At 36.5% G+C, this 137,562-nt stretch overlaps 1 long non-coding RNA gene across 1 annotated transcript; it reads left to right on the top strand.

The window, feature by feature from the left end:
- The first annotated feature begins 60,657 nt into the window (after positions 1-60,657).
- Positions 60,658-85,390, top strand: LOC129680802 (uncharacterized). Its single transcript, XR_008720750.1, has 3 exons — positions 60,658-60,736; positions 82,244-82,356; positions 84,945-85,390. It is a non-coding gene; the product is annotated as an uncharacterized LOC129680802 (long non-coding RNA).
- Positions 85,391-137,562: the final 52,172 nt, after the last annotated feature.

Here is a 137,562-nt window from a genome sequence, read left to right on the forward strand (position 1 = left end):
AAAGATCATCCTGAGTGAAATATCCCAGAAGGAGAAAGACAAACACGGTATATACTCACTTATATAGACCTATAAGATATGATAAACATAATGAAATCTACACACCTAAAAAAGATAATCAAGAGAGCGGACATGGGGTAAGATTATCAATCCTCGTTTAGAAAGACAGATGGGATACGCATTGAACATTGACAGGAGTTTACTGAGCGCATTGGAAAGACTCTAACTAGCAGTGTTTTCAAAGCAAAGACTCATGACCAAACCTTTGGCAGAGTACAGGGAATCATAAGAAAGAAGGGGAGTTAGTCTGATGAGGAAAGGATAGGAGCTCCTCAAGGACCAAATATATCTGGGCACAGGGTCTTTTCTGAGACTGACATGCAACCAAGGACCATGTATGAATGTAACCTAGAACCTCTGCTCAGATGTAGCCTGTGGTAACTCAGTAACCAATTGGTTTCCCATAGTGAGGGGAACAAGGACTATTTCTAACAGGAACTCAATGACTGGCTCTTTGGCCTTCCCACCCCCCAAGGGAGGAACAGTCCTGTTAGGCCACAGAGGAGAGCTTTGCAGCCAGTCCTGAAGATACCTGATAAAACAGGATCAGATGATTGGGGAGGAGGTCCCCCCTATCAGTGGACTTGGCAAGGGGCACGGTGGAGATGAGGGAGGGAGGGAGGGACTGGGAGGGAATAAGGGATTGGGACAAGGCCGGGATACAGAGTTAATAAAATGTAACTGATAAGAAAAAAATAAAATTCAAAAAAATGAATTAATTAGAATAAAAGTAATTTACAATGTAATCATCATAGTGTGTCTGTCTTAATTTAGGAAGAAGTAAGTGACATTAACTAAAAAATACATCAAGAAATAACTTAAAAAACTATTGCTAGATTATATTAAATAAAAAGAGATGATACATATGGAGATGCTACCTATAAATGACATGTATGAGGATTTTAATATTGCCTGGTTTCATAGTAAAATATTAATCATGTAAACATTTTTCTGGTCTTATGTGTACATTGACATATTATCTTTTTTTATTTTTTCTATTTATTCTTTTATCATAAAATACATCCTAGTTGCAGCCTTCCCTCTGTCCACTCTTCCCAGTCCCTCCCCCTTTGCTTTTCTTGGTTACAGAAGATGACTGGTTCATGTTCTGCACCCTCCGTTTATTACCCACACTGAAGTCATCCTCATTTCAGAAAGGTTCCATTACATTAGGTTTCCATGTCACCCCTCCCCAAAGTCTCCGAATACCTATCTTTTCCTGGCATACTATTTTCTTCCATCCCTCCTTCCCTCCCTTATCCCTCCTGTTATCATCAGCACCTGTCCTAAGTCCACACATTCTATAAAATCTATTCTACTTCTCCTTCCCAAAGAGGTACATGCATCCTCATGCCCCCTAGAGATCTCCTTGTTACTTAGCCTCTCTGAGTCTGTGGATTGTAGCATGATTAGTCTTTACTTAAGAGCTGGAATCTATCCGCTGTGGGGTTTCCTCCCAGCAGAAGGAAAGATCTCTCATGTTCGTAGCTTGGCAGGATTAATATAGTAAAAATGGCTATCTTAATAAAAGCAATCTACAGATACTATGCAGTTCCCACGAAATTACCAACACAATTCTTTACAGACCTTGAAAGAAAAATTCTCAACTTCATATGGAATAACAAGAAACCCAGAATTGCCAAAACAATCCTCCATGATAAAAGATCTTCTGGAGGTATCTCCATCCCTGATCTCAAGCTGTACTACAGAGCAGCAGTAATAAAAACTGCGGTACTGGCATAGAAACAGAATGGTGGATCAATGGAATCAAATAGAAGATCCTGAAAGAAATCCACACACTTATGAAAACCTGATTTTTGACAAAGATTTCAAATCCATTCAATGGAAAATAGATACTCCTAAAGAAGCTAAACAACAAGGAAAACCCTAGGGAAGATGCTCAATCCTCATTCAGAAGGACAAATGTAATAGATACCTTAAGCAGGAGAAGACAGGGAACAGGACAAGAGCCTACCACAGAGGGCCTCTGAAAGATTGTCCTGATCCAGGTATCAAAGCAGAGGCTGAGACTCAGCCAAACTTTGGGCAGAGTACAGGTAATCTTTATTTTTTTTTAGTATTAATTATAGTTTATTAACATTGTATCCCAGTTGTAGCCCTCTCCCTCATTCCCTCCTAAACCCACTCTCCTTCCCTCAAGTCCTCCCTGCCCCTTTCCAAGTCCACTGGTAGGGGAGGTCCTTCTCCCTTTCCATCTGACCTTAGCTTACCACATTTCTTCTGGACTGGCTGCAATGTCCTCTTCTGTGGCCTACCAAGGTTTCTCCTCCCTCAGGGGGGTGGGGGTCAATGAGCCAGCCATTGAGTTCATGTCAGAAATAGTCCCTGTTCCCCTTACTAGGTACTCATGTGGATACTGAGCTACCATGAGTTACATCCATGTAAAAATATACCTGTTTTCTTTATCAATTCCTTTGGAGATATAAGTTGTTTCTAGTTTCTAGATATTTTGAATAAAGTCACTATGAACATCGCTGAGCAAGTGTCCTTGTGTTTGGATGGAGCGTCTTCGGGTATATGCCCAAGGGTTTTATAGGTAGATAGATTCCAAATTTTCTGAGGAAACACCATATTGATTTTCCTAGTGGTTGTACAAGTTTGCACTCCCAACAGCAATGCACTCTCAGCAGCAATGGCAAAGCATTCCCTTTGCTTTACATCCTCACCAAAATGAGCTGTCACTTGTGTTATTGATTGTAGAAATTCTGACAGGTATCAGAATGAAAGGTCATTTTGATTTGTATTCACCTGATGGATAAGAATGCTGAACACTTCATTAAGTGCTTCTCACCTATTTTAGTTTTAGAAGAATATAACCAAGAAATCAACAGATATATGAACCCATGAATTTTGTCACTAACAAATAAATGATGTAGAAAACATATGCAGTCAGTAACTCCCTTACAAATTTTATGATAATACTTTAATGTTTAATGAAAATATGTTTGAAAATGTATTACAAAGTACATTTCTATTTTTAAAATATTTTAGTTATTTTAAAAAAACAATGATATTTCTATCTTCCTCTCTTTGACAAATTGAGATTTAGAGTTATAATTTAAAAAGGAAAATACAGAATATTGTACTTTATATAACTCATATCCAATATATATAAAGAACTAAACAAGCTGAAAAGCAATAAACCAAGTAATCCACTTAAAAAATGGGGAACAGAGCTAAAGAGAGAATTCTCTGTAGAGGAATATCGAATGGCAGAGAAGCGCTTAAAGAAATGCTCAACCTCATTAGCCATTAGGGAAATGAAAATCAAAACAACCCTGAGATTTCACCTTACACCCATCAGAATGGCCAAGATGAAAAACTCAAGGGACAACACATGCTGGAGAGGTTGTGGAGAAACGGGAACCCTTCTCCACTGCTGGTGGGAATGTAAACTGGTACAACCACTCTGGAAATCAATCTGGTGCTTTCTCAGACAACTAGGAATAGCGCTTCCTCAAGATCAAGCCATACCACTCCTAGGCATATACCCAAAAGAGGTGCAAGTACACAAAAAGGACATCTGCTCAACCATGTTTGTAGCAGCTTTATTTGTAATAGCCAGAAGCTGGAAACAACCCAGATGCCCCTCAACTGAAGAATGGATGCAGAAACTGTGGTACATCTATACAATGGAGTATTACTCAGCAATGAAAAATAAGAAAATCATGAAATTTGCAGGTAAATGGTGGGACCTGGAAAGGATCATCCTGAGTGAGTTGTCCCAGAAGCAAAAAGACATGCATGGTATATACTCACTCATATAAACATACAACATAGAATAAACCCACTAAAATCTGTATATCTAAACAAACTAAGCAAAAGAGAGGACCCTAACTAAAATGTTCAATCCCCATCCTGAAAAGCAAAGAGGATGGACATCAGAAGAAAAAGAAAATAGGAAACAACCTCGGAACCTGCTACAGAGGGCCTCTGAAAGCCAGAAGAAAACAGGAAACAACCTTGAAACCTGCCACAGAGGGCCTCTGAAAGCTTCTGCAGTATAGACTGTCAAAGCAGATGCTGAGCCTGATGGCCAACTGATGGGCAGAATGAATGGAATTTTATGTAAGAAGTGGGAAATAGTAAGAGCTGGAGGGGACGGGAACTCCACAAGGAGAGCAACAGAACAAGATAATTTGAACACAGGGAACTTCCCAGAGACTCATACTCCAACCAAGGACTATTCGTGGAGATGACCTGGAACCCCTGCACAGGTGTAGCCCATGGCAGTTCAGTGTCCAAGTGGGTTACATAGTAATGGGAAGAGAGACTGCCTCTGACATAATCTGATTGGCCTGCTCCTTGATCACTTCCCCCTGAGGGGGGAGCAGCCTTACCAGGCCACAGTAGAGGACAATGCAGCCACTTTTGATGAGAACTGATAGACTAAGATCAGAAAGAAGAGGAGAACTTCCCCAATCAGTGGACTTGGGGAGTGGCATGCATGCAGAAAGGGGAGGGAGGGTGGGATTGGGAGGGGAGGAGAGAGGGGCTTATGGGGAGATACAAAATGAATAAAGTGTAATTAATAAAAAATTAAAAAAAATATGACATATTTTGGAACTGACATCTACATTTGAGGAAATTTAAATATACTAGCTGTAAAGTATTACTGAGAAATTAGTCAGGACCAGATATGTATATGCCTGTTTAAACTCCTAGCTGTCAAATATCATTTCTTTTAGAACAAACAGACAAACAGGAAAAAAAATGCAACGCCCCCAAACAACCCAAATAACAAGAACTAATGATTGTCTTTAGGGATGCATGAGTCTGTGTCTTCTTAGTCTGGAGAAGCAAAGATGAAGAAAACAGTGTGTTAAACAAAATAAGGGCGATGGAGAGATACAAAAGTAACTAAATTAAATTTATTATTGGTAGCTTGATATAAAAACATATGCTAACTGTCTTATCATCTGAACGGTAGAGTACTAGACCTCAAATTGTCGCATTATGCGTAGTAACATGGGTTTATCTCCATGTTAGAGTTATCCTGCAGCCTGCCTGTGGTAGAACCTGTGTGTGTCCACAAGCTCTCCAAATGAGACCCATGTGCATGTTTAAGCATGATGAGGACAGCAGAAGCAAATGAAACAGATCTTTTCCTTCTCATTATTAGTTTTTATACTCTGACTTTCTAAATTTCTTTTTAAATTTTGAATATCTCATCCATGACTACTGTAAAACTTGTTTTTGTGATCATATTGTTGATATTTCATTGATGCAGGCTGTCATGTATAGAATACTCTATTTTCAACAGGCATCCAGGTTCTCTGGCCTTTTCAACCTTTTTGGCCCTGTTCCTTAATATTCCCTGAGCTCTGGGACTAGGGATCCGGCATAGATGCTACATATGCAGTAAAAATTGAAAACATCACAACCTCATTTCTGGAGCAAAGTATTCATGATTGTCTTTCAAAAATAAATAATTATCAAAGTTTTTTTTAACTTTTCGTTTTTTATTTGTGAGATTCTTTAATGAAATCTATGTATTCTTTAGTGAAATTTCAATCATTCTGGAAATTTAATTGAAGAATAGAAGAGCTTTTGAATAATTTATTAAGGTATTACTGAGTGAAAATTTTTCTTGTTTCATAGCAAAGAGAATCCAAATACCAGTTAATCAACTAGAAATATTTTTTCTAAGAAGCTAAAGAAATTATCTGTATTGCATTTCCAAAACATGAGAAAATTATGTCTTTTCTATGTTTGCACTTTTTCTTTAGAAAGTTTAGGAAATATGTGGTTGTCCCAGATATTAATAATTTCTGCTTGACAGTCTCTGCATTCACTTCTATCAGTGTTTTTCATTCCAAGCGTATTTTTTCTGTTGCCCTTTTCAGGTAAGGATAAGTAATTTACCCTTAAGTACCTAAGTCTTTCACAATCTAACTAGATTCTATCAAACATTTGACCTATAACTAGATTTTATTCTCTATTTTCTGCTTTTTGAGAAACAGTTCTTGTCACATCTAAAACTCTATTTTCTGTAGCAGAAAGACATTGCAGTTATATTCTTGGTCACATTTTTCAATGTTTCTAACTCAATTCATAAATTTGACCTGGATGCAAGATCCTCCTAAACAGAGAGTTTCTTTGGAAGAAAAATGACAAAACATATCAATGCAATTATTATAGAATAGTTCTTTTATCCCTAAAGTTGCTCCTGAACCACAAATCATTACTGTATCAATTTAAATATTTTATTGAGTGATTCAGCAAATTTTCTTCTTTTCAGAACAATGAGATATTCAGGTTGCATCTCAGTATCATTATCATCTCATCATTCCAGTCTATAGGATTTGCTCTAACTGAGAGAAGAAAGAAAAACTTAACTTTAGAAAAATACCCACCAACCTCACATTTTCTAGCGTATTGTTATCATCTACACAGACTTAAAAAGGCAAAAGTTTTCAATTCAGAGAACTAACTTCCATTTGTGGTAAGGCCCAGTTTATATTGTTTGTCTACTTGTGAATCTATAATTTGTACTTTTATGACATTAGAATCCTGAGAAATGGAATTTTTATGTAATAGATTCCTATGAACATTATCAACTTGTTTATTTCTCATTTTGTTTCTAACATGATTCTCTCTTGTTAATATACAAATATGGGTAATATACTATATTATGTAACACATATACAATATATATTTTATTATACTTATATGATTATATAATATATGAACATGTATTGTATAATTGCATTATGTATTAATGTTATGTATTATATAATATATATTTATTTCACACACACACAGACACACATATATATGTCAAACAATTCTATGGCTAATGGAACATCTTTGTTTTCCTTGAAACAGGGTCAAGTTTATAGGCCTTGCTGGCTCCAGACTCACAGTTCTCCTCTGCCAAACTCCCAGATATCAATGTCTTCATTATTTGGTGGCAACTTAGGGTCATATTACTGGGTTTGTCAGACTACTACTGCATGGGTCATCTAGGCATCATGTATTGGATGTGGATGGTCCATAGGCTCATACATTTCAATTCTTTTCTATCTCTTTTTTTTTTTGCTTATTACAATTTACTCATTTGTATCACAGCTGTAGCCCTGTCCCTCTTCCCCTCCCAATCCCACCATCCCTCTTGTCCTCCCATGCCTTACCCGCAGTCCACTGATAAAGGAAGAAGTCATCTTCCCCTTCCATATGACCCTAGTCTATCTGGTCTCATCAGGACTGGCTGCATTGTCTTCCTCTGTGGCCTGGTAAGGCTGCTCCTCCCTTAGGAGGAGGTGATCAAAGAACCAGCCACTCAGTTCATGTCAGAGACAGCCCCTGTTACCCTTACTAGGGCACCCACTTGGACACCAAGCTGCATGGTCCTTCGTTGGACTATCAGTCTCAGAAAAGACCCTGTGTCCAGATTTTTTGGTTCTGTTGCTCTCTTTGTAGAGCTCCTGTCCTCTCTAGGCCTCTTTCTATAGGCCCCTTCTTTCATAAGACTTCAATTCTTGGTCCTCAGTTAGTTTAACTGTTTGGGAAATAATAGAAGTATGGCTTTGTACTCCCAATAAATTATTTCTGTAAAAATTGTCTTTCTTATGGTGGCGAAACATGATAATACAGAAATAACTAAGACACATGAGTAGATGCACTCCCTTTTTTCCTCCTTCTAACACAAGTATGCAGGAGAATCAGAGTTCCTTTTATTACTTCTGCATCAAGAGACAAGTTCATTTTCAGCTTCTTGCTCATCCCTCCTAACACTAGAGGTGTAAGGAACCACAGAAGTACAAACACATGGCTAATGGAAGTGAGTTTCTGTTCCCGTTGGCTAGAAATGGTCATGATGCCACATTTTCTTCTGCTACGTTATTTTCCTTAGAAGAACTAAGCTTCCTTTGGCGCTTTAGAATTTCCTTTTCTTTGCTCTCTGCAGCTGTGACTTTGAGGCTTAGTGGCATTATGTCTCAGACATATGGGAAGCAATTTATTATTTTGTGTTTCTATAAATCCTGAGGTCACCATGTAGCTGGGATACTTTATTTTCACCATTTACCATCTTTCTGGTCTTGCTTGTGCATTGTTGAATATTTTTATATCACAAAAGGGAAAACTTAGAAGGAATTAAGCTACTTATTTCCTTTTAGCTGAAACTGCAAGTCCTCGGTAATTTATTATGGTGTTCACACATGGTGTTTTCAGGGAAACAATAAGTGGGAAATATTTGCATGTTATGCACATGTACTATTTCAAGACTTTTTGGTGGTTCCAAATAATGCGATATAAATCTCCATTCCACACTGATCGTTTTATTACATACTGAAGCTTTGATACTGATTTGGGGTGTTTTTTCCTTAGTGATATTTTCTTTCATGAACATTAACACCTCTTATATTTTACTAAATATGTATGACATGAATATTAAAATGAGTAAAAATATTTTAAATAATTTTGACTCAACACATTCAAAACAATGTCCTTTGCATAGCATTGGTAAAGGTATGAAATCCAAGTGGTGAAGAAGAGTCTATTTTCTTTTCCTACTGCAGATCTTCAACTTGTATCTAATGAAGTATGATGCTGGGTAGAGGTAGGCAAGTATAACCATGATGTAGAGAAATATTGATCTAGGATAAGTATAACGTCATAGTCAAAACCTTTGTCTCCAGTACAGAATTTATTCTCTTTTACTGCTTCTCTGGTGATGTGCTTTTTCTGTACTAGATGCCATACTTCTGTTTAGTAAAACGAACAAAAGAGACTTTTCTCAAAAAGCAATTTTATATTGATTGAAATATAATCATTCTTTTTTAACTGTCTTTCTTTTTATAACTCTCTAGATTAGAGAAAAAGACTACACACAATATTGGAAAAGAAATCCGTTTTATTATTTTGAAACTAACATCTCTCAAAATGTTTTGTAAAAGTTATGAAGAAATGCTTAAATAATCAATTTAAATAACTTAGAATATAGCACAATATATGCTGAAAGTAAAAGTCTCTTTAAGTATTTGCTTTTAAATAATTTGTAGGCACATTGTTCTATGCAGTAGAAGAGAAAGTTCTAGGCTTTGATGGATTCTGAAAGACAGTGAACACTCAGAATTTTATTTTTCTTGCATAGTTTCTTTAGCTGTACAGATTTTAGTATGTTTATCTTATATTATATATCTAATATCCACTTATAAGTGAGTATATAGCATGTATGTCTTTCTGCTTCCAGGATACCTTTTTCAGGATGATATTTTCTAGTTCCGACCATTTCCCTTCAAATTTCATGATTTCCTTGTTTTCAAATGCTGAGTAGTATTCCATTGTGTAAATGTACCACAATTTCTATTTCCCTTCCTCAGTTGAGGGGCATCTGGGTTGTTTCCAGGTTCTGGCTATTAATAATAAAGCTGCTACAAATATGGTTGAGCAAATGTCCTTGTTGTGTACTTGAACATATTTTGAAGGATCCTGGGCAATATAATCAATCCTCACTCAAAAGACAAACCAGATGGACACTGGAAGAGGGAGAAAACAGGGAAGAGGACAGGAGCCTACCACAGAGTACCTCTGAAATATTCTACCCAGCAGGGTATCAACGCAGATGCTAAGGCTCATTGCCAAACTTTGGGCAAAGTGGAGGGAATCTTATGAAAGAAGGGGGAGATAGAAAGACCTGGAGAGGACAGGAGCTCTACAAGGAGAGCAACAGTACCAAGAAATCTGGGCAAAGAGATCTTTTCTGAGACTGATTTTCCAACCAAGAACCATGCATGGAGATAACCTAGAACCCCTGTGCAGATGTAGCCCATGGCAGCTCAGCATCCAAGTGGGTACCCGAGTAAGGGAACAGGGACTGTTTCTGACATGAACTCAGTGGCTGCCTCTTTGATCACCTCCCCATGAGGGGGAAGCAGCGTTAAGAGTCCCCAGAGGAAGACAGTGCAGCCAATTGTGATGAGACCTGATAGACTAGGGTCAGATGGAAGGGGAGGAGGACCTACCCTATCAGTGGCCTTGGAGTGGGGGCATGGGGCATGGGGCATGGAAGGAGATGAAGGTGGAAGGACAGGATTGGGAAGGAATGAGGGAGGGAGCTACAGCTGGGATACAAAGTAAATAAACTGTAATTAATATAAAAAATAATAATAAATATCTATTAAAAAACAAACAAATAAACCAGAAAACCCCCAAAATTTTGTTTTTCATTTCAGATAATTAAAGTAATGCATTTTATATTTCTGAGAATCATGAACCTAAAATAAAATGATTTGTAAGTCAATATTAAAAAATATAAACCTGTAAAATATTAAAGTACACAAAGAAATATTGTATAAAACCCTAATAAGGTGTCTGTGCTGCAGACCTAAATTAGGCTTGAGGAAAATGGAAAAGCCTTAAAGAATTAAGATTCACAAGCAGAAAAAAAAAAAAAAAAAAAAAAAAAAAAAAAAAAAAAAAAAAAAAAAACGACAGAAAGCATTTCACAGGAATGGGGAAAAATAGGCAAGTACATGTGGCTGAGAAGAAGTGTTCCAGGGCAGTTGACAAAATTGGGCTGGAAACATATTTTGGACTAGGTCATTTTGGCCTTACTCACAGTTCTGAGAAAAGTAACTGCTAATTGCTTCAGAGTGAGGGAAAATGAAGTTCTATAAAGTACAACTAAATAGTACAGGCTTTTAACACAATAATGTCAGTACCCACAATGATGTGGGCACTGTGAACCCCCGAACTTATTGAACAGCATGACATGTTTTCATGGTAACATTTATTCCAAGACGTTTGAATCATAGAAATCTGTAAGGTGTTCAGGGAAAGGAGTTTGACATACATTGAATAAAATAAGTTTTAATGTCCAAAATATATAGCATTTTTAAATTCAGTAAACTCCTTTATTTTACCAAAGCAGACATTAAGCTCAAAATTACACTATTAAATAGAGAAACCCATCTTGATGCCTATTCTCTCTTGAGTAGCCATGAACAAAAACCTATTCCAAGGAAGCTATAAGTTCAACTGTAAAATAACACAGAAACCATATGAAAATAGGAATAGGGAGGGAAATCTCAAGGCATGAGCAGATAACAAAGTGTTTTTTCCTTTGAACAAACAATGATATATCGTATTACTCTGGATATATCTTATAAACATATTCTTTGTTTTTTAAAATATAATTGTGCAAAATAGTATAAATTAAGATAATAGATTTAAGATGACCCCCCCAATAAAATCTTGATTTCATCAAAAAACCAAAACTATTAGACTTTTTACTCTGGTTTAGGTCTTGAAATAATTTTAGCTTAATGAAAAAGTGTTAAACTTGATACAGAAAGCTCCCCATGTCTTTACATAGATTTCATTAAGATTAGAGAAGTTAACCAGATCCATACTGAATCTAAATGGTTCTATACTTAGTAAGGATTGTATTTAGTAAGATTATGGTACTTTACAAAAAATATATACGTGTGTGCTAAATCATGTATTATACATACCATCACAATCATTTAGTTCATATATTAAGAATATCTATATGCATTTGCTGAGAGAAAAGATCATTCTGATATTTGGAGAATTGTCCAGTCTGTGTAATCTCAATCCCAAAGGTTATTATTGTACTTCATTTTTCAGAACCTTTATGGGATTAGCAATTTCACTAAACCGTATGATTTTAAGAAATACACATTTCACACCACTACATAATATCCATACAAATGCTTTCAGTTTATGTCTTTTGTCTAGTTTTTCTCTATGTAGTCTGAAAAATAAAATCCTGATTATAAATTTTAAGAAACTTGAGGTGCATAAAATTTAGTTTAAAAGAATAATGATTTTTTTTTAAAGTACCAAGAGATACAAGGAAGGAGGCTCTGGCAATATTGGGTGCTGATGGTTTTTCAAGGCAATTTGGTTCTCAGTGTGAAAGATGCTGGGACCTTTAGAGACGCTTCAGCAGATGGGCTGCATGATCTCAGCTATTTCTTTTAAATGAACAGTACCAGCTGCCATGTCCAGAAGAATCTGTAGGGGCACATTTAGGAAGCTATTACAGCAATACAGGTAAGTAATGGCAGTGTCTTGCTTGACCAGGAAGGTTAACAAGATGAGCCAATGGCTCGGGCACAACTATGTGACTGAAAGAGGACTGAAAGTCTTGTAGTTGCCTGTCCAGGCTAAGCTGCTAATATAGGAGAGAATGAAGGAGAAAGATGAAAAGAAAAATGGGGTGTATATAAAGACAGGAAGCATCATGGAATTGCCACCCACCTATAGAAAAGTTGTGTAAATTAAAGAAGTGGAAGGGAAAAATAGAACCAATTTTGCCACAAGAAAATTCCAATTAGGAAGCGACATCTTCAGCATGAGTACCATTTAGGAAGCCAGCACAGTTTAATTGAAATTGATGGGTGCTCTTGTGCATTAACATGGCTCTCTTCAGGCCCATCTGTCTGGGTGGTATGGCTGCCATCTAAAAAAAATTATGCCAGATTCACAGGCCACAGGTGCCAACCCAAAATAATTTTAAAGATTACTTTGAGTAGGTATAAAGATACCAGAAATAGCACAGTCAGCTGAGACACATTTCACTGTGAGTTTGATACCATTTTATAATTCTAAAAAAAAAAATTAAAGCATGTACAGTTCAGACACTGAGCTGATTCAATCTCTTGTGAACTGTGGAAACTATTTAAATATCTTAGCTGTTTCTGCTAGCCCATACAATTTTCAGAAATTCTAATGTTCACAGAATTGTGTAACGTAGCAGGTACCAGTATCTCCACTTAAATTCTTTTTTAAATTTGTTTTTTTAATTTCTTTTTTTAAATACTAATTACAGTTTATTCGCATTGTATCCCAGCTGTAGCCCCCTCCCTCATTTGGGCCCAGGAGTCTTTTCTGAGACTGATACTCATTTTAATTTATATCTATATAGTTTATATTATTCAAGTCTTTTTCCTTTTAGTATGTGTCCAAATAAAAGAGTCACATTATTCCTCTTTTCAACACTAACATGTATTTTTTCTGTTCACATCAATTAATGTTCTGTTTTTGTGGACTGAAAGCTAAATGTTACTATTACATGTCTTTTTGCTAAACCAACGGGAAATCTGTTTATTTGTTTTGAGTGTTAAGGATAGTTACATATGCCATGTCTACATTCATAATCTCTGCTATATTTTGGAGAAAGGAGTTTCCTCATGCATTGTTCCTACTTCTGACCCCATTCACTGCTGTTATATTTTTTTTGTTCCGTTAATAGAACACTCCAGTTTCTGGCTAATTCTTCCTGTTAGACTATTGTTAAAACAAACTGACATTGGGAAGTATGCTTTCTCTTTATTAGGATGTCTATAAATCATTGAAAACAACTCAACATATACAGATGAGCACTCTCTCACACAGAGAGACAGAGACAGAGACAGAGAGATAAAAAGACAGTCAGCAAACATAAGCTCTTTCCTAATGTTCAAGAGTTAACTGATGACTGACAGTGGAGGAGACAAAACTTGAGACTGACCTTTAGAATTGGTAGAGAATAATGCTGTTGTGTGCTCATATTGCCATGGTCCCAGCCAGGCTTTGAGTCTAACCTTCAGTCTAGTCAAGGATTCCTTTCTTTCTTCTTCTTTCCAACCCATTTGGTCTTGGAGGCCACCAACAGGAATTTATTTTTCTAGAATCCACCCCAAACTTCTCATCATAGGTATGTCATTTCCTTGGCAAAGAAGTTCTCATATCTGGCATTTCCAATTGATTTTTCTTTCTATTTTATAACATTTTAATTCTCCACTCATCCTGATCACAGTTTCCCCTCCCTCCACTCCTCCAAGTCCCATTCCAAACCTCCCCTCTACCCCAGACCCACTCCTCTTCTATTTGACTTCAGAAAAGGTTTGGAATCCCCCAGGTCTCCCAGGGATGACAACCAAATATGGCATATGGCATATCAAGTTGTTATAAAAACAGACACGTTCCCTCCTATTAAGGTTGGACAAATAGGAGGAAAGGGGTTCCCAAAGCAGGCAAAAGAGTCAGAGATATCTTCTGCCCCCACTGTTAGGAGTCCCACAAGAACACCAAGCTAGATAACTATAACATATGCAGAGGACCTAGGTCAGACCCCCACAGCCTCCCTGACTGCTGGTTCAGGCTCTGAAAATCCCTATGAGCCCTGGTTAGTGGATTCTGTGGGCTGTTTTATCACGATATCCTTCACCCCTCTGCCTCCTACCCTCTTCTTTCCCCTCCAACTCCATCTAACGTTTCCCTCTGGGTTTTTGCATCTCTTCCTATCAGTTGCTGGATGGAGTCTTTCTGATGATGATTCTATTAGGCTCTGTGTTGAAAGCCAGTTTTGATTGGTCAAGGTAGACTGAAGAGGTGGGCGTAGAGTTAGCGATTAATCACTCAGCAGACTTTTCTCTGAGGGTACAAAACTTAATTATCTGGGGCTGATGTTCTCTGTGACTGTCTACAGACTCTGAACTCTTTTAACTCTTTCATGGCTGGCAAGAAAGAAAAGAGATGGGGGAAAGAATCTCTGTGTGTGTGTGTCTGCCTCTCTCTCTCAATGTGTGCCTGTCTCTCCCACTCTCTCTCTGTCTCAAACAGACACATACACGCACTTAGTGGAGAAGAAAAATTACTTCACAGCCATAGGTTACATATTTTCTCATTACACAAGAGGGAATTACAGCTGGATTATTGATTATATGTTTTTCTATTAAAAGGCACACCTGACTAAACATATTTTATCTTTCATTCCATAAATTCATTCTAAGCTCAAAACAATAGTTTTATCTCTCTTTCATCCCAGAAGTTCATTATTAGTTTAAAGCAATGTGGGGTTTTTTGTTGTTGTTGTTTTGTTTTTGTCATAGGTTAACAAGATTTATACCAAGGAGCAGGGCTCCTATCTTAGTCTTATTTTTGAAATCATGTATACTAAAACTAGCTGACCATCCATTTTCTGTTCTTATAGTCACAATAGAGCTACCTACTTCTTATCATGGTGCACACCAAAACCTGTGATCTCATCCCTGAACCTAACCTAGAATGAATATTTTCCTTGATCATTAATTTGTCCCCAGCCCAATTTTCTTCCTAGTGCAATTTACGTGCTTGTGACGTGTGAAAGCTCACTGGACTCCTCTAGCAGCTTTCAGTGCATTCTACTTGAATCAAATCAGGAATTCAAAAAAAATTATTATCAGGAATTATAAAATCATCAGTTTCTCTAAACCGCATTATTTCCTGAAAAGTACAACTTCTTGTTGATCTGCAGGAAACAGGAAGCAATAAACACCCGGGAAGCAATCACACCAGATAACAGGCAGTGAGGGTCTCTCCACATCTACTCACACCATGCCAGATAGAAGAGGAATATGGCAAAAACATGAGAAGGCACAGCAGCAGCAAGAAGCCATCCTGGGACAAAGGCTCTGGGGCTGTCTCTCTCTCTCTCTCTTTCTTTCTTTCTTTCTTTCTTTCTTTCTTTCTTTCTTTCTTTCTTTCTTTCTTTCTTTCCTTCTTTCCTTCTTTTCTTCTTTTTTTTTTTTTTTGCCTGTTGTGCCAGTTCCATTTGGTTCTTTGATTCCCACATTGCTATTTTACTGTCCATTTCTAACAGCTGGCCAGGACACAGTCTGATTTTCTGTTCTCCTTGAAGATTTCTTTTCTTTGTAATGAAAATATAATTTCTTTGTAACTTCAGTATTATTTATTCTTGTGAGTTCTTACTTAAACACCTCTGCCCATACACACTAAAACACGAAGGTTGAGGAATAACAATATGGAATGTTAGTGATGTTGTAAGAATCTACCATAAAGAGGTAAACATTTTTCTCTTCCCTTCCTAAGCTGCCTCAAAAACTGTTTCTTGTTTTCTGCTTTTGTTTTTGTTTTTCTTTTCAGAGCAGTTACAGTCCTGCTTTCAGGTAAGTTATTTGAAATGCATCTTACCAATCACAGAAGTTCCACTAGTCACACAAAGGCACAGTGCAGAATTAAAAGTTCTCATAACTTGCTCCACAACAAACTTTGGGGTGTAGTGTCTATTTCTTAATTACCTGTAAATGTGAAAGAGTAAAGGTTCTTGTAACACCTGGTATCAGACATGGGGGTGGCTGAGTAGGAACACTTCTTGCACATTCAGAGATCACTGTACAGAACACTGCTGCTCACCATGCCAAGGAATTTCTACAAGATGCCTTTAAAGACACACACACTCTTATATCAGAGACAATGATATTTGACATCTACCACCTAAATTACTAAAGATAAAATGTATTTTCATTTCTCTCAATGAACAGTTCATGAGATAATTCGTCAGTAAGTGTAATGCCACAGAGTAGTACCGTTTTTTACAAGAATATTTGATTAATATACTGAATATTTTTTTCATTTTTCTTTCAACTTGCTACTTATTTTTAAAATGGGAGGCATTTAATATTTTTATGGAGCAACATTCAGAAAATGTTAATATTTGTGTAATGTTGGCAAGCTGGATATTCGTATCATATTATTTTGTATAAATATCCTCTGAAAGCTCAACTGAATGGTTTGAAGTATATCCTTTCCCATGTTAGGTCAATGCATTCACATATATATGTGTGGTTATATAAAATGTATCCATTATTCAGTTTTAGAAATATAAGTATATGCATATGCAAGTGAATGTATATTTATATAACAAATTTTTATTTCTACAAAAACATCCAGACACATATACTGTAAACACATTTGTGATGCTTTATATACTACTGATTGTAGTCTCTGTTAGTAGTATTTCTTGACATTCCACACAGGTATAATCACTGCTACATAGTGTTTAATTGTGTTAATATAGAACAGGTTATTTAATACTTCCTTTATGAGAATAAATTTATTTGTAAATTTTTTGACTTTACTTTATTACTGATAAGTCTCCCTTATTCCTGTGGTTTGTCTAAAAACAAATTTGCTGAACTAGCTGGATGTTATTTCAAATACAGTTCTAGTTGTTCTAAAAGTATTATCTCATTAAATATCAAAATGATACCTCTCCTTGATTTCAATGATTTTTTTGTATTTTGTATTTTTATTAACAGTTTATTGATTTTGTATCCTCCCTGTAGCTCCCTCCCTTCTCCCCTCGAAATCCCACGCTCCCTCACCCTTCTCCACATATACCCCTCCCCAAGTCCACTGATAGAGGAGGTCTTCATCTTCTTCCTTCTGATCTTAGTCTATCAGGTCTCATCAGGAGTGTTGCCTTGTCTTTCTCTGTGGCCTGGTAAGGCTGCTCCCCTCCCCCCCTCAGAGGGAAGGTGATCAAAGAGCAGGCCAAGAAGTTCATGTGAGAGACAGTCCATGTTCCCATTACAATGGAACCCACTTGGACACTGAACTGCCATGGGCTACATCTGTGCAGGGGTTCTAGGTTATCTCCATGAATGTACATTGGTTGGAGTATAAGTCACAGAAAAGACCCCTGTGCCCAGAATTTTGGTTCTGTTGCTCTCCTTATGGAGCTCTTGTCCTTGCCAGGTCTTACTATCTCCCCCTTCTTTCTTAAGATTCTCTGCACCCTGCCCAAAATTTGGCTATAAGTCTCAGCATCTGCCTTGATACCCTGCAGAGTACAGCCTTTCAGAGGCCCTCTGTGGTAGACTTCTGTCCTGTTCCCTGTTTTCTCCCTCTTCTGATGTCCATCCTTTTTGCCTTTCTGAATGTGGATTGAAAATTTTAGCCAGAGTCCTCCATCTTGATTAGTTTTTTAGGTGTATAGATTTTATTTTGTTAATCTTATATTGTATATCTAATAACCACTTATGAGTGAGTATATACCCCGTGTGTCTTTCTGCTTCTGGGATAGCTCACTCAGGATGATCTTTTCCATTTGTTGCAATTTTCATAATTTCCTGTTTTTTACTGCTGAGTAGTATTCCATTGTCTAGATTTACCACAATTTCTGTATCTGTTCCTCAATTGAGGGACAACTGGGTTGTTTCCTGCTTCTGGCTATTACAAATAAAGCTGTTACAAACATGGTTGAGCAAATGTCCTTGTTGTGTACTTGAAATATCAGGGTCATTTTGATTTGCATCTGGCTGATGATTAAGGATGTTGAGCATTTCTTTAAGTGTTTCTCTGCCAATCAATATTCCCCTATTGAGAATTCTCTGTTTAGCTCTGTACTCCATTTTTAAATTGGATTAATTGATTCGTTGCTGTTTAACTTCTTGAATTCTTTATGTATTCCGATATTAGCCCTCTGTCAGAGAGAGGGTTGGTAAAGATCCTTTCCCAATCTGTAGGCTGTCATTTTGTTTTGACGACAGTGACCTTTGCTTTCCAGAAGCTTTTCAGTTTCATGAGGTCTCATTTATTGATTGTTGCTCTTAGAGCCTGTACTGTTGGTGTTCTGTTCAAGAAGTTGTCTCCTGTGCGGATGAATTCAAGGCTCTTCCCCACTTTTTCTTTTAAAAGTATTAGTGTGTCTGGTTTTATGTTGAGGTCTTTGATCCACTTGGACTTCAGTTTTGTGCAGGGTGATAAGTATGAATCTATTTGCATTTTTCTACATGCAGACATCCAGTTAGACCAGCACCATTTGTTGAAGATGCTATCTTTTTCCACTGAATGGTTTTTGCATTTTTGTCAAAGATCAGGTGTCCATAAGTGTGTGGACTTATTTCAGAATCTTCCACCAGTCTGTTTCTATGCCAGTACCATGAAGTTTTTGTTACTGTTGCTCTATAGTACAGCTTGAGTTCAAGGATGGAAATACCTCCTGAAGATCTTTTATTGTAAAGGATTGTTTTAGCAATTCTGGGCTTTTTGTTATTCCATATGAAGTTGAGAATTTTTCTTTCAAGGTCTGTAAAAAATTATGTTGGTATTTTGATGGGAATTGCATTGAATCTGTAGATTGCTTTTGGTAAAATGTCCATTTTTGCTATGTTAATCCTACTGATCCATGAGCAGGGAAGAGCTTTCCATCTTCTGATATCTTCTTCAATTTCTTGCTTTAGAAACTGGAAGTCTTTCTTCATACAAGTCTTTGACTTGCTTGGTTAGGGTTACACCAAGGTACTTTATGTCCTTTGTGGCTATTGTGAAGGGTATTGTTTCCTCAATTTCTTTCTCAGCCCTTTTGTCTTTTGTATACAGGAGAGCTACTGATTTTTTTTTTTTTTTTTTTTTAGTTAATTTTGTATCCAGCCACTGTGCTGAAGGTGTTCATCAGCTGTAGGAGTTCTCTGGTTGAATTTTTGGGGTATCTGCAAATAGTGATTCTTTGACTTCTTCCTTTCCAGTTTGTATCCCCTTGATTTCCTTTAATTGTCTCATTGCTCTAGCAAGGACTTCAAAAAAAAGGATTCTGATGGGTTTGCCATTATTTGTTACTTGACCTTTTTCCCTTGCAGCTTTTAGTATTTTATTCTTTGTGCTGTATACTTACTGTTTTGATTATTATGTGGCATGAGGATTTCCTTTTCTGATCTAATTTATTAGGTGTTCTGTAGGTGTCTTGAATTCTTATAGACTTCTCCTTTTAGTTGGGGAAACTTTCTTCTATGATTTATTTGAAAATATTTTCTGGGCCTTGGAAGAGGGAATCTTATTTTTCCTCTTTTCCCATTATTCTTGGGTTTTGTCTTTTCATGTTGTCTTGGATTTCTTGGCTTTTTTGTGTCAGGAATTTTTTAGATTTATTGTTTTCTTTGACGGATACATCGATTTCTTCTATTGTATCTTCCATCCCTGAGATTCTTTCTTCCATCTCCTGTAGTCTGTTGGTTATGCTTACCTCTGTAGTTTCTGTTTTCTTTCCTAAGTTCTCCCTCTCCATGATTTCCTCCATTTGTGTTTTCTTTAATTTTTCCAATTCTATCTTCAGGTTCTGAACTGTTTTGTTGATTTCCTTCACCTCTCTGACTGTATTTTCCTGTTTTTCCTTCAATCCCTTCACTTGTTTGTTTGAACAGTCCTCCGTTTCTTTATTTCTTTCAGTGATTTAATCTTTTCATCTCTGAAAGCCACAAACAGTTTGGTATATCCTCCTAAATTTCTTTACAGATGAACACAATCTTTTTAACTTTATTTTCCTCTAATTCTTTATGTATTTTATTTGTTTCCTTTGTTATCCTCTTCATAAGCATAAATGTAAAGGCATCTTCTTGAATTTCACTTATGTTAGGGTGTCCAGGCCTACTTGCCCTTGGATAGGTTCTGGGGGCGCCATATTGATTTGCTTTTTGATGGTTGTGCTTTTGTGCTGGCCTTTACCCATCTGTTCATCTCAGATGTGGTCTGTTAGTTTCTGGTGCCTGCTGGGGTCCTGGGGTGGGGAGAATCCCCTTGGCAGGGTTCTGAAGGAGATCTCCTCAGCTTTTTGGGTATGGTCAACTGAATGGTGGTGCTCAGGAATTGTCATAGCTCACCTCAGGCATATGGACCTGTGTGGTAACTGTGGTTTTCAGGAAGACTCTCCTCTCATCAGGAGAAGTTCTGAAGATGGCTGCCCTTCTGCTGGGTTTCTTGCTCTGAATTTAGTGAGCTGCTGCTGCTGCTGCTGCTGCTGCTCTTAAGCAGTATTTGCTGGTTTCAGCCCTCTTGAAGAACCAAGGAGTCCTGCGGTTTTGTCATTTTAGATAGGGATAACTGGTAGCACCTTGGAGCAGTATCTGAGGGCTGCTCCAATGGCTCTCAGGCTTTTGTAGGTCTGAGGTTGCAGCTATGTGCCCCAGTGTCCTAGCCATAATCAATGGCTGGTGAGCATGGCACTCATGCCTGCAGTAGAAGGCCAGAGCCTAGTGCCTGCATGAACTCCAAAACTCTTCTGGAGCTGGGTGTCCTGAGCATTGTATCTGATATTTTCCCCACTGTGGGGTTTCCTCCCAACAGGACACCCAGACTGTGGTGTTTTGGGGACCTCAGTTCTGTCTGGGCTGGCAAGTAGAACATGCAGGCACAGGCACATGGCTCCGCCTTGCCGGTGATTGGGTGCCTGGGCATCTGCAGAAACCCAGGAAGTTTCTTCAAGAACTTTAAGGAGTAAATGGGGTGTTGGCTGAGTGCTCTGAGGTCAGACCTGCTGTTCCCTGCACTGTGGGTTTCCACCCAACAGAGAAACTCAGTCTCCGGTGACCTGGGGCCCACAGTTCTATCTGAGGCAGTGAGTCAGGGGATCAGGCAGGCATCCACTGGACCCTGGGTCCTTTCCAGGGATTGTCTGGGTGACGTAAGTTTGGTCCCAATCGTTTCCTGCATGGTGGGGTTTTCTCTCGACTGGAAATCCCAGTTTCTGGTGTTGTGGGGCACACAGTCCAGTCTGGAAGTTGATCAGAGCATGCTGGCATGTGGCTCTGGGCTGGTGACTCACCAGGAACTCTTCTGAGGTTTACCTGGGTGGCCTGAAGCTCACTGAAACCCACACATGGGGCCTCCTCTCACATGAAAAACACAATCGCAGGTGTTTTAGGGCCCAGAGTTCTTTCTGCTGGTCACTGTGCAGTTCCTGCTATGCTGCTGGTCAGAAAGCGTTTCCTCCCATTGCCACCATGTTGGATCCCCCTAATTTCAATGATTTTTAGTATTATAAAACTCTACAGGTTTATTTCATTTGAATGTGTGAAACTTTCTATCAGATATGTGGAATGTATCTCACTACTGTAGTTTCATTTGGGTTCTGTTTATCATATTTTTCTTTGTAATATTTTGAGGAATTCACTGTTCTTTACTATGTTTTGTATCACAATTTTCTTTCTTACTACTGAGAATAATTCTACAGTTTTATGTTTATGCATAGGGTAAAATGTGTTTTCTGATTTCATTTACTGCTACGTTACTAATTTTATTATATATGAAGTTTTAAATAGAATCTATTAAAATTTATGAAAATAATTCTTAATATCTTTTGGAAAGTTGTTAAGAGACCTTCTGGTTCTTCAAATATATACATACATATGTATACATATAATTTTAAAATGTATTACATGTATTTACTTTCTGTATTACTTATATTTTAAGTGTATATTTTAATGGGGACATTTTCCTTTCCTCACTAATTGGAAATAAGTTTGAAAAATTTAACCTTAACTTAACTGTGACTGTAACAGAAACTTTATACAGTCTAATTTTCTTGTAAAGCTATTCTTTGCTCGTCTTGTTAGAAATGTCAGCCTATGATATTGTTTGAGTACAGAGTCTAGCTAGACAACCTTACATTCAAATGGACTGCTCTGTCGTTGCACTAGTTAGAGCCTGGTCTGTGCTTCCTTGCCTTGTTGTTATGACAAAATACCTGGCATAAAATACTGAGAACAAGAGAAGTCTGTTCAGACTTGCAGCCTTAGTAGGTTCAGTTCCATAGCTACTTGGCTCTTTGTTTCTGGACTGATTAAGTGGCAGGATGTGGTGATGGATTCCAAAGCTTTGTCTTCTATGAACACCTTAGTGTTGGTGTGTGAGGTGGGGCTTCTTCACCTCGGGACTTCCTAGTGATGGGTGTGGCAGAGCTTTTCATCTCAGTACACCCTGGTTCTACAAATTTTATTTTTAATTGTGTAAGACATGAATCCTAGTGCTCATGATTTTTGACTACATAACCTTGCCTCTAAATTTATTATAGAATATTATTTGAAATAGCTTTGAAAATAAAGTATAAGCACATAACGTGTCTTTCTATCTTTAGTCACAACATTGAATCATTTATCAAAAGAAAGGAAAGTGAGAATATCTGAAGGGTATCGTAACAAGTCACTGTCAATGAGCATTCAGCAAACAGATAGCATCTGCTCACATTTACTTTATTGAGAGTTTCTTATAAAGGCTCAGCACCCAGCGCCATCTCCTGTCATCTCGATAATCTTACCAGCAAACATATTTAATTATCCCCAATAGTTTAAAGAGGCTTTTCAGTTCCATGTCATCCTTCAGCTTCAATACCGTTTCTATACAGTCCTTTACAACAAACCGCTTTGATGGACCCCTTTATTCCCATTTTCTGCTTTTTTTTTTTTTTCATTCTGACTGAAATAGCTCTCTGATGTGTTTGTATGTCACTCTGCAGCAAGCCTGAAAGTCCTTTAAATTTTGCTTGTAAGTGGTTGTTCTGGGTTCCTCTTAGTTAATTCTTTCTCTGTACTTTGTGTGTTAGCAAGAAACATAATGCTGTGATTAGAAGCATGAAAAAGCACACTTACCACGTGCATTTCTCTTTCAATTATTTCCCATAATTACAAACCTCAGGCAAACTTAGAAAGGGTCAAATTTCTTCAATAACACCTACACTACCTTAAGTGTGAGAACACTGCTCATTTTTAAAACATCATTATTTCCTGAATCAATGGGAACATGCATTCTGAGAAATACAGGGAAGAAAATACAATTAAGACGCATTATCAACATTCAAAAAACTCATTTTGTACTGCAAACATTCAGAAGGGAAATCTCTCGAGAGATTTGTGTGAATGAGTATCTTTCTCTATTTAGTAATGGGTAGGGGGCATAGTAGAAGATGGATGCATCTGTCTAGATCATCATCTGAGAAGCTTCTATTTGTTGTGGAAGCTAAAAAATAAAATAAAATAATAAAATAAATGGAGAGTGACTGCATTATCTAGGCTCTCCTCTGCTGAGTGGATTAATTTTGTCTCCAGAGACTAAACCAGGTCTCCTAGGGAATGGAGGCACTACTGCACACAGAGGTTGTGACAAATGAGTGAGCTGTGCCTCATTTTAGTCTTTGCCTCTTTGCTCACAGGTATGTCCTTTTGTATGCAGCCAGTAGCCTTTCTGATTCTGCTGCATGTCATGATGCAGCCTGAGGACCTTCACCTCAGCGTGGTTGCTACCATGCTGGTGTTATTCTTCAGCTTCGAAATCATGATTTATCTAAAGTGCTTCAGAAAGTACCCAGCTTTGAGCATTCTCTAATGGCAACGCATAATACAGCAAGACAAAGGACATCTCTAGCCTGTCATTCCTGTTACTGTCTACTCAACCAACGTCTTTGCTTTCAGGCCTATGAATACTTTCAAACTTGCAGACACACAGAGCCGAAGCGGGGTTTCTGGGGTTCTCACTGTGCTGGAGCTGTGAGGCCATGCTTCATTTTCCAAAGCATTCAAAATACTTCTCCATATCGCTTTTGTGAACATTTGACAAATCAGAAAAATGTAGTGCTCCTTATGCCTCATGTCTCTGAGGATTCTGGGTAGAAATATTGCTTTTGTTTTGCTATCTGCTTACCATTACTGTGAACCTCAGCAAAGAGACCAGGACCTTACCATTTTCCTTCTTTCTTTCTTTCTTTCTTTCTTTCTTTCTTTCTTTCTTTCTTTCTTTCTTTCTTTCTTTCTTTCTTCCTTTCTTTCCCATGTCCTTCTCCAATTCCACTGATAGGGGAGGTCCTCCTCCCCTTCCGTCTGACACTAGCCTATCAGTTCTTATCAGGACTGGCTCCACTGTCTTCTTTTATGGCCTGATAAGGCTGCTCCCCCCTTAGGGGGAAGTGATCAAAGAGCCAGTAACTGAGTTCACATCAGAGACAGTCCCTGTTCCCCTTACTAGGGTACCTACTTGGAGACTGAGCTGCCCTGGGATACATCTGTGCAGAGGTTCTATGTTATCTCCATGCATGATCCTTTTTTTTCCCCCAAGAACTGCATGTATTCAATTTCCCTTTAGATCTGAAAGACAACTCGTATTAAAGTTGCCTTGAAAACATGCATTCCTTGCTATTGATCTTATATCAATGCATTTCTAATTAAAAGCTAAGAATTAGTTTAATATATTTACAGTTAGTCAAAATAAGTGTACAATATAAAATGTAAAATATCCTGTAAAACATATTCTTTTCCTTTTTAAGTGAATGAATAATTTGTATATTTAGGTTATAATATTGTCTGCACTTAAAATTTATTTAACATTTATAATACCATGAATATTTATAATACCATATGTAATATTTAATTAAAATATTTTGGTAATTTCCACCTAAGTTCTTTGAAAATAATTTTAAAAGATCTATAAAAGATAGTAATTCAATATCTATTGTATAATATCACTAGAAAGATATAAAATAATAATTCTTATAATGAAACTATCAAGAGATGAAAGAAACATAACTTGTGAGTGTTTATGTATGTACGTTAATGTGCGTGCATATAAAATGAACTTCCATATTTATGTGTGTGTGCATGAACACAGAGGCCAGAGGTAGCCTTAGGTCTCACTCATCAGGTGTTGTCCATCTTGTTTTTCGAGACAGTTTCTTACTAGCACCTGCCATTGCTGGGTAGACTATTCTGCCTGTCACACTAGCTCAGGGATATACCTGTCTCCCTCTACCTTTCCCCTGCTCGGATCACAAATATGTATCAGCATATCCAGCTTTTCTCACATGACTTCTGATGGATGATGAGACTAAGTCCTCATGCTTGCACAATAAGCTCTTTACTGACTGAGCTATGTTCTCAGCCCCTCAGATAAAACTTTTAATAAGTATTATCTGTCTAATACACCGAGTAATATGAGAACTAGGGTGATTAAAACAGCAGGCAATTTCCAGTAGAAACATGTTCTAATAGGTGATAGAAAGCCTGTATATAAAGGACTTGGAAGTCATCACAGAACACTTTGTCTCAGACATTCTTATGGACGCAGCATCTGAGATAGACCCATAATAGAAGTAAGAAATTAACTCCAACAAGAATCAGTAGATATCTGAGAAAATATCACAGGGCAAAGTCCTTGACTTAAGTAATAAAACCCATATTCAAACAAAATTATTACTCCAAGAAGAGGATACTCGTAAAGGATTAATTATGTATGAGGTATGTAAGTAGACAGGGATGTTTTGGAGTTAGGACTTTTCTCATCACTAAAAATAATCTCCTGAAGGGCTGAATAATTAAATTGTTGTCTTTAATGAACTGGAAAATGGGTCAGATAATTTACCCTGAAAACCACAAGAACTTAAAAATCCATGGAGAAAACATAGGAAGTTATATAATCTATGAATATATAATCAATTTTTTTCTTATAACTTAGAGTAATAGGTTTTGAATCTAACATGAATAAATACTAAAGTAATTAATTAAAATTAGTAAAATATCAATGATGAAACGCTATATCTAGAGGGAAATGTATTTCAAACACTAAACAAGATATAAGGCTACTTGCATCTAGGCAGATCTTAGTCGAATTTCTGACATCAAGAATAAAAGAATTAACACAACTTTCAAATAAAAACAAGTCCAACGAGAGATACTCATTAAATCATGACCACATCTGATTTTTTGATTTGCAGTGCTCAAAGCCACCAGCTAATATAACAGTGTTGAGAAAGGATTTAAGAAAAAAAAAAATCAATTTGAATCTTGACTCCTAGAATGCATCAAAACAACTCCAAGGAATTGGAACAAAATTCTTTTCAAATGGATGAGTCAGAAAGATTATTACTATCTAAAAGTCTATCAAAGAAATAACTTGGAGAAGACTTCAAATGAATCACCACTCCCCAAATCAATTAATAAAAGAGGAATAGAGACAATCAAGAAAACCAGTGAGGAGAAAACAATACAAAACTAAGTAACTCCAAACTAATGTTGATAAGTCATGTTAAAAACAATAACATGAGTGATTGCTTTTTGATTATGCTTTTGACTGATTTATTAACTCATAAAAACATTCCCCGATAACTTTGTTAAAAAGTGTTTTTCTTTTGAGCACTTTAATTATAAGAAGCTAACCAATGATTCTTTTATTATTGTTGGGAAAATGAATTAGCAGTAAAATTTCCTCAGACAGCAGTTACAAAGGACGAATGTTTGGTTTCCAGTACCCACGTCAGATGGCTGAGAGCTGTCTCTAACTCTAGGTCCAGGGGACTAAATGCCTCTGTCCTCCACAACCACCTAGGCTCATACAGAAACACAGATACACATAATTCAAAATAATAATAACAAAACTTTAGAAAAGCAAGAGAACATTTTTATGGATGAATCAATAATTTATAGCACAGTGTGATGTGCAGATGGAAGAAGACCTCTGTGTTTCATACGATTAAGCAAATACACCCTCTGTGCTCCTGCATTCAAGATGTGAATAACTGTGGCCATGTGAGATACTTGGACGTTGCTGTTTATAACACATCTGTCTATTAGGCAATTCAAGTGACTGTCTGCATTAGATACCGGGGTATATTGATAGTAAAATCTACTTCTCATTAGCTTTAATAAACAAGAATAGTTTGGCATGAAGGTATTTATGGAGAACTCAGACTTGTCTTCACAGAAACTAAGAGATAAAATACTCTCTTCCTTCATTAATACATTTAAATTTTCATCTATTCATTCATTCATTCATTCATTCATTCATTCATTCATTCATTCGCTTTACATTCCAATCATAGCCCTCCTTTCCTCTCATTCCTATATTCCCTCCTCTTTCCTCCATCTCTCCTCTCCTACTCCTCAGATAAGGGCAGTCCCTCCACTCACCCCACCAACTCACATCAACTCATCAAGTCACATCAGGATTTAAGGCATATTCTTCCCGTATGACTTGAAGAGGCACCCCTCTCTCCAGGAGGAAGTGATCAAAGACAGGCAATAGAATCCATGTCAGAGATAGCACTCTCTTCCCTTTCTGGTAGACCCGCATGATGGGAAGCTTACCCATCAGCTATGTGTATGTGTTGAGCCTAGGATGAGTCCATGCATGGTCCTTGGTTGGTGTGTTACATTTTTTTAAAAGATGGTTCTCAGGTCCTTGAGAAAACAATGTCTTGAATTTAATGCTGAAAAAAAGTTGTATTGAAGCTGGGAATGGTGGTAAGGTGTCTATAATCCCAGCACTCAGGGGAGCAGAGGCAGATGAATCTCTGTGAGTTTGAAGCCAGCCTCGTCTATGAAGCAAGTTCAGGACAGCTAGAACTGCACAGAGGAGCCCTGTCTTGAAAAACAATGAACCCCCTCAAAAGTTGTATTGAGTCTTTGAAATGTCTCACCTCTATTTCAAAGACGAAGAAAGACGTGGAAACTATTTTAAAGGGATTTTTTTTTAAGTGGAACACATGAGGAGGAAGACTTCTCCCATAATTTGAATTTGAGTTTACTCAGACCCTGTTTTAATTAGGCTTAAATGTTTTGATTTTGTCTGTTTAAATATCTTTACTGCTTGCATACTGTTTTGTCAATTTTTTTCTTGAGACAGAGTTTCTCTGTGTAGCCTGGGCTATTCAGGAACTAACTCTGTAGACAATGCTGGCATTGAACTCAGATATCTGCCTGTCTCTGCCTCCCAAGAGCTGAGACTAAAAATGTATGCCACCACTGTCCAGATTGATTTGTCAATTTTTATATCCCATTTCTCCTGGGTTTCGTTAAAGAAGTTTGATTTTTAGCACCCTTTCAATCCATAAAATAGAACTTTATCTACATATTTATTAAGTTTCAGGTGTATGTAGGTGTAAGGCTTTCTTCAAAGAGCAATATTTTCAGAGCTTGTTTTTACTTCAAATTTAATTTTTTCTATTGGTATTATTCTGGGAATTAATTTGCATCTTCACATATACCCATTCTTGCATTCTATTATTTACTACTTATCTTTTGTTTTAAATTTAAAGTTAGAAGCTCATCATATTTACTCATATAATTAGTCACTGTACTTCTCAAATAATTACTGCTCTAGTATCATTCTTCAGTGATTATCAGTTATTTCAAGGTGAGAATCTTTTCTTTCTTACATGGTTGAAATACTTGAGTAACATTTAAATTTTATTTTATTTTATTTTATTTTATTTTATTTATTGTATGTGGGTGTTTTATCTGCTTGTATGTCTTTGCATCGCATGAATGCTCATTACCTGAGAAGACCAGATGATGTGTAATATCTCTTGAAACTGAATGATTGTCACCTAGCCATATGGGTACTGGAAATTAGCCGTCAATCTTTGGAAGGACACAGGCTTTCTTAACTCCTGAACCATCTCTGCAGGCCCTTGAGTAAGCTACATAATCTCTTTCAGTACTCTATTCACACTTGCCATGGTGAATCTAGTGTCAAGATGTATATGGTTAAATAGGCAAATGGCACATGCATTATGAAACAGTGGATAATTGGGTAGTTAGTGGGATGATATGATAATACTCTAATGATATCTAGAAAAATAATGAGGAGAACTCACACCCAGAAGTTTGAGGCAAAAGAATCATGCTTTAAGATAGCCTGGGCTACAAAGAGAATTTCAGGCTAGCTTGAGTTCTATAATACAAATCTATCCAAAACTAGAAAAACAAACAATGCATAGAGATTAGGAGATGCAGTTAGAGTTTTAAAAAAATGCCCTGTGGGACAGTGAGCCCAGTAACAAAATCTCAAGTTAATCAAAGAGCTAAGTCCTTGAGAGGGCAAGAAGAGAAGATACCCACACAATAAGAACGTAGTCAGTGTGTCTGAATGAATGGGGAAATGAACCATTAATTGCTCTCAGCAATCTATTTGAATGTCTATTTAATTACCATTTTACCTCTCCAGCCTGGACCAGTTTTAGTTCTCACGAGTTTATTATGTTCTTTCTTTCAGAAAGAATTTTCCGTTCTGCTTTTACAAGATAATTAAGGCTCTAAAGTTCATTTTCAGCCCCTGGCATATATCAAATATATGACATTGAAATCACAGATACTGCTCTAGGGAGGAAAGAAACTAGAGTAAAAGTGGGAGATAATTGGTTTATTAGTAGGTGATGATAATCCATTTAGAGATACTCAGACTTTGTTATATATCATGCAGTGTTAGTTGAGATGTTTATTAAAGCTCTCTTTAACAGATGATGTCTGAACAATCGCAGTGAAAAGAACAAGACTGTCCATTGTCTGGAGAAGTTTCTTAAACAATTTCTTTTATAAAAAAAATCGGTAAAGACTACAAAATATATGAGTAGTTTGTGAGATTAAAAAATTAACTGAGCACAAATGACCTGATCCTTGTATGGCAAGAGAAGGCTGAAATAGTGCCTATAGGAAAATGGAGCTCTTTGGAACTTTGGACAGGGAAATATGAAAGACAGAAACATGGAAGACTGTGGTGTTGGCAATGATTGAACTGTGTAGATTGACTCAAAATGTTTCAAAGGAGAAGAATATTAATATGTGGACTAGAGAAAATTCTTAGGATATTTTGGTGGAGACTGTGGTTGCATTTTGCCCTTGTCCAAAGAGTCCGCTTAAAGCTAAACTGAATAGTAATGGATTAACAGCTTTGGCAGAGGAAATTTCCAGACATCCTAACATTGACTGTGTTGGTTGGTTATAAAGGCCATGCTTATGCAGATCTACAATGAAAAGGAGCAAGCTGAGCAAGGAATATAAGATATATGGTTGGAGGAGAAAGGGAGCATCAGGAGGTGTAAATCATCTAAGCTTCCACCTTGTATAAGGAATTAAAGGAAAGTGAAATAGAACTAAAGAAAAGTGAAGTGGAATTAAGAAAATTTAGGTTCAGGCTTGGTGGAGCACGCTTTTAATTCCTGCATCCACAAGGCAGAGGTTGGTGAGTTTCTGAGTTTGAGGCCAGTGTGTCCTATGGAGTGAATTCCAGGACAGTGAAGTTTAGGCAGTGAAAGATAACATCAAAATCAGAAAGCTGAAGAAGATTTAACAAGGTGACCACACTTAAACACATTTAACAAGGTTCCAGAAAGCATCAGCGCTTGGCAGCTTTGGCCACATGGTTCTGATTTTAAAATCAATGATAGAAGAAAAGGCTTACAGAATCTGTCCTGTGACTAAGGAAAGCCACTGAGGCCAGGCAAGTGTCAGGGGTGTCTCTGCATGAGGGTTTAGAGAGGCTATTGTGTGAAGCTATATAGGTCAATCCTGGATTACCTTGGAGATTCCAAGATGTTGGAGATGCCAGAGTCATGAGCTACCTGATAAGGAGAGCTGCTAACGGGGACTGGAACCAGCCCATGATATGTGTTGCAGTCAATAAAGCTTAAAGGAGTTGGAGATTTGAAGAGCACTTCACCATCAGACAAGGTGATGCAGAGTTTGGAGTTTACACAGTTAGATTTACATCTTGCTTTGATCCAGTATTTTCCCAATAAGCTCTTTTTCCTTCCATGAGAAAGAGCAAAGTATATTGTATGACGTTTTATGTTGGAAATCTCTGATTTGATTTTTTTTTATTTTTATTTTACAGGGGTTACAGTCAAGAGATTGCCATGAGTCTCTGAGGAGACTTTGGGCTTTTAAACAGGGTTGAGACTGTTATCAACTATGGGGACTTTTGAAGCTGTACTGACTGCATTTCTGCACTAAGCTATAGCTATAAGCCTGTGGAGGCCAGAGAGTGGAATTTGGTAATTGGAATGGAAATGGTCCTCATAGTGTCATAGGAGTGGCTGTTTATTTATATATTTATTTAAATATATAAATATATATATTTATCAAACTTTCTTTCTAGCTTGAAGCTACTACTAATAGCATCTTCAAATTTGGACATAGGAAGGGAAGTAAATCTAGTGCTCATTTTTATCGGAGTTGAAACACTGAAAGCTTCTCCTAAAAATGGCCTGGCCTTGTTCTAAAAGCAATTTATTGATAAAACCAGGAAGAAGGCTTGGTATTCTCTAAGACAAACTTACCACTCTCCATGCCGTAAGAGCAGACTGTGTATAGGAAGAAAATATTTCCAAAATGCACAATGACTTCAAGACAATACAGTATATGCCAGAAGGACTTAAATTCTAATGTTCCGTCTCTTCATTTATTGTCAGATTTCACCATAGAAAGAAAGACACATTATAGTACTATAAGAAGCCACAGAATCTTAGCTGTAATTTAAGTGACCTTAGTCTTTTTAATACATACATTTTTCCTGTTTATTGGTGTTTATATAAAATCAACTAATATAAAATCATTTTTAATCTACATTTCTATTTGTTGTTCAGCATTTAATAAGAAGAGGGCAGAAAAGACATTTTCCCACTTACTCACCTTTTTGAATATTGATCTTAATGATGGCTAATAATATATTCCTGAAAGAGAGAGAGAGTGATGAGAGTACCTGGGCCTTTGCTACAATCATTTTCTATAAACAAAACAAAACAAAAAAACATTCACAGATTCACAGTAGATGGTACATTAAATATTTCTAATTTCTCCATGTGATCTGGAAAAAGAGACTTTAACCCATCAAGGAAAAACTGGCCATAAATCATTCTTCATCCTAATAATACATTCAAAAATGCCAGTACAATCACAGAACTTCTTCAAAGTCTTAGACACGTTGAATAAAATTTATAACATGGAAAAAGTGCATGAAGTGATATTGTCCCTTAGGGGAAGGCCTGTGATTGCCCAAATTTCTAGTTTGAAATGCTTCACTGACTGACATTTTCATGTACGGAGACTTTGATTATATAAAAGAATAAAAATACTTAGATTGGAAAATTACACAACTTCTGGAATTAAATGCTGATAAATCCAGACTTAATTGTTCTTTCAAAAGGAACTATCTGGTCTTTAAGCATTCTAGCTGAAATTCATTTTGTAACATCCTATGAATGGGAGAATTTCAAACATTGACTGTGTGCCTTGACCAATCAAATAAGAATACTTTTATTTGATGCTGTTTTAGTAAATGTGGTATTACAGGCAAAGTCAGTACCATGATTACCTGGTGAAACTGTGTAGCCATTTCTTCTGATGAACAGAGTTTAGCACACATCACCATAATGGCAATAATAAGTATATAAAGCAATGAGAACTTTGAATTCATTAAAAACAGACATAAAAAATAATAATAATGACTAAATAATAAAAGCATGTGAAAATTAAGGCGATAGCTCAGTGAAAATTGACACAACAAACAAGACATGTGAGACCTCATAACACGGATGAGAACATCTGAAATCTAGGGGACAACAAAGAAAACATGTTTTAAAATAGTAGAATCTATAAGCTTCTTAGAGAGTCATAGGCATTATAGATTCCAAAGCTGAAATAATAAAGTTAAGTTTAGTGAAACAGAGAAATAAAAAGAAAAAAATTAATGAAGGATATCCAAATAGTATCATCAAGAAAGCATATCCAGTCTTCAGATATCACATAACCCTAAATCATACTCAAAAGATACAAGATTTAAAATGAACAATTTCTATTAAAATAAAATGTGATTTTTAGCTAAACAAGACAAAATATAAGAATGCCCCTCTCAACATATATTAACCTATGAATAACCATGAGGGAAAGTCATAAATAAAGCAAGAAAAATAAAATTCACCATTTATACTAAAGAAAATAAAAACATATCTTGCCTAAACAGAAAAGGATATCAACATAATCCACTGAAATTTTGTAAAAAATGATTAGTGAAAGAGTAAATGTTAGATACTTTAAAAAGCATGTGTATACATGTACAGTTACTGTATGGAAAAATATTAGGGACAATCCTACTGAGCTAAGGAAAGAACAGTTCCCACTGTTAGCAAACATATTTTGGATAGTTGCTATTTAAGAATAGTTACTATGATTAGGCGAAGATTTAAATTAGCTAAATTTCCATTTGACAATGGAAACAACTTAAAACATAATAAAAAGCTCATACAAATATTTAAAAAAATATTGTGTCATAAATCTAAACCTTTAGACATCAGTAAATCAACATTATACTAAACGTTGCATTTTGTAACTTTCCTCGCTCAGCCTGCTCCTTTTCATTATAGATCTATATGAACATAGTCATTAATAGCCACACGACACAGTCCACACTAGGTGGTTTTGGAATCTCCTCTGCAAATGCAATTGATCCAAAATCCTCAATTTATCCTCAAGCAGATTCTTTCCACCAGGGCAGAAAGTGGCCACTGGGCAAGTGATACTGGCCAAGCACGCCAGAGAAATCAGCTAAGCAAGGCTAAACGGTGTTTCACAGAAACTGAAGCAGCAATCAGGAAGCCCACATAGGTCCGTGCTAGGTCCTTTGAATATGTTATGATTGTTGGCTTGGTGTTTTGGTGGTACTCCTGACACCAGAAGAGGGGGTATCTCTGACTCTTATTTTTTCCCCCTTATTGTGACCCTTTTCCTCCTACTGGTTGCTTTGCCCAGGCTTGATGTGAAGGTTTGTGCCTCGTCTTACTGTATTTTGTTGTGATGTTCTATTAATGTCTCTTGGAGCCCTGTTCTTTTCTGAGGAGTGAATCTTGGGGAAAGAAAAAGGGGCGCGGTGACTGGAAGATGTGGAAGGAGGGGAAGCAGTAGTTACAATTTATTGTATGAGAGGAAAAATAAATAAAAACAATTTTGAAAAAGAAATGAGTGCCATGATTGGCACAACCATGACTAGTGAAAAACAGTAAGAGCCATGAAGCCACCGCAGCTCTTGGACACTGTACAGCAAAGCTGAGCCAAATGCTCTTGTGCTGTTTGTCCTTTTGTGTTTCTGATCTATTAAGCATTGCAGTTGTGAAGGAGTTTTTACAGTATTATTTTTACATTTATTTCTTTTCCACAGAAAATTTTTACTCTCAAGGAAGTAACCTTATCTGGCCCTACATAGGAGTCTTCCGTGCTATGAAGATTGTGAAAAGCACAAAGAAGTTGGATAGCCCCAGAGTTCTTTTTTTTTTAATTTAATTTTATTTTTTTCTTATCAGTTACATTTTATTAACTCTGTATCCCAGCCTTGCCCCAGAGTTCTTTTGGCACACCTACCCCTAAGCAAACTCAGAAACAATAAATTTGCAACAGATCAGATTACAGGCTTCCTCCTATATGCAGTCTTCAAGACATTGCCCCCAGAAAATAAAAACTTACTAACAAAGTTAGTTTCCCTAAAACAACCTTTGATCATATATAGAGATGAAACAAATTGATATAAAACAAATAAATAACTATTTTCCAATCATAAGGAGTCTGGCTTACACTAAATTACAGGAGGCCTTTTAACTAAAAACTAAAGAGAAAACAAATGAATAAAACAAGTCAGCCTGAAGCCTGGGAAAGCTTTCAAACTTTTAGCTAGGCAACTCAGAAGTTGTTCTTCAATCACTATACATTGTTCAAGGTTTGGAATTCTCCTAGACTGACTCAGGTATTTTTCTTTCTTCACCGTTTCACTTTCCTGAAGAACAGCATGTCATAAATGCTTATGTAGTCAAATTGTTTTGAGATTGATATTGCCTATCGTCTCTGTTCTTGTAACACTTGTCCAGGGATAAAATGATATGGTCTGTATTTCTTTTGAAATCATAAGCTTACCTCTTTTACAGATTCAGTATAAATAAAGAAACGTCCTATTTGCTGGTAAGTCAGAGATGCAAGATTCTCCCAGCCATGTTCTTTGACTCATTCATCAGTTTATTCTCCTCTGTCTGTTCCCTATCTCCTCTGCTAGGACCTGTCTGAAAGCTGAACTGGCCCCTGGCACATGATCATAGATTATAACATAAGGAGTCAAATGAATGATTTGTTTAAATAAATGAACTTTGGGGCAAAATGGTACACTATGGAACTAGGAAGAGTGGTAAAAGAATAAATGAAGAAAAGAAGGAATGTGTCAAGATGGGTCTTGTGATCTTATGTGTACTGTATAGTTTTATATCAACTTGACATAAGTTAAAGTCACCTGACAGTAGGAAACCAAGAAAATAATGGAAAATATAGGTGATATAGTGACTCCCAAATATTTTTTCAAAAGAGTATTCAGGTAAATCACTAAAATATATTGACCTTAGAAAGTAAATATAGACACACAATGGTCCTAGAACAAAAGGGCAGACAGAGCCATCCAAATGGGGAAGCAGACTCGGGGTAAGGAACAGTGCAGCTCACAGACAGGAAGAAAGACTGAGGGTGAGACAGAGCTAGAAGACTTTCAAGCTGACCTTCCCAGATAGTTTTGAAAATGTGAAGTCAAGTTGTGAGCATGAAAGTTTTGGAAGACACATTGAAATGGTGAAAGCAATAATTGTGGTTGATTTTAGTTTCTGGAGAAATCTCTCAATACTGAGGCTTGAATAAAACACTAAATCTCTGAGACTCAGATTTCGTGAGTGTAAAATGGACAGTTAGAACCACAGGTCCATCATAATAGTGCTGCAAATATTCTTTGGGGAATTTGTTAAATAAAGCATGTACTGGACTCTTTCTCAGATTTATTCAAAGAAATTGATCCAAAGATCCATGTACCAAATATCAGCAACAACAGTTGGGGTCAAAATAGCAGCCAATATACTCCCTATGGAATGTTCTAAAAGGGAATTGTGGAATCTTGCAAAATCTCAATCCACACCAAAGACAACTGAAGATGGTGACCTTCTCCGAGTTGGAACTAAAATTAAGCTGTGTCCTGTATATGGCATCTGAGTGAGCCAGCCGCACCTAACCTCGGCATATAATCAAGGACAAAGTTATTTATCTTTTAGAACTTCCCTGGTCCCAATCCACAACACAGGCATCTAAACAGACCTCTGCCTCTTACCCCTATCTCCATGTCTCCAACATTTCTCTGTCTCAACAAAATAATGATCACTGTAGACATTACCGAACATTTCTTGAAATAATTTAGCAGCTTTCTTTATCCATTGTTTCTATGGCCTTCATACTATGAAGAACAACCCATTAGGATGATAGGAAGTTAATTTATTTAAAATCAACATACTAAGTAAAATAAACTGAAGAGGAGAGACTGAAAATGACACAACATATATCTGACTATACAATATTCTGTAAGATATAATAACTTACAAAATCTTGATTTTATTTAATTATGCTTATATGATGAAAAAATACTTCACCATAAATTGTCCTTTAGAATTTTATAGCACACTTCTGTGCTTTGATTATAGCTGTTCTTTAAAGTTCAGTTTCAGCCACACATTAATGAAAAAATGCATCATATTCTTTTTTCCATTTGAAGACATTAAGTGTATTCCTCTCATTCCTCTATGTCCACTTTAGAAATTTCTTCTATTTTTTTTTTTTTTAATATTAGTCACAGTTTATTAACTTGGTATCCCAGCTGTAGCCTCCTCTCTCATACCCTCCCAATCTCACCCTCCTTCCCTCATCTCCTCCCTGCCCCTTTCCAAGTCCACTGATAGGGGAGGTCCTCCTCCCATTTCAACTGATCCTGGTTTATCAGATATCTTCAGGACTGGCTACAAAGTCCTTCTCTGTGGCCTAGCAGGGCTTCTTCTCCTTTGGGGGTGGGGGAGGTCAAAGAGCCAGCCATTGAGTTCATGTCAGAAATAGTCCCTGTTCCCTTTACTAGGGTACCCACTTGGATACTGAGCTGCCAGGGGCTACATCCGAGCAGAGTTTCTAGGTTATATCCATACATGATTCTTGGTTTGAAGAACAGTCTCATAAAAGACCCCTGTGCCCTGATATATTTGGTCCTTGTGGAGCTCCTATCCTCTCCAGGTCATATTACCTCCCCCTTCTTTCTTATGATTCCCTGCACTCTGCCGAAGTTTTGGTTTTAAGTCTTAGTATCTGCTTTGATACAGTGCTAGGAAGAGTCTTTCAGAGGCCCTCTGTGGTAGGCTCCTGCCCTGTTACTTGTTTTCTCCTTCATCCAATGTCCATAACATTCATCTTTCTAAGTGAGGATTGATCATCTTACCCTGGGTCCTTTTGCTTGTTTGTCTTCTTTAGGTGTATAGCTTTCAGTATGTTTATCCTAATTTTTGTTGTTGTTGTTGTTCTTGTTTGTTTGTTCTTGTTTGGTTGTTTTTTATTCCTATCTGTATTACAAAGGTGATAGATGATTATTTTCCAGTAAATAGAAACTAGTTAAACTGTGGTTGGATTTTTTCATGTAAACATCCTTATAATTTATTAAATAGTCTGAAAATCCTTATAAACTCACAAGACCTGTCATTTTGATTTCAAGATAGGTTTTCTTGTTATGTATGTCAAATGTAATAATACTCAAGTTGGATATATTCAAACTCTTCTGAACTGTTTTGTTTGGAATCATTCCTAGAGAACATTGCTCAAGTATCCAGAATGTGCCCTAAGATCATTAGATTCTTAACTCTGAAAATGTCTATTAAGAAGAAAGTCTCAGAAAATTTCTGTTCCACTTAGTATATCCAATATTAGTTGTAGATGAATTTTAAACTATCAGCACGGGAGCTCTGGAAAAGGATCACATCCAAAAACCTTCTAGGTCCATGTGATCCAGCTGGAATGACATGCTTGTAATCTTCTGGCTGGAATACAGTCACACCTTTAGTACACACCTTTAATCCCCCCCCAAAAAAAAGAAGGTAAAGTTAATTTGTAGAAACAAGCAACCATGTTGAAAGTGATGTCTAACTGAGAGGTAGACAAAGAGGAATAAGAGAAAGATTGCACAGAAAGAATCAAAATTAGGACATGCCTAACTCTCATAAAACAGAGAGGAAAGAAAACTACTTAAAAGAATAGCACATACACACAGAGAGAAAGAGAGAGATTAAGAGAGAGACCCAGAGAAAGATAGAAAAATCAGTTTTACCAGGAAAGTTATACAGAGACAAATTGTAGAGAGAACAAACTACAAACAGGCAAAGACAGAGGAACCAGAGCATGAGAAGGAGCCATAAACTTAGAACAGATTGCTAGAGTTAGTTTGAGGCCAAGCAAAGCAATTCAATGAGAAGGTGAGAGAAGCCAGTTTGAATCAGTCAGCTTGGCGAGGAGTTTGAGCCAGAACAGCTGAGTTGAACTAGCTAGCCAGAGTTCAGAAAGAACTAGGAACAAAGCCAGTTATTCAGTAGTAAGCCTCCGACATGTCAATTATGTCAGGGAAATACAAAAACTTCTTTTACAATTATTGATTTCACCGTGGAGTACACCTCTCTAATAATCATTATGTAATGAATTACAAAATAATAATCACAGAATTAAATCAATTACTGTGCTACAACTTCGACACAGCCCTGATGAAGTCAGGGTTTACTGTGGTGTGAATTTCAGATTAAAGTAGACCTGCCTACTCTGGACCACAAATTTTGGAATAAGGCAGTAGATGAAGCTGTATTTTACACTATTCTCCCATCTAATGCTGCACTGTCATACAGGAATGATTTTAAGGTAAATGTAATTATTTTCAAAGTTGATTCTCTTCACATACACTAGTCATTAAGATTCCAAAAATCTCAGTTGTGCATTTTTGCTGAGAGAGATCTTATGATTAGAATATATTAGTAGTAAACAAAATCAAGAGATTTGTTTTATCACTAAACAGAAGACAAGGACACACATCACATCCATGTACAAAGATATAGATGTTTCGCTGAAGAGAGTATCCAGATATTGAATACTATGAATATTGTTTGCCAACTACCAAGGCATTAAATGTTTTCTTTCTTGGTTCTTTAAACATTATATATATGAGTCACTCACCTAATATAATACGATTGGATAAAGGAATTCAAAGAAGATGATTCTTTACTTTTTGATGTGTTCTCACATAGTGTACATTATTATGTGCTTTCTTTCTGTTTTTTTTTTGTTTTGTTTTTTGTTTTTTTGTTGTTGTTTTTTGTTTTTTTCATAAGACAGGGTTTCTCTGTGTATCCCTGTCACTGGAACTCACTATGTAGACCAGGGCTGGCCTCAAAACTCTAATTCTCTGCCTAATTCTCCCTCTGAAGTGCTGGGCTTAAAAGAGTATGCCACTACTGCCTGGCTTTATCTGTGTTTTGTATTATTTTGTTTTTGAGATACCATTTCTCTGTGTAGCTCTAGCTGTCCTGGAGCTAGCACTGTAATTCAGCTGGACTCAAAGTCACAGAGATCTTCCTGCCTCTGCTTCCAGAGTGCTGGGACTAAAGTTGTGTGCCATCTCTGCCTGGCTAGTGTATGTATCAATACAACAAACTGACTAATTATCTCACTTCACATGGAGACCTAGAAAGTGTATAAAAAATATTCCTTTCTGTATTTAGTAGATATATCTAAGTCAGAGGAAAAATTTTGAATGGGGTCGTAGGACTTAATAAGATTGAATGTGTGAAAGTATTTCACACCCGGATTATAGTTCCTATTTCTTTCAGGGAGAAGAAGTAGGTGGTAATGTATGGAAAATGCCATGTATATGATCTAATTCATCACTGAGGAAAGTGGGCAGTGAACTGGAAATGTCTACAGAACACAAGGATTAATTAGCTCAGTATTGGCATTGGAGAATGGAGTTTTTTTTTTTTTTTTTTTTTTTTGGAACTGGAGAAATATAATCAGAAACAAAATGTCCTGAGCCTAGAGAGATGGGTCAGTGCTCTTCTAAAATATCTAGGTTTAGTTCCCAGTACTCACATTGGCTCTGTGAGAGAGAGAGAGAGAGAGAGAGAGAGAGAGAGAGAGAGATCAAACATTTTATAATTTTAAAAAGTGTCCTCCAAGCTGTGCATGGTATGAAACATCTGTAATCCTGGTACTTTGGAGCCATAGGCAGGAAGATCAGAATTCTAAAGCCAGACTCAACTAAATATTGACTTCCATTCCAGCCTGCATTTCATGACCTTGTCACAAACAAGTAAACACGTGTCCAAATATCTCTCAAAGAAGAAAAAATTCTGATCACTAGGAAAGAGTTTCGTTATTGAACTAAGAACAAACCACAAAAAAACACACAGAAAGCAATCTCCAGAGACTGAAAGATAGTCGAAAACATATCTTACTCTGACACAGAAAAGGGATTCAATTCATTATATTACACACTAAAGTAAAGCAATAGCCTTCCTTTAAGTAAGGGGACTTTGCATCATATAAAACTTACTTAGTAAACGCTTTAAATATCTGTGCTAGCAAATGGGCTTAATTCTGAGGGGAAAATAAATGTCATCACATGGAGGTAACAGGATGAGTATAAGTCGAGGCTAGGTAGATTACAAAAGTCAGGTCTATCTCTATGATATAGAACATTTTGCTCCTTGATGTTATTTTTTTATTCTTTAAAAATAAAAAGGTATCCCTTTTTTGATTGATTCACTTACACCCCCACCTAGTGCCCTCCTTCATCTCCTACTAGTACCACCCCCCTTTTACTCTTCCCCCTATCCCTTTCCCTTAGTCTTCAAGGAGGGGGAGACCTCCTCCCTTACCAACTGACCCCAGCCAGTCAAGTCTCATCAGTACTGGCTGCTTCCTCTTTCTCTGTGGCCTGGCAAGGCCCCTCCACCAGAGGGATTTGATGGAGGAGCAGGCACAGAGTTCATGTCAGAAACAGCCCCTGGATTCCTATTTTTTTTCTCTTTTTTTTTTTGTTTGTTTTTATTTTTATTTTTTATATTAATTACAGTTTATCCACTTTTTATCCCAGCTGTAGCCCCCTCCCTCCTCCTCTCCCAATCCCACCCACACTCCCTGGTCTCCTCCCATGCCTCTCCCTTAGTCCACTGATAGGGCAGGTCTGTCTCTTCTTCCCCCTGACGGTAGCCTATCAGGTCTCACCAGGACTGGCTGCATTGCCTTCCTCTGTGATCTGGTAAGGCTGCTCCCCTGTGAGGGGAAGGTGATCAAAGAGCAGACCACCTATGTGTTTTCTAATGAGAAACAGAAAGGATGTTGATTGGGGTGGAGGTTAGGTGGGAAGATCTCAGAAAAACTGAGGGCAGAGAAACTGTAATTAGAATATATTATATAGAAAAATCTATTTTCAGTAAAAACAAAACAAAAACAAACAAACCCACCCCACAATTTACTAAGGTCACAAGGAAACAGAATTTTCCATTTATTTATTTGTTTGTTTGTTACAATTTATTCACTTTGTATCCAGCTGTAGCTCCTCCCTCCTCTCCTCCCAACCCCACCTTCTTCCCTCTTCTGCCAGCTCCTCTACTAGTCCACTGATAGAGGAGGTCCTCCACCCTCTGACTCTGGCTTATCAGGTCTCATCAGGACTGGCTGCATTGTTTTCCTCTGTGGCCTGGTAAGGCTGCTCCCCTTCCTCAGTGGGAGGAGATCAAAGAGCCAGCCAGTGAGAAACAGAATTTTTCAAGTACAACTTTTAAAAATAAAGCACTCTAAAACCAAAAGAAAATGTCTCATTTTGACTCTAGGAAGAAATTTTATTTTCACCTAAGATTTGTAGTCACTCTTATAGTGGAACTTCTGCTGACCCATGTTTTGTGGGGACAAAAGATGTGACTAGTCACTCCTTACTGGATGTGGATTAGGGTGGCCCTTTCTTAATGCCTCAGCATGTGGGACCTGTTGTTAGCAGAGAGAGGGTAGACCTTGGGGAAACGTGGTGTGAAGGACTTCCTCTCCGTGTCCAGCGGCTGTGGAAGTGTTCTGGAAGACATGCCAATCAGCACTGATTTCTGCTCACTTCACACAGTATTTCTAGACATGGCTCACCAAGAAATCTGCAGTCATGAGCATCTTAGGACAGAGAATCGATTTCTTAAACCTCCCAGGCCATCAAAAAGAGTACTGTTAACAGCTGAACTGTCCAGAAATACAGAAACTGGCCTGGCGCCTTGTTTTTTCCACCTTTCGTGGTTTTGGATTTTTCAGGGACAGATAACCATGGAGAATATCCATGGGTACTGAGCTCTCTCTCCTGCCCTGGCTCCCAAGTTGAACAAAACCTGAACTGAGGGCAGATTCCCTATAAGGTTGATGGGAAACAGCGTATGTATGTGCTGTTTTCCTGGCCAGAATTTCACCAATGATAGAGGAAACTACTATCACACTGAAGAAAAACTTTTATTCTATAAAACACAATTTTACTCTACTCTCTGCATTCATATATACAGCTGCTCTTTATCAGAAAGACGGGCAGACTGGGAACAATGAGGAAAAATGCCTTTGCAAATTAACTTAGCCACAAGCAGATTTCAAGCGTTAGAGAATTCATTTAAATTTCTTTCTTCCCAATTCTCTTAGTTTTAAAATGAACATGAGGTAAATGTAAATGATTTATCACAAAGTAGTGTGTAATTTATGATCCATAATGAACGCCAGAATTATTAACAGATCATAAAAATTCTACCACGTATTTGAACACAGCTTATTCTGAATAGCTTAAATAAGAGCTGTTCAGAATGAAAACACTAAGTACCTCTAACATTCCCAAATTCGAATTCAGCATAATTTTAAGTGTATCTATTTTTTGAAATTTTTACTGTAATTTGTATCCTGCTTAGTTTTCTTATAGATATACTTTCTGCACTTTTCTAAGTATTTACCTTAAATAATTTGTTACTGCTATGACAAGTTGTGATAGAATTTCCAAAAACCAAAGAAAGAAAATAGATCTGTTGGCTCCTCCCCTTGAAACACATTGCATGTCATTGATGCAAACTGACAAATATGAGAAACTAAAACATGAATAAGCAGTAAAAAAAAAAAAAATGGAATGTATAAATCCTGTTTCTCTCATGATGGGTTTCCATCCTCCAACAAAGAGATAAAAATCGTGCTAGAGTTTTTAAAGAACACCATTTCTTCAAGCCATGCTAATAATTTAAAATTATACATAACATTAAATAAACTATTGCAGGAAATGTCAGGCTGCCCTTAAAGAAGCCTTACCTGAAGAAGTTCATGCATCGTTAACCTTACTAGAAAGCTTCCTAGGGCTTCTGTTTACAGAAAGAAATGGAGGTTTGGTTTCGTTTCTTTAACAGAATTATCAGTCTCACTAATAACTGGAAATCACTTCTTGCTGCAGGTGAGTGTGAATGGTCCAGAACAAGAATGATTGCTAGTGTGGCAGTTCACAGACTTCTTTTGTGCCTTAGTACCACTTTGGGGTCTTTAGAAATTTAGAGCCTGAGCTCCACTCCCTCCCACCTAGCCAATGGGATCATAATCCCACCAAAATTAATTGTGTTATTCTCACTAGGGTAGGGAGACAGACATATGCCTATGTTACCTTGCCGTTTTTATTGAAGCTGAAGGTGGGCACATTCAGAAACTACCAGGGGCTCAGCATATGGTTCAGGTTTCATGGCTTATATTAAGAGCAGGCACTCTGCATCCGTTTTAACTCTCCACTAAGCCCTTTAAAACTTTATTTGCATGCCTACTAGAACTGCTGTGGAGAAAAATTTATCTCTGAAAATTCTGATGTATATATTCATTATTTTGTGCTATTGCTTTCCCAAATGGCAGGAGTGTATTTATCCCTCATGAAAATCACAACATCTGGAACCACACCCAATGGCACATTTACAACCGTTTACCCTCGTGGTATGTTACCACATGGGTAAACTCAATCAGAACGGTGAGCAGCCTAACTCTTGGTGTTTTAAGGTGTGATATCAGAAAATTCTTCAAACATATCGCAATGAGTACATCTCTAATGACTTCAAGTTATGTTTTTTTTTTTAAATAAAAACCTATGATGACTTACTAGTTATAACAACCCTGTATCTCTTCCCTTCCCCAGTTTTTGTGTGTGATGTGCATGTGTATGCGTGCATGGGTTTACATGAGTGGAGTTGTACTTAGCGGGAAGCCATGAATGTGTGCATGAGAAGGCACAATTTTGATGCTGGAGTTATGTTTGTTAATTTTTTTTTTACCATATTCATTGAGGCGGGATTTCTCAATCAAACCCAGAAATTAATGCTGTCTTATCTTTCTGCTTTGCTTGGGCATTGTTTGTCTCTACCTTTCAAAACTGTCATTTTAGCTGAGCAGCCATATCTATATAAGTGCTGTTTACATGAGCATCTAGGAATCTGAACTCTGGTCCTCACTCAAGCATGCTTTAAATGCTTAACCACCTCCACAGTCCAACCTGTGGCTATCATTTCTCATCATGTATTAATTTAAATGTTATCTATTGCTAAGAGATAATAGTTTTATATTTCTATGCTTCATAAATATAGTTGATTGGTAACCAACAGCTCAAGAAAACTTAAAGAGAAGGTAAGGAAAATGACATTTGTTTATAAAGTCATTTTCTGAAGTAAGGCAAATGTGACACAGGGGGATTTTCCTCTCTTACTTGACAGTTTGGAAGATGTTTATGGCTACACTCTTTTCTTGAGAGGACCATACCTGTTCTTTAGAGGCACCTCACTGGGACCTTCTTGAGTTACGGTGATCTGAGTATGCCAGTGATCCTATCTCACTATATGGGTGTATTTGCTTATAGAAGCATATATCATGTGCTATCAGTCTCCAGGGGTCACCCAAGCTATCGGCACAACATCATCTCCACTCTTTGCATTGATACTCAATCCTTCTCATGCTCTCAGAGTCTCTGATCTTCTGCTCTGGGTCAGTATCCTCCTTTTAGGTGAGTTGTGGTCTCCCTTTCATGAGAGGTCACACTATAGATGGCTAACAGTATAACTGCCACTGGATACTCAGAATGTACGCTACAGTTCAGAATATCTAGACTCAAGAGGCTTCTTGCTTAAGCTTCCTAAGTAACTGTGACAACAAACAATGATCATTCACCCCCATCTCTGAGTTTACAAAGTGGTTATACCACAGTGTGTGTTCCTCAGAAAGGAGGCAGGGATTTCGACCAATGACTTTCTTTGTAAATATTGTGTATGCACAGAAATTATTTTCATATAATGAGAGGCCTTATATTTATTTCCCCATGCATTTGCTTTGAATAAAACAAAAATAAATTGCCTTCTAATATTCTGTTTATGTTCTGTCTCCACTTTACAAGCTAAGTGAGCACTCACACTCACTCATAGTTTGTATGAGTTTCTGGGGATCTGAACACTTTCTGATACATGTCAAAATATTAACAACAACAACAATACAGAGATAGACAGACAGAAAAAAGACAACATGTACATTACATATAAAATAATTAAATGCTGTAAATATAAAGCCTATTAAAATTTCATTAGTATCTAGGGTCAAGAAGGTAATCATATAATAAAAAGGTATGCATATCTTCTGACTGTAAAGAAAATCAAATTATATTGTTTACAAGAAATGAAATAAACTGGAAATAAGCACATTAAAATTAATTCAGTCTCAAAAAACTAATATTGTATGTCTTCTCCCATTTGTGGTTCCTAGACTTTATTTAGGCACATAAAATTAGGTATGTGTTTATGACATGAAGGCAGATGTAGAACTTTCTAGATTAATAACAGAACTAGTGGAATGGGGAAGATTGATAAATGAGGTAGCAGATGGAGAAAAGTACTCAACATACAACATATACTTGTATGAAATGAAACAATAAACAAACCAAAATATTGAAAAGATAATGTATACTATATTAAGGAAGTAAGATGAAAGAATAGAACATTTTTAGCAGAAGTTGAAATATCAGAGAGATATCAGACTTGAGATAGCATTTAAATTGAATCTTAGAGAATTTATGCATGTATTTCTTTCTGGCAAATTCTATCTCCAACTGCTAAAAACATATTTTACAATCATACTGCTCTTCATTGCTTCCTTTTAATGGACCCATAAAAAGTAATAGCTTTGGATAAACAAAGGTAAGTTTAATTAAAATGGCATTTGAAGATATGGTCACTTATATTTCTTTTTAAAAGTAGTTTATAATAAAATATAACTGTTACACATGAACAATTGAAGAATTAAATGCTCATCATTAGTTGAATATGTTGAATACGACATCATTGTGTTTTTTAAAAGTATTTCTTCTGGTTTAATTTAATTGCTGCCAACCATGTCATCAGATTCAACTCTTTGGCATCTTTATCATGATGGTCATGTTTGATTCTTTAGAACACAAAAGCTAAATATTTCTTTGTGATTTGTTACCAAATATAAAAGAAAACTTGAGTGTGGCAAACCATAAGAATTATTATAATAGTAATAAGAATTATTTGCCTTGATGGAAGATTTACTTTGGGTGGGAACTATCTTAAAAACAGTGCTGTCCTCTGATGCCTATGTAACCCTTGGAAGCTAGAGAATGTAACGCTTGCTAGTACATTTGCAGATAAATAGATGGAAGATCTCAAGCATTGTCATTTCCCAAGTCATAGGCAATGCATGCTCGAGTTCCAGCAGAGACAGCCTAAATTCTGTACAGTACTATTAACTAAAACTCTGTCTTATTTCTGTCTATAACACAAATAGCCCTGTTAAATGATTCTTACACATTTATTTGCATACGCCTGCTGGTTATCGTGGATTAGATTTGGAGACATTTGAATCCTAAGAGATACTTTGTCTACAATAGTCTCCTATGAGTTATATATTATGCTAAAAGGTATGACATACATGTGATATCCCAGTCTGCACCAAGAAGTAAAAGTTGCATTTATTAAAAAGTCACTTATTTTTTCATTAAAAACACATAAATTTTACCTGCCTCCACTATAAGTGAGTGACTGAATGGATGGCCTATGGCATGAAAGGTTCAACGAACTTAGCAGTCCATAAATACCATGAGACTGGATTTGTATGCATGCTTAGATATTCCAACAATTACAGATAATCTTTGATTTGGTTTAATCACTTCTTCAATGGAACAAAAACCCCTGCTCCATTTTAAAGCAGATAGATGTCGACATGCTGTGTGACTCCCTTCTCATACATCTAGAGAATAACATTTTTAACCTACTACTCTGCAAACTGTGAGCAAGGTGAGAACTGTCCCTAAAACAACAAAAGGACCATGTTGTGTATTAGAAATGACAGCAGAGTGTTTAAAACAAAAGGCAAAGCAGCTGATGTGTGGCGGAGAAGTAAGAAATTTTACTTCAAGTACAGCTTCTATCTATAGAAGTTAAATTGTTCCCTGATCATGTGATTGATTCTTTTTCACTTGGAAGAACTTTACAAGACCCACAGGAATGGCTATGAGATTGCTTCTCTTACTAAAATCAAAACACCAGGAATTAAGATCCTACCCACTGGCAAAATAAATAGTTTAATCGACTATATATCCATATCAGTGCTGAAGCTGTAAGCTGTCATTGATAACAGCGCTATTTAAAACTTTAATTTTAACACTACTCATAGCTATGCATTTCAAATCAGACAACCAAGAAACTCTCATTCCTGTGTCATTAAACACAAATTCAATTCTGGAAAATATACTGGTATCATTTTACTGTTCTGAAGTACTTTAGGTTGGGTATAATATTATCAGTTCTGGGTTTCATGCTTTCTCATCTTCCTGGCATGTACTATTTGGTGACTCTTCTATTAAAATGATGCCATCAGAGAATGATGCTATGTATGTTTATAAATTCCTAACAAAATTGTTGTTGCATTTGTACAATACTTTTAATAAGATATAAAGCAGATACATTTTTAAGGAAAAAATTGAATAAGGTAGAGAAATACACATCAGCTGCAGAAAACTTTTTGATTTATGTTTTTTGTTTTTGGATTGTACTATAATTACATCATCTCGTGAATCACTTTCCTTCCTCTATATTCTCCCTCTATATCCCTCCTTGGTCTTTCTCAAAGTAATAGCCTCTCTTCTCGTGTATATATACATGTATATATACATGTATATATACATGTATATATTACCCCCCCACATATATATACAAATATATGTTAAGTCACACACACAAATACAACCTGCTCATTCTGTACATTGTGTATGTTTTCAGGCCTGACCATTAGAAAACCATTCATAACGGTAATTTACCAAAATAGTTTATCAATCTCCTGAGCACAAGCCCTAAAAACAGACAACCGGAGTTGTGTATAAGCGACTCTTTGAAGCCTACATTGAAAAGCAGCAAGTGAACGTGCTCCAGAGGTTCTGCACTAGAGAAACATTCGCTGAAGGAATGCCACTCACATGATCATGTGCTTGATTAAATGTCCATTTTATTGTCCTCCCAAAAGCATCTGTCAGATGCTGTGGAGTATGAGCACCATTGTGTGTTGATAGTTGTTACTGATACCAGTATAACAGAAGGCAAAGCTCTACTTTTTGTGTGTATAAAAAGACTACTGGGACAAAGACAAGGAATTCTCACCAAGGAATCTGTTTAGGTTCACACTGACCAGCATCTGATTTGAATTTTTGAATATGCTTTTCTGTTGTTGAAGGTGTGAAAATGAGCTGTAGTGTGAAATACACAACCTTTAGATAGAGCTTTCAAAAGCAGAAATGTGAAATATGAGAGCAGAAATGTGTATCCTTCTGCTATGCTCGGTGCTGAATGATGGAAGGAAGAGTTGGCTATTTAAATGGATTTGGCCCCTTCCTCAATAAGCTGACACTTATTTGAACTTCCCAGAGTGGGTCATTCCAAATTTCAGATGTTCCTCTCCACATTGCAGAGGCACACAGAAGTGGAGGGCAAAATAATGTTTATTTTTAGACTAGGTCTGGGCACATCTGTTCCAGTCAGAATCTCTGCGAGAAAATAAAATGAACTGTATATAAAGGGACAGGCAGGATGTAACTGTTACGCCCAGCAAATTCATATCTGGCTCAGCGCCTGTAACAATCACTTTACAGATACTAGAAAATGACATTTCAAGTTGAATCAGCCAAAATGTCAGAATTTTAAGTCACCAAGGAGAAGAAATTAAAGAAATAAATACAACTGCAGAAATGCGAATATTCCATTGGTGAGAGGCAGAAACTGCTTTAGATACTTTTCTTGATGGATCCCAAACTGACATCTGGTGCCATGTATTTCAGAGAGATCAGCAATGACACAAATTCACAAACCCAGTCTAACTTGTCTGGTGTGTATGGGCATCAACTATCACTTTGAAGAGGTGAGAAAGACTTGCAAGTGAACATAATAATATGTGTCTTCATAACAGACTCAGAGAAAAAAAAAATCATGTTTTTCCTACTAATTTATTTTTAAGTACCTGTTTCTCTGGCATTTGGAGTCATGAGGGTATTTCATTTCATCAGCCACTTCAAACAGCTTTAATCTATCCCTGGACTTGTTTAGGGTCGAGGATGCCAGATGATGATGATGACAACAGCTGCTATTGATATTAAAGCTTTTGAAAACACAGAACTTCCTTTTCATCAAAGTAGATGCTGAGTATATATCCTTCATATATGTTTCAGTGGTTCTCAGTGACAGAGAGTCAGTGGTTAAGGGCACTGACTGCTTTTGCAGAAGACCTGGGTTCTAGTCACTGCACCCACAGTATTTAACAACTATTCAGCTGTCTGAAATTCCAGTTCCAAGGGATCAGATGTCTCCTGATGGTCTCCACAAACACTGTCTATGCACTTGAGGTGCATAGAAATATATGCAGAGAAAACTAATACAAATGAAATAGAAATAATTAAGTCTTAGAAGAGAAACAATTCTCAATAACCAAAATAACTTTCATTCAGTAATTGCAATTATTTCAACTAAAATTTGAGGGCAGAGAAAACTTTCTAAGTGACTAAACGTACACCAGTGAGTTGACTTCTCATAGATCATATAAATGCCTTTCTTACAAATTGTAGGCAGCTAAATTGGCAAATTTAGGACAAATTAACCAGTAATTTAAAAGTATCTTTTTAAAGCAGATTTTGGAAAAAAGCAACTTACAGCCTGAAAACAAAGAATACAGATAGAGAAAATCAGTAACCAAATTAACTGAAAAATAAAGGCTTGGTTGTACATGCCTTTATTCTCAGCACTCAGGAGACAAACACAGTTGGATCTCTGTTAGTTTGAGGCTATCCTGGCCTGCAAAGTAAGTTCCAGGCAAATCAAAGCTACACAATAAGACCCTGTCTTTAAAATAAAATAAAATAGAATACGTAGTTTCTTGTTACATTATTGTTTTCACTAAATAACTTGCCAGTCATTTAGGTAACTGATACAGGGAAAATATTAAAATGTTCAAAGTAGAGGTCTATAATTGTTGTGGTTACTCACACAGTAAAACGGCATTTTCTTCTGAACTGCTATGTTTCAGCCACTTATCAATGATTAGTGACTTCCCCTCAGTAGACCTTATCCATGTTCAAAAGAATCCAACAATTGAGTGAGAAGCCGTACTGAGTCCTCACTACCCATGTATGGTGCCTAATCTAAGTTATCAGCCTGACTGCATCTGGAATTAACTGTCGTTAGACGGCCATTATTGGACTACCTGGACCATTGCCTTTGAACCAGTCTGAAAATTTCCCTTATTTCGGGTCTATTCCTTTAGAGAAACCTGTGCAAAGCAGAACTTGAGCTTCTTAGTCGGTTGATTAGCAAGTATACTCTCAAGGTGAAAAATGACCCCTTGGCCCTGACTGCAATATGACCTCTTGAATATTTTCTCTTTTGATTACGTTTCTCTTACGACTGTACAAACTGATACCAAAATGTCACACACAAAATGATCTCACTGCGCAGACCTAGATCACATAGTTGTAGAATTTGTGTCTTTGAATGCAACTGAGATGAACTGCTACGTTCATGTCAAGAATTTGTTCTACCTCTTTGACACAGTCCTAGCTCTAAACTGGGGTTTTCAGAAAGATTACTTAGATAAAAATACACACAATATATTGCCTGGAAATAATATTTCTCCAGAAAAATATTAGATTGGTGGAGTCAGGAGCTTAGTATATCCTTTCTAAATATTTTAAACAAAATTGGTAAATTGAATAAAATTGTTCAAAATTGTATTGTAAAGATTTTTGAAATTGATCAAAGGTCCATAAAAATTAAAAGAAATTTTTTAAAGGGATATTGAGTCTGAGATATCATTAACTCAACAATAACAATAATAAAACAATAATAGAAACTTACTGAGGTTTGGCCCAAAGCTATTCCACAAATTATAACTCTTCTACTTCAGAGTCATAGTTATATTAGTTGGCAAGACAACACAACATTATTAACATGCAAATACTTGTCACGTTAATGGAAATATGACATCACAAATTCCAGTTCGATTTTTAACAGAAATTGATATGTTAATTTTTAAATTAACAAAAATGCAAAGGTCCAGATTAGTTTATTTAAAACTTCCTACATTTCCACTCTCACCAAGACATTCTGATACTGTCAAGAATGCGCATATAAATCACTTGACTAGTAAAGAAAGTCCATGAATTGCTTACTGCTTCTGTGTTGAGTTACTCTTAGTCAAGGATGAAAAGATATTTCCAACCAGAATGAATATTTTCAACAAATTGTGTTGTAAGAACTGGATATTCACTTGCATAAGAATAAAGTTATATTTCCTCTTATGCCTTCTGCAGGACTGATCTTAGGATCAAGTAGACAGCATGGTTGCTGAAATACTTGTTGTATAGGCAGGACAGTGCTCTGCATGATGGTGTACACTTGTCACCTGGAGCTGGGGAGACATGGATTTCGGGGTTGGCTGGCCAGCTAGCCTGGCCTGTTCAGTGGGTAGTAGGCCAAGTAAGAGTCCTTGTCTCAACAAACAAGGTGGTTGGTGGCTGAACATAACACCTCACTTAGGCTAAACCACACACACACACACAAACAAACACAAGATCATATATAAAAAAATAGAGAGAGAGACCAAGGCTATTAAATTAATTAATTTTTACAACATAATATTTTTATTGATTATTTGGGAGTTTCATAATATGCATCTCAAACACACATACTCCCAAACTGGAAACTGTCTAAACTTCTAAGTGGATTTACAAAAAATGGTTATCATGCAGTGGGATACTGTGCTCTCTCGCACAAACTATAGAGTGAAATGGCTGATATTTTATAGTTTGTAATTTGTACCTCCTAAGAAAGTTTAAGAATACCTTGTCCTGATTTTTTAAATAATTGTTTTTCTTTCTCAGACTTGATGATGGATATAAATTCATTGAGCATTTTGGGTGGTATACCAAGAACATTGTTTTTCCTTTTTGCTCTCCATCTGACAATTCCTACCACAACCTTCTGGATGTCTCTGCTTTTCAAAATGGTTATCATGGGTAGTGCTCTATCAGTCTCTATCTGACAGTCTGTATATCATCAATTTATCTTTTGGAAAAGTTTTTTTTTTTTTTAAACTTTCAGATGAGACCTAGAGCACAAAGCACAAGAATAGCTAAGTCCAAATAAAGTACAAAATAGCTAAGCCAAAGTAAAATAGCTAAGCCAAGTCCAAATAAAATACAAAAGGAGACGTTTTATTTTTTCTCACATGAACACAGGAAATTTCCTCCTTTGGGACTCAAGGTACACTGCAGAAGATGAAGCAGAAAAAATATAAGAACCACAGGTTTTCGAAGGCACCAAGAAAACAAAGGTATTTAAATCAACTTCATCAAAGCTCCTGTGAACTCACAGAGAAGGTGGCAGCGTGCATAGGGCCTACATGGGTCTGTATCAGGTTCTTTGTGCACGAATTATTGCTTCCAGTTTAGTGCTTTTACGGGATTCCTGAGTGTGTCAATGGGTGGCTCCCTGTTTCTTGTGCCTTGTCATGGACTCTTTTCCTTTTGTTTCTCTGTTTTGTCTGATTCTGGTGTGATAAGTTTTGTTTCATATTATTTTATTATTATAAAGTTTTATTTTAATAAAATACCATGTTATTATTCCTTAGAAGCTTGCCTTTTTGTCTAATGGGAGGCAGAGGGAGGCCTTCTATAGGATGAGAAATGGGAAAAAACTGTGGAGAGTAAAGGGAGAAGAAAGCATAATCAAGTTATATTTTGTGGAAAATGCTTATTTTAAATACGAAAAAAAAAAGTGAAGTGCTCACCATGTGAAGTACTCCATTTGTGTAGGGATCAGATCATGTTTTCCTAATAAGAATTCCAAGTTATGTAGAAATGGGTAATCTTCAAGTTCTCTGAGGAACTTGGAGTGAATGTAGTAGCATAGCAGGCATTTTGGTTATTTTAATAAAAGTGAGAAGCATAATGACTCTGGCGTTCAACCTCATATTATACAACTGTGATAAAAATTTCTCGCTCTTATTTCAGCTTTCTTTTGTTTTTATATATACCTTTTGCCAACTGAAGTCTTACTTTGTGTGTGTGTGTATGTGTGTGTGTGTGTGTGTACATCCAAATGTTATAGCCTGTGGTATTTGTCTTCATTTTGTTTGAAGTTCAAAGCAGTGCTAGCTTCTGGGTTTGGATTGTGAGCAAATGAATTGGGTTTGCTTCTAGCAAAACAGTTCTGGAACAGGGCTCTGTGCAATAAGACTGTCCTCTCTGCCTTGTCTGTTCTTTTTGTTGTCTGTTTCATTATGTATGAGGACGTGTCCCACCTTTGTTAACCAGTCTGCTTACTCTTGCTAAATATCACCTTCTTAAAGGGCTTTTGGAATTGAAAACAACCTGAAGCTCTGCTGAGATTTGTGACTGTCATCCTTCTGGCTGGAATTGCTCAAAGCTTGTGTAACAGTAGCGAGAATGCATCCGTAATAGCTGTCAGCAGAATGGTCATTAAGCGCAGGCTGCAGTCAAGATTCCTGTGCCAGATGGCACCTCAGGAACACTAGACAGAGCATTTGAAGCTGCCAAGATTTGTGCTGTGCCCTTTTAACTTAGTGCTGGTGGAAAGATAAAGCAGGCTATCTCAAAACTCAACTCCTAGGGCTAGATTTCCAGACCTGGGTCTTTGTTCACATACAAAAACAAGTCAGTCTTTCTGCTTAGGAATAAATATTGCTCCTAATACTATATTATATGAAGCACTAATTAGTTTCTTAAAGCATAGTTATTATGCTCCTATAATGAAAGGTGGGCCTTTTTTCTATCTTTTGTGTCACTTTTAAAAGATCCTTTAAATAACATTTTTGACTGAAATATTTTTGTTTCAAAATTTTGCTTTCTCTTTTTGTATCTGGAAGTTGTGAATGGCATGCATCTATAAGCTAATCTTCCATCAGTACACTGTGACATATTTCAGGAGCCTTTATTTTACATGTAATTGTCATGCTTTAGAATTCCAATATTACATATTTAAATTAGGGTCTTTTCTAAAATATTATTCTTGAATTAGAATTAAAAATTTCTTAATGTATGCAACTGTCTGAGTTTTATTTATTAACTACTTGAAATACATTATGAAAACAACCAGGGGAAACATCTTTTGTAAAATATTAATTTTAGCTCTATCTACTTATGAATTCCTCCCAATATGTTTTACAATATTTTTTTCTTAAGACAAGAGCTTATTGGGAGAATGATAGCTATACATGCTAATACTGTGATTTTAAACATAAATTTTGGAAAATTTCTCACTAATCCATACTTATTTTACAACACACATTCTAACTGTAGTAGCTTGGAAAATGAATTTTAAGTGTAATCACAACAATTTAACTACTGAAATATTAGAAGATGTCTGAGTGTATAGCAGTAGAAGTATCATAAACTTCATCTTGGAGAGTAATATGGGTTTATGAGGGACTGCTTATAAATGAGAAGATGACTATGCAGCCAGACTTACATAACATCATTCATCATCTACCTCCAAACTCTTATTTTAAATGTCTCAGAGACTATAGCAAATTGATTCAGATCTAACTTCAGAATGAGACCTATGAGTTAAAGCAGTAATGGCACCACTAAGTTCACACACAACCAGTTGCAAAGAAAACAAAACTCCAAGAAAAGTACATCTTAATGTGAACTAATCTTGCCCTTAGGGAATTATGCTGGTCTCAGCAAACACTGTACACCCGTAGGAAGAATGAATTGCTCTGCTGCAGTCCAGTATGCAGAATGAATGAACAGTGGTTTGCTGTAAAATGGAGTTACTCTGACTAGGATCTGGGGATGAGGCTCACTAGAGATGGATTATATGAAAGAGAACTTGAGTATTTCCTGACTACGTGTCAAATGCTTGGTAGCCATGTCTTTGTGATGCACAAAAAAATTCCAAGAGAAAGAGTACTTATTGAAAAACTTAACAAATTAACTTCTTTCACTTTTCTTTGCATTTCTTTTTGAAATGAACACAAAATCTCCTTCTCTAGATTGTGGATGGTTGGTACATGGGTGGACATGGGTGAAAATGATGAAGGGCTGGTATTTCTCAGTCATGATATTTCCTATCCTCTTGTGGCTGCTTCAGGAAGGAAATGTTGAATCTCATTAACATTAGAATACTGATATACAGGTGGAAATACTCAAAAGGATTATATTTTACTGTGACATCAAAGATAGAGATGTGTAAATAGACTGGAAAATAGCATCAGTTATGAAGGTGAGGAGAAAAATGTTTTCTAGGAGGTCAAATTCGGAAGATCTAAAATGGCAGTTAACATATCTGTAGATGGCATGGGACATATGGTAGGACCTAGATGGAATGCACATTGGTATTCACGACGCAATAAATGATGATAGACCCAACAGCCATGATGTTACTAACTGCAGAGTGTACCTGATCACTTTACAAAACTGCAAGCAAATTTATGTAAATTTAAGCATTTTGGAAGCATGGGGAGTGTCTAACAGTGAATTATGATGTATGGTATTGATAGACTTACTTTCTTGAGTCAACTAAAGATAGGACCTTGAACCCCACTTGTAATTTTTAAGTTCTAAAATTTTTTTTCTTGGGGTTATGACCCAATGAGTCTTTCCTTTGGTTCCAAAGGATGAAGGTTTGTGCTCTGGATTGGAGTTGTTGCTCATTATTCTTTCTAAGAATTTCACTATGAAAATGAGTACAGTGCTATTTAATGCATATTCAGGAGGTCTTCCATCTATGTACCAGTAGAGAGTAGGAAAATAAACAACTATTATCATTTTCTTTCAAATTTACCATTCCTAAAAGATGCCTACTGGTTCAGCTTTATTTTAGAGTCAGAGTTAAATGTTAAGACAAACCATGAACATGGGCAATGTAGTAATAAAATAGATTTTCTAAAAATTAAGTTTCCCCTTTCAAGATTTCTTACTAACTGTCCTAAGGTAATATATTAGTTATTTAATTAATTATTGAATATTTTAATCAAAGTGAAATTTTAGACAATATGTTTTGAGGAGAGAGAGAATTTGGTTCAACTTTCAACTCTGCCTTTTATATCATGCGAAAATGTAGAAGTTCTTGAGAGTCAAAAATCATTGTTTTTAAGAAGTACATTTTCTAATTCAAAGATTATTGATTATTTCTGGAATTGGTTATTCACATTTGACATGGATTTAAACTCAGAGTACTTTCTGATTGAATTCTTGATTCCTGTCCTTACGGTTCCAGCAAGTGGATGTGAGCACTGAGGATTATTCATCTTGGGGGGTTTATTGCTGCAATGCCTCCAAAATATTTGTCATTTAGGACTTTTTTGTTTTTATTCACATATAGTTGAGAACATATTATATCACATAAAAGAACACAATAATCTTTATTTTAATATTTTACTATTATATATTGATTACACATAACAATGAGTTTTTTAATCTGATTGCCCAACAAATATATAATTTTTTGATGATACTCAACTCCCTCGCTGCCTGTCATCTTTCATTTCTTTCCAACTCGTTTTATTCTCAATTAATCTTTTTTTCTGTGTTTGAGTTATTTAATTGTGTTTGTATGATTGTGTAAGTTTCTTTAGACTTGCTTATAAAAGTGCCAGTGGAAATTCCAATTCAGGAGTGTGTACCTCATCAGTAGGTCCAATGCCGAAGAGCAGACTCTATTGTCTGTCAACCTTTGGCCAGGAAACCTTAGGAGTGATGGGAACTTGTAAGGCTCATCTGCTTACATGACAGGGTGTCAGAAGGCTCATATTTGTGGAGATTTTGTGGAAATCACCTTTTCATAAAACTCTTCCAAAATATCTGCTTATTTTCCTTCTTGAACAAGAAAATTTGTTCACTTGGGAGCCAGTGATTCTCTTTCAGGAAGCACAAAACAAAACAAAATGAAAACCTGTGAGTTATATGCTCTACATTTTATAAGTTGTTTTTTTTTTTTTTGTAATTTAAAGCATTTTGAATATATTATCTCTGAAAGATATCAGTCTTATGGATTTGTTACTAATGAAAAATAAAGCTTGATTACAATCACAGATATATACAAACCAGCAATGAAGAAGCATATTAGATATAATTGGCAGGACAATTGACTGACCTTTTCATAACCCTTAACAGCAGTCAACATGTGCTGGCTTTGAGTTGTCTTATTTAATACCGAAATCAAGGGGAAGTAATCACTTCAGGGTCCTCCTCCTTACACCCTGTTTGCTTATGTTTGGGCAATCTGAAAGTTGTAATTTCTTTGTTTATTTCCTGTATGGACTAAGTATTAATAAGAATAAACTATGCACACCAGACATAGAGGTGCAAAGACAGAAGTAAGTAGATCCCTCTGAACTGTAGGCCAATCTGTGTTCATGGCAAGTTCTAGACCAGCCAGGGAGAAATAAAGAGGCCCTGCTTCCCCATGAAAAGAGACTAAAATATATTTAAATTATAGGAAAACGTAAATAAATTATCAAAGGAAAATAGAGGGCATAATTTTGGCTTACATTTCTGTAGCTCTATACTTCACACGTAGGCAACAAAGAATATTGGCAGAAGTGGATGGGACACAGTCAGGAGAAGACCCACTCATCTCCATAAACTTCCTCAACCTCAAGATCATTTATGGGATTTAGATATTTTCTGTAACACTTTTGTTCAAATGTTCTTATGGTTGTGTGCAGCGGGTTTTATGCTTATCATTATATTAATGGAAAACCCGACCTAAGGTTTTCTTCTCATACAATTTTTTAGCTAAGTTCCAAATAACTGAAGCTATGGCTTATTTTTGCACGGAACTGTGCTAAACTAATGCATGCCTTTCTAAAGATCAAGTCTGGAAGATGCATATAAAGTTATTGATCTTAGCAGTCAGTGGCAAGTGAAACTGAACTGTAGAACACTAAAAGGACTCGACTTATCTCTCAAACGAAAATGCCTAGTAAGAGCAGTTGAGACAAACTATTTGAAAACTTTGCTCTTAGGCTAATGAGTTGTTTTCATATTTGAATTTTAAAAGAAAGAACTCCTGGAATGTTTGAAAAGGGCTCCTGTGTTTGCTCCAAAAAGGGCTGACATCAGAATAGAGTCTCTGGCTCACCTAAAAAATAATACTTTGTAAACTGTTTCATAGGAAACAGACACTCTCCTTGTAAGAATCAGTAGCTTCTTTGCTATGTAATATTACTTTAAGTATAATCTGTGATGACCTGGTCATTCTGGTTTCTAAAGTATTTCAAAACATTAGTAACTAGTACTTTCCTCCTTTCTAAAAGTTCCTTGACTCAGTGAAACATCCTTCATCAAACAAAAATAAATTCAGTTCATTATTGTAAGTTATATGAGTCAATGGCCAATTGTCTATGTAGGTCATATTTTCAGTGTAGATCCTTGACCCAAAGTAAATAAATAAATAAATAAATAAATAAATAAATAAATAAATAAATAAATAAATAGATTTCCCTAGTAGTGATGAACTGTTTAAATACTTAAATCAACTAGATTAAAAAAAAACATACTAGAAAAATACTTTAAAGTATAAGCAAATTACATTGGCTTAGGGACCAGAGGATTTAGTTCATAGAATGATAGAACATTGTGATTGCAGAGAGAAATTAATACTTAGGACATTAGTAGTACTTCAGTATTATTGCTGATTTGTTATGATTTTCTGTGTCTCCAAAATTACTATAGTCAGCGATATTATAACGAAAAGAAACATAGACCCAGAACCTGTTTTGTAATGATTATTATTATGTTAAAAGTAATTAATAAAAACAAAATCACTGAAACTGAAATACAGTAATGTTAACTTGCATTTAAAGCTTTCAAAAACTATAAATTAACATACCTATCAAGGACATCACAGAAGCACAAGTGGACAAAATTAGGGAAGTTTGAAGATCAGACAAAGATCACAAACAGATTCCTTTTTTATGTTTCTCACCTCATCAGCTTGTTACCGTGATGCATTTTGGAATCAGCTGACTTCTGTGAACAAATATTAAGATGCTTATTTGTCATCATTTACAACACAATGACAATTAAGATTCCAGGAAGAAATCAACCAATACTGGAAGAGTGATTCTGGTTCAAAACCAAGGTTTGAACAGATATATCCACCTCCTGGCAATTTAAAATTCCATTTAAAAAAAGCAAGGTACCACAATAAAGCCCAAGAGATTTTGAAAAATAAGGAGGATTGAGATTGTGGAAAAGTTAGAGAATTATCTTTCATGGATAAAACAAAAACAAACCTTCAAGAAAATAAAACCCCCCAATAAACAACAACAACAAAAACAAAACAAAACAAAAACCAACAAAACAAAAACCAACAAAACAAAGGGCATGGCATGTGACACACAAGGTAAGTTCACAGTTCAGAACTAGACTATAAAGATTCACTGTAATCACAAGTTAAAGTAACTCTTGGCTGAAGCAATTACTTGGAACTTACAATATGTTTTTAAGCTTTGAAACACAATAGGTTTCATAACTGGTAAAACTCTGAAACAGATGCTTGACTATCGTGAGGGGATTTTTTAGAAACCTCCAGAAGGTCAGACTCTTCACACAGTGCTTGAGGGCTTCCAGTCAGAAACTCAGCGTGGTCTTTTGTCAGCAAAACAAATGGCCCTGGCTGAGTTGCAGGATGGGATGGTTTTTGAACCACTCGTGTTTGCTCTTCTCTTACCACATCCTTTCTTTGCTCCTAGATCAAAGCCCTCTGGGAGTGAACTCTGTAGTTCTGCAGAATACATGTTTCAAACAAAATCAACAAGCAAGCTCTGTATTAAAACAACAAGGAGACTGAATCCTGCTCCAGGGGCAGTGGCAGCAGATGGAGTGAGGGTCGTGGTGGGGGATCTCAGAGAGAATGAAATTTCAGGTAAGGATCTCAAAAGCAGTAGTGAATTAATTTAAGGGGCAATAGTAATGTGACCTGAACAAGTATCAGGTGTGTCAGTAAGGATAATCTGCAAGGGAATTAATGAAAGTAATCAACAACTGAAAGCATTTGGAGAACTGAGCTATCAACCTCTTTGTTCCCCAGCCTCCAAGAGAAGAGGTCTACCTGGATTCCCAGGGTTAAGTGAAGGGCAGCTCTAAGCAGTGTTACCTTATTTATTTGTTTTCCAGAAAATACTTCATCTGAGACAAATCTCATTTATTTTTCACATGGGTAAACAACCATGCTCTCAGAATTTGAAAACCATATGCCTAGAATCTGTTTCAGTCACTTCATAATTTTTTTCATTCTTTAAATATATATATAAAGGCTATATTTATATATATTCTTTCATATAACAATTCCTGACCACAGTTTCTCCTCTCTCCACTCTTCCCAGTCCCTGCCCACACCAACTTCTCTTCTCCCCTAGATCCACAGTTCCACTGCTCTGATTCTGTGGGCAATATTCTGGTCTTTCTTTCTTTCTTTCTTTCTTTCTTTCTTTCTTTCTTTCTTTCTTTCTTTCTTTCTTTCTTTCTTTCTCTTCCTTCCTTCCTTTCTTTCTTTTTCTTTTTTTCTTTCTTTTCTTATTTCTATTTATAATTTATTCACTCTGTATCCTAGCTATAGCCCCCTCCCTCATCTCTTTCCAGTCCTACCCTCCCTCTCTCTTCTCCTACTATGTCTTCCCTTAGTCCACTGATAAAGGAGGACTTCCTTCTCTTCTAGCTGACCTTAGCTGGCTGTATTGTCTTCCTCTGTGGCCTGGCAAGGCTGTACCCTCCAGAGGGAGGTACTCAAAGAGACAGCCACTGAGTTTATGCCAGAGACAGATCCTAGGGTACCCACTTGGAGACTGAATCTATGGGCTACATCTGAGCAGGGGTTCTAGGTTATATCTATGAATAGTGCTTGTCTGGAGTATCAGTCTCAGAAAAGACTCTTGTGCCCAGATTATTTCAGTTCTGTTGCTCTCCTTGTGCAGCTCCTGTCTCCTCAGATTTTCTATCTCCCTCTTGTTTCACAAGATTCCCTGCACTCTGCCCAAAATTTGGCTATAAGCTTCAGCATCTGCTTTGATACACTGCTGGGTAGAGTCTTTCAGAGGTCCTCTGTGGTAGGCTCCTGTCCTATTTCCTGTTTTCTCCCTTTTCTGATGTCTGTCTTGTTTGCCTTTCTGAATGAGGATTGATCATCTTACCCAGGGTCCTCCTTCTTGCTTAGCTTCTTTAGGTGTACAGATTTTAGTATGTTTATCCTATATTATATGGCTAATATCCACTTATAAGTGACTGTATACCATGCCTGTATTTATGTTTCTGGATTATTTTACTCAGGATGATCTTTTCTAGTCCCATTAATTTGTCTGCAAATTTCATGATTTCCTTGTACTTAATAGCTGAGTAGTATTCCATTGTGTAAATGCACCACAATTTCTGTATCCATTCCTCCGTTGAGGGACATCTGGGTTGTTTCCTGATTCTGGCTATAATGAACAGAGCTGCTGTGAACATGGTTGAGCAAATGTCCTTGTGGTATAGTTGAGTTTATTTTGGATATATGCCTAGGAGTGGTATACCTGGATCTTGAGGTAGCACTATTCCTAATTGTCTGAGAAAGCACCAGATTGATTTTCAAAGTGGTTGTACAAGTTTACATTCCCACCAGCAATGGAGGAGGGTTCCCCTTTCTCCACATCCTCTCCAGCATGCAGACACTTAAATTTTAAAGAATGTGATTTTATGAAAAATATAACCACATTCTGATAAGCCAGATAACAGAAGTATAGAGTGTTTGTTATGCCCGAATGGAGAGGTTTCCAAAGACCACCCAGAGTCTGATTCACCTGTGCAAAAGGAAAAGAGCCTCTGTTTGGTGATCCCAGACTGCACCAGCACAGTGGCTCACTACCAAAATCCTCAGCAGCAGTTATGCAGGGTTTTTATTGAGGTATAAGCAAGGAATGGGAATTTCCAGACTGGCAGTTACATGATTGGGTATCACTTAGCAAAAGCAGGCTTGTTACAAAGTTATTGGCTAACTAACATTGAACAAGCTATCTATAGACCTCAGGAATGTTAGGTTCTTTCCTGTTACCCCCTGATTGGCTTTGTCCAGGGGCATTTTCTGCCCCAGGGCAGTTTGTAGCTTTTCCAGTAACTGCCTAAGTGTTTTGTTTTTGGGGAAACAGAAACTCAGGCCTACCCTTTCTGGGGAGAATCTGAGACCTATCATGGAGACTGTTAGGCATCCTTAAATCTTGGGCCTTTCATAGAGCATATTAAAACTGTTGATGTAGATTGGATCAAGTAGTCTATACCAATTTCCTACTCCAAGCAATATTCCCTCCGAAGCACTCTCACTGTAAAAGTACAGGAATCTATTTTGTCTAATTAGGTCAGGATTACAAGTTAGTTGATGATACAGACATTTAGACTCCTAATGAGCTGAGATTACAGCAGACTTCAGGAGTTTTTGTTCTTCTTATTTCTCATCATACAGGTTTTCTCTCTGCCGTTTCCATATTAAGTGCAAACACTCAGAGATGATTGTAGAATATTTCCAATATTTATCTGTTTTACAGAGATCAAGCGATATATGTCTTTGGGCATATTTACTAGTTCTTAAAAATTAAAAAACAACAGCTGTTAACCTAAGTTCACGAACCGCAAAAGACCAGGAATAAATAGATTCTTCTGTAAATACATGAGGTTTTTTAATTGTATATGAGTTCAAACACGGGACGCAAACCTCCTGTGGAAACTGGAGAGGAATGTGTGCCCCGAGGTCTAGGGGTACAGAGTTTTTAAGGGAAAAAACAAAAACAAAAACAAAAAAACAACACACAAGTAGTGACTTAACATGCTTTGGCATTACATGATTGGGTAAGGGAAACTGACTTTTGAAATGATTGGTCCACTTTAGTGGCCAAGACTACAAACAGTTCGGGCCTGCTCATATGGGCCATTTTCCTAGCAACTGTATAATTAATGGGCAGGGAAAGAATGCAGTAAGGCTAGTACCTCCCCTCAGGGAATTACTGGATGTGTCTCCACCTAGCTAGCCTTTAAAACAATACCCACTGATTTTAAGTCTTTGGTCTCTCACAACAACAACAAAAAACTAAGAACTTAACTTGCTCCAATGTTTTTTTCATGGAATAACTATAATAAAAATAAGTGTATCTGCTTTATATTCAGACAAGTTTTCAATTGGTAACAAATATTTCTTTAAAATTACTTTTGCAGAATTATAATTTATTACTATAGTTTGCTTTCTTTTTTCTTTTTCAGCAAAAAAAAGATGCATTTAAAAACCATGGCTTTTGTTTCCCTTTGTAAAGCAGTGACATATTTAAGTAAGTAGATTGTATGTTACATATGTTCAGAGAAAAGTAAAGAGGAGACAATCATCTTTATGGGTCATCATGTGTAACCTTACTAAACAGTAATATGTTATCTTAAAATACTACATTTTAATGGAATCCAAAGGAAAACAACGAATTCAAATACAAAGTGCAGTTTGAAGTAAGTGGAGAAAATTATATTTCCTCAAGATTAGAAAATCTTAATTTGTTTTTTAATTATGTACTACTTAATGTTACATAAATAATGATAAAATCTACTATTAACAACTCTTACCTAATTTTCCAGAGGTGTATGTTTAGAAACAAATTGTAACTACTCTCAATAGTAACCAAAGAGCTTTATGCTTCACAATTCTGTGTGTATGTTATACCCTATAGTAAGCTCACGAGTAACCAATATTTGTAATGCACAATGAAATCAGAAGTCGATTTCTGTCATTGCCCATTGAATGACATTTATAATATGCTACTACTTATTACATATTCAAATCTGGACCTCTCAACTTTATAATTAGACCTTCAAGTCTTAAGAACATAAAATATTTGCTATTCATTTCCCATAAATACCCAAGACTTTGCCAATCTAATTATACCTGCACTGAGATGTTGCCTTAGGGTCACTGGAGGACAGCCAACATGCCACATAATTCTGGTCTTGGAACAACCTTGGGAGGCACTTTTGTCCTGTTTGCCATCTTATAGGCATTTCTACTCTAAAAAACAGTGAATATTTTCTGTTTCTCCTAGCACCTTTTTTCTTTTCATGCAAATTATAACCTTCATTAGACTCTGTGTCATACATACATTTCTATACCACCAAACTACTCACCTTCTAAATTCACCTTACTCTCAAAATATAGACCAGCCATAATTAACTTTAGGTTCATCAAAGTGAACAAATATAATAGATATATAGACTCAGTATGTGGAATATTTAATAACAGGGATAAAATCAGTTTTGCAGATGAGGCACTAAATGAATCAGTGACAGTTAAGTTAACGAATATGGCTATGTTGGTGCACACCAATTAGCTTGAAAACATACAAGTTCACACAAAATCAAGAGGATTGGAAGAAATCATTTTTAAAACCTGAGCTGGTTTCCTAGAGCATCTGTATCCAATTGTCCTGAGTTTAATTATGTAAAGTAGCAGGTGTCCTGCCCAGAACTGGAGGCTGAATGTCCACACTCACATTGTTGGTAGATTCTGATTCATTCTAGAAATGGTTGAGCAATCTCTCTTCTTCCTTACCAACCTCTAGTAAAAACTCACAAGTCTGAAAATTGATTGCCAATATCATAATTCCCACATTTGTTTCCTCCCCTTTTTTCTTCTTCCTTCTTTCCTTCCTTCCTTCTTCCTCTTTCTTTCTTTCTTTCTTTCTTTCTTTCTTTCTTTCTTTCTTTCTTTTCTTTCTCTCTTTATTTCTCTCTTTCTTTCTTTCTTTCTCTCTCACTTTCTTTCTTTTTTGTCTTTCAAAATGTCACTAGCCATTGGCTTAAGGCACATTATAAATCGAGGATGATATCAACTTGAGATCTTTCACTTAATGTCACCTTTAAATTCTCTGATTTTAAATAAAACCGCATTCATGGTTACTGAACCCAAAGATCCATATTTATCTGTTAATGGGACACAGCTGAACCTACTAGAAAGACTGAGTTCATGCCAGGAATTTTTTTATGCTATCTCTTTTTAAAGTTTATCATTATCTAAAAAAGCCTATATTATACTACTGTTTTGCATATGAGAGCAATAAAACTAAGGAAATGGAGATGCCATCAAAAGCATAACAAATATGTCGACTTAAAAATGTAGCTCTAGCTAAATTTTTAGCTTTCTTTCTTACATTAAGCAGAGAAACTATGCAAGAAAGCAGAGTAGACCAGCATGATAAGAAAATAAGAGACTAACACATTATTTTTCTCTACCATGAATTGATTACAGTGTTAAAACAGATTGGAGACTTTTACATAGCATAGCATTGCCCTAATCTCTGTTTTCAGAGGTTCCTTTTAATTGCCAGCCTTTCTGATCAAATATTTTATTGGTATGTTTTAAAAGTGTTTCCAAGTTTTTTCTTCCTATGTCTATTTTTTTCATCTTTTACCCCTTGCTGGGGTAAAAATATATGGCAGTATATGTAAACACATTTGATAAATATTAAATTTTAAATGTTTTGCCAAATATAAAATACTTTTAATCTGTCTGTTGTATATACTAAGTTTAAAATATTATGCTCCCAAAAAGTCTAATTATAGAGGTGCTTGACATAAAGCTACAAAGACATGGTTAAACTTATTACATTAAAATTTGTATGATAAAATTTGTGATTATAAAAGACTTTCCAGGTAATTATTATTTTTTTCTCTAGAGAATCCTTAGTTTATAAGATTAATGGAAAAGCAGACTGAAGAAACTAATCAATGTGTTCTCTGAAGGTTTTTAAAACTTGTTAGAGTATATTTACAAAAATATGAGTTTAGCTGTATATATAATCCTATGCTCAAATGTTTCACTAGTAAGGTCCACACCCTTAGTTTTGAGAAAAAAAAATATTAGTGTAAGGAGATCACCATATAATTGGTCTTGTGATAACATTTTGATTATATAAGCATATACCATTGTCTGAGGAATGTATTTTCTTTGCAAAACACAATATTTTTAATAAAATATAAAATCATCTGTGTATTTTCAAAATATTTTTAACATCTTGGAAGAGGTTAATTTATGAAACTTCAACAGTCCTGCCTGATTAATAGATCGCAAAAAATTGAGTATAAGGATAATATATTAATCTTTTAAAATCATGAATGTATTTAGATATATTGAATATTAAAATTTATGTCTTTTATTTCTGCATAGAATCAGAGTTCAGAATGGAATTCAGCAAAGCCAGGCATATGTTGTTTTATTTTGCAGCAAAATGATACTAAGCTTGGAATTTGCTTCCCATTATTCAAGTGTAGCTGATAGCTATGGTTTTATTTTAAAGTGTTTGTCCTATTCAACAGAATTAAAAGGAAATCAGAGAAAATCACTGGTCTGACAAATTTTAATACCTCATACAAATATGGACATTTGAAAAATATTATAAAGGGATATCTCATTGAGCATGCAGACTGCACAAATGTGTCTATGCTGAGCAGACCTACTTCCCCCACCCCAATTCTGTCATGGATGGGTAAAGTTCTAAGTTATTGTGGTCACTTTATCTCTGAGTATGTGGTTTTCTTCCTCTTCATTGCCATCTGGGTTTCCGCTATTTCTCCTTTTGTTTATGTTGCTAAACCTGGGTAGAAAATACTAATAGTTCAGGCAGTTCCATTCCTTTGCACTGACGCATATTAAAAGAGCCGAGGCATAGATCTTTAAAAAAAAAAAAATTATAGTTCATTATTTTTTATTCTTGACAATTTAAAACATGTATATGAAGTTTTAGCATTTTCTTCCTCCATTATAACCTTCTCTTTCCCTCCCTCACCTGCAGAAAAATGCCTTCAGCCAAACAACTCCTGTCCTACTTCCTCTGGGTTTCCAAGAATCGCCATGGCCTCTGGTAGAGCTTGCAGCTTCTGCCAGAGTTGTATGTCAGGATATGGAGACTAGGGGACCGGGTGCTTGGGAAGCTTGGCAGTTTGTTTGATTTTATTTTTAATTTTTTTTATTTATTCTTCTCTCATATATCACATTGTGACTGCAGTCCCTCTCCAGTACCAACTTCCCCGTCCCCTGCCTCACCTCTCATCTACCTGGATCTGCTCCTCCTCCATTTCCCTTCAGAAAAGTGTAGACTTCCTAGGGATAACAACCATATATGGGATGTCAAGGTACAATAAGACTAAACACCTGTCCTCATATTAAGGCTGTTCAAGACAACCCAGTAGGAGTAAAAGGGTCCCAAAGTAGGCAAAAGAGTCAGCGGCAGCCTCTTCCCCACTTTTAGAAGACCCACAGAAGACCAAGCTACACAACCATAGCAAATATGCAGAGCACTGATGTCAAACCCATGCAGGCTTTCTGGTTGTCAGTTCAGTATCCATGGGCCACAATGAGACCAAGTTATTTGATTCAGTAGGTTTTCTTGTGGTGTTCTTTATCTGTTACTTAGCCCTTTTCCTCTTCCATACAGGTAGAGAAATAGATAGAGATAAATAGATAAAGATATATAAATTTGTTTTTGATTTTTCTAAACAGGGTTTATCTGTGTAGCCTTGGCTGTCCTGGACTAGCTTTGCAGATCAGGGAGGCTTCAAACCCACAGAGATCTGCCTGCCTCTACCTCCCTGTTTGCTGAGATTAAAGGCGTGTGCTACCATTCCCAGCACCCCCTTCCATCTCTTAATATTCTTACTTCATTTGTATGTTTAGTACTTTGATTATTATGTGGTGAGGTGGCTTCGTTTTCTTGTCCAATCTACTTGGTGTAAAACACTTTCATTCATTTCCTTCCCCTATTTATTTTGTCCTGGCTTTCTGTAAGGGATTCATTCAGTTCCTCCTATTGTTTGTATTTTCCTGGATGTGTTTTAAAAGAGATTAGTTCATTTCCTCTTTAGATACCTCTATTATCTTCATAAAGTTGGTTTTAAGGTCATTTTCTTATGCGTTGGAATAGCCACTGCTTGCTGTAGTAGGATAGCTGGGCTCTAGTGGTACCAAGTTCCCCTGGCTATTGTGGATTGCTTTTTTTGCTGGCCTTTAGGCATCTGGATTTGGGGTAGTTACAGGTTTTAGTGTTAAACTTTGTGTTTATTTTTGTAGGATGGAAGTCCCCCCCCCCTTTTTTTTTTCTTTTCTGGTCCTGTGGCCTGAGTGGCCTGTGGTTCTGGTAAGCGCCTGGAGAGTCTTAGGGTTCGGTAAGTTGTTTTGGCTAGAGTTTTAGTGGCCTGTGTGACCTCTTGGGTTTTGGTACCAGCACTGCCTCTGGGTTTCCGAGAATCGCCATGGCCTCTGGTAGAGCTTGCAGCTTCTGCCAGAGTTGTGTGTCAGGATATGGAGACTAGGGGACCGGGTGCTTGGGAAGCTTGACAGACTATGAGGGAGAGCTGGATGTCTGCGGCAGAGTCTTACCTGAAGTTCTGGATACTGATTTGGCCTCCTGTCAAGCAGGGCAAGGAATATATCTTTCAAATGAAGAAAGCATTCTTTCATCGGGTATTGCTGCAAAAGCTTTTCCTTAAAAAGAGGCGTGGAATGATTAAGAATTAAAGAGGTTTACATCAAAAGACAAGTAATAGATGTTTGCATTTGAAAAATAATGTACAAGGTAGGAGTTTATTTTCTTCATCAAGTTTATTATTATCAAATAGAAGAACATAATTATTACATAGTAAGTGAGTTTGACTCTTGTATATTGTACAAACATTTAAGACTTAGAAAACATAAAAACACTTAGAACCTGTGCATTGATTTTAGATGTTAACAAAATAAAATCAATAGATTAGAAAAATTATTTATATTTAATGAATGTGAAAATTAGTTCACAAATGTCTGTTTAGAAATTTAGGTCTCTAAGTTAATGTGAAAAGTATAATTTATTGATTATCAATACAGATCTTATTGTCCTAAGTTAACTTTTAATGTAACAAGCTACTCCTCTTTCTTTGTATTTGGCTAAGTCATTCTTTGAGACTTTCTTCCAGGGAGTAATTCCTGTTAATGTGATGAACTCAAATTCCATCCGCCACTGAAACTGAACAGGTCATCTTAGACACAGTCCAACAAAGCAGTATTAAACTGAAAAAAAGTTAGAAACATGAAACTACTCAAAAATTTAAAAGGGCCAAAAAGTCAATCATAAATGACATTAACAAACTGAATAAGACAGTGGGGAGAACAGCCAAACACTGAAGAAATTTTATTGTAAATTCACCACCTGGACTTACACAGGTAGGACAACAGATCATCATTTTATAAACAAACTAACTGTTATTGTTATGTTTTGTTGTTTGTTATCTATAAAGGAAATCTGGGAGCCAAACCAATAAACAAAAATTAATAACTGAAAAATTAGACCATTTAAAAAGACCTGGGCAGATGTTGTCTTTGGCTATCAGAAGGTAAGAGTCTATCGCTGAACACATATTAGATGAACACAGGGCCAGAGAAAGCTCCCCCCTTGCAGTTTATAGAGGCTAATTATCTTCCAAGGTTGATAAAAAGGTTTATTATTTATTCTAGCATTAAGGAGAAGAGACATGGATAAATTTTGTTTTCAGAAAGTGATTCAAAGCAGCAAGTTCAAACACACAGGACATGTCTCAGTTCTAAACAGACAGACAGAGACAGAGAAGGTGAAATACAAAAGCAGAGGAACCGTTCAGTTCTGAATTTTACACGGTTCTTCAGAGCTTCTCCTTCACGGGCAGCTAGATAAAGCTGTAATAAATTAGAGCCACTCTTCCCAATATTCAATTTGTCTCCTAAATTGCATTTCACCTTGAACAAAGCTTGAGTGTATTTTCCAATATTGTAATAATGACAAAAAGCCACATCAATTCTAAGGATTCCTGTAGCTCACCTCTCAAAAAAAGAAAGTGTTAGACTAAGGTCTATTCATTTGCTTTAACAGTTTCTGAAAAACTAATCCAAGCAATTGTGTCCACAGTTTGACCTACAATATGGAGCTGGTTGAGAAATTCAGACACTATTAGAGGAATCTGCTTCTTGCTGTTTGCCTACAGTCTTCAGCTAGTTAATTACCTACATGAAATGTTTTCTTAAAATATGAAAAGCAAGGAAACTAAAACTAAGTATATTGTACTTTATAAAATCAAATTTGCAGCTAATTTTTAAACACAGTATTCAAAGTGCATTTTTTTAAATTTCATATGGACATTCAGGTAGTAAGTTTTAAATCCTGTTTCTCAATTTTTCACTAACTTATCTGAATGGCTCGACATGTAGTAATCTTTTAATTATTTTGATCTTTGATCAGAGAGCATAAAATATCCGGCAAGGTATAAGGCAATCTAAAATTTCAGTATAACAGGTGGTACATTACTACAAATGGTTAGTTTAGTAAAGAAGACAACAAATTTGAACAAATGATAACAGAACAGACAAAATATACTGAAGATATGAGTGGAGGCATATGTGGAATGCAGATCTTTGAACCACTGACTACTGTCCTGAATAAGCAACTTACTACTTTCGTAAATTACAAAGAATGGAGAGCATCCTCCACATCCCAGTACTATGTATTCTCTCTATCCCTGTGCATTCATTGTATTAGATTCCCTGTAAGTGCTATCTGAGCTGCTTTATTTTATTTGCTAGAACACTTCCCAATTCAAACCATATAGTCACAGATGATGTATTTACTATTAAAGATCAAATATTCGTGCATAGGTAGCTTCATTTATGCATTGCTGATTTAGATTATTCTTTTCTGGGGACCAAAGTCTTGATTTTATCAAGGGCATGCTAGCACAATGAATGTTTCTTTGTCTTGATCTAACTTAAACAAGACACAAATGAAGGTATCCTGAAACTTAGATGATGATTTTTAAAAATTACCTTTTTAGATATTTGAATCTTTAAAATCGAGGAACTTATGATCCCTGCTGGTACAGTGGTGAGAATAACATTTATGAAAGAGAAATAGTTAGAAAAGTAACTGAAATAGTAACAAATCTAATAACGCTCAATCAAATCAAGGGTATACTGATCTATGATGTGAAAGGATACAGTCAAAGATGGTCCTTGATGGTACAGATTGGGGCATCATGCTGGCTTTAATTCTGAAAGAAGTCAATTTTCATTTAATATTTATTGCATCCTGCAATTTATTTGTGCAACTCCACAGCAGGCATTAAACATGTACTAAATACCACAAAAGAATAAACATAACAATGGCATACCTACTTAATGTTTTTTGGGAAAAATTCAAATGGATTCCTAACCAGTGTCAACTAACTTAAGATGTATACAAACATTTTATATTCAATTTCTTTGTCTTTCTTTTTTTTCTATTCTTAATGTATGTTTTGTAAATAAAATAACTGTGTTTTCAATGATGTTGTTTATTTGTTTATTTTTTTAGTGAACACTTAAGGTTTTGTACCCCTAGTACTGATAAAACTCAAGAGATTAGCAATTAACAAATGCAAACATTTCACAATTCAGAACTTGGTAATTTCAGAAGCACTTTATAATGTTTAGTCATCCAAACGACAAATGTTGTTAATGTGTTAGTTCATAGGCCCGACAGCTTCATTTTTTTTTTGAGCTGTGTGAACTCCATGGCAGCAAAGTCAGTTCAACCTCCTTTTCACATTCTGTTCCTCAAATTCACCTTTAAGTTCTTCAAATCTATTTCTCACATGTTTAAAAAAAAAAAGGCATTTTTACATTCCAACTGGGTCCTGGTTCCTCTGCCCAATAATAGTTGATTGAAAGCATTTTTAGTCCTTATCTACATTTATTCCTGTATTATTACACACAAACAATCGTGATGTAGAATCTGATATAGATCAGAAAAATTACATGTCTCAATGAAACAAAAAAGATTAAATCTAAATAAACTGAGACAGGTTGAAATCAAATGGAAATTGTGATTTTTTAGCAGAGCTGTAGAAAGATTGCTAGTATGTGCTGGCCAAGAGAAAAGGACCATTCAACAAAGGATGACTTCTTAGCATGCACATGTGCCTTAATAATTAAAATAAAAAGACAATATAGGCTGCCTTTAAATTTTTTTCAGAAAATATTAATGATACATTTTTGTTATATTTTAGACATGTTTGTCTGGTTAAATTATTCTCATAAATCTTGATGCCCCTTTCCCATAAGATTTTCTCTCTACCTGAATTCACATGCACACACACACACACACACACACACACACACACACACACTTAATCACAACTACATATTTGTTTGCAGAATTTATCTTTATTAATCAAATTATCTTCAAACAAATGACTGTTAAAATTAAGACAACAGACTTATTCCTAAACTTTCCTTATCTGAACATTAAGCTGGACACTTGCTTATCTTAATCAATGATTGCATAATACCAATACCCTGTTCTAACTCATGCCAATACTTTGGCAGGCTAGATGATTAAAAAATAGGCATGACATTGTTTTTTTGCCCTCTTTCATTACCTTTTTTTTGTGTGTGTGTGCATCCGTCACTTTCTTTTTTACCATTTCAATTTGTTTTAATGGTCTGACAGTTTTTAGTTATACATAACATTATAAAAACAACAAATATCATTGTGAATGTGAAAATTTGAAACCTTAGTTTATTTCAGGTTATATAAAGTGTAGCTCTTTTTTTAACATTTTTATTTTTTATTAATTACACTTTATTCATTTTGTATCCCCCCATAAGCCCCTCCCTCCTCCCCTCCGGATCCCACCCTCCCTCCCCTTTCTGCATGCATGCTCCTCCCCAAGTTCACTGATAGGGGAGGTTCTCTTCTCCTTTCTGGTCTTAGTCCTATCTTATAGGTCTAGTACCCACTTATAAGTGAGTATATACCATGTGTCTGGGATACTTCACTCAGGATGATCTTTTCTAGATCCCACCATTTGCCCGCAAATTTCGTGATTTCCTTGTTTTTAATTGCTGAGTAATATTCCATTGTGTAAATGTACCACAATTTCTATATCCATTCCTCCGTTGAGGGATATCTGAATTGTTTACAGGTTCTGGCTATTACAAATAAAGCTGCTATAAACATGGTTAAGCTAATTTCCTTGTTGTGTACTTGAGCATATTTTGGATATATGCCTAGGAGTGGTATAGCTGGATCTTGAGGAAGCACTATTCCTAATTGTTTGAGAAAGTGCCAGATTGATTTCCAAAGTGGTTGTACAAGTTTACATTCTCACCAGCAATGGAGGAGGGTTCCCCTTTTTCCACCTCTCCAGCATGTGTTGTCACTTGAGTTTTTGATCTCAGCCATTCTGATGGGTGAAAGGTGAAATCTCAGGGTCGTTTTGATTTGCACTTTCCTGATGACAAAGGATGTTGAACATTTCTTTAAGTGTTTCTCTGCCATTCTATTTTCCTCTACCAAGAATTCTCTGTTTAGCTCTGTACCCCATTTTTTAATTGGATTACTTGGTTTGTTTCTTTTTAACTTCTTTAGTTTTTTATGTGTTCTGGATATCAGCTCTCTGTCACATATGGGGTTGGTGAAGATCCTTTCCCAATCTGTAGGCTGTCGTTTTGCTCTGATGACAGTGTCTTTTGCTTTGGATCAGTAGGATTAACTTAGTGAAAATGACCATTCTGCCAAAAGCAATTTATAGATTCAATGCAATTACCATCAAAACACAAACAAAATTCTTTTCAGACCATGAAAGAAAATTCTCAACTTCATATGGAGAAACAAAAAACCCAGAATTTCCAAAATGATCCTGTATAACAACAGATTGTGTGGAGGTATCTCCATCCCTGATCTCAAACTGTACTACAGAGCAATAGTAATAAAAACTGCATGGTACTGGCATAGAAACAGAATGATGGATCAATGGAACCAGATAGAAGATCCAGAAATAAACCCACACACCTATGAATACTTGATTTTTGATAAAGAAGCCAAAACCATTCAATGGAAAAAAGACAGCATCTTCAACAAATGGTGCTGGTCCAACTGGATGTCCACATGCAGAAAAATGAAAATAGATCCATACTTATCACCCTGCACAAAACTAAAGTCCAAGTGGATCAAAGACCTCAAAATAAAACCAGACAGACACACTAAATCTATTAGAGGAAAAAGTGGCGAAGAACCTAGAACTCATTGGTACAGGAGACAATTTCCTGAACAGAACACCAACAGCACAGGCTCTATTTAACACTCTTAAACACTAAGCTGTCTCTTAACATACTGTGATTTGAGTAGAATATTTATCTTATTTTGGTTTGAAGACACTTGATATCATTAGAATACTATAGAGAATGGTCTGTGTTGAAAGTGACCAAGTTAATGTAAAACTAGGTATTTTCCACATTGTTCTAAAAATAACTTGTTAGCAGTTATTTTTTATTTTCCTTATGCATACTGTAAGCAGATAAGCTTATACATTCTAAAACTTCTCATCCGTTCTCTTATAAAAACTGAAAAATGAGATAAGATTACAGAGGAATATTGCTCTCTCATGCTGTGAAATTATGAGAATATTCACATTGCCTGAGGTGATTTTTCTGCCTTTCCAGTGCTTAGAACCGTACTCAGGGGATATTTATTTACTTTTATGAAGTGAATTTTAAATGAAATTTTTAAGCAGTCGTATAATATACAGCATTTATTATTATGTGCACAATGCAGATCCTGAAATTCTTCATATTGATGCCAGTGAGGAAATAAAAAAAAAATGACAGTTTCAAATTACAGCTTTTGATAATAATGAAGATCCAGATCTATTAAATTTGACATAGAAGGTACAAAATTATTAAGAAAAAATCTACTTTGTATGGTTTATTTATCTCTATATTTGCACTACCACAGTGTCCACCTTTGGAACTCAGGCACTTTGTGGGAATAGTATCATGGATAAAGAAATACCAGGTTTACGTCTCTAACCTCCTATATTCGTTCTGACATGTTGCCTACAACGCACATAGAACTTATGCCAAATAAGCTACATATACCATATTCCAGTAATTTATCCAAATATTATATTGATATTTTTATCTCACATTTCGTTTACTATAACTCGAAATATTTTCTTAAAAGTATTCATGTATAATATTCTTTCTAAACTTAGATTTCTATGCTTATCTTCATCTTATTGCTCTTCTCCTGAGTCAAATTTTATCCGTTATTTTGTAGTTTTAAATGAGCTTTTCTTATGTTGTGTGTGTAATGAAAAATACCTGTCTCCTTTGAACTTATTTTGTATTTTCATTTATCTTTTCTCTTAGAAATAAGATTGATTTTGCATACAATCCATTTTTTAAGCATTTGATAATCTGATTTTTTCCACAGCTGTGTACTTCTTTGTGGGTAAAGTGTGTGTGTGTGTGTGTGTGTGTGTGTGTGTGTTGCCTAGCAACATGTGGAGGTCAGAGGAAAAAAAAACTAGTTGATTTCTTTTCTTCCACCATGTGTCTCAAGGATCAAACTTAGGTTGTCACAACTGGCAGCAAGAACCTTTATCTGCTAAGTCATATCATGACCTTAGGCAATCTGAAACTTAATTATAGTGTTATAGTTAAATTGATCATTCTTTTAAAAACAAGTTGACAATATTTTGTGTTCCTATTCTTGTGTCCTGTTTTTATTTTTGAAGCACTTAAAATAATTCAGTGGTTTCCTTAAATCATACCTTGCCTATACTTCTTTGTACTCTGAACTAGTTTCTTCATAATTACATAACTTACATACAATTTATGATGTTTTATTTATAATTACATGGGAAAGATCATATAACAATTTTAGAACTACAAAATTCTATTAACTCTCAACTACTCTTTAGAAACCAAATATTGTGTTGAAACTCCCATCATTCCTCTCTGAAGAAAAAGTAGTCTATAGTGCAATGCTAAGAAAGATTTGGCAATGCCAGTTGGTGTGCTTAAGTCAAAATGTCCATTAATGGAGTTTTCTAGTATTCCAGAATGAGTGTCTTTTGATTGCCCCACTAATACTGGTCCACTTTTTGTTTCTAAGAATACATCTATTCTGAACATTTTAATATGAATAGGTTTATGTAAATGTGGATTTCATGGTTCATTTCTTTACTTTAGCAACATGTTTTCTAGCTTGACTCATGGTTGTTGTAGTGTCACATTAAAAAAGCCATAACAACCACAGAGGCCCTCTGAAAGAGTCTACCCAGCAGTGTTTCAAAGCAAATGTTGAGGATCATTACCAAACTTTGGGCGAAGTGCAGGGAATCTTATGAAAGAAGGGGGAGATAGAAAGTCCTGGAAGGGACAGGTGCTCCACAAGGAGAGCAAGAGAACCAAAAAATCTGGGCACAGGGGTCTTTTCTGAGACTGATACTCCAACCAAGGATCATGCATGGAGACAACCTAGAACCCCTGCACAGATGTAGCCCATGGCATTTCAGTGTCCAAGGTGGTACCCTAGTAAGGGGAACAGGGACTGTCTCTAACATGAACTCAGTGGCTGGCTCTTTGATCACCTCCCCCTGAGGTGGGAACAGCCTTAAGAGACCACATAGGAAGACAATGCAGCCAGTCCTTATGAGACCTGATAGGCTAGGGTCAGAGGGAAGGGAAGGAGGACCTCCCCTATCAGTGGACTTGGAGAATGGCATACGATGAGAAGAGAGAGGGGAATGGGATTGGGAGGGAAAGAAGGAGGGGACTACAGCTAGGATACAAAGTGAATAAATTGTAATTAATAAAAAAGAGCCAAAATGAAACAAGGCAAGCCAGAGAGACATATTCAGTCTCCTGTGTCTTCCATCTCTCTATTTCTCTCTGACCAGGTTTCTGCTAGTTATTTCCTGAACAGCACATAAAAGATGGTATGGGAAAGGGATGAAGAATTGTTATCTAAAAATTAGGATTTTCTAGAGCTTTTCAAGGAAATAAGTTACTTTACTGGTCCTACTTACCTAGCTAGCATATAAAGCCACAAACAGAGGTTATTAACCCATACACACTAGTTGCTTCTGACATTAGGGTAGAAAAATCATTGATTTCAATCTGTGCTCCTTTCAGCCAATTATTTTATGTTTAACTACCACCTCTCTCACCACTCCCTCATTCAACATGAACACACAAACACACAGAGAAAGACACACAGAGACACATAAACACACTCTATTCTAAGTCATTGGCATGGAAGTTTCATAATTTAGTATTAAAGCTATGCATTCTGATTTCATGGGAGGTCCATCTACACAGCTGGCATATCTGTTAAACTGCCCCAGTATTTTATTCTTTCTGGTGCTGTGGCTGAGAAGTTCTACCAGGAGAAAGCTAAAATGAATATGTGCTGATCTCTTGTGTTTTCCTTCTCTCAGGCCTAACAGTCCTTTGCTACCTGTTTCAGGACATGGGAAAAAGAGTCTTTTGTTAGTTTTCTGTCAATAATTGTGGCGGTCATAACCTAAATATTGAAATGAGCTAGGGAAGGAAAAAAGATGCACTATTCCAAGGAGATAGATGATTATTTACAAGCTTACATCATTAGGCCAAGTTTACTTTTAGGGGTTGCTTCAGCTTTAAGGGTGAAGCCACAGTGATAACTATTAGTTATATTTGATAATGTAATGTAACTTTATATTAAGCTTTCTGTTATTTTCTGAGATATCTGAGCATGATCAACAATTCCAGTTTTTTGTCATTGCAGAGAGAGATGGGATCAAGCATGCTTTACTTATCATCATAGCTGCGTAGATATAACTAAATGAACTCACATGGTTATTGCTGTGTGTTATACACACACACACACAGACACACAAATTTCAATCATGGGGAAAATTATGATAAATTAAACATCTCATTTCATCAGGCAATATAATATAATATATATAATCAGGCAATATAAGATGTGTTGGTACCCATCTTATTATAAATGCAGTCTATAAACAACCAAATTGTCATAATACTGAATATAACTGTACTCATGTATGTATTTATCTTTATGGGTGTATATTCATTAAAGCAATTTTACATTCATTGCATCAATTACTTGTCAAATAATTGCAGAACCATGAGTTCTCTCTCTCTCTCTCTCTTTTTAGCAAGGTATGTCATGATGCATCCATTTAACTAGACCTAAAGAAATGTTAAAATATGTATCCATTTCTCGTGACACAAAAACCTGTGAAATGTCAGAACCAAATAATTCAACACTTTTTGTAGTGAATAGTTGTATACATTAATAATATTTTAGAAGTATCAGGTTGGGCAATGCAAAATTGGTATACATTATGTCACTTTCTTAAAGGGGGTATTATTTGCTTCTGTTCACGGTCATAACATTACTGTAACTTAATTTCAATTGAAATATAACTTGAAGATATGTATTGATCTCTAACCATGTGTCTTCACAAGGTAGGATTTATAGTAATTGAAAAAATACTGTGTTGACTATTATGTTTAAGAAAGAGGAAGTGGCTTGCCCATATTTAGGCTTGTGCTGATTATGGACATATGAGAAAAACAAACAAACAAAAAAACAGGAATCCTTGTAAAATAAAAATTTAGGTTCTGTTTGTGATAATAAAATAGATGTGAACTAGAAGAAAGAAGTCAACCGGTACTCAGTAGAAACCCAGGGAAAGAGTGTCTGAGACCTAAGTTAAGAAAAATTTAGCCTCTGACATAAAGAAGAAAATAGCTTTGGGTAGAAGGAGTTAGCATACAGCAACTGTTAGAATTGGAACAGAACATAGCTTTTTAATTAATTGAAAGAACAATGGTGTGACCAGATTATAATGAGAAGCGAGGTAATGGGACATGATATAATTAGAGTATTATAGAATCTGGATCTTAAACTCAGCCACGTTTGTTCCAGAATTCCCCTTTCCTCACTTTGATGACTATTGGGTGGCACTGGAATGTTTAAAGAGGTGCTATAAAGTGAAAGGAATAATTGGTTTTATTCTTATGAAAATCCCTTCACTCCTGAAATAGAAATAATTTGCCCCTTGCTTGTAACCAAAGGAAGAAAACAACTCCCAGGGTACCATCCTACTGACTTTTTTTAAATTTAACTTTAATTTTTTATAATTCATTCACTTTACATCTGGATTGTAGCCCCTCCTTTCATATCCTCCAAGTTCCACTCTCCCTCCCTCTTTCCCCTTATTCCCCTCCCCTATTTCTCAGAAAGGAGGAACCCTCCTCCCCTACCATCTGACCCCAATCAAGTCTTATTAGGAGTGCTTGCATCCTCTTCCTCTGTGGCCTGGCAATGGACCCCTCTCCCCCATCAGGGAGAGGTGATTGAAAAGCAGGCAACAAGTCCATGTCCTGTTCCCCTTACTAGAGCACCCGCATGAAGACCGAGCTGCATATTGACTATGTCGTCACAGTTCCTTTATAAGTTTTAGACTGCGTCTATGTGGGGAAGACACCTGAAAATTAAAGCTGTATTGACTTAATGATAAGTCTTACTTCTTTGCCACAACAGGATGTGGAAGTTCTGTTGATGTGCCTTCCCTAGAACAAACAGGATTGACTACTGTTGATTTCCACTCAGCTTACACATCAAATAAACAGAACAGGCAATCATATGGATCAGTAATAGCCACAGATAGCACATACTCAGTATCCACTCAAAGTGGATACTCAAAAGTTTTACAGCTCATTCCACCTCCTCACTCTCAATTCCCTGCTGATAATTCTATTCCTATTGTGTTTTGTTGTTGTCATTTCTCTGTAGTCTTTTTTTCCACAATAATATACTAAATTACAACTAAATTGAAAAAAAATTAAAAGGCCATATTCTTCCCCCTGCCTCCCAGAAAAGAAATTGGATTTTCTCCTACATCCCAAGATGCTCTTTTAAGAAGGTGTTGGATGACTTATTAGGGGTGGATAGAGCTAAGATATATATTTTATTGAAAAAAAAAAACCTTCCTTTTTTGCTATTATAATTGAGTAAAGAATTGATTCCAATTAGTTAATAATGAGAAAGGAGAGATGCTAAGAATCAAGCCTATTAGTTGAAATAAAATTTGCTAGTGAATTTAAATGTTGGAATAAGAGAAAGAAAAGAGCAGTAGAGAAGAGTGCATGGTTGTAGCATGGTTGGAGCATAGAGGCATTGAAAGATTCAGGAATGCGTTTGCTCACTGGTGTGGAAGTGCTGGCAGGTGGGCACAGTTTTGATTTGGAGATCTAAATTGAGAGACACAGAATAATATGAGCCAGTTTTTGCTTACATAATTACGAAATAAATTTCCATGTCGGTCTATTCAAGTAAAAACCTTCATCAGCAGCTACAATTGTAAATATAAATATCAGGGAAAAAAAATGCTTGCTTCTGACTCGTTAGATCTACGCACATAATGTAATTTGTAAGTCCATGATAACTGAATTAACTTATCCAGATAGACATACAAAAGAAAAGAGAAGGACAAACCAGAGCCCCATACAGTGCAAAATATTCAAAGGCAGGACAGAAAATAAGCAACTGGCAAAGGTGACAGTGATAAATCAGTGAGGAAAGAACACTGGAAAAGGTCATGGCATTAAATACACGAATTAACAACACATCAAGAACAGGAAGTAGCACTCAGTATGACTGTTCTTCAAATAAGCTGAGGACAAGGAAGTGCTGGCAACTGTGACAAAACCAAGTTCAGTGACAGAACAGCAAGGTGCTTCCTCTGAGACCTCTGAGTCAAGACAGAAAAAGATGACAGCAGTCGACAAAACAGGGAGTTGCGTGAGGTGGGGGATGTGGAGTGAATTTATTCCAGTGGAAAATTTCACTGCAGGCTTCATTTTGAAAGCTATGTCTTTATATTTTCACCAAATCTTCCTATAGGATGTATGGCATATGTAGACACTCCTCTAGCTTTGATAGAGATACAGTTAGTGAAGCCCATTGTAAGTGGAGAATACAGTGAGTTCAAAAGCCGTGAGCTGAATAACATACTGGGTTAGCAACAAGGCATATTGCAGAGTGCTGGCTATGTCCTCTCAGGCTCCTGTGGTTGACAGGGAGCTGTTCATTGTCAGCGCCTAGCATCACAAGATAAGGTCAGACTACAGAGTTATAGCTCAGGGAAAATCGAAATGAAAGTTCAAAGAATGTTTGTGCTGACTGGGTTACTTTTGGATAGGTGTTAAAATCACAGTATTGTTTTCTAAACATATCTGTGCATTTTGTAATAATAGAATGGACTTATGGGGACTCTTTTTCAGCTATAAATGGCTCAGGTGTGATCTACCTTATGTTCTTCTCACAAATGGACTTTCCAGGAATAATGACATAAAACAGTACTGCTTTTGTTTCCTGACCAGAAGAAACAACATGAAAATGATCACTATTTTTGAAGACCTCTATGTAACAACCAAGAAGATTCCTGAGTCTTAGTATTAGTTAAAAATTCTTCCCTATTTCATTTTAAATTGCTCATTAAAATATTTGCAAAGTGTAATATAATTTTTTTCTAATAGTTTGTCGTGCGCAGCCCTCGCCGATAAGGACGACGCAGCAACAACGGATTTGTCCAGCAGCAACTTTATTGTGAGGCTCTTAACAGCAGATGGAGAAGGACCCCGAACCCTGTGTGCGTTCTGCTTAAGTAGCCAGCAGGGTGACTTGTTCGTCTGTAATTGGTGCTCCACACAAAACCCAATTAGCATGTGGTCTCCAAATGGAGGACCACACAAGCCAACATTAGCATAAGGCGGCGCATGCGCAGATCGCAAAACAATGCTGGCAAGAAGAACCAGGAAGCAGGAAACCGGCGCCATCTTGTAATGGCGGGAGTGGCTCCCGACAATAGTTTGTAACAAATTGTAAACTTCTGGAATGAAAGTAAATAACATTTCCATTTTTTTTTTTTTTTTTTTTTTTTTTTTTTTTTTTTTTTTTTTTTTTTGTAGCATACTACAGAAATGAGTTTCAGTATAAAGGAATAGGAATCTTTGATAGCTGGATAGAAAGATGAGTGAGAGAGGCGATAGACTAGACAGAATGGAGGGATTGCTGTAAACCTAAGAGGAAAGAACATAAGAGTGTCAGTGGCCTGCTCTTTAATCAACTCCCCCTGAGGGGGGAGCAGGCTTACCAAGTCACAGAAGAAGACAATGCAGCCAGTCCTGATGAGACCAGATAGACTAGGATTAGAGGCAAGGGGAGGAGGACCTCCCCTGTCAGTGGACTTGGGGAGGGACATGAGAGGAGAGGAGGGAAGGAGGGTAGGATTGGGATGGGACTAGGGTGGGGCTACAGCTCGGATGCAAAGTGAATAAACTGAAATTAATAAAACAATAAATAAATTTAAAAAAGAGAATTCCACAGCAAGGAAAGTAACAGCTTGAATTCTATACGGCTGCTAAGTAAAATAGCATTCACTGTAAAAGAACAGGGGAGTATGGTTTAGGAAAATGTATGAAAACAAGAGGGAGGGCTCAAAGAACTCTTCTGCAGAGAAAATGAGCCACAAGAGCCTCTGTATGAAATAATACACTGATAAAAGCTCTGCTCTCCAGTGAAATCTTGAGCAATAACTTCACATTGTCAAGGTGACATACCAGGTCAGTCAAAGATGACTTCAATCATTTAGTAACTAACATTAACAGGATATCAGCGAATTTGCACAAGAAGATAATACAATTTAACTCTGAGAGTTTGAGTTCATTTAAAACAATGCAGTAACCATCAGCAGATCTGAAGCTCCCACTTTGATATCGAAATAGATGTATAATGTATATATTTGACATGATTATAAGAGAATTCCTCTGATTGTGATGAGCATGCTAGAAAAAAATGTGGATGACTAATGAGACCAAAAATAACCTTCAAAAAATTAAGCATAAAAAATTATTTGATTTGAGCTCTAGAGTTAGCCTGGTTTTCAGTGGAAATAGAACTGTAGGAGATGATTAACACTAAAACTTAAGATGAGGCCATTTGGGAAATTTAAAAAAAAACCTGTCTATAATGTTCTTTTGAAGTACAATTTTGTGTTATTTTTTCTTATTAAATTGTTATGAAAATAAGAGAAGAAATTGTTCTTATTTCAATGGGGCTTCAGAGAAGGCTAACACTGTGTCTAAGGCGATGGTCTCCACCTGGCAGAGTAAGATTCTCACTTTAGGTCATCCTTTTCTTACACATAACAGAATAAGAAATTGGGTTTATCAAGAAGTGGAGAGCATCTCAGTGATGCTGAGAGCCCAGTGTGGCAGCATCATCCTGGGCCAGCAGGAAATCAGGACTGAGGCATGTGAGCTCTGGAAACATGCTGGCTATCCAGAGCACAACGCTAGCACCTTCCCACTTAAGCCAGATAATATGCTTAACACGTTCTTAAGCATTCAAATAGAAGATATCTCATAAACCTTTTCAGTTGTTCCAGCAAAAACAGTTTTTATTTATTAAATTGGTATACCTGTAATCATATTCAAAGTCAATTTTAAAAAACCTCTTGGCATAAAGCAAAATCTATAGTTTTATTTAGAGCTATCTTTATGTTTTGACACTGGCGTCATAGACAATAATATGTTATACAGCATCAGTGAATACATCTTCAGCAGGGAATTGCAATAGGGGTTATGTGTTTGAGTCTTCTACCTTGGTGTTGTTGGTGTGGCTTGACAGTATGGAACAGAAATACCAATGTAAACCATTAGCTAGTGGTAGGAATTTGTTCTGAAGATTACCTAATGCTGATAAGTGCGCAGAAACTCACAGAGGATGTTCCCACACAGGTCCTAACTAGAGAGGACATCTACCATCCCAGGTAGATGTCACAGTCAACTTGTGCTTACATTCAATTTCATTCATTTGGTGCCTAAAGAATTACTAACATGCACACATAGACATTGAAATTTCAGTCATTCTAACATTACACCGAAATGTAATATTTTATAACTCATTACTTTAAGAATCTGACATGGGTCTAAAGTCATTGGCTAGCCATTTCCTCAAAATCTGCTACATTTTTTATCCCTGCCTATCTTGTAGGCAGGGTGAATTTTTGGTCACAAGTTTTGTGGGTGGGTTGGAGTCCCCCTCCCTCCATTGGAAGTCCTGCCTGGCTATAGGGCATAATCACTTCAGTCTCTCCATACCCCACTGCTAGAAGATCCACCCCATAGGAGAGAGCCAATCCCTGTCACTATTAATGATATTCTTCTATGCTTGTAGACATGAGCCCAGCTAACTATCCTCTGAGAGGCTCTACACGGCAGAGAACTGAAACAGATGCTGAGACCCACAGCCAAACATCAGACGGAGTTTTGAGAATCTTGTGGAAGAGTTGGGGGAAGGACAGAGGGACCAGAAGGGGACAAAACTCTACAAGAAGATCAACAGAGTCAACTAACTTAGACCCATGGGTGCTCCCAGAAACCTGACACTAAGCTACGTGCATGCATGGACTGGACCCAGACCCCTTAAACTTATGGAGTTGGTGGTCAGGTCGGTTTTCACATAGGTTCCTTAGTAAGTGGAGAGGGGGCTGTCCCTGACATAGACTCTGTTCCCTGCTGTTCGATCACTTTCCCCTAGCTGGGCAGTCTTGTCTGGCCTTAGTAGAAGAGGATGCCCTTAGTGTTGATGGAACTTAGTGCTGATAGGAAGTGTCTGGAGGAGTGGCATGGGGTTTGGGGCTCTCTTATCTTTTAAGAAGGGGAGGGGAAATGGAGGAAGAGTGTGGGAGGGTAGAACTGGGAGGAGAGGATGGGCAGGCTCCCATCAGGGTGTAACATGAATAGACAGACGATAGATAGATAGATAGATAGATAGATAGATAGATAGATAGATAGATAGATAGAGATAGAAAAAAGTCTGACATGGATGAATTACAGAAGCTTACTCAAAGACCAAGAAAAGAGAAAAATGACTTTACTCTTAAAGAATTTTCCCTTAGAAAAATAATCTTTTAGAAATTTGTGTTAAGTTTTATTTATGTGCATTTTTTGTGGCTCTGTGTATGTATGAAGATGTATGTGTAGGTATCTGCTGCGTCCGGGAGATGATGTTGAATTCCTGCAGCTGGAGTTGCAGGTGGTGGGAAGCCCTCGATGTGGGTGCTAGGAACGGAACACAGGTCCTCTGCAAGAGCACAGAATACTCTTCATCTCTGAGACCATAGGAAGACAACTTTCCATGTAGAAAAATAAGATATAAAACTTAAGCAACTGATTGAACAAGGAGAGAGAACACGGAATCTGTGACCTGTTATCTTTTCAAATATTTTTTTTACTGGTCAATTTTTCTATTATCATTTATTACAATTTATTCAATTTGTATCCCAGCTGTGGCCCCTCCTTCGTCTCCTCCCAATCCTACCTTCCCTCCTTCTTCACCCCCTATGCCCCGCCCCTAGTTCACTAGGAGAGATCCTCCTCCTCCTTCCTCTGACCCTAGCCTATCAGGTCTCATCAGGACTGGTTGCTTTGTCTTCCTCTGTAGCCTGGCAAGGCTTGCACCCCCAGGGGGGGGAAGCAATCAGAGAGCCTGCTACTGAGCTCACGCCAGAATCAGCCCCAGCTCCCCTTCCTAGGAACCCGGCATATATACTGAGTCTATGAGCAACATCTGAGCAGGAGTTTTAGGTCCTCTTCATACATTATCCTTGGTTGAGGTATCAATCTCTGCAAGGCCCCCAGGGATTGGGAAAGGCTATTCACCAACCCTATATCTGACAGAGCGATAATATCCAGAATATATAAAGAACTTAAGAAGTTCAACACCAACAAACCAAGTAATCCAATTAAAAATGGGTACAGAGCTAAACAGAGAATTCTCCATAGAGGAATATCGAATGGCAGAGAAACACTTAAAATGTTAAACATCCTTAGTCATCAGGGAGATGTAAATGAAACAACCCTTACACCCATCAGAATGGCTAAGATCAAAAACTCAGATGACAACACATGTTGGAGAGGATGTGGAGAAAGGGGGCTCCTCCTCATGTTTTTTCTTTTTTTGTTGTTGTTTGTTTGTTTGTTTTATGTATTTGAGAACTAGAGCCAAATACAAATTTTCCTGGTTCTTCTGCTTTTTTTTTAGTACATTTCTTGCTTTTCTGGAAGGTTTGTTTATGATAAAGCAACTTGAGGTCTGTGTTGGTTTTGCAAAGACAGCCATCCTCTCTTTCTCTGTCTCTATCTCCATCTCTGTCTTTCCTCTGTACATTTAGGTTTTTTTTCCAAAGAAAATATTCTCTCTCTCTCTCTAGTTTGTCGTTGTTGATATAGGAAACTATTCTCTAGCCCAGCTTAGCCTCATACTCTTAATTTTCCAATGCCTGTGATCTAAGTGATTGCAGATGCAAACCGCCACACCTTTATAGTGATTAATTATTTATGTGTGGCTATACAGAGATATCATAAAGAAAGAGTATTGTATGAGGAGATAATTTTATGCATGAGGGCATATATTTCTGAAATTTTCTACATGATAAATACCCACCTTATAACTGATTCTACTCACAGGTTGGTCCTGTTAAGATTAATATTCTGAAGTGTCATTTAGTTGCAGGCCAAGAGTATGTGTTAATGGTATACAAAGTGATAACAGAGAGCAAACAATCTCATTCAGTGTTAAAATGTATTTTAAAAGTTCTGTTGTGACTTGAAATAACACATCTATTCTTCCAAACATAATTATTGTCCTGGCAAGATGCTGTCATTATTTCAAATCACTATATTACATTCTTAAATATCTTTGTTTATTAAATATATCCCAAAACTAACAGTATAATATCTAGAAAACTGTTAATTTTGAATATTGACTAACAAATAATTATAGTATACCTTGTGTTTATTATTCTGTTTTTGTAGATATTTTGAAACTTAAAGCAGTTTTTCTTTGGAAAAAAACCAAATGAAATAATAATACATGGCAAAGACATATGCTGAAATAATATGTGTTTTTTTCTTTTATCTTATTTTACAATCTTCCAACCTCCCAAGCATCTCATTTATTCCACTGCTCAAGCAGTCACCTGACCTATGGCACAGAGCTCATGAATGTGTAATTATTCAAAGATGTAATATTGGTTTTCTCCATTAAGTACAGTATGCTATTCAGTAAAACGTTTGCCTTCTAACAGAGAGCATGTTCTGTCTTGGAGTAGAAGTATTTGGGGATACATGCTTCTTGAGAAGTCTTCAGATTGCTCATTTCCTCTATCAGTGTTGCCAATCTGAATTTAGAGTGCTCCGAATGTATTTATCTGATGTTGTGACTGTCTTGAAAGCTTCTTCTTTACACGGCACATGATTACAAGTCAACAGCCTTTGAATTAATGAGATAAGTATCGTCAAGACCAAATTAGGAAACATCTGCTTAGACTGTAGCTCAAGAAATGTTACTATGTCTTTCAGGCTTATGAAAATACGGACATGTTAAGTCTTATTCAATCACCTGCTACTAGAAAGAATATGGCAAAACCCAGGCAATAAATGCTTTAATTGCTTTTCTCTCTCCCCAGCTTGATTTTTTTTTTAATCATTCCATCTTTAGTAGTAAGTTTACCTGACATATTGATGCCCATCAAATTTTCTGTCAGAGAGAATGTCTAAGGAAGATTTCTTTTTGGCATGGGTATACAAAGCAAGTTTGCGTTTTCTCTGTTCGTAATTTTGACATCTTTGGAGAAGTGTCTTATACTACTCTATCAGTTAATATTTTCACATAAAACATTTATAACTGAGCATGAGTAGTAAATATGTACATAAATAATAAACATAAGATTATCAGATTCATATTCTGGTTTAACATTTGAATAATATGTCTGTATCTGTAAAATTTTAAAATGATTAGGCAACCAGTGTAAAAGGCTACTCAATGGCTTTAAAAGAAAGAAAAATGGAGAGTCAGAGGGACAGAAAAATGAGAAGCTGGGTGGTTGGGGGATGGATGAGGATATTGGAGGAATTAGGTATGGGAGACATTAGGTATGAACAGAGCACATTGTATAACTTTGTAAAGAACTAATAATAACATTATCAAAAATAAATTCTGCATAAAATTTCAATTCAACAAATCCTGTGCTTTGTGAGTGGTACTATTTTTTTTAGTCATCAACCTCAAAGGTGATTAGACTCGAATCTATTCAGTCACTATGGTTCTTTTTTAACTATAAGCAGTAACTGCTTTAATATTTTTGTCATCTGTAAAAGTCATAATGCATGCAGGAAGTTCCTCCTCATAAAACTAACTCAACAAACAATGTTATTGGTGTGCATGAATCCTATAATAGCATTGTGTCCCATATAATAATTTCAGTATGTGGTTGGAAGATTTTCATTTTACACCAGAGAGCATGGGATTTCTTATTAACTATAGATATTTATTTAGTAATAAGATTAATTAGTGTCTCTCTTGGACCTCAGGAGATTTTTGTGGGAATAAGATAAACAAATAGGTCCTGTGGTTTTATCACGACCTAGATGATACATTTTGTGCACCCTAAATCAGACATTTGTAAGCATTCCAAAGTGGATGGTGCTTGTGGCAGCAAATGTACAAAACCATCATCTGTTAAATGGCTTTGAAAATTAGTCAGAGGTTAATTCTCTGCCTCATTGGCATCCCAAAGTAGACAAATTGTAATTGATTTTGGTAGCCTTTACAAAGCACTTTTTCTATTGAGCAATGAAGATTAGTCTTAAATATACACTACAGAGAGAGAAACATCTGGATACCAATAGAATGCTATTAAGGGTTTATGTTTCTGTATTTAATAAACCCTACCTTACTTTGTTTTTTTATGAAAGATTTTGTTATAAAAGACTTATAAAAGGTTTTGTTACTTTAGGAAAGATCATAAATTTAAAACTCTCAAAGTATACCAGTAGATTTTTTTTATTTAAATGTCTTGACATGACACAAGATTCTCTCTGTAGATAGATAGATAGATAGATAGATAGATAGATAGATAGATAGATAGATAGAAATAGGTCTACAGTTTTATTTATAACCCCCTAGGAAAAATTACGTAGTACTTAGAAAATGATAAGCTCATCTTGAGGAATAGGTAAAATTAATCAGGTGCCTGTTCATGGCCCTGGACACTGTTCAGTAGTTAAATTGAAAGGCTAACTCAATATTTTTCTATTTAAATGAATTCTTTTAATGTCTCATTAAGAAATCAATTGTATCAGTATTCCTAAGGATGTGTTTTACAAACTTAAGCTTAACCCGAAATTTTGGAGAAAAATGTCTGCCTGGTACTTCCAATATGGCTGAGGTAATTAATATCAAATTAAACAATGTGTTTTATTTTATGTATTTTTAGAAATAACTAGACCAAATTTTTTGCAGCCCATTGCTGCCACTGGGATTTGAGTCCAATATTTTGACAAGAAGACAAAATTAAGTGACAAGAAATGAGTGATAAATTTTTGTTAAAAACTATAGGAATTCATTTTTGCATATTTTTATTAAATGTTGTAAATGGTTCAATTTCATAGTTATTATTTTACAAATGTTACAACATAGGCTTTAAGAGTAAGAGACTTTCTTTCCCAGTCTGTAGGTTGTCGTTTTGTTCTGACGACAGTGGATCTAGAAAAGATCATCCTGAGTGAGGTATCGCAGAAGGAGAAAGACACACACAGTATATACTCACTTATAAGTGGGTACTAGACCTATAAGATAGGATAAACATACTGAAATCTGTACACCTAAAGAAGATAAACAAGAAAGAGGACCCAGGGTAAGATGATCAATCTTCACTTAGAAAGACAAATGGGATGGACATTAGATGTAGGAGAAAACAAGTAACAAGACAGGAGCCTACCACAGAGGGCCTCTGAAAGACTCTACCTAGCAGTGTATCAAAGCAGATGCTAAGATTCATAACCAAACATTGGGCAGAGTGCAGGGAATTATATGAAAGAAGGGGGATAGTATGAACTGGAGAGGTCAGGAGCTCCACAAGGACAAAATATATCTGGGCACAGGGGTCTTTTATGAGACTGTATCTCCAACCAAGGACCCTGTGTGGATATAACCTAGAACCCCTGCTTAGATGTAACCCAGAGTAGCTCAGTATCCAAGTGGGTAACCTAGTAGGGGGAACAGGGACAATTTCTGTCATGAACTCATTGACTGGCTCTTTGACCTATATTACCTCCCTCCCCGAGGGAGGAGCAGCCTTGCTAGGCCACAGAGGAGGACTTTGCAGCCAGTTCTGAAGAGACCTGATAAGCTAGAGTCAGATGGAAGGGGATGAGGACCTCTCCTATCAGCGGTTTTGGAAAGGAGCAGGGAGGATGTGAGGGAGGGAGAGTGGGATTGGGAGGGAATGAGGAAGTAGGCTACAATTGCGATACAAAGTTAATAAACTGTAACTAATATTAAAAAAATTTTAAATAAAAAAGAGGAAGAAACTTTCTAAGGCTTTTATAGTAGGTGCTACTCTACAATTTTAAAGATGCATGACAAATGGAAATGACTCACTAATCAATAAAAGGATTTTTTAGGCAACTAAAGCACCTTTTACAAAGTATAATAATAGAAGAGTACTGAAGGCAACTCCAGAGGCATTAGACACTAAGAAACATAAGCCACCAAGAGAAAAAGTGAGATCAAATTTCAAGCGCTTTCCACACTCTCAGAGCTGGAATGATGGTCAGGCATGCCACGAGTGAACACAGAAAGCCATTTTTGTTCATTTGCAGCCAGTCCTAAAGATACCTGATAAAACAGGGTCAGATGTAAGGGGAGGAGGTCCTCCCCAAGCAGTGGACTTGGAAAGGGGCAGGGAGTAGATGAAGGAGGGAGGGTGGGATTGGGAGGGAATGAGGGAGTGGGATACAGAGTCAATAAAATGTAACTAATAATAAAAAATAAATAAATATAAAAAAAGAAATCAGGAAAAAAATACGTCTATAAACAATAAAAAAGAAAATAGTAGACCTTTTCTTTTAATAACTAAGAAGACATATAAGTTTTTATTTGGATATAGCTTATATCACAGTTGGAGCTGGGAAAAAATAGGGAACATTTCTAGCTACAATGTAAATAATATGGAAAAGTGCTTGGTCAAACGGAAAGCAATACATAGCCCTCAAACCCCTTCAAAATTCCCTCCCAGGAGGTTGAGTTCATTCTCTTCCTGTATCACCTGTTTTTTTTTTAATAGCCTGAATTTTTCCTGTGATGAAGGATTATTTTTGCATTGCAGAAGAACCACTGCAATGCAAACAAATCTACAAATAAGTCAAAAGACATGCTTTTCTTACACCAGTATCTATGTTGTTATTGAGAGAGGACAAAGGCTTGAGTTTTACACTTAGTGAGGAAATCAGACAGTGGCCTAACATATACAGGACAGTGCTCAATTTGTGGAACTTAAGTAGTCCTATCAGGTTGTCACAACAAAACACAAGTGCGGTGTCATAAACTACAAAAAAAAAAAAAGTTATTTGACTGGGTTTGGAGCTGTAAGTCTGAGGTAAAGAGTGATAGGTGATTGGTGGGCAGGGCTCTTCTCCTGACTTGTAGGGAGACCAATTTTGGTTTGTTCCTGCATGATGGATCTATCACTCTTCATTTTTGTAAGAGCCAGAAAGATACTTAAATGAAATGGGATGCCCTTTTGACTGTATTTGACCCTACCTACCTCATTAGTTTGTGAATAAGAAAACTGATAGAGACTTCAAAAACACTATAGGTTATTTCTGTTACCCTTAGTTGCCTCCCAGAAGTTGAAAGTACTTTCATATTGCAGAAGATACTATCTACTTTGAAAAAAAAATCAAAATGTTTAGTTGGATCTGACTTTAATGCTTCCTATCTGAGGACTACCTTTCATGGTACCAGAAGATGATGTCTGGCCTCCCAAAGGAGGGAAACAATCAATAATCTTATCCAGTTGTGACAGCTATAAATAACATCAACATGGCAAGATACTGATAGAGAGAGAGAGAGAAAGAGAGAGAGAGGCAAAACTAACAGATTCACCAGAGTTAATTTATACATTATACAAATGTAGATATATATATACATGTATATGTATATATATATGTATATATATGTATATGTATATATGTAATAGTAATAACTAAGGAAAATAATTTAAATTTAAGAAGCGGTAAGGGACAGTAACACTGGGAAGTTTAAAGAAAAAGGCACAGGAGCAGCTGGACAGAGAAAGGGGGAAAATGATGTTTTACGTTTTAATTTGAATATAAATATTAAGAAAAAGCACCCATTAAGGGTCTGCAGAGGTGGCTCCGTACTTAGAGGCATTCACTGCTCATGTGGAGGAGCAGAGGCCAGTTCCCACATTCTGGCTGGAGGCTTACAACAGCCTGTCCCTTCACTTGCAGGGGACCTGACGCTCTCTTCTGGGCCAGGAGGCACTTGCACATGCAAATACCATACAAACACACACATCCATGTGAATAAAAAATAAAATAATCATTTTAAAGATTGCTCATCAGTAGAGCTCTAGTAAATACGCAGTAAGTGGAGAATATATGGTATACAGAAGGTTATTTTTTTTCTGAAAGTTATACTTGTACAATGGCTTGATTAAACTCCTCACTCTCTGACTGTGAGGAAACAAAGAAATGTTCTAATTTGTGCTTTTAACTCTGTGAACTCTGCTTGACATGGGAAAGCACAGCTTCCTTAAGACTGGATGGAGCCGCTTTTGACACTACTTGACATTACACCTGTAAATGCTCTTCAGTTTCAAGCTTTTACTCAGAGACTATTACTACCCAATCAAAGCTATTTGAGAGTTCGGTGTAATAACAGTTTTATTTCCTCTTTATAATTGAAGCTACAGACTCCACAAACTCAGTTTCCTGTTTTGGGTGTTTGGGAATTTTTGAATTGTATATATATATATATATATATATATATATCTTTCATCTCTTTTAGAGGTGTTTTAATTATTGAGTACAATTTTCTTCCTCAATTCATTATATGATAATAATACGGAAGATGAGAGGTGGGTTTGCAGAGATAAAATACACTAGACACCTCTAAAATAATAAACTGAGTATAAATTCTACATAAAATATAATTACAGACACTGAAATGTATGAAATATTTATTGGGTAAAATTTACAAGATAAATGAATGAAAAATAAATCAATAGCATATGTTCAAATTAAAACAAATAAAAGCAAAACCACGTGAGAAACAGAGACAGAGAGATAAATAGAAATCAGGGTGGGAAGTAAGGAAGAGAACAATATACAGAAAAACGTGCCATGGAGTATAGTCTAAAAATACTTCAAGTGATATAAGATAGGAATGCTCAGATTTCAGAATCTCTAAAAACTCAAACAGAATGGAATAAAATAAATGAAGACCCACACTTGGATGCACAGTCAACTCATGACAGAGGAAGACAAGATAAACAAAGTGAAAGCATGTCCTTAATTTCCTAAGCAATAGATCTGGGAGCCAACTTCTCAGTAGCAGTAGGTAGAATTCAGAAATCGTGGAACACCACTGAAATGAGAGGAAGTACTAAATTGAACAAATATATTCTCCATAAATAAGATGAAACAAAGATAACTTCTGTAAGAATTTATTGTTCTTGAAATTTCCTCTAGAGGTATATTTTAAGATGTTCATGTAACAGCCATGAGACTTTTATACAATACCAGCACCGAGTGCAAAGTCAGACAGTGCATTTGAAACTGTGTGTATGAAATCATCTAAAATATAAATGGGGGTTATTCCTGGGGAAAAGGGGTTGGAGGTTGGGAAAGCTTGGTGTGGGAGTTCCTCTGGGCAATCTGCTCATGGCCTGAGCGCTGTGGCTGGAGTGCGATCACTTTGTGAACAGACAGCAAGCAGCCGACTTATGTAAAGCCATTCACGTCATATGACAGAAAAGTACCAGGGAAACGCACAAGGACTGAGTCACAGTAAGTGCTATTTAATCCCAGAGAGAAGCAAGCATGCTCTGGAGTAAAATGTTTACTTCATTTAAAGCTTACTGGAAATGTGTATTTCATAGCTATCGATTTTTCTATTTATTTTTTTACATTTCTTCTTTAAAACAATTTTTGATTTATTTTACAAACTAGTTTAGAATCACTCTAGTATATCCAATTCATCATACAAGTCAAGTATATTCAGTATTTAGTAGCTAAATTTCTTATTATTTTGAATTCATTATCTATTTGTGAAAATTATATGTAATGTAATTGAAAATCAAAAAACCTATCAATGTTTAACAAGATGTTAGATGTTAAATATATTTTTGATGCTTTACTAACTACAAAAATATTAATTAATGTCACCTTGAAAACAATATTTAAATATATGGAAAGTAAGCTTATTAGCCTTTGTTACATTGTTTTAGATTCTGTAAATAGATGTTTAACAAAAACAAAATAAATGGGGTATTAGGTGGACACTTAATTGCCTTAGTAAACAGACTTTATTAAAATTATCCAAGTTTTCAGTTATAATAAGGGTACTGAAATGTATTTAGGACATTCTTCATATATTCTACTGTAGACAACTCTCAAAGTAGAGATAGTTTCTATATATCTGTATCTGATTTTTTTTGTGTGATAGCGATTCACCACAGCTCATGTGAATATAAGCAAGTATTATAACTGAGTTGTATCTCAATCCTTGGTTTTTAAAGACAAAGTGTCATTGTGAATCACAGGCTGGTCTTGAACTCTAATTCTGTTCTCTTTGCCTCTCAACTGTTGAAATTACAGGTTTCTGCTAGCACTTAAGGCTGATATTTTTCTATGTTGAAATTAACAGTGTTTTACAACTTGGGTAGTCTTAATTATAAAAATATAAATGAAGGAATGAATGATTAACAATGATATAGCTCACAGAATATGGTGAACATTTTTATTATTGTAAATTATTATATGTAATATACGAATTGATATAACAAAAGAAAAAAAACTGTTTTAAATGGTTTTAACTGTTTTAGTCCCCTCCAGGTCTTACTAGCTCCCCCCGTCTTTCATTAGATTCCCTGCACTCTGCCCAAAGTTTGGTTATGAGTATCAGGATCTGCTTTGATACACTTCTGAGTAGAGTCTTTCCAAGTCCCTCTGTGGTAGGCTCCTGTCCTGTTTTCTGTTTTCTACTTCTTCCAATGTCCATCCCATTTGTCTTTCTGAGGGAGGACAGTAGCTCCACAAGGAGAACAACAGGACATAAAAATCTGGGCACAGGGGTCTTTTCTGAGACTGATACTCCAACCAAGGACCATGCATGGAGATAACCTAGAACCCCTGCTCAGATAGATGTAGCCCATGGTAGGTCAGTATCCAAGTGGGTACCCTAGTAAGAGGAATGGGGGCTGTCTCTGACATGAACTCAGTGGCTAGCTCTTTGACCACCTCCCCCTGTTGTTACCTGGCAACAGAGGAAGATATTGTAGCCAGTCCTAATGATAACTGATAAGCTAGGGTCAGATGGAAGGGGAGGAGGACCTCCCCTATCAGTGGACTTTAGAGGGGCATAGGAAGAGATGAGGGTGGGAGGGTGAGATTGGGAGAGATTGAGGGAGGATGCTATAGTTGAGATACAAAACAAATAAACTGTAATTAATATAAAAAATAAAAATTTAATTCAAAAATTACCATGAAAAAATGTTTTAGTTTGAAATTATTATGATATGATTATATGCCTTTTACTTAACATAAACTGAAATAAACTGAAATGAATTTCATTGTTTCTTGCTAATCCTGAAAAGAGAACAAGCACACAGTAGTCAGGTAATCCTTCAGACTGCAGGTACAAAAACTCAAATGGTTCCCTTCGGGATTTCCCATTGTATGTTTCTTCTTGATCTTTTACATAAATCATGTTTGACTTATGACTAGGATGCCCTACTAAGCTTTTCTCCTGGAATGTATTTTTAATTTTAAGTGTGATCTGTGCATCACTACATACGTGAATAATGAAACTACATCAAGAGACATGTAATTAAATGTAAGTGGCTTTGTTGTCATCTTCTGTCATAATGTTACAAGTCTTTCCTGTCTTGTAGGTATTTTTTAAGGAGGGTCATGCCTTCTCAGTGGTGTCTCTTGCACTAATCATCACGCCCTGGCAGGCCCATCACTGTCTTCCTTGGCCTTGTGTTCTTGTTAAAGCAGGAGCTTTAACCCTGGGATTCCGTGTGCCTAAGCTGTCCTGTGTTCCACTACAAGTGACACAAATGCTCTTATCTTCTCTAATGGTTTCACATTTGCAATGCTTGTCTTTTGTTGTTTTGAAGAGTTGACAGATGTTCTTTCTGTCTGCAGCCTTTGTGTCCACAGGCTCTCTCCGGATAGTGCCAGTCAGAGTCCAGCAAAGAAAGGTTCAGCGCATGTGATTAACTCTCAAACTGCTCACCTCCAAAAGTAAACTTCCTCTGGTGCTCCTTAAACAAGATGTGTCTCCCTGACAAGACTCTTAGTCAAGGCTGCTGAAGGAAGCTGATCAGTGTGGCGTTCACAACCACGGCACCCTGACAAAGATGAAGCTTGAGTGGCTCCGTATTGACATTAGGACTGCCATGGAAAGGAAAATGTGTGCGGAGGGATTATGAAACTGCTTAAGGAGACTTCACAAGCACTTTTATGTGTTGTGATGGGAACTTATTATGTTTCCCTGAAATTAAGGTTTTAACTGAAACTGAAGAAGCCTCTGGGCCTCATCTCCATTTCCATAATAGGCTGACTTACTTAATCTACTCTTTTATTGAGTTCTTTAAATAAGAAGCTGCTTTTGTTTCCCTTGGATGCAATAAACTCCAAAAATAAGCTCAGGATCAGTATTATTTTAGACATCTTTTCTTTTTTTTTCCTACTCCTTTGTTTTCAGTATGATACGCTGGATAAATAATCTGTATTTCAAAGAAAAGGAAAAATACTTCTTGATTGTGTTTTTATGACAGTTTTCTCAAACAACTCCAAACAATTTCACAAAAGCATTGGCAATATCAATCTGTTTCCATACATGATATTTGTGCATTATTCTACAGTACAACATGTGCACATTCAAATTAATTTTAAACAGTAAGTGTTATGTAGGTGTGTTTGTATGTGGAGAGGAACTGGGAAATGTTTTTTACAAATTTTGCTATAGGAAACACAGTAGAGGGCTGGAGAGATAGCTCAGAGGTTAAGAACACTGGTTGTTCTTCCAAAGGTCCTGAGTACAATTCCCAGCAACCACTTGTGGCTCACAACCATCTATAGTGAGATCTGAGGCCCTCTTCTGGCATGTATGGCAGAACAATGTATAAATAATAAATAAATTTTAATAACAACAACAACAAAAAAAAAAGAAAACACAGTAGGTACCCAATATTTTTCTCTTTCATTGGATTAAAGCCTTTTTTATGTTTACTACAGTGTATTTATAAATCTGGTTAAAATTTGCATAAAATTGCAAATTTGTGAATGTATTGACTATATTTTTACATATTATGATAAAAAATGTATAATTATACTCTGAAATCAGTGTTGCACTTGAGACAGTAGCCCCTCAGTTTTTCCTGCTTCCATCCTGAGCTGTTCTAATTGACTTTCTTATTCTTTTCCTTTAATGAAAACACCGTTTTGTTTACACTGTTAGTAAGTGCACTCTGTGAAGCTGAGTTGAAAGACAGAGTTGTGTTTTCTCTTTCTTTCCTCTTTCATTTTTTATCAATTAATTCAATTTACAATTTGGTCATAGGTCCCTCCCTCTTTGTCTCCCACTCCTACCCTCCCTCCTGTATCCCCTCTCCTTATTCTTCAGAATAGGGAAGCTCCACTAGCCAGACACCCCAACTGATCTATTCCCATGATGCCTGAGTACATCTTCTTCCCCTGTGGCCTTGTAGAAAAGTCCCATCAGGGAAAAGTGATCAAAAAGCAGGCAACAAAGTCTATGTAGAGATATCCCCCACTCCCTTAACTACTTCCTTCATTTTTGATATGCTACATTAACTGAGAGACCAAGAGATTAAAAATGGCTATTTTAATGTTTAAGGCCTAAACTACCTAGGTGGAGACATTTCCAGTAATGGCCTGACTTCTTTTCCTGCCCACTAGAGAAAAAGTTGCTAGAAAACTGGCCCATCCCCCTAGGGAGGGATACCAGATCATTAATGGTTTGGGGACCTTTCTATAGCCAATCAATTTAAACTGCAACATCCCTTTTGCCTTTTACCCAATAGATGCTTGCCAGGCAGGAATCACCCCTGCTTTGGGCATGCTGGGAGGGACCAGAATCTTTAAATCACCCAACTAACCTGAGCATGAGACTCTTGGCTCTCACTGCTTTGTTGGTGGGGGATGTAAGCCCAAGCTGCAGCTTGTAACTTTTTATTTAAAAAAAAAAATAAATAAATAAATAAATAAATAAATAGATAAATAAATAAATAAATAAAAACAAAAACAAAAACAAAACAAAACAAAACAAAAAAACCCTCATGTATTTATAGCAGAGTCTATTTATTCCTGGTGTTTTGGGGTTTGCCAAAGGGGCACAACATTAACAAGAAGCCAGCATTTCAAAGAGAAGTTCATGTGTTCCCAATTGTGTTCCTTGACATCTTTACTAAGATTCAAGTCGTGCTTACAGACTGACACCAGCTATTTAAATTTGAAAAAAGTTGATCATCTAACAGTTTTGTATTATATTTAGAATTCAATTTAATTTTAATTATTCTTTGATCAAGCAAAGATATAAATTATTTCAATGTGGAAAGGATGCTACATCTGGTTACATCTGGATACTGCCTGATTACAAACACAGGAAATATTACTTTATTTTTTTCTTTTCTAAATGATATGCTGACCTACTTTGTATATGGAATTTTGGAAGAAAAGAAAGATAAATGGAAAACGATTAAAGCCTCTTCTATATATGTCTAAAATACAGTTTCAAAACAAGAAAAAGTGAATATAATAAGTCCTAATTCAAGAAAATCTGGGTGCAAAAAAAAGAGGTGCAGAAATAAAGAAAGCACTTTAAGTTTCAGAAGACATGGAAAGACCAACTGTTGAGAGGCCTCAGAGTTTGCTCACGAAAAAGCAGTCTAGAGACTGCGGAGAGAGCATTGTTGAAAGAAGTAGAAATGGAAAATGTCAAAATGCTCGATTAAAGTAACAAAATGAAAACCAGCGGAAAGAAAAGTGAAGAAAAAATTATAACTTTAATACGGAGAGTGAGAGTGCAGGGAATCCTATGAAAGAAGAAGGGGAGATAGAAAGACCTGGAGGGGACGGGAGCTCCACAAGGAGAGCAACAGAGCCAAGGAATCTGGGCCCAAGGGTCTTTTCTGAGACGGATACTCCAACCAAGGACCATGCATGGAGATAACCTAGAACCCCTGCTCAGATGTAGCCCATGGCAGCTCAATATCCAAGTGGGTACCCTGGTAAGGGAAAAAGGAACTGTCTCTGACATGAACTCAGTGGCTGGCTCTTTGATCACCTCTACTTGAGAAGGGAGCAGCCTTACCAGGCCACAGAGGAAGACAATGCAGCCAGCCCTGATGAGACCTGATAGGCTAGGGTGAGAGGGAAGGGGAGGAGGAACCCCCCATCAGTGGACTTGAAGAGGGGCATGGGAGGAGATAAGGAAGGGATAGTGGGATTGGGAGGAATTGAGGGAGAGGACTACAGCTGGAATACAAAGAGAATAAAGTGTAATTAATATAAAAATTGAATAAATTTTAATAAATGATAAAAAAATATTGAGAGTAAGGAATCTGCTGCACTTAGACAAAAGTTTTGGTTTGTAATTTGTGTTTCTCCCTCACCCCATCCCTGTTTCTTTCTCCCCTTCTTCTGAAACATTGCTAACTATCAGGAATTAAAGAAAAAAACCTAATCATTCATGAAAAATGAATCGTTTGTCAGAAGTCAGATATACAACCAGATGATATTAATAGCCATTCTTAGCAAGATGCTATCTAGGGAGATTTCAGTATTTGCTTAGAAAAACAACACATTGGACAGATGGTGATGTGTTGACGGTGTGGAGATGATACAGTACAGGAAAGGCACTAGAAAACAGCCCAGCAACAAAGGACCAGGTATGAACACAGCAAAGGCATACTCGTGAGATGAAGGTGGGACAAGATCCCTAGACCAAACAGTAAAAAGGACACTGTTCTAATGTATTTGGCCCTATCTGTTTTTGGCAGACTCCAATCGGGTGATGCATTCAAAATCATTTTTGTAGTTTAAAAATGTCTCACACATCAAATGTTGTTGGAATGGGTCACAGCATGAGGGAGACGTTCTTTTTACAGGTTCTTTAACGTTCCAGCATTAGGTAAGTTTAATGGATAGAGAGTGTTTAATATTTTCAACCTGCTGGACATAAGAGAGTTTGGAGTATTGCATGGAAATTTTTTAAATTAAAACTTTTATGGAAAGTTTACAACCCAGAGTTTTGCCTACTGACAGGTGCACACACATACATGCTAACATAATCACACTCATGCACACATAACACAATACACACATACATGTATTTGTGCACACACATGAACACCTATCACTTCCATACATGTACATACACATATTCATATTGAAATGATAAACAGAATTATTTTATAATATTGCAAAATCATCAGTATCTCTGCTCATGGAATAAAACTTCTGCTGAGATATAGGGCTTTCTTCTCTATATTTGAAATTAATCCTTATACATAATCTTCCCAAGTGGATTCTTGTATGCAAGTAGGTAGATAATGGTGTCATTTTACAGCTGAGAAATGTGTAGGAAGAAGGGTTATATGTGAAGACACAGATACCAACCTATGGGATGTTTCAGGAAGTAAGTGCAATTGTAAGGAATAGCAACCTATTAGAAAAGTGGATTTGACACACAAACTCAGAGTCCAAAGCTGGTGAGCAATGAATTATCACTGAGACTGTAAGTGGGGGGCTGTGAGGCGGTCATAGAAGCTGAGCCCACAGCTGCTGTAAGCAGAAGTCATGAGAGCTCCTGCATCACCACTAAGAGCCATCTGATGGATACTGGACCTAAGGAACAGGGAACACAGCACAGCATCCAAGAGGGAAGGAAACAGTATTGCCTCTCAGAATAAATTTTAGAATTCTGAGATGTCGATAATACACTTACTTAAAAAAAAGTCTTTATTATAGAAATGTCTGAGTGGATAAACACATTTGCCACTAAACCTGAAGGCCTGAGTTTAATACCCAGGACTGAAACAACTTTTGAAATTGTCATGTGAACTCCTCAAAAGAACTGAGGAACACACATCTACACATGCAAACTCTTTCTCTAAATATAAATTAATAAATAAAATATTTTAGACATTCTAGCAATATCTTTTTTTAAATAAAATCTTTACTGTAACTGTTTTCTTATTGTCCTTAAAAGGAAAAGTAAGTGCTTAAGGCAACTTACTTTTTCTCCCTACATATTTTCAACTTACATACTTTTCATACATACATACATACTTTTTAAAATTACATATTCTCCTCATTTGCAATCTTTGTAGTTAAAACTTACAATTAGTGTGACATTTTGAGAGTAAACTGAGATCTGGTGCATGAATATCTGACCCAGTTTGATGACTCTTTGTAAGACAGAGCCATTTATTGTAATCTTACCTCCATTATTTTCATGTCAGGGAAAACTTGTGAGTTCAGCTCTCAGAAAACTCTATTGACAAAATAATTCCTGGAAAGAAATAATACTGGGCAACACCAATTTGCATTACAATTATTAGGAATCTACTTGTAATGGGATTTACACACAGTCACATGACACATTTTAAGAGAAGTGACACAAGATTAAGAGAAAGCAGATGGCAATGAGGGAAGCATCTGTTTTGCAGATTCAACAGTATGTCTTCTATAGTTTTAATAATATTGGAGTATACAAGTATTAATACTATCCAAAACTATACATTTCTAAAAATGTCACCTGTAGTGAGGCGTGGCATTTTTGTCTTGCTTGAATATAAATAGTGATAGAAATATAACATTCTTTTTTACTTTTTTATTGTTTGTTATTGTTAGTTACATTTTATTAACTCTGTATCCCAGCATTCTCATCACCAAACTTAAATAGAAAATTGTTAGTACCGCTTATCTTCCACCTTTGCCTATTTATAACTGGCTGTGGCATAAAACCACAGCAGAAAATGCCACAATAAACATGTTTAACCTCTGCTCAAAACTGATTTTATATCTTTTGGCAGACATAGAAGAAGACACGCACATGAGGATTGCATTTTTGGATTTTTGTGTTCTCTCCGTATGTCTTCATTAATTACTACCCAAAAGATTCAAGTATGTCTTCTCTGCTCTGCTCAGCACTTATTATCTCTTGTTTTCTTCATGACAGACATTTTCATAGTTTTGAACCAAGGCATGAGAAAAGACTGTTCTGCAACACTTGAAACAAGAATTCTGGATACATATACATATTTAAAATAAATGTACACAAAGTGAGGTATTATTCCTTATAAAAGAATACAGGAAGCTCAGTCTCCATGTGGGTACCCTAGTAAGGGCAACAGAAGTAGTCACTGACATGAACTTGGTTGCCTGCTCTTTGATCACCCCCACCCCCCCGGCTAGGTGGCCCTCCTAGGCCACAGAGAAAGAAGATCCAGACAGTCCTGATGAGACCTGATAAGCTAGTGTCAGATAGTAGGGAAGAGGACCTCCTCTATCAGTGGACTTGGAGAGGGGCTTAGGGAGAGAAGAGGGAGAGAGGGTGGGTCTGGGAGGAGATGAGGAATGGGGCTACAGCAGGGATATAAAGTGAATGAGTTGTAATAAATAATAATAATAAAGAAAAATAAATAAAAAATGCCATCCTTCTATATATTTGTTAATTTTCTATTTGCTGTCATCAACAGTGACTCAAAGTGTGTTAAAGGAATAAGGATTTATTGGGCCTTGTGGTTGGTGGACATAGGACCATCATAACAATGAAGCCATGGGAATAATGCAAATGTTCACCTCAATTTTTCTTTTTTCTCTTTTTATTCTTCCTAGGACCCAGCCTGTAGTATTACCATAGCCAGGAGGTCCTACTGCCCATAAAAACGCCGGGAAGCAGAAACTGGTATATGATATAGTTATATTAAAGCTTGGGTTTGAGAAAACGAAGAAGGGCCTACTGTGAAAAGAAAAGTCTATACTTTATTTTCCTCACATAATTCTCTCTGGCAACGTCATCATGAGTTGTGTCTCATAACTCTAAATCTTGTCAAGTTGGCAATGACAATTAACCATCTATAGATTAACTATCTATAGATTAACCATCTATAGATTCATTCAACATGGTTAAATTTAGAAGATGTGGTGTTAAGTGCCCTAAAGTTGACACAAAATGAAAAGTACAACATAAATTTTGACGTCCAGATAAAAGACAAAAAAGTGCAGTTATGAGGGGTAAACAAATCTTGAGGACTAATACACACTGTGACAACTACTCTTACTAGTATATTGAACATAGGTTGATAAAGTTTACTTATTCATACCCGACACACACATGCAAGAATAACTTAACTATATAATATTATCAAAATATTAATTGCTTGACTATACTAAACATTTGCATATTATGTATTGAGATATTATATTGTGTGTGACTACAATAATATAATTTTTAAAAAAAAACTACAGGAGATAAAACACGCCAAATTTTGTAGGAATAGTAGTTTGTAAAATTTTACAGAGCTACTCAGCTTTTTTTACACAGTAAGTGACTTTGTTTTGCCTTTTGTCACTTAAACATCAATGACTAAGCAAAAGCCTTTCAATTTCTTAGTGTCAATCCCCCATACTCCCTGGGCTCCAAATGGCCAATTAGTGCCAAAGCTGTGAAGACACTTCAGTTATCTTGGTTCAGATCTTCAGCTAACCTTTCACTTAGGACTGTTAACAGCCTGATAATTAGATTTCTTTCTAAACTAAGATTTTAAGATAAATCCTGCCATTTTGCAAGAGTAGCATTCAATTACTGTAGTTTAAATATAACTAAACTTTATTTTTTTCACTCAGTTTTTCTTTGCTATATTATTCTTTGCAACATCAAATACTTTTTCAAACAAAAATACACGTTAAAAGCTACTAAAATATGCTTTTAATAAAGTTATCTATGCATTTTGCACGTTAATTCTGATTCAATTCTTGATATGCCTAAATACGATTGATATATTTAGGTTACCACGATGTGTAATCTTCATATCCTTTGGAAAAATTTTGCCTGAGATGCTCTGTTTAATTTTCTTGTAGTTTTATCTTTTCCCCTCACTATTTGTGTCCAGGCACATCAAGGGCATCTCTAAGATGTGTCTTCAGTATTATGAACTCCAAGAATATGTGTAGACTAATCAAGTTCATACTTGTGAACTAGAAAATTCACTTCTATATTCTAAACATTCTCTTAAATCTTTTTTAAGTTATTTTATATTTTTACAAAGACATAATTAATGCATTTATTAAGTACCTTTGCTCTAAGATTTGTTCACAAACTTGGTAGCTTTTTCCTTTTTAAAGTCTGGAACCAGTAACAGGGTTCATCTGAATAGTTAGAAAGACTCTTATTCACAGCCAATAATAGAATTCATAAATAAAACCACAAATCATTTTCTTAACCCCTAGGGATCAGAAAGATAAGATAGAGAGTAAAATAAGTGAGTGACTGGAAGATGAGATGATAGTGGAGCAATATTAATATTCTCTCTGGGAATGGAAAGAGATTTCCAAAAATTTATGTGACAGTACTCTTTCCCTTTATGCTCACTTTCAGTCATCACCATGGTAACCGTCAACTGTTATTGCAGAAGAGAGTATGACGTGGAACATGAAGATGGGGCTATAATGAGGTTAGAGCCTTTGGTGTTCACTTTGGAGCCATCTTCGTCTAACTAGTTCCATCTCGCTCACAGGAAGAGGGAATTTTAACCTAGGACATTCTGTTCGCAAATATCCCTATGATTGAGGTAGACTAGAAATTAAACTAGGTCACACAGGCACTGCTCAGCATATAAATTATGCTCCTTGTTATATTTAGTCCTCATGCTTGATGGGTACAAAAGGGTGAAGGTCTGCCTTTTGTGAACCTCTTTCATTTCAAAATTTAAGTGTTGTTTTGGGGTCATTTGATGAATGGTAATTTTCCACAACTAAACTTAAACGGGTTTGGTTATTTTGTAGTGATTGGCTTAGCTGTTTACCCTCGAATAATTATCATGTGTAACTTTCTAGTCCCCAGCTTTCACTTAGGAATGAGGTCAGATAATTTCACAGTGGTACTAATGAGGAAACTCTCAATTTAAAAAGTCATATTAAGAGTGAGACAAAGGGGGGCAAAGGTTTATTCAAGGTAGTCCCCACCCCATCAAGTTATGTTAGGATCATCCTTTCCTGACTTGGAGTCAAGATTTAAATAGAAAGCAAGACACAAGTACATGTGTAGGTTTTGACATTACATACACTATGCATACAGTCATATGTTAAAAAAAATAGACAAAAAGCTAGCAACTTACTGACATATATTATTTGGCTTTTCTAAAAGTTAGACTTAAAAAAAACATTTCTTTTATTTTTTGAGATTATAATTACCTCATTTTCTCCTACCCATTCCTCCTTCCACACCTTCCCATGTACCCTTCCTTGATTTTTCTCAAATTCATGGGGATAGTAAATTCTATCTACTGGTCAGCCTGCCCAGCTGAAGTCTCAGATCTGTAAGATTTGTCAGAGAAGGTTGTTAAGCCCATCCTTTTATCAGTCTATTCCTGGATCCTAATAGTTTTCATCTGGAGTTTCTCAGCCTAACTGAGGCTGTTAGGTCATTAACCATTCAGTGGGAGTCTGGAGAGATGGCTCAATGGTTAAGAACACATACTGTTCTTGGGGAGGACTCAGTCGTTTCCCAGGAGTACAGAGCAGAAGAGAACCCAGGACAAAGCTGGAAACAGAACTAAGTGTTGCAAACATCAACTGTGTGAATCATTATATTGAGCGGAGTGGCTACAACACAGCCGAGAGCCGCCGAGTCTTCCAGAATCCGTCGATTTCCTGCAGCAAATACCAATTACAAAAAGCCTTAAAGACAGGGATGACCAGGAGTCTGAGAACAAGGTGTTTGTTGGTTCTCAATTAAACTGGTGTTACCACACATTCTCTCACTCCATAAGGAGATGTTTCTTGATACCATTTTAAATAAACTTCAATATGAAATTAGGGCATCTCCTTACAGAAATGTGGTGAGTACAGAAATATTTAACAAGGTTCTGATGTGGGGTTCAAAGGCACGGAACTATGTATGTGCTTCTTTTATGTTTTCTATTAGAAAATGAAAATATTATAGTAAAAATGAATATGTATATTTACTTGAATTAGTTATTCTCATATCTGTTTTGTTTTGTTTTGTTTTTTACGAGATGAGAGAGCAACTGTGGGGTGGGGAGGCCCAAAGCCACTGAACTGAGACAGCTTTGATGGCTTTTAAGTGTCCAGCATCCTCATGCCCTGAAAGTTCATTGTCCTCAAAGACATCTCAATATTCTCAATCAGCACCAAAGATTAGTATATGAATTTTCTAGTTTGAGACACGATGAAGCGTTGTGACCATGAATATTCCCTAAGGCAGCAAGGCAATAAAAGAAAGGCAATTTAGTAAAGCATGATTGAGTGGAGTGGAGAATTGCACAGAAAGAACAGATAATCAAGACATTCACAGAGGCACACAAGTCTCAGGAGACTATGTACTCATTATCAGTATTTTCTTCAAAACAGTTGTCACCTTTTTTAAATTATTTTTTTATTAATTACATTTCATTCAGTTTGTAACCCAGCTGTATCCCCCTTCCTTGACCCCCCCAATCCTATCCTCCCTTCCTCATTTCCTCCACCGTTCATTTATTTATTTATTTATTTATTTATTTATTTATTTATTTATTTATTCCTGTTATCATCCCTCTGAGGAACTGGTTTGACAATCTAAGGCTTAATCCCAGGTTCCCTGGGGATTTAGACTTTACAATATGAGTACCTTCCGTGGGTACTCATAGAAAAGTAAGGAAGTATTTTCATTTATATTCGCTAAAATTAAATCTCAGTGTAGCATTGTTGATGCCTACAGGTTATGTATATGTAGCCAGATGTGACTGGACTCTGCTTGGGGTCTCACCGGCTGATATCAAGATGTTCTGGTTAAGAATCTAGCTTATTTGAGTTCTTTGGAAATTCCACTTCCACGTGGTTATAAGACTGCTTTTACTCAGCCATCCATTGCTAGCAATGTCCAAGGGCTATTTAATTTTGTTGTATAAAAAGAGGAGGAGTGGGGAGGAGAAAAAAAAAGGAGGTAAAGAGAATAGAAAATATTTTTAGGGAAGTAAATCCTCAACTCTGTGACTTTTAATAGGCAGTAACTAATGTTTACATTTGAAACAAATATGTGGATATTGACCAAAATTTACATCAGAGATTTACCAGTTAATAATTATGAAGCAAGGAGCTGGTGAAAGGTGAGGAGTATAACCACAGTACCAAGAGCCAAAATTACATAAGCCGTTTCCCAGAAAGTAAAAAACAAACAAACAAAAATTAGACAAAGCACAAAGGCACAAAAACTAGAGTGCACATGCGAGTGAATGCCAAGTGGTTTGGTCAGAAGGAAAAAGAGAAGAAGAAGAAGAAGAAGAAGAAGAAGAAGAAGAAGAAGAAGAAGAAGAAGAAGAAGAAGAAGAAGAAGAAGAAGAAGAAGGAAGAAGACACTGCAAATGACATCATGAAGTCAATACAAATTTATTTCCAGAATTTAATTAATGAGCTGAATATATCAAAGATGATAGGATATGGTAAAAACATTTCTTTTGTTTTGTGTATTGTTTTAGTATTTCTTATTGTATTTTTGTTTGGTTTGATTTTAATGATTTTATTAATTCATTCATTCATTTACTGAGAAAAAAAACATGTAACTGGATGAATAGGAAAGTTTCAGGAGATCAAGAAGAAGCTAGGGAAAGGGAAACAATATGATAAAACATTGTATAAAATTACTTCTAAATAAAAAAATTAAACATGCAAATAGGAAAATAAGGAGGATGAGGAGCATATAATAGTATTTGATGATGTTTTAATGGCTAGCTTCTTATTTTTTTAATAGGAAAATGAGGGAAACTTATAGGGAAATCAAGGAAAAGCAGAGTACTCTAATTCTATAAAGGATAAGCTCCTATCCCAAGGCTGGTTTCCCACATGAAAGAACTGCAGATCTCTTTCTTGTTTCAGAACTCCTTCAACCTCATTGAAATACAGAGTTCTGGGTCTTACCTATGAAACTGGAAGTTCTGGGACTGTAGGGGATGAACTGGCTTTTAGCAATAATCTTTTAGTATATTTTTATAGACACTACCTTTTAGAAGCAGTCCTTGAAGTAAGTGTGTTAGAGGGTAGACTTTGTAGCTCCTTGAAAGACTGTGTGATAAGAAGCGAGTTGTTAATTCAACCAAGGAACAACCCCAGGGACATATTTGAAGTTATTTTAAATACTGCAGTGTAAGGAGTTTGATGTGAGCTTCAGATAGACTCATGGGCTTAATTTATTTTGGACACTATCAGGAGAAAATAAAAAAAAATCACTAATTGGAAAACTTGTGGTATTTCTTTGATTCTGAGTAAAGTGATGACATGATTTTACACAAGAAGAGAAAAATTGACTGAAGGAATTCTTGTGGTCTCCTTAACTACTACTGTAATAAACTACACTCACAAAGGAATGTCACGCAGGACTCTGAGGAGTAAAAATGATTATCTGTCTTCAGAGCAGCCAACCAAGGGAAAAAGCAGGGCTACCATTGATAGCCGCAGCCTACCAGTCACTTCCTCCAGCATCTGCAGAAATCTGGCTCTCTTGAATTCTCCATCTACCCTCCTTACTCCTTAGAGCATTATCCCCAATCCCTACCCCTGCTTCTTCCTGTTAAATTCCAATAAACTCATTGTCTGATTCCTAAGTGCTGGTGATTTTTTCAAAAGCAGAATACAAAATAATTGAGAACTTGGAGAAGAATAACCTGATTGAGCAACTGTTCTTTCCAGATTAAACTGGGTGAAAAAGTAGCCAGGATTACTTTTAAATTGAGATATATAATTTCCCAATAAAGAAAACCTATTACTCAAGGCAACAATATAAATGACTCCACTTGCAGGTGAGTAGAGTATTTTAAAGAGTGTGTCTCTGAAGAGTATCAGCAAATAGCCAATGGATACAAAAAGCTACACATAATTAGCCAAGGAAATAAAATGCAAACCATCCTGAGATGACACTTCCTGGAAACTTCAGTGTCGCAAGAGAAGTTGAAAAAAGAAGTTGGTGCAGGTGTGTAAAACTCTCATATACTGACAAAGAGGGTAAGAGCACATGGCCCTTTTCAAAACCCCTGAGCAGTTTTTAAGAGAATTAAACATGGAGTTATCACATAAACTAACGGTTTCCCTCCTACGTGTAGATTCATGAATGAGGAAAACATAGTTATAAAAAGTGTACACAGATGTTTACAGCAGTAGTTGTCACAATTGTAAAAAGTGCAAAACAAATAAATTGCAATTGTTATTAAATAAAAATTTCAAAAAAGGCAGGATGCTCATGTGAAGGAATATTACTCAGCCTTAAGAAAGAATGAAATGGCAAAGGATTCCAAAATACAAATGAACATTTTTGCTAAATGAAAGAAGCATGTAATAAAGACTATCATCCATTTTTATTAAATTTCCATGCAGAGAAATCTGAGGGAGATAGAAAAATTATGTGTTGTTTCCTGTTGGTGGGAAGGGAATGAAAAATATTAAATAATGGGAATAGTGTTTCCTTTTGAAATGATACAAGTTACTGAAGATGAATTAAAATTATTTTTATTTCTGTATTACTTTCTGTTTTATTAACTTCTGAAGCACCATTTTGACACATTAAAATTTTATGTTGATAATGGTTTATTTAAATATTAGTCATTCTGTTTTTGCATATAACTGTCTCCTTTCTGCCTTAGTCTGTTTTCTGTTGTTATAATATACAAGACAGACTGAACAATTCATTTAATATTTTTCTTTTGGCTGCAAAGGCAGGTACATCTGATACTGAAAGGTCACATTTAGTGATTTGTTCTTGTTAATGTTGTATTATGACAGAGCAGAGAACATGACAAAACAGAACATGACATAAATTAATTTTATAATGTGGAAACTGCATGGCATAAACACCTTCCACTCAGCCCCACCTTTTAAGACTACTACATTGCTAACTAGTTCTCAACATGAAGTTTGGAAGGCACATCCACTCTGAACTTCACATTTCTGCTCCATTTTAAGCAGGTACACAGCTTTTCCCCTTCTTAGCCAAAGAGTGCTTACTGTTAGAGAAGGAAGTATAGAACAACACATTCTTTTGTGATCTTTTTACATATGAATTCCCAGAGCCAAGTCTTGAATTCAAGCACTTGTAATATTAACAAGTTAGAAAGAAGAGACTCAGGCTTTCCAGGAAGAAGAATGCTGCCCACCTAGTGGGTACTCATATCTCATGACAATTTGACATTGCTCAGGGAATGAGTGATTTAGCAAGAAGGAATGGATTTATGGCAAAGCTAAGGAAGCTTATCTCTAAGATTTATTTTTCAGTTTCAGTCCCTGAGTATCAAACAGAAGAATCAAACTTTAGGAACCAAGTACAACATATTCTTTGGAAACTGACAGACAACTAACATGAACTAAAATCGGATGCTTCTCTTTGTGGGTTTGTGTTGTTCTGTATGTAGTTACAAAACATTTGATGAGGAAGCAAGGAGAACTTCCTGTTAGATTCAAAACACATTTTCTGGGAGGTTTGCATGAAAGTTCAGTATAAAATTAGTTTGCTTTAAAGGTTTATAAAATATAACAATATTGACATTACCAATAATACACAAGTTCCCAAACTGCCTTCCAGAGTCTCCACTAGCTATTTCTCAAATATACGATAAAGTTTTGCTCTCAAAATTTCAGGTTATAAAAGAGTACATAAAAGTATTTATGATGCTGCATGGTAAATATTACAAGAGCCTGAAATAACACATAATAATTAGGCAGGGCTCCATCATCCAAAAGGACTCACAGGAACTAAAAGATGAAGATTACAGATGAAAGACTCCTTGAAAATAAAAGATACAATATAGTTACAGCATTAAAGAGGCTTATAAATAACTTCTAAGGATGCCTTACAACAGGGAATGCAGAGTAACTAGTGTCAGCTCAAATTGCAGGCCTGGATGAAATGTTCTCTATCAAATCTGGGCAGCTCAAAATTATGTGAAAATCATTTTTATCTCATGATGCTAATGAAAATAACTTCTTGCAATGTGTGTTATCAGGTTCTTTTAGAGCTGCATAACCAGTAGAATTAATATATAATTACCTCATTTGTTCATATTTTGGTATACATGAATTATACATATATATTATTTATTGCATTAGCTTTTATGATGATGCATGGTTAAATCTAACAATGGCTGTCTTTACATTGAGAAGAGTACTCATGCCTGCTCAGCTCAAGAGACTGGTTGCCTCAGCAGCCCTAACTTTGCACTGAAGAGTTGAGAATTCCTATGGATCCACTGATGTTCATCCATGTTGAAATCCCAAAGACATTGAGTTCTGGTATCAGGGAAGGGATATAGCAGCTGCAATAGAAAGAGCAGTGAAGGTAGCAAAAAGGTAAATAAAATGACCAGTGAGAAGCAGAAGCAATGAGCCAAAATGCCAAGCCTTCTCTTCAGACCCCTTTTATTTGTCTGCTAGCAGAATATACCTCCATGTTTAGAGTGGGTTTCCCATTCCAAATAATGTGCTCAAGAAAATCTCTCATAGGTATGTTCAGTGGCTTCTTACTTGTTTCTATTATCCAATCACAATTAACAATCCAAGTTAGCCAGTTAGCCATAACATCTTACAAGGGCGCTAAAGACAGTGGCCTTCACTGAGAGTAGGAACGTCACCTATTGCATGGTTATCATGAGCAGTGCTGGGCAGCTCATGGAAACTGAGAACTGATAGACTAAGATCAGAAAGAAGGAGAGGAGAACCTCCCCTATCAGTGGACTTGGGGAGGGGCATGCACGCAGAAAGGGGAGGGAGGGTGGGATCGGGAAGGGAGGAGGGAGGGGCTTATGGGGGGATACAAAATGAATAAAGTGTAACTAATAAAAAAAATTTTTTAAAAAGAAACTACATTTAAACCAATCGGCTACATCATTACAGGCAACATTGTAATATCACACTACAGGTCTTCATTGAGGGTCTATGCTTTGCAACTATCTTAAAAAAATAAAAACCTTGTACCACCATAATCCGCATTGCTTCCAGGGGGAAGGTTGATGCTGGTCGTCTGTGTTGAGGCCATGTTGATACCCATGGTCTGATGCAGGTAATGTTGATGTCGTTGGTTCATGCTACCTCCAAAGGCCAGGGAGAAGTTCATGGCCTTTCCTCCTCCTGAGGCCAGGCTGGTGGCCATGGTCCATGCTGCCACTGAGGACCATGTTGTTCTCTATGGTCCAGCTTCAGCAAGGGACCATGTGAATGTCCATGGCAGCTATTACGGCCGAAGGTCAATTCTGTGCTCTAAGTTGCTGCTTGAAAGCATGCTGATGTCTGTGTGAAAACTGTGGAGAAGCAAGCCCATGGCGTGAGGCTGCTGCTGACTATAAAGAGCAAGGAAACTTGTTCTGCAGACTCAGAGAATAAACACAGGATTCTTTAGTGAGAACCTTCATTCACCCACCCCCCCAGAAAGAAACAGTCTAGACAAGAAGCCATTGACAACACCTCTTAAAAATTTTAATAGGGATGCTGAAGTGTAGCTCTTTACAATTGATGGCTTTTGGAGGGAGTAGGGTTGGGGAAGAATTCAGTTTTCTTTAAGGAGCTGTCCACTAGGAGTTTTACTATGCTCCAATAAGTATATGGGCAACCAAGTCTGACTTGGTATTTTTCTTCCTTTTTTGTTTCTTTCTTCTTTAAGTCAGTGGACCTGGGTTGAGTGGGAAGTGAATGTGATCGAGGTGCATTATGTGAATTTTTAAAATAGTCAATAAAACTACTATGTTAAAAGAAAGAAAAAGAGGAACAAGAGAAAGGAGGGAAGGAAGGAAGGAAGGAAGGAAGGAAGGAAGGAAGGAAGGAAGGAAGGAAGGAAAAGAAAGGAAGCGTCTACCAATTCCTAGCCTGCTGGAATTAAACCTTCCAGCACAGGGTCATAGAGAAACACTGTGGAATCATCCTTAGAGGAAAGACTTATACAATCAGTTCTTGAGGTAGATAAAGCTTGTGCACTGAGAAGTAAAATTGATCAATTCAGTCAACCAAGAAGGCAAGCCCCAGTGAGGCTGGATTTGACACTGTAGCTCATTAATTAGGTTATGCTTGAGGCCAATTTTGGTTGACACAGCTCCTTTCCCAATCGTATGATCAGGTAACATCCTCAGCTCTATATGGAACTTTTTATTACTCTACTCTATAAATATGTTTTTTAAATATTCACATTACTATCACCAACGCTGTGACTAACATTGCAGTTCTATACTCTGTAAGGAATAGTCTAGAACTTTTAGGTCTTTGTGTCCAGGACCCAAAGAGTGCTTTGAACTTTGTTCTAGGTCATCTTTCTTTGATCTCTTTCAACTTTTCCTGTTAATATTCCAAGAAGTTTCTACCTCTGCACACCTTGAAGGCTTCTGTTTTTTCCTCAAGGCAACACAATTTTCTGTTCTGTCTTCTTATGCTTATTGCAGCATATTCCCTACTTGGTTTTAATATATGGTAATTTATATAACAGATATGATGGTTTTCATTTTCATAATGCATAAAATTCAAGGATACAAAATTAATTTAGATCATGCATCTCCAAATTTCTGTACCTAATGGAAAACTTAATATCTTGAATTTCCAATAAACTTTGTGTCATTTGGTAATTTTTCAGTTTCTTCTGGCTTTTGATTTAGCTACTTCAAGGTCTGCAGCCTGGAGAGAGAGGCACAGGAAATAGAAGCACTGCATCCTCTTGCCTTCTACCAAGATACAGTCATTTATATTTCAGAGCAAGGTTTGAAGGCAGGCAAGTCACACTGTAAAGCTAACATCTTCAGATTAGAAGTGATTTCTCTAATCCGGCCAATAAATCTGACCTTCTGCCTTCAGTGACAGGTAGCAAGTCCTTTGTGTATGATCTCCTCTTCAACCCTGTAAAAGCATGGGTCAGCTGTATGAGTTTGGCTATATTCCACTTTTAAACATTTCATCTTTAATAACTATTGAGGTGATTATGGTGACCACACCTGTTCTATTTATTATGCACTTAGTGCCAAGTTATGTGACATCCTCACACTGACTATATCTAATAAACCAGTCAATGATAAACATCATTACCTCTATTTTATAGCAGGACAAAAGAATAAGAACATAGCCTGAAGGCCATGCTAACATAAAATTTTAAAGGTAATTTGAAACCACATCCTGGTGATTCAGAAGGTTGTGTTCAGTTGTCTTCATCTGTCCTTCAGTTTGTACATCCAGGTATAGTGTAGTGTTGTGGTCTATAAAAGATCACTCTTCCAGCTTTGGCTTCTATCTATATCTATTCTGAACTAAGAAGCAGAGTCACATGTAGCTAGATTGTGACAAACAACAGCTCTGTTCACAGAAATTTCACAGAAAACACTTCATACAAACCTCTCCTACACATACATTTCTATGGACTTCTTACAGTCAAAACTAATTTATAAAATTTGTAATACCTATTTTTTTTATTTTTGCTTCAGTGCCAAATTGGTTTACACGTGGATATTGCTTATTACTTTCTCGTAGACTTATGCCGTGTGGCTTTTCCTCTATGTCTATTTATTCAGTATTAGAATATGTTCTGTTTTTCCTTGTGATTCGTTATCCTTGGGCAAGCTAAGTTTTAGTCCCAAAGAATTTTATACACAACACCGAAATTCTGTTCTTTCATTTTTCCTATTTATATGATTTTGATTAATTTATAATCAAATTAATAACTTCATCTCTGTATGTCATAACGAAAAGTGCCTGACTGATCAATGGCCATTTATTTGCTGCCTTCCAAGCTCCTCATTCATCTCCTCCCAGATTTGCTTCATTCTGCCTTTATCCTGTAGTCTCCTTTGTCTTGTCTATTTAATAAAAAGTTTCTCCAACTGCCACTTTCTACACCATGATTTCCAGGACTTTTGAGATGAGATGCATTTACGACCTTGGTAATCAAGCTGATGACTCAGAACAAGATCTTGTTCGAAGGTAGTTCAAAGTCCTCAGTTGTATGTTTTGATTTTTGTTTTTATAATACTAAACTCACAGTCTGAGCATTGCTTCTTCTACATCTTTACTAATCTTCATTACTATGATGATAATTTTATTTGTAATTTATTGAATATTTTTCTCAAACATGTTAAATACTGCCTTTGTCACTTCTTTGAGATTTATATTTTTATTAAATGTATTAATGTAATTTTTATATGACTTATTTGATATTTTCAGTGTTTCTATGTATCTATTTTTCCTGTAAAATTTTAGATTTAATAATTGTTATTATATTAGCTATGTCCCTCAAATTTCTTATATGTAAAATTTATTTCTCTTTCATATACATGATTTTATGAATTTTTCTGATTTCAGGATTTACCTTCTAAATATAGAAATTCAAATTCTAAAACTACTTCAGATAAGTTGACATGAGCTCACGTTTTCTTTCTCTTTAATTAAGCTCATCTTTCAGGTTGAAGGGGTCAGTTGAATGCCCTGCAGCAATACTGAGATTTATGTTCTTGAAATCTATTTACAATCACAGTCTACTTTATCTAAAAGTGTATAAGCTTTCCTCATTTTCCCTTTGTGTTCTTTTACACACTATAATGGTAGGGATGTATAAGAGCTATTATCTCTTATAACAACATTTTAAAGTCTTCCTATTGAAAATGTGTAATTATTTTGAGAGAAAAGGGAGTTCAATGATATTCCATGTCCATTTTTCAATTTAAAAATTAGAAAAGTCAAATAGCCTCTATGATTATGGAAATATTTTTAGTCCATAGTTTTTGCATTTTTTCTATGCGTAAATGCTAAGTATTCTCACTGGTTAATGACTCGCATTTTAATGCCTAATATTTTATTTGGCAACTTCTCTACTTTTAGCAGTGAAACATACTTTGTTGAAAATACAGTCTCCAATCCACTGCCAATTATTCACACCTTTAACGTTTACTTAGATCTCTCATGCTTCTGCTGTTTTTACATTGGTAACTCTGCTCTCCTTAAATGACCCACGGGACATGCTTGCTCTGACACAATGGACAGTAACCTGGAACTGTGAGCTAAACATAATCCTTTTCTACCCACTTTTTGGTGGGGAGGAGGGGGGGCTGGACTATTTTGTCACCACAAAGGGAAATAAAAGAAGGCACCTTCTTATTATAAAACAGTAAATTCTATTAGAAGATGATCCTGTGCTTATGGTCTCCTTTAGAGCTTCATGGAGAACACCTTCCAATGAAGCACATCAATATTTCAATGTGAACTGGGTTGAGAAAATCAATCAGTCAATAAAACATACTCATTTGTTTTCACACCCTACAACTGACATGATGTGTTTCTAACATCTAACTAGATCAAGTAGCTTCATTTTGTTTTGTTAGCTACCGTTTTATTTTTATTACTACCGAAATGATTTGTTAGATTATCTCCTGTCTCCAACCTGGCTCTTGTCCTACCTTTCTTAAAGAATGGAGTAAGATGATGATGAGTAATATGCAAATAAGCAGTATTTTTTTTTTCCTAACAGAGCTAAAAAGAAATGAAATGGTTTATATAACATCAGATAGATTGCCAACCGGGATTTGAAAAAAAAAAAAAGAAGAAGAAGAAGCATGTTTAACAGTAGCAGTGGGATGCCAGCTGAGAGCCTTTACAGCTCCGAGAACTGTCACTGCTAAGAGAAGTTCTCGAGAGCAGTCCCCCCACTGAGCAAGTGTGCAGCAAACAGGTAGCAATAGTACAGGTGGCAGTTCTCCTTTACAGTGGTCCTGAAAGTTGCAAGTAGCTGCTGTGTAAACAAACTCCCACTGTGGGTCTTGGCTTTGGTTTTGGTAGGAATGAAGCACCATGCTCAAAGTTTTGGCAGCAATCCTAGAGACTGCTGGAGTGTGATTCCTGCGGAAGTCAGAAGCCTTGTATGCATGGAGACTCCAGTGAATCTTTTTTTTTAATTATTTATTCATTACACTTTATTCACTTTGTATCCCCCCCTGTGGTTCCTTCCCTCCTCCTGTCCCAGTCTCTAGGGAGCTTTCTTCTCTTCCTTCTCTGTCCAGCTCTCATCACGTTTTCTTATTGCAGCCTGGAGTGCTCAGATTTATGAGGTGCCAGTTGGGCCCTGCTTGGCTAAATGTGAGTATAAATACACACACACACACACACACACACACACACACACACACACACACACACACTCACACTCACACTCACACCACCTGAGGAGGCTCTCCAGAAAGCTCTAAATATTATGGGAAACTTCCTAGGAGAGGCGGCCCCCAACCATCTCACTGTACTCCAACAACTCTTTACTGTTTGCTTCCCTTCTTGTTTACCTTATACACAGCCACACTTTGGCAAGACGGTACTACTTATTCTTAAGTATCTCAATGATCAGATTCACCGAGATATCTTTAAATCATCACTTAATATTGTTAGTGGCCTCAGATACTTGAAGAATTGTCCCGCTGTGATAAGCAAACCAGCTGTGAGGAGAATATTAAGTCTTTTATCTGCAGAGGCTAAAATAATAACCAAATGATTACTAATTCTTGTTTTTGTTACAAATGCATGCATAGATACCTGTTAGCCCTTATTCTTTTTCTTCTCTTCATGTGGCTTTGATCTTCTTTGGTAGATGTTTGATTTGAACACTTCTATTGTCCATCTAAAGATATCAAAAACCTCATCCCAAATAAAAGGTATAACTGAAGCATATTGTTAGCCAAATCCAAAATGAAATGGAAATACTTACAAAAGCAATCATTTACAGAAAGTAAACTCTTTTATATTATATTTATACATAATTTTTTAAAATAAAGTATTCTATACCTATAAAGATTAATAGCTATAAGATTAATAGCTTGGAGATTAATCAAGTTTATTTTATAAAGCTGCCTTAACTGTGATATCGAAATCTGACTAAGATGTAATATATAAAATATTCCTCCTATTTATAAGACAAAATGATTATGATTCCTGATAGTAATTTTAAAATCACTTACCACAACTTTTTTTCTTTTTCTTAATTAATTACTTATTTACTTAACATCCCAATCATAGCCCCCTCCCTTTTCTCTTCCAGATCTTACCCTTCCTCCCTCTTTCCCATATCCTCCCTCTCCTACCCCTCAGAAAAGAGGAACCTTCCAGCTACCACTCCCAGCACATGAAGCTACATCAGGACTGAAAGAATCCTCTTCCCCTGTGTCCTGGCAAGGCAGTCCCACCAGGGGGAAGTGATCAAAAGCATGCAACAGAATCCTTGTCAGAGACAGCCTAAGCTTCCCTTACTAGGAAACCCACATGAAGACCAAGCTGTTCATCCAGTATATATATATGTAGGTGCCCTAAGAAGAGTCTATACATGGTCCTTGGTTGCTGTTTCAGTGTCTGCAAGCCCCTTCCTGCCCTTCCTGGACCCAGGTTAGTTGGCCCTATTGGTCTTATAGAGCTACTGTTCTCTGCCTGTGGTCCTTCCCCCAACTCTTCCACAAGAGTCCCTGTGCTCATGTAGTGTTTGGCTGTGAGCCTCAGCATCTGTTTTTATTCATAGGTGGGTGGAGTCTTTCAGAGGACAGCCATGCTAGGCTCCCACTTGCAAGCATATCAGAGTGTTGTCAATAGCATCAGGGGCTGAGCCTCTCTCATGGTGCGCCCAGGGATTGGTTGGACCTTCCCTCAAACTCTACCCTATTCCTTCACATCTTAAGGCAGGGCAAATTTGTGTTGAAGTTTTTAGTGGGTGGGTTAAAGCCCACCACTAGGAGTCCTGTCTGGTTAGAGGGTGGCCTCTTCAGTCCCCATGTTCCCAGACACTAGGGGGACTCAGCCAGAGCCACCCCTATATCCTCCCAGGAGCCTACCCTGTGGTAGGCCTCCAGCTTGACTCACAGATGCCACCTCTTGTGGTTTCTCTTCTCTGTACAAGCCATCTGTCCTCCCACCCTCATTTCCCTCAGCACTTGCTCTAATATCCTGTCCTCTCTCTTCAAGCACTTCCTTTTTCCATTCTTCTTCTCCTTTTCACTGAGATTCAAGAGCCCTCCCTTGGGCCTTCCTTGTTACTTAACTTCCTTGGATCTGTGAGTTATGGTACAGTTATCAGTTATCCTGTATTACATGGCTAATATCCACTTAGAAGAGAATACATATCACTTTTCTGGGTTACTTCACTCAGGATGATTTTTCTCTAGTTCCATCCATTTGCTTGGAAATTTCATGATTTCCTTGTTTTTAATAGCTGAGTAGTATACCAATGTGTAATTCACCACACTTTCCTTATTCATTCTTCAGCTGAGGGACATCTAGGTTGTTTCAAGTTTCAGGCTATTACAAATAAAGCTGCAATGAACATAGTTGAGCAAATGTCCTTGTTGTGTGGTGGGAAATCCTTTGCTTTCTCCATTTTCTTGTCAGAACATGCCGTCAATTGTAGATTGGATAAAGAAACTGTGGCACATTTACACACTGGACTACCACTCAACTATTAAAAACAAAACAAAATAAGCATGAAATTTGCAGGAAAGTGGACAGAACTAGAAAAGACCACCATGAGTGAGGTTACTCAGACCCAGAAAGACACACATGGTATGTATTCAATTTTAAGTGGATTTTACAGGATAAGCATATCACAAAGCACAGCTCCAAATAAGTAACATAAAGGATCCAAAGTAGCTTGCATAAGTCTCACTTAGAAGGAGAGATAGAACAGACCGAGGTAGTGGTTGAAGAAAGGGAAGGAGGTAGCAGGGGTTGTGCAGAGTTAAAAGGGTGGAGACAGACTTGGGGAGAGGAAGGGCAAGAGGACAGAAGGCCTGCAGAGAAAAAGAGAAAGTGAGGTTAGGAGTATCTCTGTGACAGGTTGGAGACCTCGGTCAAGGGAGGCTCAAGTAGACACTCCTTACTGCAGTGGCCACAGAGACTGAAGACTCTCTAACTAGACTAGGCTCCCAGCAGTGAAAGGGTATCAACCAACACATCAACAAAAACTTTGGCCAAAATTTACTCTGCCTACAAGATATTCACACACATGTTATAAACTCACTTGTATAGATTTATAATAAGATAGGATAAACATACTAAAATATGTGTACTTAAAGAAGATAAACAAGAAAGAGGACCTGGAGTAAGATGATCAATCCTCACTTAAAAAGACAAATGGGATGGACAGGGGAAGTAGGAGAAAACAAGTAATAGGTCAGAAGCCTACCACAGAGGACCTCTGAAAGACTCTACCTAACAGTGTATCAAGGCAGATACGGAGACTCATAACAAACCTTGGGCAGAGTGCAGAGAATCATATGAAAGAAGGGGGAGTTAGTATGACCTAGAGAAGACAGGAGCTCCACAAGGACAAATTATATCAGGACACAGGGGCCCTCTAGCCCTCTATGAGACTGTTTCTCCAGCTAAGGACCATGTATGGATATAACCTAGAACCCCTGCTTGGATGCAGCCCATGGTAGCTCAGTAAACAAGTGGGTACCCTAATAAGGGAAAGAAGAACTATTTCTGACATGAATTCAACGACTGGCTCCTTTACTCCCTCCCTACCCCCCAAGGGAGGAGCAGCCTTACTAGGCCACAGAGGAGGACATTGCAGCCAGTCCTGGAAATATCAGATAAGCTAGGGTCAGATGGAAGTGGGGGGAGGGCTTCCCCTAGCAGTGGACTTGGAAAGGGGCAGGGAGGAGATAAGGGAGGGAGGATGGGATTGGGAGGGACTAAGAGAGGGGGCTGCTCCTGGGATACAAAGTAAACAACCTGTGATTAATATAAAAAATAAAACAAAAATTAAAATAAAAGATATTCTGGGATAAAGTAGAGCAGATAGAGCAGAGATTGAGGAAATTCTTAGCCAATGCCTGGCCCAACCAAAGATCCATCCATTAGATGGAGGGTGCAGTGGGCCAGGTGTATTTCACTGCTGCTGTGTTTGCCCTTTAGTGCCTATGAGCCATAGGCCTCCGGGAATGTACATAGTGGTGAGTTCAAGTAAAGGGAGGGCTCAGGAAGCAGAGGGTATTTCATTGCATCTGTGTTTTCCCAGAGGCTTGACATCTGTCTTCCCCAGGTGGCCTAGAGGGCCTCCAGGAAAAGGGTACTAAGAATCTTACCACAACTTTTTAAATCTCAGAATGATGCTAAATTTTTTAAGATATTGTTCAAGTCAACTTCCATCCTAAAAAAATTAGGGTTCCCCAACCCCAAGTAGGTGACAACACAGTCTGGTTTTAGGCCACATTCTGGACTTGACTCAGTTTCGTGGCTACTCTCTGTGAACTGCATTCCAGGAGGGTCATAAATGCTTGGGAATGAAAGCAAAAACCTACTAAATAAAAAGTGCAAGTCAAATTGGTTTTGTTTATAGTCACATTTCTTTTACTTCCCAGGAAGAGTTGAAGTTCCTTTTGTCCTCATTGCCCTCCCTGCTGCATTTAGTGGACTCCCTTCCTCTTAAAACAGCTTAAAAATACAGGAGGAAAGCAATCCATCCAGAGTGGGTGGTTTTCTGACCCAGTATTCAATCAGTGCTTTGAAAGTAGTGCCCTTTTTTCCTTTTTATTTTATCAAAATTAATAAGCAAAATTTAAATATGTTAATTGTAGATCTTCTTAAGTAAATATGATAAATATGGTTTACTTTCTTTTTCTAAGGTATCTTTAAAATAATCTCTAAAACACTGAAAAAGTATAAATTGTAAGAGAAAGGCTGATGTCCCGTAGTGTTGAAAGTATTATTCAAGGCAACAATGATGCAGCTATTTGCACGTGGAGTCTAGTTCTTACCTTTATAGTCCCCAAGGTACATTTACTTACTGTGGTGGCTTGGGTAAGAATAACACCCATAGCCTCATGGATGTGAATGTTTATTCACACAGGCGTGGCACTGTTTTTAAGGATTACAGGGATTAGGAGGTGTACCCTTTCTGAAGGAAGTGTGTCACTAGGGGCAGTCTTAAGGTTCAAAATCCCATGCCAAGCCAGTCTGTCTTCTTGCTGCCCTTGGATCTGGGCTGTAGAACTTTGAGCTACTTCTTTTGCAGTATGTCTATCTGCGTATTCTCTGATCCTGACTATGTATGTAATTAATAGATTAAACCTTGGAAACTGTAAGCAAGCCACAGTTAAATGCTTTCTTTTCTAAGAGTTGCCTGCCCTGGTAATGGTGTTTCTTTACAGCAAAATAACAGTGAATAAGAAACTCTCCTAACTTTTCAAAGAATTTTGTCTTAAGAAATCAGTGGATTTTTACAGTAGTATATTTCTTCACATAACTGTTACAAAACTGAGTTTAATACATAGACATTTGCCATTAAAAATAGCATTCATTTTTCTCAACTTTTTGTGAAATAGATCAGAAGTAGTTTAGTCTTTAGCATTCATTAACATTATTAAACAGCCAGCTTTAATCTCATTTTTTCAATTATTGGGCTGAATGACATTTGGACAGGCAGAGCGTGCTACCAAAAGTAATGAAACTGCAAGATAGAATACCTATTGACAAAACAAGGAAACATAATAAATATTCCACCAAACTCAGAAAAATACTGAGAAACTGATGAATGGGTGTACGAAGAAACTTGAAACCTGAAATCATACAGCCTGTGAATGAAAAATAAAAACCTATTACAACTTTGCTACAAGTCCTAAAATTTATATAACATTATAAATGATAGCTAGACAAGGTAAAAGGGATATTTTTCTAGACCACCAGTTTTACTAAAATAAATTAAGAAGTTTTATTTAAAAAAGATGGCATCATCTTTCTATATGACATAAAAATTATATTAAACTCATCATATAATTGGGCTAAAATCATAAAACTAAAAGGTAAATAGTATCAGTTATAAATGAACATTATTTAAGAAATTAATAAAATTAATAATATTCTAGTTTGAACGACTTCTAAAATTTTTTAACACTGGTAGTTGTTCACCTTTTCATTCTATGAAAATGATTATTTTGAATTAGGTTTATTTTCATAATCTTATGTTTTCTTTAAAAAGGGTCCCCAAACTATAAAAGATTCACTGCTCCCAGTGCCTGGAATTCATGCAGTGAACTTTTAAAATGTTATACATTGTAACATTTTCAGAACTTATTACTTCTTTAAAAATGTAACTTGATGGATTAGATTATAGGTCAGTGGAAGATCTGTTGGGTCCCCTGTGCGAGGCCTTCCAATCCTTAGTACCACAAACAATGAACAACAAAGTCTTCACCGGCATAATCTTTGACACCTTATTTCTTCTTGAATATTTTTAAATACAGTGTTATCCAAGACGGAACTTAATCAAGACTTCTACATGAAATACATAGTTAAAATCTTTCTCCTGTTTTGTGGCCCAGTGGATCTGAACCTCCAAACTGCATTTATAATTTAAGGTGGTTTCTAGACAAAGAAAAAATGTTGAAGGAAGTGGTTATGGTAAACTGATTAAAAAAACCTGCTAAACCCACCCAGGGAATGGTCAAGCAGGTATTACATTTTAGCACAAATTACTATATATGAAGTTCAACTCACTAACACATCTTCATGTAGGCAGAGATGATAGGACTTCCAACCATTGCAGAACTAATATAAAGGACGTCAGATTTTCTTTGGAAGGTATAGTGTGGAAGGTGATGTTTGATCTTCAATATACACACTTAAAAGATGGTATACAATTTTCTGAAACAGTTTGAGTCAGCTGAATGGAAGGCTGATTCACTCAATATAAGTTCTTACCCATAGTAACATGTTGAATAGTAGAAGGGAATCTTTAGTCATACATTAGAAATGAGCTAATGCAGACTACTTAAACTACTAGAGTTTAAGTAGCACAAAGAGTTCCATGGTTGGGAAGACAGCATTAATGCTCCTGTGAGACCTTAAGGAAACATTCAAAGAGCACAATGTCCTTATTTACACTTTCGGTGCTATTCCTGATTCAAAGTGAGAACAAATGGCTCTAAGGAATCATGGTAGGTGATGAATTGTTGGCACTTTTTCGGAAACTGTGGAACTTTGGAAGGAGAAATACAGCCAAAGGAAGTGAATTGGTTTGGGTGTGTAAGTGGTGGGTAGGTCTTAGGAGTTACAGATCAGACCCACATCCATTCTCATCCTCTTTGTCTACTGTCATGTGATACTTACTATGGTAAATTGTATGCTCAAACTCTGAACAAAAATGAATTATTTCTTTACTTCTTTACATTACAATAATTAAATTATTCATTTACATTTTTCTAGTGATGTATTGGGTCACAGTGATAAGAAAATAAAAACATGAGCATAACCACAGTAAAGGAATCACTTCAATTTCTACAAAACAAAACAAAACAAAGAATGATAAATATAATAGACAACAATGCCCAAGCAAATTTCCTGGAAGTATATAGTTTTTCAACCATGTGTTGATTTTTAAACTTGGGAACGGCTGATGTAAGAAAAGGCTTACTTGGCAAGGAAAGGTACAGTGAAACACTGAGATGGTTTTAGATCATGAATTTCCTATTTTTCTCACTGGGACCTCTAATTCTTTACTTAGATAACTGTGTTCCTGGGGACTGAGAAATCAGACATTTTGATTAGGAGAGAATTCTGATGATTTGATTATTACACTGCGATAAATATATTAATTTTAAACTATTTCCATTTAAAAAGATATTGACAATTTTCTAGCCTCTGAGAATGACTGAACAAGCCAAACATTCTGCTTTTGTGTTCATGTTTGAGGCAGGAAACACTCTGAGATTAAGAAAAATGACCAGGTTGTTTTCTGTTGTCCCAAAAACCAGCTTGTTTCCTAGAGTGATAAAAAACAGCTCCGCTGATAATAGCATACGCCAAATTAATGATGGAGTCTGGGCAATCGATATGGGTGCCCTTTCTAAAACATTGATTCTTGTGTACTTTCTCTTCTCATCTTTTGGAAAATGGTTAGCTGAAATATTTTTCAATGTTCTGGACCAATATGAGAATATCTGACAGTTTTGTAGATAGAAAAACAGGTAGAGAAAAATAATCAAATGAATTTAAGTCAATCTCGTAGGAACAGAGTGGTTGGTGTTAGAATGTCGTGCTGTTCAAAATGAAGTCAGCTCACAGATTTCAGTCACTTTACTGTGAAAATTCCTCTCAGAAAACTATTCACATTTATATGATAGGATATTGTTCAACTGTGGAAAACTGCACATGTCTCTGTATTTTGTACAGCTGCAGAAAATACATAAAATATTGATTGAAACCCACAAGGCAAGGCATTGCTGAGGCACTCTCGTTAACTATCTCAAAAACCCATGTTCTTCAGGGACCTGCTAAACATTATAGCACAATACACTCTGGTTACTTCTTCTGATAGATTATAGATCTTAGAGGCACATGGAATTAAAATTAATGACTGATATTTGCAGAACATCATATGACTCTCATATGCAAGCAAATATATGTCTGTTTTCCCTGGGAGCTTAGAATGAGTAAGAGAATCAAATACTAATTACCAATTCAGAAAAAAATACATATTATTGACTGTGTATTTCTTCTTGAATTTCACTTATGTTAGGGTGTCCAGGGCTACTTGCCCCTGGATAACTGGGTTCTGGGATGCCATTTTGCTTTGCCTTTTGTTGGTTGTGCTTTTTCGCTGGCCTCTACCCATCTCTCTGTCTCAGGTGTTGTCTGTTAATTTCTGTTGCCTGCAGGGTCCTGGGGTGGGGAGAATCCACTTGGCGGGGTTCTGGAGTTCTCCCCTGCATTTTGAGTATGGTCAACTGAATGGTGGTGCTTCTCAGGAATTGTCACAGTTCACTTCAGGTGTATGGACCTGTGTGGTAACTGTGGTATTCAGGAAGGGTCTCCTCTCATCAGGAGAGGTCCTGGTGATGGCTGCCCTGCTGCTGGGTTTCTTGCTCTGAATTTAGTGAGCAGCAGCAGTTGCTCTTAAGGTGTAATTGTTGGGTGCAGCCCTCTTGAAGAACCAGGGATTCCCACAATTTTGTCAGTTTAGCTAGGGATAACTGGTTGATCCTTAGAGCAGTATCTGAGGGCTGCTGTAATGGCTCTCTGGCTTTTGTAGGTCTGAGGATGCAGCTGTGTCCCGACTGTGTATTTCTAAGCTAAAATTTTAATGGAAAAATATGCTTTCTCCCATCTACAATTCTGCCTCCTTCCAGCCCCTATGTAAACACAATTACTTCCCAGAGACACAGAGAAAATAAATAAAAATTATCTTAATGCTAACAGAAGCTTTATTTTGTTATTTTTTTATTATTCGTTTCTTTGTTTTTCTTTAATTTTCACTGTACATGGTACTGTGTTGCATAAAGACATTTTCTATAGAGTATAAATTGTAGAGTGAGCATACCCCAATACCCTCATGCATCCCAATTTGGCCCTCCTGCCTCTTGATAGTCTTCCTTGCTCCCCTAGATAGTTACACTTTTATCTTCTACTTTCAGGTTAGATGTACTTTCACGCACATAATTTTACACACACACACACACACACACACACACACACACACACACACACAGAGTGTCAGAACAAAATGAAATGGAGAAATATGATATTTGTTATTCAGAGGCTCGGTTACCTTGCTTACCATGATTATCTTCAGTTGCATCTATTCTGCAAATGACACAACTTCATTCTTAATGACAAAAAAAAATATTCGGTTTACATTATATACATTTTCTTTATTTTTTGGCTGTGTGACTCCATAATTTAGCTATTGTGACTAATACTGAGATAAGCATTAATGTGCAAGGCTCTCTGACAGGCACTGATTCATTTATTGCATAAATGCCAGCAGGTAGAGGCCTGGGTCCTGTGGTAGAACATTTGAGTCTTATTATTATTATTATTATTATTATTATTATTATTTACTTTACATCCCCATCATAGCCCCCCTTCCTCTTTCCCTAGTCCCACCCGCCCTCTCTTTCCCCTATCCCCCCTCCCCTATTTATCAGAAAAGGAAAGCCCCCACCCCAACCCACCCAGCACATCAAGTTTGATCAGGACTGAGTATGTCCTCTACCACTGACTCAATGCAAGGCAGCCCCACCGGGGAGAAGTGATTGAGAAGCAGACAACAGAGTCTCAAAAGAAATGGCTGCATTGTCCTCCTGTGTGGCCTGACAAGGCTGCTCCCCATCCGGGGGGAGGCGGTCAAAGAGCTAGCCACTGAGTTGTCTACCTGCATGCATGTTTCCCAAGATAATGATAATGGGCTGAACCTCTGAACCTGTGCTTACAGGGATCAGAAGCAGGCGACAGATCCTCTGGAGATGGAGTTTCAGCAATGGAGGAAAGGAAGAAGAGAAGTTTGAGATGGATACTTGGAAATCATCTTTCCATATCCTCATTATATTTAATATTTTAAAAAATGTATCAATAACCCCCAAGTTCAAACTGTCTCCCATATGTGTATCCATTGGGGATGAATGACATTTCTCAGTGCCACCTCTTAAAGGCTTGATTACATATAAGCACTAAGGAACTAAGCCTCTAGTACTTAGATATTTGAGGAATATAGAAAATATAAGCCAAACCAAAGAAAGGGATCTAACAGTAGCAAACATTACCCACTTACTGGAGACATGCCCACAATTTCAGGTTTACAGAAGCGTGATTCACAGTATGTGTTATAGCAGACCAATTTACATCCTCCTCAGTCAGAGTTTGTAGCTGCTCTTTCAGTGTTGTTACTTTATGACAAAAAATTAATTGTTTTACACTAAATATGGGTAGTGTTCATTAAAATATAAGTTATGATTTGCAGTGAGTTTTAAACAGTTAGGAAGTGTCAAGGCCAGTAAAATTCTTCAGTGAAGTGGTAAAATTGTGGTCATATCTATTGGCTCAAAGTGAGTTTTAAGTACATGAGATGCTTCAGTACTTTTTCTAAACAATTCAATGCATTCACATTACTAATTTTCTAAGTCCTGCAGATGCATCCGCACATAAATTTTAATGTAAATAATAAAAAAGAATTCATGATATTGCTCACTGATGAGGTTTACAATCAGCTGTCAATCATTCAGTTTTTGGTGAATAAGGGATGTCACACTGTCTTCCTGGTCTATTACCAATCTTATCAGGAATGGATCAGCTAAATGCTTTTCAGGAATTTTAGGGAGTTAAAAAAAATCTTCAATTTACAGCCTGAGATACAAAGCGAATAAAATGTAATTAATGTAAAAAAAATAAAAATTTAATTAAAAATAAAAAATAAGATGTTATTCAATCAAATAGAGAAAAGTTCACTTAGATAACCATCTGCTTGATTTTCATTGGTTAATTTGCGTAATCCTTCACTTATCAATGAACACAAGAATGTTTTACAGACATAAACCATTTCAGCCTTTCAGTGACTAGTTGAGGATTGTCAGAGAAAGAGTTTTAGTTCTTTTCTTATTGCTTTCTTAGCTAACAGCTCAACATAAAACAAAGCATAAAAGCCATTTTATCCCTGAGACTTTCTAGAGTTAGGAACACCACGAATCAATGTATTTGTTGGAGGGAAAAATTTCCAACTCCAAATATAAGCCCTTCATACAGACTTTTTTCCCACATTATTGCAGATATCAGAATTGGTAGTACAAGAAAATAAAAGTTTTCATAAATCATCATCAAATTAAATAACCAAGATTGCTGTAAACAAAAGTAATTTAAGCCTACTGTGCAAGCAAGATGACAGCTTTATACTAAAAAATATGTCACCCTTATATTTGAGCCTAATGTAATTTTTTACTATCAGCAAGATATCATAAAACTAATGATTTTGAGATCATGTCACATGAATCTAATCTCAAAACTTTTTTATGTATTTTACCTTTTTTGTGGTCCACTCACACTAACTGGAAGGCTTATAACTCTCTAAAAATATCATAACCTCATTTCATAGCACATTTCATAAATTACGCTGAAGAACTGTTTGCACAATTAGTAACTTTTCATTGTGAAAATACAACTCCTTGGACAGTGCATATGTTAGTGTAAACAAATGAAAAATATCCAGAAGTGAAATGTGAAACCTAACCAAAGACAAATAATTCAAGAAATCCATTTCAAGATGCACAATACCAACATAATTACTAATTAGCAATGATATTTTCTTATATATTCATTACTTAGTATATCCCAAGACATACATGAGAATACTCAAGTAACAACAGATTTTACCCAGGAAAATATCAGAGTGTCACATAGGATCTATATGAATCTAGTCATGATTACTTTTTAGTGTGTGCTTTAAAAAAGACAGTAACCAAGTGATAGTTTGGTACTTTACAGAGTTAAGCATCACACCCCTGTCAAAGCGTCCAATTAATGAAATCATGCAAAGAAGGATCATTATGTAGCTAGTCTTTGTCAGGTTAGGATCTATTTATGTTCAATTTGATTTTTACCAAAAATAATGCTCAGCATCACTTGTAATATAAATCACAAAGATTCTTGACAGGCTTGTTTTGTGAAATATAACACAGAGTAAAATAAAATATTGTATATGTACATACTGCAAAACAAGGTAAGGCAAAGATGCAGTGAGTATTTGATGCTTCAGCCTTCCTCAGGAACATTCACACCTATAATCACTTCTAACAAAGCAGTGGTCAAGGAAGTAAACACTGATTTTCTTCAGAAAATCTTTCATTAACTAATTTTGAGTTGGTTAAACTCTTTTCATCAGATAGCTTACCGTTTCAGTTTGCTGAGTCTGACATTACAAAATGTCAGGTTTGGTAGCTTAAACAGTGACATTCCAAGATCCAAGCACCAGTGGGACTGTTTTCTCCCTGATGAGTGAGTCATTATCTTCTTTCTGTGTCCTCATATTGCATTTTCTCTCCCCGCAACGAACAAACCTGGAGTCTCCCTTTCACCTCTGTGACAAATGTTGTGTCAGGTCATTTAGTGCATGTCTGCTTGGGCCTGCGGAAGCTGCGGTGATGGAAACCATCACAGTATACGTTTGGGGTAGAAGAAACATGTTCATTTCATGGATGGACTTTAGTCTCAACAATCTCTCAAGGTCATGACTCTAAAAACTTTTTTCTACCAGACACTCCCTCCTTCAATTCTACTACTTCCTAATAGTGTCACAGGGTGGTGACCTATAAGCCTTTTGAGGAGCAAAGGGCATCATTCCAGATTCAAAGGTGAATGGTTCCCCATTTTAGAGTCTATATTCTAAAGCCTCCTTTGGTCTTAAGTGCCTCTTTAATGGCTCCACTGGAGGTTAAAACTGAAACACAACCGATTTCAGGGATTGCAACTGAATTCAAAATAGCGCTAAGCAATTTATAAATATGTGGATAGTAAAGCTACTTAAAGGAGGAAGCAGTATACTATATACTGAAATACAAATACTTCCAAAATAAAGAAATTCTGGTGGTAGAGGGGAGAAAGGGTTACTTCTTTGTAGCTTTACAGGATTTCAATTATTTTTTCCTAGACTGCCTTTTGACACTGCAGATTTTTGTCAACATCAGAAGTGACAGAAAACATAGACAGCTAGCAATATTTGCACAAGGACCACAGCAAGACTTATTTGTTTTGAATATTTGTTTGAATATTTATCATGTAAAAGACATTAAAAGACAAATATTAAGTGCATGTTTAGGAACACATATTTAAGGAAATTTTTTTAAAAATATTCATAATCGCTGTCTCTTTGACATATTCCTGTCACACTTGCAATAATTGAGGAGTGACAAATGGCACTCAGTCTTGGTCATAGGAACACTTTTGTATCAGTGTCCCTGTATTTAAGTATGAACTACACATAAGGATCTCAGTGTTCGAAAAGAATTATTTCTATGAATACAGATAGAAGTCAAAACAGTGACCTATTAGAGACTTCCGTTAAACTAATATTGAAATCATTTCATTAACTTGGAAACTTCATAAAAGTATATAGATTATACTTTATATTACTTTATACTATTTCTTAATTTTTCTCTAAAAAATGAAGATGAAATAATATTTGTTGTTCTAAGTGAAAGAACTCAGTGATGATTAAGATAGTTGTCAGGGCTTGACTCTGATGTCAAATTCCATGTTTTCTTTTTATTAAAGGAGTCAGTCTTGCTTCACATACTTATCCATAAAGTAATATATGTTTAATGATTTCCTAAATAAATTTAGTACTATAAAACAGCTCTTAAAATAGTTTCTTAAAATATGGCATTATGTTCTAGAAACAGAATATAAGATGGTGAATTCTTTAAAAAAATAATAGTCATATTGCTAAATACAAATAAAATTCAACAATCTAATAAAGGATTTTAAAATTATGTCACTTCAAAAAACACTTTGGGAAGCATCGTAGCTTTTCTTTCAATTTAAAAGTGATTTTTAATTTTTTAAAAGTTTTTATTTTTTATATTACAGTTTATTCATTTTGTATCCCAGCTGTAGCCCCCTCCCTCATCCCCTCCCTCATCTCCTCCCATGCCCCTTTCCAATTTTTAAACATCTACTACTACTCCATCTGATGTTTGAGTAGTTGTAAAAGAGACCAGCCAGCGTGTTTGACCCACATATACAGATCAGTGTATACAATGACATGAAGTAGGAAGCTCTTAGAATTATTTGGTTTAAAGTTGTGTATTTTTTTCCTGTTTAACAAAAGGAAAACTATACACTAATAAGATATCCTATCATTTATTGCTTAGAATAAGAAAATAAATTATGAAATCAAATTGTAGTTTGATTTGAATGATGTTATAGTATAAAACTTAAGTGTCAAAAATTAAAACAGTCTAAACAGAAAGGAAAATCATCAAATCAAAGGTAGATAGTCCACTGACTAGAGAGAGGGCTTGGTAATTAACAGCATTGACTACTTTTCCAGAAGACCCAGGTTAGACTCCCAGCAACAGCAGGACAGCTCATCTGAAAATCCATTCCAAGGGAATTCAACACCAACTGCTCGTCTCTGTGGACAACAGACATTCAATCAGATAGGAGACACATACACATAAAATATAACAAATGTTAACCAAATTTACACACACACACACACACACACACACACACACACACACACACACACATATGTACATAAACAGAAAATAGTATGTGGCATTTTGAAAATATACTTGGTAAGAATTATAGTACTATTTAAAATGCTAACTGCTTTGACAGAAGATCTTGTCCCTGTGCACCGTGTGTCTTCAATTATTTGATTCTCATTATGGCATTTATTTACAAATTTAATAGTAAGAACGTATAACAAATACATATTCATATGGGAACAATAGAAATAAACAGTCAGAATACATATTATAGACTATTTTTGGAATATTCAGTTAAGTATTATATAAATTATTGGAAGTTTACAAATGTTTGCTGTTTTATAGGTTCTCCTGTATTTTTTTGTTTGGGTTTGATTTTTGATACTTGGTCTTATGTAGGCCAGACTGGTTTGTCCTGCATTTCAGACTCTGCATCTACCTTCAGAATGATTATGGATGGGCGCTTTCATGTAGGAATTGGTAAGAATCTACTTCAAAGTTGCCTCAATGTAATCTGTGGCATTCTTAACAAGTTTACATTTAGATATAAAGAATGTGAATATACTGCAACAACTTCAATTAAAATTTTAAAATAAAAACAGTAGCATGTAAAACAAAAGCAAGCTGGTTCAGGAAAAACACTAAATCAAATTTATTTAGTAAGCAATCAGAAAACAATTAAAATAAGTTTTCAAAATAAATGTATTATCTAGCCAAATATAGCAGTTAAAACCTTTCAGAAAATGAAGAAAAACTGATCATTACACATTCATTCTGAGACCAGAGTTATATTATGCAGTTGACTAACAAATGTATTAAAAATTAGGAAAACACATAACACAAGTTTTACCCCAAGATTTTACTTACAGAATTTTCTAGGAAATAGCTGTTATCCCAAATCAAATCAAGAAATTATTTTTACTAAGGATATGGAATCAATTGCCTTGTAGTTCTTTTGTGGTCAGCTCTTCTAAAAATTATCTTTATTCTGTGCTAGAAGAATTAGTCCACTGCATCAATCACATATTGATGTCAGATATTAAATGTGACCATCATCCTGAGCTCTGCTGATATTAAAAAAATCACCAAAATTAGCACATCAGTACTAATCAATAATTATTACACAAAGTAAGTATCATTATTTTAATGAAAAGTTGGCTAATGGAAGTTAATGGAAATAAGTTGCAAATTAAACACAATTTAGAATTACAATACTGTGTTTTGATGTAGAAGAATATATTTCACAAGTAAATGTGCTAATTTTTCAAACTGAGAATTCTTTGTTTATGTAATATTGAATGAATTATTGACAAGGAAATAATATTTATTGTTCTGAGTGAAAGAAGTTGATGATGATGAAGATAGGAACTATTTTAAATGCTTTTTTGGGACACCTTTAACTTTATTTAGAAACCCATAATGTACTACTTTACGGACAAGAAATTGAGGTAGGACTGAGCATTAAAAAAAAAAAAATGTGGAATAGAGCTAAACAGAGAATTCTCGACAGAGGAATATCGAATGGCAGAGAAACACTTAAAGAAATGCTCATCCTCATTAGCCATCAGGGAAATGCAAATCAAAACGACCCTGAGATATCACCTTAAACCCATCAGAATGGCCAAAATGAAAAACTCAAGGGACAACACATGCTGGAGAGGTTGTGGAGAAAGGGGAACCCTCCTCCACTGCTGGTGGGAATGTAAACTGATACAACCACTCTGGAAATCTATCTGGCGCTTTCTCAGACAATTAGGAATAGTGCTTCCTCAAGACCCAGCTATACCACTGCTAGGTATATACCCAGAGTTTGCTCAAGTACATAAAAGAGATATTTGCTCAGCCATGTTTATAGCAGCTTTATTTGTAATAGTCAGAACCTGGAAACAACCCAGATGTCCATCAACGGAGGAATGGGTACAGAAATTGTGGTATTTTTACACAATGAAATACTACTCAGCAATCAAAAAGGAGGAAATCATGAAATTTGCAGGCAAATGGTGAGATCTAGAAAAGATCATCCTGAGTGAAATATCCCAGAAGGAGAAAGACAAGCACGGTATATACTCACTTATATAGACCTATAAGATGTGATAAACATAATGAAATCTGTACATCTAAAAAAGATAATCAAGAGAGGGGACATGGGGTAAGATGATCAATCCTCGTTTAGAAAGACAGATGGGATGTGCATTGAACGTATGACAGGAGTCTACTGAGCACATTTGAAAGACTCTAACTAGCAGTGTTTTGAAAGCAAAGACTCATGACAAAACCTTTGGCAGAGTAGAGGGAATCATAAGAAAGAAGGGGAGTTAGTCTGATGGGGAAAGGATAGGAGCTCCACAAGGACCAAATATATCTGGGCACAGGGTCTTTTCTGAGACTGACATTCAACCAAGGACCATGTGGGATTGAGATGAAATGAGGGAGGGGGCTATAGCTGGGATACAAAGTGAATAAACTGTAATCAATATAAACAATAAATTATGAATGTAACCTAGAACCTCTGCTCATATGTAGCCTGTGGTAGCTCAGTAACCAATTGGTTTCCCATAGTAAGGGGAACAAGGATTATTTCTAACAGGAACTCAGTGACTGGCTCTTTGGCCTCCCCACCCTCCCCAAGGGAGGAACAGTCCTGTTAGGCCACAGAGGAGAGCTTTGCAGCCAGTCCTGAAGATACCTGATAAAACAGGATCAGATGAATGGGGAGGAGGTCCCCCCTATTAGTGGACTTGGCAAGGGGCAGAGTGGAGATGAGGGAGGGAGGGAGGGACTGGGAGGGAATGAGGGATCGGGACACGGCTGGGATACAGAGTTAATAAAATGTAACTGATAAGAAAAAAATAAAATTAAAAAAAAAGAAACAAAGATAACAATACAAAAAATCAACAAAAAATATGTCAAATGATCATTACAGTATTTTACATAACTAAAATGCTAACAATTGGAAGTCTAACCTGCACTTGGGTGGATATTCAGCGCTCAGATGTGGGCCAGCCAGAAAAACAGAAGGCAAACTCAGATGAAGATTTACTGCTGGACCAGAGGTCACATCAGCACCCAGAACCCCAGATATGCAGCCTGCCTGTGTTCCTCCTCCACTTTCTCAATGCCCAAAGCACTCTCCCCATTTCCACTATGCTTCTTATCACCCTGTCTCAGCACACAACGCTAACAGATAGTCCCTGCTGGAACAGAGGCCAAGCTAGCCTACAGAAGCCTATCCTCCAATGGGGACAGAGAATCCTTATTGGACCAGAGGTCAAGCCAGCCAACAGAAATCCAGGCCACAAATACCAAAAGACCAAAAAAGAAACAGAAACAGAGAAACAAAAAGTCCATCTAAAAAGACAAATGTAAAAATCTATATATAATCACTCTAAACCCAGAATCCTAGATGGTAAGTGTAAGACCATAATAAACAGCAGCCAGGGCAATATGGTTCCACCAGAGCTCATCTATAGCAAGCTTTGAATTTTCCATCAGAGCAGAAACACAGGAAAACTATCTTTTATCATTTAGGTCTTTAAAGAGGAAATGGATAAATCCCTTAAAGAAAACAAAACAGGACAGGAGCCTACCACTGAGGGCCTCTATAAGACTCTACCTAGCAGTGTATCAAAGCAGATGCTGAGACTCATAACCAAACTTAGGGCAGAGTGCAGGGAATTATATGAAAGAAGAGGGAGGTAGTAAGACCTGGAGAGGATAGGAGCTCCACAAGGAGAGCAACAGAATCAAAATATCTGGGATCAGGGATATTTTCTGAGACTCATACTCCAACCAAGGTACATTCATGGATATAACCTAGAACCTCTGCCCATATGTAGCCCACGGCAGTTCATTGTCCAAGTGGTTTCCCTAGTAAGGGGAACAGGGACTGTCTCTGACATGAACTCACTGTCTGGCTCTTTGATCACTTCCCTGTGAGGGAGGAGCAGCCTTGTCAGGACACAGATGAGGACATTGCAGCCAGTCCTGATGAGACCTGATAAGCTAGGGCCAGGTGGAATGGAGGTGGACCTCCCTTATCGGTGGACTTGGTGAGGTCATGGGAGGAGATGGGAGAGGGAGGGTGAGATTGGGAGGGAATGAGGGAAGGGGCTACAGCTGGGATGCAAAGTGAATAAAATGTACTTAATGTAAAAAAATAAAAATTTAATTAATAAAAGAAAACAAAACAAAACAAAAAAGTAAGAAAAAAGAAACAGTTGAAGTAAATGAATATAATTGTTCAAGACCTGAAATTGGAGATGGAAGCAATAACAAAAACACAAACTAAGGGAATTCTAGAAATGGAAAATCTATGTAAATGAACAGGAACTACAAACCCAAGCATCTTTCTTTCTTTCTTTCTTTCTTTCTTTCTTTCTTTCTTTCTTTCTTTCTTTCTTTCTTCCTTCCTTCCTTCCTTCCTTCCTTCCTTCCTTCCTTCCTTCCTTCCTTCCTTTCTTTCTTTCTTTCTTTCTTTCTTTCTTTCTTTCTTTCTTTCTT

Source organism: Psammomys obesus, unplaced genomic scaffold (genome assembly GCF_907164565.1).
Source record: "Psammomys obesus unplaced genomic scaffold, mPsaObe1.curated_primary_1811, whole genome shotgun sequence".
Lineage (NCBI taxonomy): Eukaryota > Metazoa > Chordata > Mammalia > Rodentia > Muridae > Psammomys > Psammomys obesus.